We start from the raw sequence: 144,179 nt of genomic DNA on the forward strand, positions 1-144,179 counted from the left end.
GAATCCGATGCCTAACATGGGGCATGACAGGCATAACGGACATGACAGGCGTATCGGACATGGTGGGCATGACACACAGTATGGCTCAAATACCTCAGAATTCATTTGGCTACTTCTGTCCTGTGTCACATCATCAATAAACACTAGTGCCACTGGCAGCCATGCATGCCCAAGCCATCACACTGCCTCCGCTGTGTTTTACAGATGATGTGGTATGCCTTGGATCATGAGCTGTACCACGCCTTCACCATACTTTTCTCTTCCCATCATTCTGGTAGAGGTTGATCTTGGTTTCATCTGTCCAAAGAATGTTCTTCCAGAACTGTGCTGGCTTTTTTAGATGTTTTTTTAGCAAAGTCCAGTCTAGCCTTTTGATTCTTGATGCGTATGAGTGGCTTGCACCGTGCAGTGAACCCTCTGTATTTACTTTCATGCAGTCTTCTCTTTATGGTAGATTTGGATATTGATACGCCTACCTCCTGGAGAGTGTTGTTCACGTGGTTGGCTGTTGTGAAGGGGTTTCTTTTCACCATGGAGATTATTCTGCGATCATCCACCACTGTTGTCTTACGTGGGCGCCCAGGTCTTTTTGCATTGATGAAGTTCAACAGTGCTTTCTTTCTTTCTCGGGATGTACCAAACTGTAGGTTTTGCCACTCCTAATGTAGCAATTTCTCGGATGGGTTTTTTCTGTTTTTGCAGCTTAAGGATGGCTTGTTTCACCTGCATGGAGAGCTCCTTTGACCGCATGCAAGCACCACACCTCAAATCAACTCCAGGCCTTTTATCTGCTTAATTGAAAATGACATAACGAAGGGATTGCCCACACCTGTCCATGAAATAGCCTTGGAGTCAATTGTCCAATTACTTTTGGTCCCTGTAAAAACAGGGTGGCACATGTTAAGGAGCTGAAACTCCTAAACCCTTCATCCAATTTTAATGTGGATACCCTCAAATGAAAGCTGAAAGTCTGAACTTCAACTGCATCTGAATTGTTTTGTTTAAAATTAATTGTGGCAATGTCTAGAATAATAATAATAATCTTTATTTTTATATGGCGCTAACATATTCCGCAGCGCTTTAGTTTGCACACATTTTCATCACTGTCCCCGACGGGGCTCACAATCTACACTCACTGGCCACTTTATTAGGTACACCTGTCCAACTGTGTGTTAAGACTTAATTTCTAATCAGCCAATCACATGGCGGCAACTCAGTGCATTTAGGCATGTAGACATGGTCAAGACAATCTCCTGCAGTTCAAACCGAGCATCAGTATGGGGAAGAAAGGTGATTTGAGTGCCTTTGAACGTGGCATGATTGTTGGTGCCAGAAGGGCTGGTCTGAGTATTTCAGAAACTGCTGATCTACTGGGATTTTCACGCACAACCATCTCTAGGGTTTACAGAGAATGGTCCGAAAAAGAAAAAAAATCCAGTGAGCGGCAGTTCTGTGGCCGGAAATGCCTTGTTGATGCCAGAGGTCAGAGGAGAATGGGCATACTGGTTCGAGCTGATAGAAAGGCAACAGTGACTCAAATTGCCACCCGTTACAACCAAGGTAGGCAGAAGAGCATCTCTGAACGCACAGTGCGTCGAACTTTGAGGCAAATGGGCTACAGCAGCAGAAGACCACACTGGGTACCACTCCTCTCAGCTAAGAACAGGCATCTGATGGCTACTTTCAGCAGGATAATGCGCCATGTCATAAAGCTCGAATCATCTCAGATTGGTTTCTTGAACATGACAATGAGTTCACTGTACTCAAATGGCCTCCTCAGTCACCAGATCTCAATCCAATAGAGCATCTTTGGGATGTGGTGGAACGGGAGATTCGCATCAGGGATGTGCAGCCGACAAATCTGCGCCAACTGTGTGATGCCATCATGTCAATATGGTCCAAAATCTCTGAGGAATGCTTCCAGCACCTTGTTGAATCTCTGCCACGAAGAATTGAGGCAGTTCTGAAGGCAAAAGGGGGTCCAACCCGTTACTAGCATGGTGTACCTAATAAAGTGGCCAGTGAGTGTATATTCCCTATCAGTATGTGTTTTGGAGTGTGGGAGGAAACCAGAGTGCCCGGAGGAAACCAACGCAAACACGGGGAGAACATACAAACTCCTTGCAGATGTTGTCCTTGGTGGGATTCGAACCAGGACTAACCACTGAGCCACCGTGCTGCCTAGAACCAAAATTAGAAAAATGTTGTCTCTGTCCAAATATATATGGACTTAACTGTAATGGGATTAGCTACGCGGCTCTGCGGGCTGTACCATATACACTCACTGGCCACTTTATTAGGTACACCATGCTAGTAACGGGTTGGACCCCCTTTTGCCTTCAGAACTGCCTCAATTCTTCGTGGCAGAGATTCAACAAGGTGCTGGAAGCATTCCTCAGAGATTTTGGACCATATTGACATGATGGCATCACACAGTTGGCGCAGATTTGTCGGCTGCACATCCCTGATGCGAATCTCCCGTTCCACCACATCCCAAAGATGCTCTATTGGATTGAGATCTGGTGACTGAGGAGGCCATTTGAGTACAGTGAACTCATTGTCATGTTCAAGAAACCAATCTGAGATGATTCGAGCTTTATGACATGGCGCATTATCCTGCTGAAAGTAGCCATCAGATGCCTGTTCTTAGCTGAGAGGAGTGGTACCCAGTGTGGTCTTCTGCTGCTGTAGCCCATCTGCCTCAAAGTTCGACGCACTGTGCTTTCAGAGATGCTCTTCTGCCTACCTTGGTTGTAACGGGTGGCAATTTGAGTCACTGTTGCCTTTCTATCAGCTCGAACCAGTATGCCCATTCTCCTCTGACCTCTGGCATCAACAAGGCATTTCCGGCCACAGAACTGCCGCTCACTGGATTTTTTTTCTTTTTCGGACCATTCTCTGTAAACCCTAGAGATGGTTGTGCGTGAAAATCCCAGTAGATCAGCAGTTTCTGAAATACTCAGACCAGCCCTTCTGGCACCAACAATCATGCCACGTTCAAAGGCACTCAAATCACCTTTCTTCCCCATACTGATGCTCGGTTTAAACTGCAGGAGATTGTCTTGACCATGTCTACATGCCTAAATGCACTGAGTTGCCGCCATGTGATTGGCTGATTAGAAATTAAGTCTTAACACACAGTTGGACAGGTGTACCTAATAAAGTGGCCAGTGAGTGTATAACGGAATTAGATACACAGCTCTGCGGGCTGTAACAAATATAACGGAATTAGATACGCGGCTCTGCAGGCTGTACCATATATAATGGGATTAGATACCCGGCTCTGCAGGCTGTACCATATATAATGGGATTAAATATGCGGCTCTGCAGGCTGTGCCATATATAACGGGATTAAATATGCGGCTCTGCGGGCTGTGCCATATATAACGGGATTAAATATGCGGCTCTGCGGGCTGTACCATATATATCGGAATTGGATACGCAGCTCTGCAGGCTGTACCATATACAGTACAATGGGATTAGATACCCGGCTCTGCCAGCAGTGCCATATATAATGTGATTAGATACGCGGCCCTGCGGGTGGTACCATATATAATGGGATTAGCTACGCGGCTCTGCGGGCTGTACCATTTTTAATGGGATTAGCTACGTGGCTCTGCGGGCTGTACCATATTCAATGGGATTAGATACCCGGCTCTGCCGGCGGTACCATAAGTAATGGGACTAGCTACGCTGCTCTGCGGGCTGTACCATATATAACGGAATTAGATGTGCAGCTCTGCGGGCTGTACCATATATAACGGGATTAGATAGGCAGCTCTGCGGGCTGTACAATATATAACGGAATTAGATACGCAGCTCTATGGGCTGTACCATATAATGGGATTAGCTAAGCGGTTCTGCGGGCTGTACCATATATAATGGGATTAGATACGTGGCTCTGCGGGCTGTACCATATATGATTGGATTAGATATGCGGCTCTGCGGGTTGTACCATATATAATGGGATTAGCTACGCGGCTCTGCGGTCTGTACCAGGAGAGAGATGAATTAGTCGGGCAGCAGAGTTAAGGATGGACTGGAGAGGTGCGAGGGTGTTAGCAGGGAGGCCACAGAAAAGGTTGTTGCAGTAGTCAAGGCGGGAGATGATGAAGGCATGCACAAGCATTTTAGTAGATTGAGGGTTGAGGAAAGGATAAATTCTGGAAATATTTTTGAGCTGAAGGCAACAGGAGGTGGACAGGGCAGAGTCAAGAGTAACTCCGATGCAGCGGACTTCCGGTGCGGGGGGAAAGCGTGATGTCATTTATTGTGATAGATAAATCAGGTAAGGAAGATCTGTGAGATGGAGGAAAGTTGATGAATTCAGGTTTGTCCACATTGAGTTTGAGGAAACAAGAGTAGAAGGAGGATATGGTTGATAGACACTCTGGGATTCTGGACAGCAGAGTGGTGACGTCTGGGCCAGAGAGGTAGATATGAGTGTCGTCAGCATAATGGTGGTACTGGAAGCCATGTGACTTTATGAGTTGTCCCAGGCCAAGGGTATAGATGGAGAAGACTAGCGGTCCTAGGATATCCCACAGAGAGAATGGGATGAGGAGGTAGTGTTGGAGATGCTGAATGTTCTGCCCATTCTGTGCAGCTAGATATTTTTAAGTGATGTTACAGCTGTGGCCATTAGGTGTCATAAGTTGCCCTTCTCTTTTATTCATGTGTTTGGAATTTTCTGTTCCCCAAATGGTTAATTGTTCAGAACCGCCCCTTCTTTCTTCCCTGGTCAACATGTAACCATTCTCCAGCCATCTCCTGAGTAGCTCGCACCTGCTCAGCTCAGCTCTTTGCAAAACCATTGCTATAACAAGCGGATTCCGGTAAGATTAATGCAATTATGAGTTATGCATCTGTGTTAGCAGCCATAATGCAGCCCCCCCATGATTTTTGCAATGCATGCTCAGCTCCTGTGATGTTATTTCACTGCATGTTTGTTATAAGCATCCTGTAGTTATGCATCCTCTGTTCAGTGAGTGGAAAGCTCGCAGCCACTAGTTGTGTTAGATATTTCTTTTGCTTTGCTGCTGTGTATGTTATATTGCTCAGCTTTAATATAATGCATAACAGCATCCTGTATCATTGCTACTGTTGGGATAATACCCTGCATTGCTATTACCTGCCAGTATTTGTGTATTGTATACTGTCTACCAGTACTGACATGCTGTATTATCTGTCTCTTGTAGTTTTTACCTTTATCATCCACATTTTGTACAACAATCTACTAAATCATTCATATCTGTGTTCAACAACCTCTGATATCCTCTACTACTGTTCTACTATACCATCTGTTATCCCATCATTGTCCATATCTTCCCAATAAATAATAGACTTAAGCACCCATACAGTCTTGTTTCTGGGAGTGGATGAAAGGTTAAGCCGTATGCTGGAATCCACACAGCGTCATACGTGGAAGAAGGCAGAACACTTGAATGTGAGGTTGGGAAGGTATGAGGGGATCCAGGATAGGGCGAGTTCTTTGATGTAAAAGGAGGAGAGGATCTGTAGTAGGGGCAGTGGTCAACTGTGTCGAAAGCAGAGGACAGGTCTAGAAGGAGGGGTATAGAGAATTGTCTGTTAGCTTTGTCTGTAAGTAGGTTGTTAGTCATTTTGGTCAGAGCAGTCTCAGTGGAATGATGGAGACGGAAACCAGATTGTAGATTCTCAAAGAGCTAGGTGGGAGGAAAGTTCAGCGTGGACGTGCTCTTCCAGGAGTTTGGAAGTGAATGGGAGCAGCGATATGGGGCAATAGCTCGACATAGCGGTTGGGTCGAGGGATGGCTTTTTAAGGATAGGCGTGATTGTGGCATGTTTAAAAGCAGAAGGGAAGGTACCAGAAGTCAGTCATAGGTTGAAGAGATGGGTTAGGGATGTGATAAATATGGTGGTGAGGTTGGGTAGGAGGTGGGATGGGATCTGTTACTGGGGCTTCTGTCTGAAACCCTAAAAACTGGATTCAGGCATTGTTCACCAACAGGACCATTGACTTTAATGAAGCAAAGTCCATTTCTGCTCTCTCTGCCCTTATTTTTAGCAGGGTCTGCCATTTTGAGGTGGGCACTCAAATGTGGTCGACGGCGTCTTTGTGCCCACCTGACCTCAAAAAGGTAGACCTTGCCAAAAATGAGGTCAGACACAGAAGAACCTGACTCCGTCAGCTTCATTAAAGTTTATGGCCTTGTCGGTGGATACACCAGAACCCCATTTTATAGGGCTGTAGGCAGAAGTCTTGACAGAGGAAAGGATATGTAACTCCCGTTATTTGTGACACAACTCGTCAAAGAAATTTAGTCAGAATTCTTGTGGAAATTGCGCAAAAATTTAGCAAATTTTGGCATATTTACGGCAGTTTTTCCAGGCTCTCCAAAAATTGTGGGCAGCGGCGATGTGACGCCATCGCTCCACTTATTTATAAAAAGATGTGACGTTCCTTGCCTCAATAATCTTACTAATAATTTTTGAGAAAATATCTGAAATTTTGATGACAATTTAGAAAAATTAGCAATTTTCAAACTGAAGACAGCAAAAAGGAGCATGTACATATCAGGGATCACCAGACAATAATTGTGAAAAAATAATTGTACTTTATTATAACACCAAAAACACACTGAGAGACATTAAAAACATTGAAAGTGCAAAAAATGCAATGAGAAACATGCAGAAACCCCCAATAGGGTTTAAAAGACCCCTGTCAACAACCCCACTAAGACAGTATGTGAGGAGGAGGAGGAATGAATAACACTATAGTCCTATACACATAATTTTCAAACTGCTTACAGCCTGAAACTAGATATTTATTAAGTATTTTCTGTTATATGACTAACAGTTGCCACATATCTACATTATGTTAGCATCATTTTTCAAGTGCTCCTTTCTTTTGTTAGAAGTGTTAAAATTTAGCAGCAATTTTTTTTTCTTTTTCAAGGAAATTTTCAAATTTAAATTGTTAAGGACCCATTCTTCTTTGAAGGGACTTTGACGGGCCTATACATGTTTATAAAAAAAAACTTTAGGTGTTACACAAAACTTAAGGCAAAGTGGATTGAAAAATTGCATTTTTTCCACAAAAATATTGGTTTACCCACAGACCGCCGCCTCTTACATTAGCCCGGCCCCATCCTAAATTACCCCGAACTGACCATCCATGAGAGGGAGGAGAAAAACGACATCCAGGTCGTGCGGGTGAGTGCCCTCTGCTTCTCTCCGCTCATTCAAACCACGTTGTGCCCTCCGGGCATCTTACAGCTCAACAATAAATCAACGGCCCCTCACTTTCATTTTATTTGGGTCCAAGCCACCTAAAGAGACAATAAAATGGACACTGTCCAAATTTTTCAGGGCTATAGTTAGGCTATGTGAACACGTTGCGGAACTCCCACGGAAGTTAGCGCGGGAATTCCGGAATTCCATTCCGCGGGAAAACCGCATTTTAAATTCCCACGATTTTTCCGCTGAAAAACTAGCGATTTGCAAGCGTAATTGATTGACAGGTTGGTCACACTCGTCAAACACAGTGTTTGACGAGTGTGACCAACTTTTTACTATTGAGGCTGCCAATGCAGCATCAGTAGTAAAAAGATCTAATGTTAAAAATAATAAAAAATTGTGTTTTTCTCACCTACCGACGTCTCGTGCAGCGTTCCCGATCATCGCGATGCTCCTGTTCTCTTGCGAGACCTTTGATGACGTAGCGGTCTCCCGCTACGTCATCACAGGTCCTTGCCGCAAGGCATTACTGGGAACGGGAGTTGGCGGGATCATCGGTAAGGCTGCGAGGGACGCCGGAAGGTGAATATAACCCGATTTTTTATTTTAATTCTATTTTTTACAGCGGAGGACAGTCTCCTCTCCTCCACCCCCTGGGTACCATCCGCAAATGTACTGCTTACTTTTCGCATGGTGGGCACAGCCACATGCGGAAAGTAAGCAGAACAATGCATTCCTATGTGGGCGGAATCGCCACGATTCCGCAAAATTAATGAGCATGCTGCGTATTTTTCGGCAATGCGATTCCGCAAAATTAATGAGCATGTTGCGTATTTTTCCACAATGCGATTCCGCCGCGGGAAAATCCGCAGCATTAGCACAGCATTGTGGAATCCCATAGGATTGAATGGGATACTGTTTTTTTGCGCTTTCGCGGCAAAATCGCGCGTTAAAAACCGCTGCGAAAATGCGAAAAAAAACGCAACGTGTGAACGCAGCCTTACTCTACAACCACTTAAAGGGAATCTGTTAGGAGGTTTTTGCTGTGTAATTTGAAGACAGCATGAGGTAGTCAGTAGTGACATGATGCTTCTCATGAGCCTCTCTGATGCATGCGTTCTTCTCCAAGTCTGCACACAGTTCCCGGAGGGCTTGTTCACTTTGTGACCTCGCTTTTCACATTGAATTCATTTTTGACTCTAAGGCTGTGTTCACACACAGCGGTTTTTTTCACGTTTTTCCCGCGGATTTACCAAAAAATCTGCTCAAAAAACGCTTAAAAGAAGCTTCCCATTCATTTTAATGCATTTTGCACTTTGTGCATATTGATGCGTTTTTTTCCGCAAAGAAAAACACTTTGCGGTAAAAAATGCAGCATGCTCATTAATTTTGCGGAAAATCCGCATTTCTAGCTATTTTCTGTGTGTCTGGGGATGCACGGAAAAAAATCGTGGCAAAAACGCGTGTTTTCTGGGAAGGAGTCCGGTTTTTATGCAGAAATTTTCTGCATACGTGTGCACATTCTCTCAGATTTCTGTTCTTCCAGACGCTTAAATTCGGCCTGTAAATCTGCCACTTTTTGCTTCTCGTGGGAAAACTCTTTGGTGAAGTCCTGGAACTCCTGTGCTTTGTTGCAGCAGGGTATTCCCAGCTGAGACACGTGTTCTGCGTCCTCCTGCCGAGCAGAGTGCATCTTTTCCTCGGTGGAGCGGATGGTATGAAGCAGCTTCTGTTCCTGTGCTTCCTTCTCTCCGAGCTGAGCCTAGGCTGCCGAGAGCTCGGACTCCAGGTATCGCACCTGATCCAACTGTGTGGAGTTAGCGGCTTCCATACTCGACACCTTCAACCTCTCGTTCACCAGCTGCTAATAGACCTCATCGTGCTCTTTTTCCAAGCTTTAGACGTGCACTTCCACCTGGCGGAAGCTGTCGATTTGATCCTCTTGTTGCCGAATGACAGCGGTCGATTTGGACGGCTTCACCTGCAGGCTCTCCGTTTTTGCTCGGAGTTCTTCCCTTACTGTGATTTTCGCTGTTGGATCTCTTCTGCCATCCTGTGTCAGTTTTATCTTCCGCACGTCATCGACCACCTCTGTGCTGGGGTTGTCAGTGGTAAAGTGACATCATCAAGGACATTAACTTTGTTGGCACCTGACCCTGTCTCTTCTTCATCCCTCTTCTCAGAGGGTGTAGCCTGTCCTGCCTTTGTGAAGTCGCTGTGTCCCCGGTGACAAGAAGAAGACTTGCCATTTGTACCTGCCTCCCCCTTACTGCACTCTTTTTCCCTCACGTCACAGTCTGAATGGGAGTCAGCACTACTCACCCTGTCATCCTGGAACAAGTCCCCACCTAAACAAGTGTTGGACCCCTTTCCTGGAGCTACCCCATTTTCAACGGTCACACTGTTGGTCATCTCCACTAAGTCCGAGAATTGGTCAGACCAACACTTCCTTCCGGTCACCCCTAACTCCGGACAATCAACCTTAGGGGGCGCTACCTCCTCCTCTTTATGCAGCCCACCACCAGGAACCCCTTCAGTCTCCTGCTGCGGTGGAGCTCGCTTAGGGTCACTCAGGCTCCCTTCTGAGCAATCTGACACTCCCCTTTCCTCCCACAAGTCCCAAAACAACTCAAAGCCCTTACCAATTACAATAGGGTACGTCAAGTCCAGGACTACAGGGACGTCATGGCTGGTAATGATCGTGGGTGTCTCAATGATTACCCTGGACACCGGATAATCCCTAGGGACCCCAAAGATGCAGTGGACTTCCAACTTCCGGGAATCAGAAAGATAGGGAGTGCAGCGCTCACCAGTCATCGGGCTTCCTGAGTCTAGAAGTACACTCACACTTTCTCCATTGACTTCCACAGTACATCTCTGCGACATCTTGTCAGATGGAAAAAACAAAAAACCTGAGGGCACTACCAATAACTAAGGGGGACTGCTGACAACACACATAATTAGATATACAACCAACCAGAGAAAGAAGTGTGTATAATGGACGCGATCAACCCCATGGTCATAACCACAATATAACACAAAAATATATAAACAAATGAATAAATTTTATTAACACAAAAAATTCCACACAAAGAGTGACATTGATAAGAATAAAAGCAATTAAAAAAGGCCGAGACAAATTGGCCGTGTGTAACACTCCAAAAAAGGTTCTAAAATAAGAACCTAATGCTCCACTCCTCCACAATGCTAAGGCAAAGGGTTTGTATAGGAAGAAATATACAGTACTCTATACAGCAAAGATACAAAAATAATACACAAGACAATAATTCGATAAAGATGTCAAATATAATAATGATGTGTATCATGACAAGGCATTATGACAAGTATAAAATGTCAAATATAATAATAATATGCATCATGACAAGGCATTATGTGCAAAATCAGCAAATAAAGTGCAGGTCACTAAAAGTGAAAAAATAATTGCTGCAAGTTGAAAGAGATCTGAGAAATATCAATACACTATATCAGTGGTCCCCAACCTTTTTTGCACCAGGGACCGGCTTCAAGCAAGACCATTCTTCCATGGCCCGGCAGGGCGGGGATGGAGGTGTGACAGCGGCGGGGATTTGGTCATAAGGGGGCGGGGCTATGGACGCAGTTGTAGTTTAGCAGTGCATACGTATCATTTAATTATAACATTTATAATGTGACTCAACTCACCATAGGTTTTGAATGAGTGGGAGTACCTGGCTTGTTTCTCTGTTTCAGTGGGAGCACTGGCCTACTTCTACTGATGACCGTCACTGCTAATGATGATTGGAACCTACAAAGAAATGGAGCATTGAGCACTTAAGAAAAATTGTACTGGAGTACTGTACATACTGATTATTTTCTAATCATTAGAAAATGTATGTGTGGTTCCCCCCGTCCTGTCCAGCTCTGTGTGGCTCCCCCGTTGTATGCATGGCTCCCCTGTCCCATCCTTGTATACATGGCTCTGCTCCCATCCTCTCATCCTTGTATACATGGCTCCGCTCCCACCCTCCCCTCCTGTATACATGGCTCCGCTCCCACTCTCCCATCCTGTATACATGGCTCTGCTTCCACTCTCCCATCCTGTATGCATGGCTCTGCTCCCACCCTCCCATCCTAAATGCATGGCTCCCCTGTCCCATCCTGTATGCATGGCTCCGCTCCCACCCTCTCCTTGTATATATGGCTCCGCTCCCACTCTCCCTCCCTTGTATATATGGCTCCGCTCCCACTCTCCTTCCCTTGTATTTATGGCTCCACTCCCACTCTCCCTCCCATGTATTTATGGCTCCGCTCCCACTCTCTCCCTTATACATATGGCTCCGCTCCCACTCTCCCTCCCTTATATATATGGCTCCGCTCCCACTCTCCCTCCCTTATATATATGGCTCCGCTCCCACTCTCCCTCCCTTGTAAATATGGCTCCATTCCCACCCTCCCTCCCTTGTATATATGACTCCGCTCCCACTCTCCCTCCCTTGTATATATGGCTCCATTCCCACTCTCCCTCCCTTGTATATATGGCTCCGCTCCCACTCTCCCTCCCTTGTAATTATGGCTCCGCTCCCACTCTCCCTCCCTTGTAATTATGGCTCCGCTTCCACTCTCCCTCCCTTGTATTTATGGCTCCGCTCCCACTCTCCTTCCCTTGTATATATGGCTCCGCTCCCACTCTCCCTCCCATGTATTTATGGCTCCGCTCCCACTCTCCCTCCCTTATATATATGGCTCCGCTCCCACTCTCCCTCCCTTATATATATGGCTCCACTCCCACTCTCCCTCCCTTATATATATGGCTCCACTCCCACTCTCCCTCCCTTGTAAATATGGCTCTGCTCCCACCCTTGTATATATGGCTCCGTTCCCACTCTCCCTCCCTTGTATATATGGCTCCGCTCCCACTCTCCCTCCCTTGTATATATGGCTCCGCTCCCACTCTCCTTCCCTTATATTTATGGCTCCGCTCCCACTCTCCCTCCCTTGTATTTATGGCTCCGCTCCCACTCTCCCTCCCATGTATTTATGGCTCCGCTCCCACTCTCCCTCCCTTGTATTTATGGCTCCGCTCCCACTCTCCCTCCCTTGTATTTATGGCTCCGCTCCCACTCTCCCTCCCTTGTATTTATGGCTCCGCTCCCACTCTCCCTCCCTTGTATTTATGGCTCCGCTCCCACTCTCCCTCCCTTGTATATATGGCTCTGCTCAGCTCCCCCATCCTCCATCATACTTACCCTCACATCGCTGAACCTTCTTCCCGTCGCTGAACTTCCCTCCCTGCATCTCGCGGCGCTTCAGCTCCTGTGCGGAGCGGTCACGTGCTACCGCTTATTAAGGTCTATGAATATGGACGCCACGCCTATGGGAGATGAGTGGCGTCCATATTCATGACCTTAAATGAGCGGTACACTTGACCGCTCAGCGATGGATGAAGCCGCCGCGCCGACAGGGACCGCTAGGTGAAGATCACCTGCTGCACTGCCGCCGGCTCCTTGTGTCCGCGGCCGGCAAGGGCACTGCAACGGCCCAGTGCTGGGCCGCGGACCGGTGGTTGGGGACCCCTGCCCTATATGACCCATTGGTCAAGATTTAAAGGGATGAGGGCAGAATGTAAATCCATATATATGGAAGGCAGACCAATAAAGGAACATTGAATAATGCTGGTGAATATCCAAATAGAGGCAAAATAACACAATAGATGCCTATCTGCCACAAACCCATAGATAAGGAGAGTCCTCAAAAAATCATGGACAAAGACCCAGTGCCCGCATGATGTAATAGGAGGAGGAGGGGAAGACCCCACGCGTATCGCCAACCCAAGCGTGGCTTCCTCAGGGGAAATGAGGATGTCAGATGGATATACAGTACATAATCCCGGACATGCGCTGTTTGAACGTTGTTCTCGGCAACAGTCCTTCGGCGCATTTGCCGCCGCCCCTTTTTGGGTCACTGCCCCCTGGTGGGACTCCACCCCTTTGTGGGCAACCATCCCTGTTTGGGTCACTGCCCCTTTTTGGGACTCCACCCCGATTCGGGCAATCCTCCCTCGGGGTGTATGCCGTGGACTCCCCATGGCCATCTCAGGTCCCTCACCGCTTGTGCACGGCCGTCTATCTGCCTTAACAGTTCCACACAGCGAGGCTCTGCACCACTCAGCAAGGCTCTGCCCGGCTTCACACAGCGAGGGTCCGCAATGCTCTGCACAGTTCTGCAACGCTCTGCACGGCCCCACAAGGCTCTGCCCCTCTGCAAGGTTCCGCACCGCTGATTTCATGGACCTACCAATCTATAGCAAGCTGCCGTGGACTCGCCAATCCACAGCAAACACCTTCTGTAGTCCTCCCAGGTACCTCCTGAACCAATGCCCGCATTCTCCACCAACTGTAACTATCTCCACTATCTGTGGATGGGGAGTACTCAATTGGCTTGTCGATGAGGAATACGCTGGGACACTCAGGGTTAAAAAGTCAATTCCCTTTAATAAGGCACAGCTCAGGTACGTGGTGATACGCAGCAGCCCGTGCACCGTCCGGCAATGATTCGGCTCTACAGTACCCACGGTCCTTGCTGAGCCCTGGTGTGCCTAATATGGATTAGTTACAAAGACTTGGCACATAATGTCTGGTATGTTTCAAGTCATCATTATTGAATTTGTATCTTACCTGCATCCCAGTTATTAGACTTTTCTTGCTTTGTAAATACTTCAGTTTTTTTATTCCTTTGTTTTCAATTTTTTTTCAGTACTTTGATGAAGGTCAATGTGACCGAAACGTCTACTGTATGTACTGGTTATTAAAATCATCTTTCACTGGAAATCACTATTTGTGTGTTCCAAGTCTTTGTATCTATGTGATTACGGATTAGGATCCTACTTGTTGCACCACCATATTGTAGCTATGCTAACGCTCTCGATTATAATATGGATTTGTGTCCGTTACCTGTCCGAGACGACCGCACCAGTTCCAAAATACCTCTTATCCTCAGAGGTGTCCGCTCCGTAGGTAGTTCACAGGCCTCCTCACCCAGGCTCACATTAGCCAGCACTGCCGAACGTGCACAAACACACAGGCTTCATCTTGGATGTTCAGACACACCCCCTGGGGTGGGGTGTGTAGGTGACTGGACCCGCCCATCTCTCCATGTCACCTGGAAACCTTCCCAATGTATAGTAAATCTCAGCAGTAGATCTGCTGAGCAAAACAAGACCAGGCTTGCATAACAGGGCCACCCACCTCTGTGATACATACCTCCCATTCACATGGCCAGTCGCCATACCACATACTGCAAAGCGAAAAGTTTACATACACTAAGATTACTGTGCCTTTAAGGGTCCCGTTACACATAGCGACGCTCCAGCGATCCCGACAATGATACGACCTGGTAAGGATCGCTGGTACGTCGCTACTTGGTCGCTAGTAAGCTGTCAAACAGGCAGATCTACTCAATGACACAGCAACGATACGGCGACCCGTATAACGACCTCGGCGGTTGTTGGGATCTTGTCACAGCAGCTATTCTGACGACAGACCTCGATAGGCGTGCTTCTATGAGGTCGCTCATTGTTGTTATGGTGTCAAACACAGCGATGCATGCTGGCCAGCGGGACGCCAACGATCAAAAAATGGTCTAGGACATTCCAGCACGATCAGCGATATCGCAGCAGGGAGCCGGTCGCTGCTATGTCACACATAGCGAGATCGCTGGCGAGGTCGCTGTTGCATCACAAAACCTGTGACGTTTCAGCGATCTCGCTATGTGTGACGGGCCTTAAACAATTCTGGACTGCCCATATGATGTCATGTGTTTGGAAGATGATGATAGTTTTTTGGCAACATCTGAGTTAGAGACACACCTGTGGATGTATTTTAATGTACACCTGAAACGCACTGCTTCTTTTTGTAGCATCATGGGAAAGTCTGGAGAAATCAGCCAAGATATCAGGAAGAGAATTGTGGACTTGCACAAGTCTGGCTCACCTTTGGGTACAATTTCAAGATACTGAAGGAGCCTCATTCATCTGTGCAAACAATTATACACAAGTAGACCTTGTGAAGATGATGGTGGAAACTTGGTAAGATTGTGTCAATTTCCACAGTGAAGCAAGTACTGTATCAACATGGGCTGAAAGGCCACTCTGCCAGGAAGAACTGGCAGAGTGGCCTTTCAGTCTATGTTGATATTTACTGAAAATTTATGGGCAAAGCTGAAAAGACAGGTGCGAGCAAGGTGACCTACAAACCTGGATCAGTTGCACCAGTTTTGTCAGGAGGAATGGGCTCAAATTCTGAACAACTATTGTGATAAGCTTGAGGAAGGATATCCCAAACGTTTCACCAAAGTCATTCAGTTTAAGGGCAATGGTACCAAATACTAATGAAATGTATGTAAACTTTTGACTTTGCAGTAAGTAATAAAAATGCCTTTAAACATTCTCTCTCTCTCATTATTCTGGCATTTGGCAAATATTAATTATTATGGTAATCCTAATTGACCTAAAACGGGAAAGGTTTATTCTGATTTCATAGCAGATATTGAGAAAAACACACATATGTGTCTTTTTATATAGTGTATGTAAACTTCTGGTTTCAACTGTAACTACATTTACTTCGTCTCACAACAGAGTTGTGTCAAGCGGTATAACTCCCTGGAGGTTAACATGGAGAGTGGCATGAAGGAAACCATTCCAAGTGCAGAATGTCATAATACAAGTCCCTGAAGTCTCAGTCCCTCTCCCAAATTTCAGCTTTATAATGGCGTCCATCTGTATCATCACAACCGTGAGTACACACATCCCCTTCAGCCATGACAATAGGGCTCAGCATTGGCTTCCCCAAAAATCTAAACCTTTAAGTTCTCCGATATGAAATTGACCCAAGTGGTAGATTTGCCTTTGTTAAAAATCAACAACCACCTGCAACTTATGTACACCCAACAACTGTGGATTTCTACCACACTATCCAAATGTGCCAATTTTGCTGAAGGCGCAACTACCATTGCAGGAGAACTCAGTGCCTCCATAGACTATATTACTCATCAGGCACCTCAGCCTCAATCAAGAAATCGCTCCACAATTAGCTCTCATGGATGCTTGGTGCCCCTTTCACCCACAACAGAGATTACGCTTTCTACTCCGCCCCACATAACTATCGCAGACTAGTTTACATATATTTTCCAATTCATCTTCTCAGGTATGGCACTGAAGTAACCATACACAATATAAATTTAAAAAGATCACAACACAGATAAGGTTAGAATCCCTACACAAAAAAAATAGCAAATGCTCACTGTTCTGATCTAACCAAACTTAAAACTGAACTGAAAAGACTTGCTCAACAATTCCTCTTCTAAAGTCTACCAAACATACATTTTTCACACACGTTGATAAACCTGCTAAATTTATGATAGCTTTAATAAAACAAAGACTAGATTCAGAATATCTGCCATTAACCCAATAGAGGGCAGGCTATACAATGAACTGATCAGATAGCGGATGCATTCTGCAACTACTTCAGCTCTCTATATAATCTGAATATGCAAGATTCCCCTGAAGTGAAGCAACAAAACTGATCCAAACTACTGATTTTTTTTAAATTACTCGAACTGCTCCTCACACACCCTCAACCTCACCAAACATAGCCCACTAACACATTCCACTTTTCAGATATTCAGAAAAAAACTCAAATCCAAACTGCTAATCCTTGACTGCTTCTCTCCATTGGACACAGTACACACCACTCTACTCTCTAAGATTAGAACAATAATTTCCCTAAGTCCTCCTTCAGCTAGATCAGTGTTTCCCAAACTCCAGTCCTCATGGCCCTCAACAGGTCATTTTTTGAAGATTTCCTAACTACTGCACAGGTGATGGAATTATTATTAAGGCATCAGAAACTGCCACAGGTTCTCTCAACCTGCACATTACTAAGGAAATCTTAACTGCATGATGTATTGGGGGGGGGGGGGGGGGGGGCATGAGGACAGGGTTTGGGAAACCCTGACCTAGATGGTACCTTTTTCTCACTATCAGAAGAACAACAAAAACTAAATTGCTCTGCCCTCACGACCATGCAATATCCATACACCTTTCACAAGAGAACTTTCTAGATATTTTGAATTTGAGAGACATTGGGAACAGCAAAACTACCCTAAGAGGCTCCTCTCACTGATTAGCAAACAAATAATCCCCTGCCTCACTCAGATCCCCACTTTCTTTATCAAGGATTGGGAGAGACATCAACCAATCCTTCTACCCCCTTGGAACTTAAGAAGCTCCTGAAAGCGCTCCAAAACCACCTCCGGATGCATTCACCTACAACAAAATGCCTATAAAATCCTTTCCAGATGGTACCTATCCCGAACCAAACGTAAAATCATGTATCAATCCACCAGTGACGTCTGCTGGAGATGTACCGGTAATTCAGACAAGGGCACCTTCATACATATATCGTGAGAATGTAAACCACTACAAATATTTTGGCATTAGGTTTTTCAAAATTAAAAAAAAAAAAAAAAACTCCATTTGCAACCTTTCACTCCCTTGCCTCCTTGAAATTGGCCTGCTCTATTTCCTAGTATTGTGAGGAAAGAGGGAGACAAGCGCAATATAGGGTCTTATCCCACAAATAAAGTAAGCGGTTTGACAAAAAACTGCTCACCTGGTAGTAGGTATTCAAAGCATGTATAGATAAGGGCTGCTGCAGATCCACAAGTCGGTCACCGACTATCTGAAACAGAACTCTGCAAAGGAATACGTGGATTTCGTCCACGCTGCCCAAATGATGAAATTCAAGAAGGTTGATAAAGTTTGACAGTGGTTTATTCTACGCGTTTCAAGGTTTTTTGCAACCTCTTGTTATTTCCTGAAGAGGTTGCAAAAAAAACCTTGAAACGCGTAGAATAAACCACTGTCAAACTTTATCAACCTTCTGGAATTTCATCATTTGGGCAGCGCGGACGAAATCCACATATTCCTTTGCAGAGCTCACTATTTCCTAACAATATCCTGAGCCACCATATCATCATACTCAAAGCCTTACTACAGCTCTGGCAAAAATTAAGAGACCACTTTCACATGTTCAGTTTGTCTGACTTTTCTCTTTATAGGTATATTTTTGAGTAAAATGTAAATTGTTCTTTTAGTCTATAAACTTCTGACATGTCTCTGAATTTCCAAGCAATAAATTTTGTATTTTTTTCCGACAAAGAAAAATGGTCAAAATTAAAAAAACAAACAAAACAGTGCTTTCAGACCTCAAATAATTATTATTTATTGTTATAGCGTCATTTATTCCATGGCGCTTTACATGTAAGGAGGGGTATACATAAAAACAAGTACAATAATGTTAAACAATACAAGTCATAACTGGTACAGGAGGAGAGAGGACCCTGCCCGCGAAGGCTCACAATCTACAGGGGATGGGTGAAAATACAGTAGGCAAGGGTAGAAAACAAGTTCATAATCATTTAGAAACAACAATACTAATGTCTTAACCCAGGAAGAGTTCAGAAATCAATATTTTGTGGAATAACCATGATTTTTAAAACAGCTTTCATGCGTCTTGGCATGCTTGCCACCAGTCTTTCACACTGCTTTTGGCGCAAAAATTTAAGCAGTTCTTCTTTGATGGCTTGTGACTATCTATCATCCTGTTGATTACATTCCAGAGGTTTTCAATGAGGTTCAGGTCTGGAGAATGGGCTGCCCATGACAGGGTTTTGATGTGGTGGTCTCTTAATTTTTGCCAGAGCTGTAGATGATGGTCATTCCCTAATCCCTTTATACTGGAAATCACAAGAAATCCCCTAATTCCTACACTGTATCAACAAAGTCAAACTCCAGATTAGAAAAAATGTTACACTGGGAGGTGAGAACTAATGCACATAGCAGCATTTCTGGAGCGCATGGCTCTCAAAACAAGACTCCGATATCTAGCGTTATATGAAATGACCATTTACATTACAAAGCATCCTATATCCCCACGCCTTCATCTCACTCACAGGATAATTAGGTGTCTCTTTTCTCACTACACTCTGCATATGTGGGTACTGCTTAATTTTTACTCCCTCCTGATACTTTTTGTCACGGGGTTACCGCAACGGAAGGGGTATGGTGCTGAGGAAAGGAAGTGCGTACCAGCTTCTGACGTCCATGCAGCCAGACTGGTTCGGGCCTTTCATGTTGCACACCCAGATGAACCTGACTGAGATTCCGGAGGTCCTTCATAAAAGAGGGGGTACCATCACGGGGTTACCACAATAGAGCGGAGCCAGAAGACCGCAGCATCTGGTGGCTCCTACTCCACCGCTGAGAAGCACTTCTCCAGTGTTTTAAGCGTGTTTATTTCTTCTAAAACAAGAGGGGTTAATAGGCCATGTTGGAAATTCCTGCATTCACCTGTGCTCGGTTAGCCACTCCTTTTCCATATAAAATCTGGGCTCAAGTCTTTGTCTGAGTTAGCAATTGCTGCAAGACATAGGAGTGTCTCGGAGAAGCTGGTTTTGAGAACGAATGTTGGAGGAATTTATTAGCGACAGTTGTCTGTTTTTTTATTGGTAATTCCTTATCCTTCCCTGTTTTGCTTTCTTCCCCCTCCCTACACACCCTGGTGAATATCTGTTATATGTGAGTGTATATTTTGTGTGTGTGTGTAGTTTTCAGTTTACCTTGGTCTTTGTTACCGTCAGGTTGGTGTACTGCTGTGCACAGTAACACCCCCCCTTCTCTGGGTAGGGGAAGGGGTCAGACAAGAGGCTAATCTAGGAGATAGGACAAGGGCGGAGGCCCCGGCGTCTTCGCCATCTGAAGTATCCCTGGGAACAGGGCGAGCTTGGGTGCCCCCTAGTGTTAGGGCCAGGAAAGGTGCCTCTGATCCTAGGTCACTCAGCAGCCAAATCGTGACACTCATCTTAATTCGCACCTCATATTGGGACTCCTATTCTCAATCCCCCACCTCTTTGTCCACATTCTACCACTTAACATCCAACAATACTTTCATAACCACAGGGTCAGTTATACTTTAAATTGAATAAGACCCCACCACTACATAATGCAACTATTACTGATCAAAACAGGTAGGGATCTTACATATGTACAATACTTCTCTGGGGATCACCAGAGTCTCTGCATATTTGCAAGGACTTTTATACACTGCTCAAAAAAAGGGATCACTAAGATACCACATCGCAGATATCACTGAAAGAAATATCGCAGCTGCAAATCTTTATTCATTACATAGTGACATGCGTTGAGAACAAGAAAACATAAAAATGATCAATGTAAATCAAAATATCCAATGGAGGTCTGGATTTGGAAGGATACTCAAAATCAAAGTGGAAAATCAAACTACAGGCTGATCCACCTTCAAGACAAGGAAATGATGCTCAGTAGTGTGTGTGGCCTCCACGTGCCTGTATGACCTCCCAATGCCTGGACATGCTCGTTGGTGGATGGTGCGAGACATGATGTCCCAGATGTGCTCAATCAGATTCAGGTCTGGGGAACGGGCGGGCCAGTCCATAGCTTCAATGCCTTCATCATGCAGGAAATGCTGACACACTCCAGCCACGAGGTATGGCATTGTCCTGCATTAGAGGGAATCCAGAGCCAACCGCACCACATATGGTCTCACAAGAGGTCTGAGGATCTCATCTCAGTACCTAATGCCAGTCAGGCTACCTCTGGCGAGCACATGGCTGTGCGGCCCTCCAAAGAAATGCCACCCCACACCATTACTAATCCACTTCCAAACCGGTCATGCTGAAGGATGTTGCAGGCAGATCGCTCTCCACGGCGTCTACAGACTGTCACATGTGCTCAATGTGAACCTGCTTTCATCTGTGAAGAGCACAGGGTGCCATCTTCAAATTTGCCAATCCTGGTGTTCTGTGGCAAATGCCAAGCCAAGCGTCCTACATGGTTTTGGACAGTGATAATGTGTGCAAACTTTAAAGCGCTGCAGAATATTATTTATATAGCACCATTGATTCCATGGTGCTGTACATGAGAAGGGGGTTACATACAAATTACATATATCACTTACAGTAAACAAACTAACAATGACAGACTGATACAGAGGGGAGAGGATCCTGCCCTTTCGGGCTTACATGCTACAGGATGGTGGGGAAGGAGCGTGTAGGTTGGTGGGTTGCAGCAGTTCCGGTGTTGGTTGAGGTGATATCTCCGGTAGTGGCGAGAGAGAAGGCGGTAGCGGGGTCATTGCAGGCTGTAAGCTTTCTTGAAGGAGGTGGGTTTTCAGGTTCCGTCTGAAGGATCCAAATGTGGTTGATAGTCGGACTTGTTGGGGCAAAGAATTCCAGAGGACAGGGGCAATTCGGGAGAAGTCTTGGAGGCGGTTGGATGAGGAGCGAATAAGTGTGGAGAGAAGGAGGTCTTGGGAGGACCGGAGATTACGTGAGGTAAGGTATTGGGAGATTAGTTCAGAGATATATGGAGGAGACAGGTTATAGATGGCCTTGTAGGTCAGTATTAGTAATTTGAACTGGATACGCTGAGGGAATGGGAGCCAGTGAAGAGATTTGCAAAGGGGAGAAGCGGAGGAGTAGCGAGGAGAGATGAATTAGTCAGGCAGCAGAGTTAAGGATGGACTGGAGAGGTGCGAGGGTGTTAGCAGGGAGACCACAGAAAAGGATGTTGCAGTAGTCGAGGCGGGAGATGATGAGGGCATGTACAAGCATTTTAGTAGATTGAGGGTTGAGGAAAGGACGGATTCTGGAAATATTTCTGAGCTGGAGGCGACAGGAGTTAGAAAGAGCTTGGATGTGCGGTTCGAAGGACAGGGCAGAGTCAAAGGTTACTCCGAGGCAGCGGACGTCCGGTACTGGGGAAAGCACGATGTCATTAATTGTTGTAGCTAGATCGGGTAAGGAAGATCTGTGAGATGGAGGAAAGATGAGGAGTTTAGATTTGTCCACATTGAGCTTGAGGATGCGAGAGGAGAAGGAGGAGGATATGGCTGATAGACACTCTCGGATTCTGGACAGCAGAGAGGTGACGTCTCGGCCAGAGAGGTAGATCTGAGTGTCTTCAGCATAAAGGTGAAACTCGAATCCGTGGGACTTTATGAGTTGCCCTAGCCCAAGTGTACAGATTGAGAAGAGTAGGGGTCCTAAAACAGAGCCTTGGGGGACTCCAACAGAGAGAGGGTGGGAGTGGGAGACGCTGAATGTGCGGTTGGAAAGGTATGAGGAGATCCAGGATAGGGCGAGGTCTTTGATGCCGAAGGAGGAGAGGATCTGTAGTAAGAGGCAGTGGTCAGCTGTATCAAATGCAGATGACAGGTCTAGAAGCAGGAGTATAGAGTATTGTCCGTTTGCTTTGGCTGTAAGTAGGTCGTTAGTAATTTTGGTCAGGGCTGTCTCAGTGGAGTGATGGAGGCGGAAACCAGATTGTAGATCGTCAAAGAGAAGCTGCTCCAGGAGTTTGGAAGCGAATGGGAGCAGCGATACTGGGCGATAGCTGGACATAGCGGTTGGGTCGAGGATAGGCGTGATTGTGGCATGTTTGAAAGCTGAAGGGAAGGTACCAGAAGTTAGTGATAGGTTGAAGAGGTGGGTTAGGGATGGGATAAGTGTGGTGGTGAGGTTGGGGAGGAGGTGGGATGGAATGGGGTCAAGTGCACAGGTTGTGAGGTGCGATTTGGAGAAGAGACAATTAAGCTCCCCTTCAGTGATGTTAGAGAGGGAGGTTATGGGGTTTGGGCATTGGTCTGGTATACAAAGGGGTTGTGGTGGTTGAACGATGAAGACTTGCCTTGTTTGCCACACACTTCAAAAATAAGATTGACCAAAGTCCTCGGTAGAGATGAGGGAGGCTGGAGGGGGCAGTGGTGGGTGGAGGAGGGCGTTAAAAGTGATAGGGAAGATACGAGGGTTGTGAAGTAGGCCTGTTTAGCAGAGGTGAGGGCAGATTTGAAAGCGAGTGTTGCCTGTTTGAATGCGGTGAAGTCGTCTTGCGAATTTGTTTTCTTCCAGCGCCGCTCTGCAATCCTAGACACTTGCCGGAGCTTTTTAGTGGTGTTATTGTGCCAGGGTTGTCTGTTGATACGTCGCATTCTGCCATGAACGAGAGGGGCATCCTGTTAGCACTATAAAAAAAAAAAAAAGATTATTATTATTACTATATTAAGCAGATTAAGAATAAGCCTTTTTTTGCCAGATTGGCTCTAGTTTTTGAGATATTTAAAAGTGAAATCAATTGCTATAGATTTCTGGCATCAATAAGTGGTTTTTATAGCATTGTAAGCTACAAAAAAGAAAAAAAAAAAAAATAGCCCGAAATACATTGTCTGCAAATTGAGATTCGGATTTGGCTTTCATCAGAAGTCATACTGCAAGACTCGTTAAAGGGAATCTGTCACCCCATTTTCAGCCTATAAGCTGCGGCCACCGCCATCAGGGGCTTGTAACCTGAAAGAGAAGAACAACAAGTTAGATTATACTCACCGGGTGGCGGGTGTCGCGGTCTGGTTCGGCGCCTCCCATCTTCTAGCGATGATGTCCTCCTTCTTACTTGTGCCACGGCTCTTGCGCAGGCGTACTTTCTCTACCCTGTTGAGGGCAGAGGAAAGTATTGCAGTGCGCAGGAGTCGGGAAAGGTCAGAGAGGTCCGGCGCCTGTGCACTGCAGTACTCTGCGCTCAACAGGGCAGAGCAGTGCGCCTGCGCAGGAGCCGCGGCAGAAAGAGGACGTCATCTCTAGAAGATGGGAGGCACCAGACCGGACGGCGACACCCATCGGACCGGATTGAATCCCCGGGTGAGTATAATATAACTTGTTTTTCTTATCTTTCAGGTTACACCGGGGGCTTATCCAGAATGCTGTAGATAAGCCCCTGATGGCGGTGGCCACATCTTATAGGCCAAAAATGGACTGACAGATTCCCTTTAAAGGGTTGATTGTGACTTGTAAGATTGCTGCTTCCAACAGGTGGCGCTATAGAGTGCAAGTCCTCTTTCTCTTCAAAGAGGCAATTTGCATAACCTAAAAATTGAAATACAAAATAATTACATGCGATATTTCATTACTTAAGACATTGTTAAGAGAGTCTAAAGACCAAAAGCTATTGCTTTTATTATCACACACAAGTCACACTGGGGGAATGCATTATTTTCATGGATAAATTATATGAAAAACTAGAATCAATTCAGCAAAATTAATGGGAGGGATTTTTTTAATTCAGCACCAAAAGGGTAAGTTCACACGACTTTTTTGCTGCGTTTTTTTTCATTTTTTTTATGCTAATTTTCAGCTGCTTTTTCCATTACCAGCAAAGCCTATGACATTTCAGAAATCTCATGCACACACATTCTTTTGTGTGTGATCAGGATTTTGTGCTTTGCTGCGTTTTTTTTAAGACATAGAGCATGTAATTTCTTTTTTGCTGCATTTTTCCAGCGTTTTTCACCCATTGACTTGAATGGGTGTTGGAAGAAACGCACCAAAAATGCACCAAAAATACAGATATCATTATTTGAAGCGTTTTTGCTGCAGAAAAGTCATGGACATTAGCATGGACAAAGTCAAAAAATAAAAATGCACCAAAAACGCATCAAAATCTGCGTTTTTGTCGCAGCTTCTTTCCTGCCAAGATGATCAGGTTTTGCTGCAGAAAACAAACAGCAAAAACGTCCTGTGTGAACTTACCCTAAATACATTAAAAAAGACCTGTGTAATCACTGTTAAAGGTACATTGGCAGTTAAGAGTTTAACTACTTTTTTCTTAGAGTCAATTGTATTTTTATAGATTTTGAATCCTCATGACTTAATTATGCTTATATTTAACTATACAGGCACTTTATTGTCTAGCAATTCACTTTTTTGGTTCACCATTTATTCATGTTTTTTGCACTGGCATATTAAATATTAATGTTCCTTATTTTGCAGATTTACAAAATGTGTTATTTTTTTGCATCCGCTCCAGCATGTTCAGAACTTAGCATGACCCAGCTTCATGCCTATTTGCGCTTCTTTTACATACTGGGGACAGTGTACATGCACTCACCGTCATCACAGCCCTCCAAGATTCTGTATCTAAAAAAAGAGGCACCTTGTGCTTTACTACAGTCATGGCCAAAAGTTTTGAGAATGACACAAATATTAATTTTTACAAAGTCTACTGCTTCATTTTTTCTAATGGCAATTTGCATATACTCCAGAATGTTATAAAGAGTGATCAGCTTAACAGCAATTACTTGCAAAGTCAATATTTGCCTAGAAAATTAACTTTATCCCCCAAAGCACATTTCAACATCATTGCAGCCCTGCCTTAAAAGGACCAGCTAACATCGTTTCAGTGATTGCTCCATTAACACAGGTGTGGGTGTTGATGAGGACAGGGCTGGAGATCAATCTGTCATGATTAAGTAAGAATGACACCACTAGACACTTTAAAAGGAGGCTAGTGCTTGGCATCATTGTTTCTCTTCTGTTAACCATGGTTATCTCTAAAGAAACACGTGCAGTCATCATTGCACTGCACAAATATGGCCTAACAGGGAAGAGTATCGCAGCTAGAAAGATTGCACCTCAGTCAACAATCTATCGCATCATCAAGAACTTCAAGGCGAGAGGTTCCCTTGTTGCCAAAAAGGCTCCAGGGCACCCAAGAAAGACCAGCAAGCGCCAGGACCGTCTCTTAAAAGTGTTTCAGCTGCGGGATCGGGCTACCAGCAGTGCAGAGCTTGCTCAGGAACGGCAGCAGGCAGGTATGAGTGCATCTGCACGCGCTGTGAGGCGGAGACTCTTGGAGCAAGGCCTGGTCTCAAGGAGGGCAGCAAAGAAGCTACTTCTCTCCAGGAAAAACATCATGGACAGACTGATATTCTGCAAGAGGTACAGGGAGTGGACTGCTGAGGACTGGGGTAAAGTCATTTTCTCTGATGAATCCCCTTTTCGATTGTTTGGGACATCTGGAAAACTGCTTATTCGGAGACCAGGTGAGCGCTACCACCAGTCTTGTCTCATGCCAACTGTCAAGCATCCTGAAACCATTCATGTGTGGGGTTGCTTCTCAGCCAAGGGAATGGGCTCTCTCTCAGTCTTGCCTAAAAACACAGCCATGAATAAAGAATGGTACCAGAATGTCCTCCAAGAGCAACTTCTCCCAACCGTCCAAGAGCAGTTTGGCGATCAACAATGCCTTTTTCAACATGATTGAGCACCTTGCCATAAAGCAAAGGTGATAACTAAATGGCTCAGGGAACAAAACAGAGATTTTGGGACCATGGCCTGGAAACTCCCGAGATATTAATCCCATTGAGAACTTGTGGTCAATCATCAAGAGACGGGTGGACAAACAAAAACCTTCAAATTCAGACAAAATAAAAGCATTGATTTTGCAAGAATGGACTGCTATCAGTCAGGATTTGATCCAGAAGTTGATTGAGAGCATGCCAGGGAGAATTGCTGAGGTCCTGAAGAAGAAGGGTCAACACTGCAAATATTGACTTGCTGCATTAACTCATTCTAACTGTCAATATAACCTTTTGCTACTCATAATATGATTGCAATTATATTTCTGTATGTGATAAAAACATCTGACAAACACACATAAAAACCAGAGGCCAGCAGATCATGTGAAAATATAATATTTGTGTCATTCTCAAAACTTTTGGCCATGACTGTACAGCTGAATTAGGACCATTGCAAATAGAATTAAAGAGTACCTACTGTCAATTTGGGGATTCCCTTTATATTTAAAAGGGAGTCTTGCCAGTAGGATCAATTTCTTAAGCAATCTTTATGGACATGTATCAGAGGAAGCTTAAAAAAGCGATACCCTGATATCTGCAATCTGATGTCTTATTCTAGAGAAATCCATGTTTTTCTTATATGTAAATGAGCTGTTCCAGGCTCTGGCCAGACATTGATCTGCATGAGAATCTGCCTCCAGAGATTATTATAAATGAAAGAGGGCATTACCAGTGTGAGACATGTAACTAACACAAGACACCAGAACTGACACAAGAGTGGGAAAAAATTTTTTTTTGATAACAAGTAACAATTAGGAACCAACATGACCTGAAACTGGGAAAGTGACTAGCAGTGACTGCTGTGATGATCCTTGGGTCTCAGGACCTGGTGACAGATTGAGACCTTGTGACTGAGACAGAACTTTATGAGGTCTACATGGGGAGGTTCCCAGCAAAGGCAGAGCTGGCTGAAGATCTAGGGAGAACAGTCTACTTTCCTGATCCAGAGTTTCTTGGCCGACAAAGTTCAATGAGAAGTTTACCACGCTGGGAATGCGAATTATGGAGAGAACTAAAAGGAATCCCAATGCTTCCGCACATGGCATAAAGGCACCCCCCCCTCCCCGATAGTTCACATAGGCCACTGCAGTCAAGTTGTCTGTCTGCACTCAAATTGGTTGGTCGCTTAAAAGGAATAACCAATGATAAAGAACTAGAAATATGTCTCTAAGCTCCAGAATGTTGATCTAGAGGCAGGACCACAGACTCTAACTGGAGAATAAGGAAGGATGTGCAGGATAGCAACAGGAGCTGCCAACCATCAAACAAGTTCTCTACGGACACGAATAGGTGTAACTGTGCCGTGGTCCTTTGACAGCCTGGAGGAGCATAACTAGGTGAGCGCCTGACTTTCACTAGAGCCATTGTTGGTGGGGTTAGGCTTGGCTCCCGATGAACAACAGGTGCTACTCCAGGACAGACCACAGACACACGGCATCTGACCCCCAAGGTACTGGTAGTTGAAACAGCCCAGAAAGAGAGGACAGCTGGCACTGGCAGGTGCAGCTGATATATAGGTTGGCTCTGGCATGTGCAAGCAGGTCTGGATAATATGCAGACTGGTACGGCAAGTGCTGACGGGTCTGGCTGATATACAGATAGCCACGGCAAGTGCTGGCGAGTCCTACAGATATACAAACTGCCATGGCAGGTAGAGGTGGGTACGGCTGATATGAAAACTGGCACAGCAAATGCTGACGGGCCAGCTATAATACAGACTGACAAAACAAATACTAGCAAGGAGGTTAGGGACAGACAGACACTAGCGAGACTAGCGGACAGGGACCTGAGAACAAACTAGCGTTTGAAAACAGACTATCAACGTTGAACTGGCACCTCCATGCAGGTGGATATGCCTTAAATAATAAGTGTCTCCCAGCCATTGTTAGGGAGACTTTAGGACTTTGCATGGCACAGTGCCCAGGTATCTACGCGCTGTGCATGTACCCTGGTCCGCAGCCGAGGAAGGAGGAGGGAATGTTGGACAGGGACGAATGTTGGACAGGGACCACGGCGGTGAGCGAGTCGGCGTCCCTGCCGAGGGGAGCGAGTCGGCGTCCCTGCCGAGGGGAGCGAGGCAGCGTGCGTGGACGCCGGTGCAACAATAGGCAGACTTATGTGAAGGATCGAGTCCACTGATTTGTCCCAGAGAGACAGAATGGAATGCTGTAGTGGATGGGTGTGAAACTGGCTGGAGCGTACCTCCTGAAAGGCTGAGACCATTCTGCCCAGAACCCTCATAGAAAAACTGATGGATCATAAGGTTTCCATGCACAAATGAAACACTCTGAATCTAAGAAGGGGGAGCTCGTATGGGAGAAAGAAGACCCAACCCACCCATGTGTCGAAGGTCATGCGCAGACATTCTAGGAGTTGCGATGGCATTAGACATGTTGGTCAATAAGCAGACTGAAGTGTTTCAAGGTGATTTGAAGACTTGACTCTCCTTCCTTGACAGGGCCTTCACTAAAAGTTGTCCATATAAGAGATGGTTTCAATCCCACTGGCTAGGAATAGCAGAAAGCTTGAAGACCTAGAGAGCAATTCCTAGTCCAAAAGGTAGTTAAACTATACATGAAGAGGATCGACAGTGAAGAAAATTGGTAATGGGGACATTAAAACATGCATCACATAAATCTACTGAAGAGAGCAATTCTGACACCACTACAGATTCAGGAATTCCATCTGAAATCTTCAGACATGCACAAATCTACTGAGCATCTTCAAGTCCAGAATGTATCTGACGATGAAGTCCTTTCTGGAGGTTTACAGGGATACTGCACAACTTTTAACATCTGGATTGGGAACAAGGAATCCATGAATGTGAATATCGCGGATTACTAGGAAGGATGCAAATGCTCAAGGTAGAGCTTTTGAAAGGGGACAAAGGAAAACAACCTTTTAGGGGCAGGGAGGCAAATTCAAACTTGTGACCCAGAGACACTACCTCCATGATGCACACGTTGTCCAAATAAGTCATCAAAATCTATCTGAAGGAGAGAAGACTTTCATTTAGTGGATTACCTGATATTGAAAGGCTTTGATGCCTTGAGGAGGGTGTGCCAAGAAGGCTTTGATGAAGGCTGTTGGGAAATGGGGCTTTTTGGGAGGGCTTCTTTGTCACCTTTGAGGGAATAGGAGCAAAATGGCTAAGAGCATCTACAGTTCTGGGGAAGCAGCGCACTCTTGCCCCCCTGTGGCATTATTGATGATCTCATCTAGGTGCTTACCAGAAAGTTTGTCGCTGCAAAAGATGGGGTTTTCTGGATACCAGGGCTACAGATCAGGATCTGAGAGCTTGAGTTGCTGAACCAAGACAATGCAAAAGTGGAGAAAAAATGAGCCATTTAGGCAACATGCTAAGAAAGAATCTATGTTATTGAGGGACACCACATTATAAAGGGGCAAGGATCCACAGATAGCGTGTCGCAACTTCATAAGTGTGGTTCTATCCTGGTATTTCCATTTTTTGGAAGAGCATTACCAAAATATTCATGGTTGGGAAAGGTAATACATTGGTGGATCTGATGGAAGGAAACTTTTTTTGTAAAGGAAAGGCGGACTCATTTGGACAGTGAGGGATACTTTATAAGTTAAGGACAAGGTCCTGCATGGCCAAGGCTAGATTAATATTCTATACGATTCAGACATGGCAATGTGAGAAGTGGTCTCATTTGCTGTAGCACTGCCCTGGGTGTTCCAAGAAGCCCAAAAATCATAAAGAATCTATGGGAAGACATCATACATCACCGGTGAGAGCATCTCTGGGTAGGAGAGAGAGGAGCCGATGGACTGGATTGAATGGGCAAAAGAACATTGACAGGCAAAACAGGGCTGGAAAGGTCTCCATGGCATCTACGATAGATTTGGAGAAGCTGGCCAAGGTACTTATAAACTGGTTCAAACACCTGACCCATGCCGGGAAAGGGGAAGCTTAATCTGAGGATTTCTGAGGAGGCAGAAGGTTAAGGCACTGGACACATAAGGAGCCTGACTGGTCCCATGGTAAACATATGATGTAGTACAAACCAAAGAAATAGTGACCAGTGTGACAGTGGGCTGCCTGGAGGTAGTATGGGCAATAGTTGCAGCAGAGTTAAACCACGGCCTCAATTAGGTCTCCCACCAGATATTAGCGACAGAAGCCCAGAAAAAGACAAGGAATTGGATGAAAAGACCAGAAGTGGCCCCAGAGGACCCCCCTTTCAGTAGAAGGAAAACAACTGAATGTGTTGCAAAAATGCATTAAGGAAGTATCAGCAGTCACATGTAAACAGCCAAAAGCGAAGCGCAGGCTGCAACAAGAGAGGTACACTAGTGGACAGTATCAATAGGAGAATAAAGAGCTGGGCTGAAACCCAAGGACGCCCAGGAGAGAGACCCTAAGGGGAGGAACAAAGAATTGGGGAAGAGAGGTGTTATAATTACAGTCACTGTTCCAATGTCTTTAGTTGCCAGCAGGTAATCTCTTATAATTGTGGGTCACTAAAGGCCATTTTACATTTAGCGATGCACCAGCGATCCGACCAGCGATCCCACCCGGTCAGGATCGCTGGTGCATCGCTAAATGATCTCTAGTGAGCTTTCATACAGAAAGATCTCACAGCGATGCAGCAGCGACGCAGCGCACGATACTTACCATTCACACACAGCGATCCTGCGTCCTCCCGCCCGCCTCCACGCGTCGCTCGTCGTCACAGCAGGAAGTCTCAGCAGGAAGCGCCCGACGAGAAATGGAGCCGGACATTCTCGCGCGATCAGCGATGGACAGCGGGGGAGCCGGTCGCTGGTAAGTATCACACATAGCGATATCGCTAGCAATATCGCTATAACGTCACAAAACCAGTGACGTTTTAGCGATATTGCTAGCGATATCGCTTAGTGTAAAACCCCCTTAACACTATGCTGCAACAATAGCCTCAGAGAAAGGGTGCCGGAGTAGATGTGCCATCTGCAGGGAGGAATACTACTGAGTGCATGGTGGATCCTCTCCACGATGAAGGAAACTACACCACTATAGAGAACAGCTTACGTGGCAGAGAAAACACAACAATTTCTTTTTAACAAAATGTCAAGCCTCATAGTGGCAGGACGTATACCCATAGTTTTGTGTCTGCCAGTGCTATTAACAGGAAATTGCCGAAACTTCCTCACATCTGTTGTTTATGTGCTCCTAGTCTCCTTGAGTGGAAGCGTAGATAATGTATATGAAGGCTATTCTGGCAGTTTTTCTTTATAAAAAAACAAACAGACAAAAAAAAAAAAACATTACTCCCATGTGGTTGGCATCTCTATATTGTAAATCCAACATAAGATAAAAGTTTGAACAATGTCCATTAATCCTTTGCTTCCATGTACAAAACACGTCTTGGTATGTCAATCATAATTTTGACGTTATACTCCAAGCTCTAAGTCTTCCAGTTCCTTCAGAAGTGCGTCCTCCTTCTGGATCTTATCAATCTGTGAATGGGAGCGTACAATTAGCTAGAAGTCATAACAATAGCTTTACCTACCAATTAATATGCATGTCCAGCAATGTAACTAATGGTGGAGTAAATTTTAAACTTTTTTGGGGCTGCAAGGGCTATTTTTACGGTACAAGTTATAGTTTTGAATGTCAGCTTTCACGTTACCGTGTAATGTACTGAAAAGAGAAAATAAAATTCAATATGGACAGAACAGTGAAAAAAAATATGTCAGTTCCACCATTTTTCCTCTGGTTTAGTCTTTATGCTGCTCACTGTGTAGTAAAATTGACCTAGTGATTTTATAGGACAATAGCACAACCAACCTTTTCTAATTGTGTGAATCACAGGAAGAGGTGAAAGAGTATATTTATACAACTAATTCAAGTTTATTAATTCAAAAAATGATTAAAAGCATATCGAATCAGAGTAACACATAAAACAGGAATTTGGGGAATGTTACTTAAGAAGGATAGCCAAAATATATATTTTATCCAAGTGGAATCGCATATACAGAAATATTATAAAATTACAACAGCACATCATACTGTCCCAATTACAACAGCATATCAAGGCAAAAGGCACCTACTACTAGTGATGGGCGAATGTGCTTGGATAAAGGGTTATCCGAGTAAGCTAACTGAGTGTACTCGGTGTGCTCGAATAATATGTTCGAGTCCCCCGCGGCTGCATGTCTTACGGCTGTTCGACAGCCACAACACATGCAAGGATTACTTGATCGATGGGCAATCCCTGTATGTGTTGCAGCCAGCTGCAAGACATGTAACCAATTGGACTCAAACATTATTATTCGAGCATGCCATTGTCACTTGGTTAGCACCCGAGCCTGCTCGGATAACGCCTCATCTGAGCACGTTTGCTCATCACTAGTCAGTACGAGTACACCATTATCAAATTTATTTGAGGTCCTTTTTTTCATTTTTATTATACTTTCCTGTTTTTATAAAAGGTAACAATTTTTAAAAAAGAAAAGTTTGGATCTTATTTTTCTGAGACCCATCACTTAGTCAAGGGCACTGCATGACGACTTGTTTTATTGTGGGACGAGTTTTGTTTTTATTGGTACCATTTTGGGATGCATATATAGGAAGGACTGCGAAAAGTGTAAGCTTTCTAATTTATGTTTAATTCAAGTTTAAGTAATGCCAAAATATTTATGTTTAATTCAAGTTTAAGTAATGCCAAAATATTATAAAAGAATACATTTAATACAAAAACCTCATTTAAACTATAAATCGTTTTCTAAGGACACATTGTCTTTAAGATGAATGGTGAACTGCTGTTGCTTAGAGAAGTACACATTTACCTGGTTCTTTTCCAATGACTTGCCAGATGCTTGCAATTCTTTAAGTTGCTCAATAGCTTTCAGTTTCTGCGAAACAATATCTACATTAAATGCAGACGAAGAAACTAAAAGAAACTACAGCTGAGAGCCCCAAAGTCAAAGAACATACCTGACTGTGCAACAGAAAAACAGGAGTGGCAGAGTCATAAATGATAGAGAAAAATCACAGAAATTCTTTAATGGTAAAAATTATAATCAGTATTCAAGGGAATTAATAAGAGAACATGACCTGGATTTTGGCCACACGCACCTCCCTATGACAACACTGCTAAAATTAGAAGTATATGGTGTCACTTGTCCACTATGATTAACATGCCAATAACACTTAGTTTTCACTGCTTTCGGTTTTGAAAAAAGTGGAGCATTTTTTTATTCTGGAAGTCATTATCATAAGTCAGAGTAAATAATGCTGGCAATTACGATAACATTTTTTATGAATGATTTGTCTGTATAATATGATAAGGGGGGGGACAAAATCAACCCCTTAGTGACAGTCAATTTGGTACTTAATGACCAAACCAATTTTTACAATTCTGACACTGAAGTTATAGCTCTGGAACGCTCCCACGGGACGCATCGTTCTAAGCTACAGTGGCAGCGAGATGGACGGAGCTGGGGAAAGGGCAGCATCAGATGTTGCGGAGCGACTCACGTCAGTAGGCGGGGTTTGTATAGTGATTCCCCGCCTCATTTTCGGATTGTGGAGTCTCGCAGATTACGTCACGGGTGCTGTGTTAGCCCCTCCCACACAGCGTTGTGTGTGCGGCCAAAGCTGAGGTGTGTGTGTGTGTGGGGTGGTCTGTGCAATGGTGTGTGTGTGTGTGTGTGTGGGGGGGGTGGTCTGTGCAATGGTGTGTGTGTGTGTGTGTGTGTGTGTGTGTACTCCTCCGTGGTGAAAAATACTCCTCAAAAATATTGGGAGGAGTATTTTTACTCCTCTGAAAAATATGTAGCGCGACCTCTGGCTCCCAACATAGCCCACTGATTCTGACACTGTTTTTTCATGACATATTGGGCTTCATGTTAGTGCTAAAATTTCGTCGATATGACGTGCGTTTATTTAAGCAAAAAAACGGAAATTTGGCAAAAATTTTGAAAATGTAGCAATTTTCAAACTTAATTTTTGTGCCCTTAAATCATATCACACAAAATCGTTAAACCAGAGAGTTATGTGACACAAAATAGTTACTAAATAACATTTCCCACATGTCTACTTTACATCAGCAAAATTTTGGAAACAATTATTTTTTGTTAGCACGTTATAAGGGTTAAACGTTGACGACTGATTTCTCATTTTTCCAACAAAATTTACAAAACAATTTTTTTTGGACCATATCACATTTGAAGTGAGTTTGGGGGATCAATATGACAGAAAATACGCAAAAGTGACACCATTCTAAAAACTGCACCCCTCAAGGTGCGCAAAACATTCAAGAAGTGTTTTAACCCTTCAGGTGCTTCACGAGAACTAAAGCAATGTGGAAGGAAAAAAAATAACATTTTACTTTTTTTTCACAAATAATTTACTTTGGAACCAAACTTTTTTTTATTTTCACAAGGGTACCAGGAGAAAATGGACCTCAAAATTTGTTGTGCAATTTCTCCAGAGTACGCCGATAACCCGTATGTGGGGGAAAGCCATTGTTTGGGCGCATGGCAGGGCTCAGAAGAGAGGGCGCACTGTTTGACTTTTTGAATGCAAAATTGGCTGGAATCAATGGCAGGCGCCATGTTGCATTTGGAGACCCCGTGATGTACCTAAACAGTGGAAACCCCCTAATTCTAATGCCAACCCTAACACAGCACTAACCCAAACACACCCCTAACCATAACTCTAAACACAACCTAACCCTAACAAAACCCTAACCCTAGCCCTAATGGAAAAAAATACATTTTTTTATCTTATTATTTTCACCCTAACTAAGGGGGTGATAGAGGGGGGTTGATTTACTATTTTTTTATTTTGATCACTGTCATAGGATAGAAATCTCCTATTGTTGCCAGGTGCCGGCCGGCCGATCTCGGCAGGCGCACTGCGTATGCGCCCACCTTTTTCTTCCCGAGGGACCGGAGGACACCGCAGGAACCGGGGTGGAGGGTGGGGGCTCGGTGGACCCCATTTCTCTCTCTTCTGATATACTAGATCATATCAGAGGAGAAAGAAATAAATAGGAAATTTGACTTTTTTCGGTCGCCATTATTCCATGAATAACGGTGATCGCAACACTGGGTTCGGTAAAAACTGACCAAAATCATGTTTTACGGAGTCTCAGCTAACCTTATTTTTATTTCTCTCAGCGCCGTTAAAAAGAAGCGCTTAGGAATAAATACCCATAACTGCTGCCGTTAAAAGGGGTATTGGGGATTAAGGTAAATTGATGGAAACTGGTACTGTAGATGTCTGAATTGTACTTCCCGAAAACCAGCCTTGAGTTATCATAGGTAGTAGCAGCTTACCTTTTTCAGATTCTTAATCTTTTTATCAGTTTCAGGGTCTCCAGTTGTTACAGTGGCTGTGGCAATACTCTGACTAACTTGCAAGACTGGCTCAGTCGGTTCATCTACTTTGGCTTCCTGGAAAAAGAAATGAAACGTTCCTGTGGCTGAACTGACACTACATTTTTCCATATATTTGGTAATATACATGTTAGAAACACAGAATCTGACGAGCTGGAATTTGGCCATGGACTTGCCAAGGTCTGCTTTCCTTTTGTCACTGTATCGAAAAACATGAACTGCAGAATTTTTCAAAACAGGACCGACAAATTTTTTCTTATAATAGAAATCAATGACATGTATCCAAAATGTGAGAAAAAAAAAACACGTCCAGGCCCCCTTTGATAAAATGGCAGCAGGTCTTTCAGATGCCAACTGTTATTAAAAAAAAAAATAATTTACATATTACATAAACTATCTGGCATTTTATGGGACTGTAAATATATTTTATGCATATACTTTTTAGTTTTCTTTTTTTTTTATAGAGGAGAAAACTGATTTCAAATGGAATCTCCAAAGCAACACCCAAGACTTCGTCATAAGGAATGCAGTGACTATCATCACACACATTTTTCATGGTGTGGCAAGAGGTCCTCCTTGCGTGACTTGTCTCGTCTCCATTGGTCCGGACACCGCATTAGCACCAGGCCTGGAATACCTGCTTAGCAGCTTTCTTTGCTTCTCTCTTCTTTTGGTTCTTTAAAGCAGTTTTGGACATCGGCTTGTCGGTGGACTGGGGCTTTGTGCTCTGGGGAGGTTCCTCTTCATGCTGAAATGAACAGAAACACAAGGTGGAATCTGATCCAAATCTATCAGCACAAATACATTGTATTCATTTCTAGATTTTCTGATAAATCAAGTGCCTAGATGACTTCTCTGAATTGCAGTTTTGAGGCCCACGCATTTGGAGTTTTCTGGGAAAATCTAACATGTCAGATCCTCCTTTTCTTTGAAGCCTGTCGTTGTTCAAGGATCAGGAATCCCTCCCATACGCAATACATAGCCTCTCTACAAGCGACTTAATATATCCCTTTTTTCACACATTAGTTAACCTCTGAAGGACTGAGCAGTTTTTAGTGCGTACGTTTGAACTCCCCTTCTTCCAAGAGCAATAACTTTTATTTTTCCATTGACATAGCCATAGGAGAGCTTGTTTTATTGTGGGAAAAGTTGTCATTTTTTAAGGCACCATTCATTTTACTATCTAATGTACTGAAAATGGAGAAAAAAAAAAATCCAAGTTGGGTAGAACTGAAGAAAAGCAGAAATTTTGCCATCTTTTCGGGGTTGTTACCATTTTCTTTTTTTCAATGTCTTTCACTTTGTGCCAAAACAAATTACTGGAAGACTTTGCTCTGTGTGTCAATGTGATTATGGTGATAGCAAACATAAATATAAGTATCTTTTAAAAATTATTAAAACCTGCTAAATTTTTTCTAGCTTTAGTAGGCCGTACTCCGTCAAACTTACATTTTATTGATGTTTGGTTGACAGAATTGTACGAGACCTTGCTTCCTGTAACGAGAGGTGCATTTTCTATTGATAGCATTTTGGGGTCTGTATAAAACTATGATCTCTTTATTCCATTTTTGGGGGGATCCAAACTAACAAAAAAAAAAAAAAAACTGATTTCACCATTTTAAATTATGCCTCATTTTTGGCATTTGCTGTATGGGATAAATATTTAAATATATTTTAGTTTTTCAGATAACTTTGCCCCAACGATGCAGAATATGCTTTTTTTTATAGACTTTAGTACTTACTTTTGCGGAAACTGGGGGATATTTAAACTTTTAATTAATTTTCTCTATATTTTTGTTTAAAAAGTTATATTTTTTAAAATGGCCTACCCCCTTATTATTAGCATTCCTGCTGGTTCAGTATATGAGCGGATAATTCGAGCACCCCTGATAATCTAGTATAATGAAGGGGCCAATGACCGAATCGAGTCCTTCATGTGATACAGTGAAAATGTTTGGGGAATTAAAGGGATTAATAGCAACATCTGTTGTGGTCCAGATAGTGGAGGGGTTAGTTCCTATATATGCTGATCAGTAGTTTTCTTCCCAGGCTTGTCCCTGCAGTGCATGACAGGAAGCTGGACGTGAGGAGTTAAACAAATTCAGCCTCCCGTTACCACTGGACGGTTCGTTATCGTGCACTGACACAACAAAGGTGACAAAGGAACCCTCCAAGTAATGCTTAATCACGTCAATAGTGGAAACAGATCCTTTTTTGTATTTTTAAAAATCATCGAATTTCCTATTTTAGCAAACCTAATCCAAACCCCATGATGCATAGAGCGCCTAATCGCCTTGATCTTCTGGTGGGTGTATGCATCATGGTGTGTGGGTGTGTGATGCTGAAGACTGTCTCCTGTATGTGAACTGTGATCGGTTGGGACAAGGCTTACGTACCAATTTATAACTAGTCACCGGCTTGTTCCTCAGGGCAGGTGGCCTGTAAGCTTGCGCTGGCTTGTTCTCCTCAGCTGGCACTTCCCCCGGTACAGGCTGGAAAATAATGGGCTTTGCTGGAAAGACGCCGTCGGCAAACGGTTGCCAGGACACCTGCCACAGTTCTGTGTTGTTTGGCACATCGTACTTATGTAGTATCGAGCCAGTGTAGTGCCAAATCTTATATCCATTGCCAACTCGTAATCTTGGAGAACAAGTAGCAGTAACTATATGCTCCCCATCGGGGCACCAGGAGAAAAACGTGGCATCGGCAGCTGTTGGTTTGGAAATGAGTTTGTAATTTTTCATATCCCACACTTCCATTTGTCCTCTCAGGTTACCAAAGCCAGCCAGAACCAAAATATGTCCCTGAGGGCTGTAGAACGCAGCGTTCCGGGGGCCAGTGCCGAAATCAAATATGGGATCACATTTCAAGTTAAAAATTGTGGCCTTGGCAGGCATGAAGCCGTACACCACACAGAACTCAGTCGCATTTTTATTCCACACCACATCATAGATTGGACCATTTTTAGCTGGAAGAGAGGAACATTTTAAAAAATTAATTAGGTACAAAAAGCCTAATGCAGGCACACGTTAGTGTCAGGTAAGTGAACAAACCAAATTTACTGCTAAGACAAAAGTGAAGCACAAGCTCCACAAGAAACTAGTTCTGTAGCACCAATATCAACCAAATGTACAGGCAGGGCTGTAGAGTCGGAGCCCGTTTTGGTTGTGTAGGAGTCGGTGTAATGGAAATTGAGAAGTCGGAGGTTTGGTTTACCGACAACACAGCCCTGTGTACAGGCATGTTGGGCTTGATACTGGTACATTTGTAGCCTCCTGCTCCAATGTCTGCGTAAGATCTATAGTGAAACATGCCGCCTCCTAACAGGAGATAAAGCGATGCAAGCCTCTTTCCTTAACATTTTGTTTCTTTATCCAAACAAAATTTACACCTCCTAGGATACATACGGAAGACAATGTCATTGTATTAACCAACTAACCCCTTCAGGCATATGGGAGTAAATGTGCGCCTTGTTCTGTGGTACTCGTGTGTGGAGGAGGTCATGAGCAAAGCTCTTTCCACATGCAGAAAATGCAGGCTACACTACACTGCTGGCATCTGTGTCTAATAGCCACGGCTGGAGAAAAGCCTTAAATGCTGCTGTTAATCATTTAACACGCCGCTGTCAATCTCTGACAGTGGCACTTAAATAGGATGTGTGTCAGCTCTGATCTGATCGTCTGTAGTAGGTTCCCCTTTGTTGCAATCCTGGTACTCCTCTGAAGCTTAGCTGGAGGCTGAGCAGGAGTCAGTGACTTGTACTATACAAGTCAATACTGTGGTATGGGAATTATACAGTACAAGCGATCAGATGACTGCAGGTTCGAAGGACTAATAGAGTAAAACAAAGTTTTTAACCCCTTAACCCCCAAGAGTGGTTTGCACGTTAATGACTGGGCCAATTTACAATTCTGACCACTGTACCTTTATGAGGTAATAACTCTGGAACGCTTCCATGAATCCCGGTGATTCTGACATTGTTTTCTCGTGACATATTGTACTTCATGTTAGTGGTAAAATTTCATTCAAATAACTTGCATTTATTTGTGAAAAAAACGGAAATTTGGCGAAAATTTCGCAATTTTCCAACTTTGAATTTTATGCCCTTAACCCCTTACCTACAATTGACGTAATATTCCGTCCATGTGACCATGGACCTAATTACCATGGACGGAATATTACGTCATCGCGATCAGCGGCGCCCACGTGGTGAGCACCGCTGATCGCGGCCGAGTGTCAGCTAATTATCATAGCTGACACCCGGCACAATGTGTCAGGGGCGGTCACGGACCGCCCCCGACACGTTAACCCCTTGCACACCGCGATCAAACGCGATCGCGGTGTACCGGGCGTTAAAGGGAAGCATCGGCAGGGAGGGGGCTCCCTCCGTGCTTCCCTGAGCCCCCCACGGCAGCGCAATGTGGAGCGCGGCTGCGGGGGGCTCCTTTCCTCCAGGCCCCCGAATCCAAGATGGCGACGGGGGCCTTCGGGGGCCTGAGGAAGCTGGCTTCCTCAGTGCCTGCAAAGCGCAGGCATGAGGAAGTCTGCAGCAGTGCCTGTGACAGATGTCCCACCTGGGACAAGGTAATAAAGTAAAAAAAAAAAAAAAAAGTGTTAAAAATAATTTAAAAAAAATCGCTAAATAAATTAGTAAAAAAAAAAAAAAAAAATATTCCCCAGTAAATCCATTTTTTCAAAATAGAAAAAAACAAAAACAATAAAAGTACACATATTTGGTATCGCCGCGTCCGTAATGACCTGCCCTATAAAACTGTCCCAATAGTTAACCCCTTTAGCGAACCCCTTAAAAAATAAAAATAAAAAACAAAGCAAAAAATAATGATTTATTATCATACCACCGAACAAAAAGTGCAATAACGCGCGATCAAAAAGACGCATATAAATATCCATGGTACCGCTGAAAACGTCATCTTGTCCCGCAAAAAACGAGCCGCCATACAGCATCATCCGCAAAAAAATAAAAAAGTTATAGCTCGCAGAATAAAGCGAAACAAAAATAATTATTTTTTATATAAAATTGTTTTCATTGCAAAAAACCGACAAAACATAAAAAAACGACCTAAATGAGGTATCGCTGTAACCGTACTGACCCGAAGAATAAAACCGCTTTATCAATTTTACCGCACGCGGAACTGTGTAAACGCACCCCCCCCAAAAGAAATTCATGAAACGCTGGTTTTTGTTCATTCTGCGTCCCAAAAATCGAAATAAAAAGCGATCAAAAAATGTCACATGCCCGAAAATGGTACCAATAAAAACGTCAACTCGTCCCGCAAAAAATAAGACCTCACATGACTCGGTGGGTCAAAATACGGAAAAATTATAGCTCTCAATATGTGGTGATGCAAAAACTATTTTTACAATAAAAAGCGTCTTTTAGCGTGCGACAGCCACCAAACATAAAAACCGCCATAAATCGTAAATCAAACCCCCCGTTATCACCCCCTTAGTTAGGGAAAAATAATAAAATAAAAAAAATGTATTTATTTCCATTTTCCCGCTAGGGCTAGGGTTAGGGCTAGGGTTAGGGCTAGGGCTCAGATTAGGGTTAGGGGTGTGTTGAGGATAGGGTTGGAGTTATAATTGGGGGGTTTCCACTGTTTGGGCACATCAGGTGCTCTCCAAAGGCAACATGGCGTCTGATCTCAATTCCAGCCAATTCTGCGTTGAAAAAGTCAAATGGTGCTCCTTCCCTTCCAAGCTCTGCCATGCGCCCAAACAGTGTTTTACCCCCACATGTAGGGTATCAGCCTACTCAGGACAAATTACAAAACAACTTTTGGGGTCCAATTTCTCCTGTTACCCTTAGGAAAATAAAAAATTGGGGGCAAAAATATAATTTTGCGGAAAAAAAACCAGGATTTTTTGGGTTGCTTACCGTAAAATGTTTCTCGGAGCCTTCATTGGGGGACACAGAGACCATGGGTGTATGCTGCTGCCACTAGGAGGCTGACACTATGCACAAAAAAGGTTAGCTCCTCCTCCGCCGTATACACCCCACCGACCGGCAGGAAATTCCTCAGTGAGAAAGCAGTAGGAGAAGTAACGGAATAGATTGAAAACAGAACGAACAACTCAACTGTAACCAATCGACAAACGTAAGAACAGGAGTTGTAGAACATGGGAGGGTGCTGTGTGTCCCCCAATGAAGGCTTCGAGAAACAGATTTTACGGTAAGCAACCCAAAAAATCCTGTTTTCTCGTTCGCCTTATTGGGGGACACAGAGACCATGGGACGTCCCAAAGCAGTCCCTGGGGTGGGAAACAAACTTCCATCAGGCCAGTGGACTCACCACCGCGGCCTGCAGAATCCTTCTACCTAGGCTGGCGTCCGCCGAAGCGTAGGTGTGGACCCTGTAGAATTTCACAAAAGTGTGAACCGAAGACCACGTTGCAGCTTTGCAAAGCTGCAGCGCGGAAGCTCTGTGGCGCACCGCCCAGGAGGCACCCACCGCCCGGGTAGAGTGCGCTCTGATCCCTGAAGGAGCTGCACGATGCTTGACCCGGTATGCCTCCAAAATTGCCGATCTGATCCAGCGAGCAATAGTGGCCTTTGAGGCTGGGTGACCTTTCCTTGCACCGTCTGGAATGATAAACAGAGAGTCTGACTTCCGCAAGGAAGATGTCCTGGCTAGATAGACTCTCAATGCCCTGACCAGGTCCAGCTTGTTCAAGGATCGCTCCAGAGGATGAGCTGGGCTCGGGCAGAAGGATGGCAGAACAATGTCCTCATTGAGGTGAAACGAAGATACCACCTTCGGAAGTAAAGAGGCCGCAGAACTACCTTGTCCTGATGAAGTACCAAAAAGGGAGAGCGGCAAGAAAGGGCCGCTAATTCTGACACACGTCGGATGGAAGTAATGGCCACCAGAAAGGCCACCTTCCAAGAAAGGAGGGCAAGGGAAACATCCCTGAGAGGTTCAAAAGGAGGACCTTGCAGAACCCCAAGAACAAAATTAAGATCCCAAGGATCCACGGGCGCTCGGTACGGAGGAACCGTGTGAGCCACACCCTGAAGAAAGGTTTTGACCTGGGGCCGGGAGGCCAGCGTCTTCTGAAATAAAATGGACAGTGCCGAAACTTGACCCTTCAAGGAACTGAGAGCAAGCCCCGCATCCAGCCCTGTCTGAAGAAATGCCAGAACAGAAGGAAGCGAAAAAACCATGGCCACGATGTCATTGGCCTCACACCAGGAGAAATAGGCTTTCCAAGTACGGTAATAGATCTTGGAAGAGGAAGGCTTTCTGGCGCGGATCATGGTATGAATCACTCGGTCAGAGAATCCTGCCCGTTTCAAAACCTCCGTCTCAACAGCCACGCCGTTAAATTGAGCGACCGAGAATTGGGGTGGCAAATCGGGACTTGCGACAGCAGATCTGCCCTGTCAGGAAGCTTCCAGGGGGCGTCCGCGAGAAGGTTGACAATGTCCGCGAACCAAGACCTTCTGGGCCAATTCGGGGCGATGAGGACGACTGGAATCCCTTCTGCCTTGATTTTCTTCAACAGCTTGGGAAGAAGAGGCAGGGGAGGGAACAGGTAGGGGAGCTCGAACTGTGACCAAGGAACGGCCAGAGCGTCGGCGCCCACTGCCAGGGGGTCCCGAGACCTGGACACGAATTGTGGTACCTTCCTTTTGAGGCGAGACGCCATGAGGTCTACGTCCGGGGTTCCCCACCGACGGCAGAGCAGATGAAACACCTCCGGATGTAGGGACCATTCCCCTGCCGCGAGACCCTCACGGCTTAGAAAATCGGCGGCCCAGTTGTCCACGCCGGGAATGTGAACCACGGAAATTGTTGGAACAAAGGTCTCTGCCCATTGAAGAATTCTGGACACTTCCGCCAGGGCTGAGACACTCCGTGTCCCCCCTTGTCGGATGATATACGCCACCGCTGTGGCATTGTCTGTTTGAATCCTGACAGGCAGGCCCTTGAGGCGCCATTCCCAGTGGACGAGAGCCAGAAGGATCGCTCGTATCTCTAGGACATTGATCTGCAGAGCTGATTCCTGAGTCGACCATCGACCCTGAACAGTGATTGCGGAACACTGCACCCCAGCCGATGAGGCTGGCGTCCTTTGTGCCAATCTGGGAAGAAAGGACCGCCCCGAGAGAATGAGGGGAGACGTCAACCACCAGTTGAGAGACCGCTTGATCCGGCATGAAAGACGAACCGGACGATCCAGAGACAGAGCCGACCTGTTCCACCTGGACAAAATGGCCTGCTGGAGGGGCCTGGCGTGAAACTGGGCAAAGGGAACTGCCTCTATTGCTGCCACCATCTTCCCCAGAATCCTCATGGCTGTCCTGAGAGATGAAAACCGTGCGATCTGTAGTGATTGGACGCCCTGCTGCAGGGAGAGAATCTTGTCTTGTGGGAGAAATACCCTTGACCGACGAGTGTCGAAAAGAAGGCCCAGAAACACAAGGCGTTGAGTAGGGATCAGACAGGACTTTTTCCGGTTGACGATCCACCCAAAACTGGACAGGGTGTCTAGAACGATCGCCACACTTAGGCGGGCCTGATGAAAGGAGGGAGCCTTGATCAGAATATCGTCGAGATACGGAAAAAGAACAAGACCTCTGATCCTCAACAAGGCCATCAACGCCGCCATAATCTTCGTGAAGACCCTGGGAGCGGTGGCGAGCCCAAAAGGGAGTGCGACGAACTGATAATGTTCGTGGTGAATCGCAAACCACAGGAACTTCGGATGTCCGGGAAATATGGGCACGTGTAGATAGGCATCTTGGATGTCTATGGAACACATGAATTCCTGCTCCTTCATGGAGGCAATCACCGAGCGAACCGACTCCATCCGGAAGTGGCGGAGGCGAACTCTCTTGTTGAGTAACTTGAGATCCAAGATGGGTCGAACCGCCCCGTCCTTTTTCGGCACCACAAACAGGTTTGAATAAAACCCTGTGAATCGTTCCGATTCAGGAACGAGCACAATCACCCCGGAGCTGAGGATAGAGGCGATGGCCGAACCGAACCCCGGGATCAAGGCAGGATCCCGTGGCGGACAGGATGGAAGAAGCGATCCCGTGGAAGAGAAACGAACTCTATTTTGTATCCTGTCGATACAACCTCTCTGACCCAAGCGTCCTCTACTGAGGCGAACCAGACGTCGCTGAAGAAAAGAAGTCGACCTCCCAATTGGAAGGGACCCACGGAAGACCGATGATAGTCATGCGGACGTAGACCGTCCAGATCTAGATCTGGGTGGTCTTCCCTGGGAAGAGTGGGACTGCCAGGACGGAGTGGGCCTGAAGGAGACCTTCTTTCTTTCCTGACGTGCTTGTGGCCTTTGCTGGTTGGAAGGGTTTTCCGCCGCATTGAAACGGCGGAAAGACCGAAAGGGACGGAACTGACGCCTTGGAGGAGGTCTGCGAGGCTTGGATTGGGGGAGTAGAGAACTCGTACCTCCGGTAGCGTCCTTAATAATCTGGTCCAATTGGGACCCAAAGAGACGCACTCCTTGAAAAGGCAGATTAGTCAGACTTTTTAGAGGACAAGTCCGCCTGCCAGGCCTTGAGCCAAATTGTACGTCGGATTGGCACGATGTTGCTTGACGCCTGAACCGCGCAAGATGCGGCATCCAAGGAAGCAGAAAGCAGATAATCCCCCGCATGGGAAATCTGATTGGCGAGATCGGCCAAATGCTCCGATTGTGCCTTATCCAGAATGCCCAGCCGAAGGTCCTCTGCCCAAGCGGATATAGCCTTTGCTGCCCAAGATGAAGCAAAGACTGGACATACCGCCGCAGATGCCGCCTCGAAGGCAGACTTTGCTAGGGATTCTATGATTCTGTCATTAGAATCTTTTAGAGACGCTACACCCGACAGCGGAAGAACAGTATTATTAGAGAGTCTGGATACGGGAGGGTCCACTGAAGGAGAAGCGGCCCAGTTGTCCGTGAGCTCTTTAGCGAACGGATACAGCACGCCGAGACGCTTTTCTCTTTGAAAGCGTCTAGTCGGATCTTCCCTTTCCTTGGTAAAAATCTTCCCAAACTCGGAATGAAAGGGAAACACCCTGGAAGGTGTTTCCGCCCGTCTGAACGAAACCTCCTGATCTGAGGATTTCGCAGGGGCGTCAGTGATGTCGAAGGTATGGTGAATCACGGCAATGAGGTTCTGCACCGTAACCTTCATGTTCGCATCCTGATCCGAATCCAGCTCTAAGACCCCTTCAGATTCCGAAAGCGCTTCACCTGACTCGGGAGAGGAGGCCCAAGAGGGAGACTGCTGGGGAGTATGGGGTGAGGTAGGGCGAGGAGAGGACTCCGCCTGGAGATCCTGCCTGGGTCTCTTGCGACTGACACTGGCTGGCTCAGATGGGACGTCCTGGGACGTGCTAGGTCCCGCAGAAGCTCCCAAGTGCAACTTATCCAGAACGGCTACTAGGGACTGAGACACCTTGGTGAGGTCTGCCACCGACTGTGATAGGGAGGAGGCCCAACCCGGCAAGGGGGGCTCACTCACCCCTGGGGCTATGGATGGCTCCTGAGCGGCGTCGGGCTGGATTGGATTGCTACAGTCCAGGCAGAAGGGAGAGGACTGACCCCTGAGGTTGTGCCGGAAGGTTGGGGGACAGAGGGCGGAGAAGGGTCAGTCTGCCGTGCAGAGCTACTCACGGTCCGGTGTCCCCAAAAGCGATGCTGCTCGACCTGTCCGGGGATGCAGATCAGGGAGAAGTCTGGCTGGCCGTCCCAAAGAGGCAAAAAGCTGCTTGCAGAAACTGCTCAGGGGCTGGGGAGCGTCTCCAGCTGCGTCCGGCTGGCAGGCTGTGAAGATGGCGCCTGCCTGTAGAAAAGCGCGGGTCCCGGGGAAGGGGAAGGGCGGAGCTCCTCGCAGGGTTAATAATTGCTGCCCTCTAGCCATAATATGCTGGGCAGGAGAGGGAAAGGCGGGGGGAGGGCCTGGGGAGAGCGGGAGAGAAGCCCGCTTAGAAGAAAGGGGCGGGGGGCGTGGCCGCGACGCTGCGGTAGGCCCGAACACAAGCCGGGGCCTAAATTAGTTGCGGCGGCCGCCTGTCAGCAGGGGGTCGGCGCGGAAGACGCGACGCAACAACGGGCCGCGTCCCTGCCCAGAACTGCCCGACTCCAGCGCTACCCCTGCCGAGATGGAAAAAAGGGGGGGAAGCGCAGAACGAGGCCCGTGAAGACCCGGGGCCTGCATGGATGCGGTGACCGTGGGGGGATGCGGGGCGTGCAGGGACCCTAACGTGGTCCCCCTGGCGACCGCTCCAAGAGAAAACGCCGAGGGAAGACTGACATACTCACCCAGGCAGGGGGCCTTACAATAAAGGTACCTGAAAATCCCACGCTGTCTCTATGAAATCCGCGCCTCATCCAACCTTCAGGCTCTGGTAGGCGAGAGGGTGGGAGGCGGGGGGCAAGGACCGTCCGTGCGGCTGGCACGCACCTGTGCGAGGCTCCTGGTCCTGCTCCGGAGACCTATGAGGATACGGGGTGGCAGTACACGCCGTACTCATAGTCTCTTTGTGGGAGTACGGATGTGACTGTTCACTACGTATCCCTCCGGAACCTGCAAAGAAACGACGCACACTGAGGTAGATATGGGTCTAATAAAAGACCCGTGTCCACCTCCTACTGACACTAAGCTAAACTGAGGAATTTCCTGCCGGTCGGTGGGGTGTATACGGCGGAGGAGGAGCTAACCTTTTTTGTGCATAGTGTCAGCCTCGTAGTGGCAGCAGCATACACCCATGGTCTCTGTGTCCCCCAATAAGGCGAACGAGAAATGGTTTATTTTCACACCCAGGCGTTATAAACTTCTGTGAAGCACTTGGGGGTTCAAAGTGCTCTCCACACATCTAGATAACTCCGTGGGGGGTCTAGTTTCCAAAATGGGGTCACTTGTGGGGAGTTTCAATAGTTTAGGTACATCAGGGGCTCTCCAAACGCACATGACACCCGCAGACCAATCCATCAAAGTCTGCATTCCAAAACGTCACTACTTCCCTTCCGAGCCCCGACGTGTGCCCATACAGTAGTTTTCTCCCACATATGAGGTATCAGCGTACTCAGGACAAATTGGACAACAACTTTTGGGGTCCAATTTCTCCTGTTACCCTTGGGAAAATAAAAAAATGGGGACTAAAAGATGATGTTTGTAGAAAAAATACGATTTTTTTATTTTCACGCCCGGACGTTATAAACTTCAGTGAAGCACTGGGGGGTTCAAAGTGCTCACCACACATCTAGATAAGTTCCTTGGGGGGTCTAGTTTCCAAAATGGTGTCATTTGAGGGGGGTTTCTACTGTTTTGGTACATCAGGGGCTTTCCTAACGCGACATGGTGTCCGATCTCAATTCCAGCCAAAAACGTCAAATGGCGCTGCTTCCCTTCCGAGCTCTGCCATGCGCCCAAATAGTGGTTTACCCCCACATGTGGGGTATCAGCGTACTCAGGATAAATTGCACAATATCTTTTAGGGTCCTGTTACTTTTGGAAAAATAAGAATTGAGGGTGAAAAGATCATTTTTGTGGAAAAAATATGATTTTTTAATTGTACTGCTGTACGTTATAAACTTCTGTGAAGCCCTTGGGGGTTCAAAGTTCTCACCACACATCTAGATAAGTTCCTTGGGGGGTCTAGATTCCAAAATGGTGTCATTTGTGGGGGGTTTCCACTGTTTTGGTACATCAGGGGTTTTCCAATCGCGACATGGTGTCCGATCTCAAATCTAGCCAAAAACGTCAAATGGCGCTGCTTCCCTTCCGAGCTCTGCTATGCACCCAAATAGTCATTTACACCCACATATGGGGTATCAGCGTACTCAGGACAAATTGCACAATAACTTTTAGGGTCCTGTTACCCTTGGAAAAATAAAAATTGGGGGTGAAAAGATCATTTTTGTGGAAAAAATATGATTTTTTAATTGTACCGCTGTACGTTATAAACTTCTGTGAAGCCCTTGTGGGTTCAAAGTTCTCACCACATATCTAGATAAGTTCCTTGGGGGGTCTAGTTTCCAAAATGGGGTCACTTGGGGGGTTTCCACAGTTTAGGTACATCAGGGGCTCTCCAAACGCGACATGGCGTCCGATCTGAATTCCAGCCAATTTTGCATTGAAAAAGTCAAACGGCGCTCCTTCCCTACTGAGGTCTGCCATGCGCCGAAACAGTAGTTCCCCCCTACATATCAGGTATCAGCGTACTCAGGACAAATTGCACAATAACTTTTGCAGTCCAATTTCTCCTGTTACCCTTGGTAAAATAAAGAAAATTGAACCTGAAGTATTTTTTTTGTGAAAAAAAGTTAAATGTTCATTTTTTTTTTAATATTCAAAAAATTCCTGTGACGCACCTAAAGGGTTAATAAACTTCTTGAATGTGGTTTTAAGCATCTTAAGGGGTGCAGTTTTTAGAATGGTGTCACTTTTGGGTATTTTCTATCATATAGACCCCTCAAAGTGGCTTCAAATGTGAAGTGGTCCCTAAAAATAAAATGGTGTTGCAAAAATGAGAAATCGCTGGTCAATTTTTAACCCTTATAACTTCCTAACAAAAAAAAATTTTGGTTCCAAAATTGTGCTGATGTAAAGTAAGCATGTGGGAAATGTTATGTATTAAGTTTTTTGTGTGCCGTATCGCTGTGATTTAAGGGCATAAAAATTCAAAGTTGGAAAATTGCGAAATTTTCAAAATTTTTGCCAAATTTCCGTTTTTTTTCACAAATAAACGCAAGTTATTTGAATGCAATTTTACCACTAACATGAAGTACAATATGTCACGAGAAAACAATGTCAGAATCACCGGGATCCATGGAAGCGTTCCAGAGTTATGACCTCATAAAGGTACAGTGGTCAGAATTGTAAAAATTGGCCCGGTAGTTAACGTGCAAACCACCCTTGGTAGTGAAGGGGTTAAATCACAGAGATATGGCACACAAAAACTTTTTTCATTCCCCACATGTCTACTTTAGGCCGGTTTCACATTCGCGCTTTTGAGCGCAGCGACGGCCTGCGCACGGCCGCCACTAAGCCCCGCCCCTGCCCCGCCTCCACCGGTATCTCCGCCTCCGGGCGCATGACGTTGCATGCGTCGTGCGTCCCCTATCTTCATCAAAGAGGGTGCAGGCCGTGCGCAGTCTGCGCAGTCTGCGTTTGGCGGCGCATGCATCCTTTTGACGGTGCGCCGAGCAGCGCCAAACGCAACCTGTTGCATTTTGGTTGTGCTCGGCGCACCGTCAAAAGGACGTATGCGCCGCCAAACGCAGACTGTGCGCAGACTGCGCACGGCCTGCGCCCTCTGTGATGAAGATAGGGGACGCACGACGCATGCAACGTCATGCGCCCGGAGGCGGAGATACCGGTGGAGGCGGGGCAGGGGGCGGGGCTTAGCGGCGGCCGTGCGCAGGCCGTCGCTGCGCTCAAAAGCGCGAATGTGAAACCGGCCTTACATCAGCACAATTTTGGAACCAACATTTTTTTTGTTAGGAAGTTATAAGGGTTAAAAGTTGACCAGCGATTTCTCATTTTTGCAACACCATTTTATTTTTAGGGACCACACCACATTTGAAGTCACTTTGAGGGGTCTATATGATAGAAAATACCCAAAAGTGACACCATTCTAAAAACTGCACCCCTCAAGGTGCTCAAAACCACATTCAGGTGCCTCACAGGAATTTTTTTAATGTTTTAAAAAAAAAATGAACATTTGACTTTTTTCACAAAAAAATTACTTCAGGTCCAATTTTTTTTATTTTACCAAGGGTACCAGGAGAAATTGGACTGCAAAAGTTATTGTGCAATTTCTCCTGAGTACGCTGATACCTGATATGTGGGGGGGAACCACTGTTTTGGCACATGACAGAGCTCAGAAGGGAAGGAGCGCCGTTTGACTTTTTCAATGCAAAATTGGCTGGAATTCAGATCGGACGCTATGTCACGTTTGGAGAGCCCCTGATGTACCTAAACAGTGGAAACCCCCCACAAGTAACCCCATTTTGGAAACTAGACCCCCCAAGGAACTTATCTAGATATGTGGTGAGAACTTTGAACCCACAAGGGCTTCACAGAAGTTTATAATGTACAACGGTACAATTAAAAAATCATATTTTTTCCACAAAAATGATCTTTTCACCCTCAATTTTTATTTTTCCAAGTTATCAGGACCACAAAAATGATTGTGCAATTTGTCCTGAGTACGCTGATACCCCATATGTGGGGGTAAACCACTATTTGGGCGCATGGCAGAGCTCGAAAGGGAAGCAGCGCCATTTGACTTGTTTGGCTGGAATTGGGATTGGACGCCATGCCGCGTTTGGAAAGCCCCTGATGTGTCTAAACAGTGGAAAACCCCCCACAAATGACACCATTTTGGAAACTAGACCCCCCAAGGAACTTATCTAGATGGGCTTCACAGAAGTTTATAATGCCCGGGTGTGAAAATAAAAAAAATCATTTTTTCCACAAACATGATCTTTTAGTCCCCAATTTTTTAATTTTCCCAAGGGTAACAGGAGAAATTGGACCCCAAAAGTTGTTGACCAATTTGTCTTGAGTACGCTGATACCCCATATGTGGGAGAAAACTACTGTATGGGTACACGTCGGGGCTCGGAAGGGAAGTAGTGACGTTTTGGAATGCAGACTTTGATGGAATGGTCTGCAGGTGTCATGTTGCTTTTGGAGAGCCCCTGATGTACCTAAACTAATGAAACTCCCCACAAGTGACCCCATTTTGGAATCTAGACCCCCCAAGGAACTTATCTAGATGTGTGGTGAGAACTTTGAACCCCCAAGGGCTTCACAGAAGTTTATAACGTACAGCAGTACAATTAACAAATCATATTTTTTCCACAAAAATGATCTTTTCACCCTCAATTCTTATTTTTCCAAAAGTAACAGGACCCTAAAAGATATTGTGCAATTTATCCTGAGTACGCTGATACCCCACATGTGGGGGTAAACCACTATTTGGGCGCATGGCAGAGCTCGGAAGGGAAGCAGCGCCATTTGACGTTTTTGGCTGGAATTGAGATCGGACACCATGTCGCGTTAGGAAAGCCCCTGATGTACCAAAACAGTAGAAACCCCCCACAAATGACACCATTTTGGAAACTAGACCCCCCAAGGAACTTACCTAGATGTGTGGTGAGCACTTTGAACCCCCCAAGTGCTTCACAGAAGTTTATAACGCCCGGGCGTGAAAAGAAAAAAATCTTATTTTTTTTCCACAAAAATGATATTTTTGCCCCCAATTTTTTATTTTCCTAAGGATAACAGGAGAAATTAGACCCCAAAAGTTGTTTTGCAATTTGTCCTGAGTAGGCTGATACCCCATATGTGGGGGTAAAACACTGTTTGGGCACATGGCAGAGCTTGGAAGGGAAGGAGCACCATTTGACTTTTTCAACGCAGAATTGGCTGGAATGGAGATCAGACGTCATGTTGTGTTTGGAGAGCACCTGATGTGCCCAAACAGTGGAAACCCCCCAATTATAACTCCAACCCTAACCCCAACACACCCCTAACCCTAATCTCAGCCCTAACGGGAAAATGGAAATAAATACTTTTTTTAATTTTATTATTTTTCCCTAACTAAGGGGGTGATAACGGGGGGTTTGATTTACTATTTATGGCGGTTTTTATTTTTGGCACCTGTCATACGCTAAAAGACGCTTTTTATTGTAAAAATAGTTTTTGCATCACCACATTTTGAGAGCTATAATTTTTCCATATGTTGACCCACCGAGTCACGTGAGGTCTTATTTTTTGATGGACGAGTTGACGTTATTATTGGTACCATTTTCGTGCACAAGACTTTTTTTTTTAATCGCTTTTTATTACGATTTTTTGGACGCAGAATAAACAAAAACCAGCATTTCAAGAATTTCTTTTGGGGGCTGCGTTTACACCATTCCACGTGCGGTAAAATTGATAAGGCGGTTTTATTCTTCGGGTCAGTACGGTTACAGCGATACCTCATTTATGTCTTTCTTATGTTTTGGCGCTTTTATGCAATAAAAACAATTTTATATAAAAAAAAAAATTATTTTTGCATCGCTTTATTCTGCGAGCTATAACTTTATTTTTTCGCTGATGACGCTGTATGGCGGCTCGTTTTTTGCGGATCAAGATGACGTTTTCAGCGGTACCATGGTTATTTTTATCCGACTTTTTGATAGCACGTTATTGCTCTTTTTTTTCGGTGGTATGATGATAAAGCTTTATTTTTTGCTTCGTTTTTTTTCGTATTTTTATTTTTTAAGGGGTTCAATAAAGGGGTTAATTAGTGGGACAGTGTTATTGGGCGGGTCGTTATGGACGCGGTGATACCAAATATGTGTTTGTTTTTGTTTTTTTTTTTCTCCAAAAAATGAATTTATTAGGGAATATATATTTTTTTTAATTTATTTAGCGAATTTTTATAAATTATTTTTATTTTTTTTTTTTTTTTAAACTTTATTACAAAGTCCCAGGGGGGACATAACTGTCATGTGACAGATCGCTGATCTGTCACATCACAGATCGCTGTGAAAGATCAGCGATCTGTCACAGGCAGGGCAGAAGGCTTCCTCGTGCGTGCGCTTTGCAGGCATGAGGAAGCCGGCTCCCTGCAGGCCCCCGAAGGTCCCCGCCGCCATTTTGGATCCGGAGACCTGCAGGGAAGGAGACACCCGCAGCAGTGCTGCACATTGCGCTGCTGTGGGGATCTCAGGGAAGCACAGAGAGAGCCCCCTCCCTGCCGATGCTTCCCTAAACCCTCGGTACACTGCGATCGTGTTTGATCGCAGTGTGCCAGGGGTTAACGTGTCAGGGGCGGTCCGTGACCGCCCCTGACACATAGTGCCGGGGGTCAGCTGTGATAACCAGCTGACATCCGGCCGCGATCAGCGGCGCTCCCCCCGTGAGCACTGCTGATCGCTATGACGTACTATCCCGTCCCTGGGAATTAAGTCCCAGGGCACATGGACGGGATAGTACGTCATATAGCAGAAAGGGGTTAAAAATACATCTAACAGAAATAAAACATATGCAGTGCTTACCAGAGAGCAGAAATTACAATCTATGCCCAGATGAGTAAGCTTTCATGCAATGCCAGCACTTATTTCACTAATGTATTGGTATCTGTAAGCTAATAGCAAGTAAATACGGCCAGAACTGCTCTCTGCAACAGGCTTCAATAGTTACAGGTGCGTTAACACCCTGGAAATAAATTAGTTCTGATTAATATTTTTAACCAATAGTTATTAAATATTAACGATGGTCACATTAGTGCTGCCGATACGACAGGTCACAATGACCTTATGCAAATAAAAGCTCAATGATCGTTCACATATGTATCTAGTGACAACCGGGGTCTTGCGACATCCCAGCAAGTCTGTAGATTACTCCCCTACACCTAAACCTTTGCACACATATTGAGCACTGCGAATGCTGCATAGAAACATGGCTGAAATAAGGGGTTTTCTAGGTGATGTTTCTCCTATTGGACGGTCTCCTAACATTAGATTAATATATACAAGTTAAGAAAAAAAAAAGACAATATTGATTTGCCCATATCCAGAAGCCAATGATAGCCTTTGTTTTGTTGTGGTTATGGGTAAAATGAAAGCGAATTGGCTGCGATGTAAGGAATAAACTGCGGAGTCTGAACCTTGACGATTGCTTCAGTATTCTGCAGAGTTTCATGCAAGGTTCTACACTTACGTAATTGTACAACTGCACTTTCTCCATTCACCGCAATGTAATGCAGCGTCTGCTCCCCGTAGTACGAGGCTCCCGTTTTGTCCACGTCAGTGCTGGCCGTCACTAGTACCGCAGTGGCTGTTACAGAACAGGAAATATTGACATTAAGGACAGGAGGTGTGAAAGCAATGGAGCCTGAAGCCACCTGGCAGGCAAGAAGAACACTTCTCGATTACAGTCTCTCTCCAACCTGATCAGGCGGCAATTCACTGTGGTCAGCAGAAATGTAAAGCGGTTACAGCAATGGCAGATATTCACAATACGCTGCTCATGTCCAGCACGCTTATCTAAGGGTCTTGTATGCTATGCATGGATGGTTTCACACATAGCTTTATTTCTGTACCCCTTTATTAAGGGAATCCGTCAGCAGGTTTTTGCTATGTAATCAGAGCATGATGTAAGGGCAGAGACCTCAATTCCAGTGATGTGTCACTTTCACGTTATTTTGATACTATTCTACAGCTAGCGGAACTCTCAATGCGGAGCTCTGTATAACCCCGCCCCCGAACCAATGATTGGCAGCTTTCTGGGCACACTAATTAGTGATGGGGTGAAGTTACGCAGAAGTTGACCAAGATGCACGAGACACCTAGTCCTGTAGTGATAATCTTCTACTGATAAAACACTTTTATTGAACCAACACCACACAGCCTAATAAGGAACACATCACTGGAATCAGGGTCTCTGCCTCTACATTATGCTGTTTTCACATTCCATAGCAAAACCTGCTGACAGATTCCCTTTAAGAGATATTACAATTTCTATATACAGCAAAACAGATCAAAGAAATAGAAGATGAAAAAGCTCACAACAACAAAGACAAAAAGGCAAGCGACACAATATAAACCATACGTTTGCCAAAATGCATGGTTGTCCATATTAGGATCCATGATTATTGATGTCAGATATGAGAAGTATCAGGGCAGCATAACCTACACCAAATGATCATTACCTTTTGAATTCCACAGCATCATCACTCGATCAGCTTTGAAGAAACTTTTATTAGCAATGGCAGATTGAGGGCCAGTGAAATTGGGGTACTGGTACAACCTCACAAACGATGGGGCACCTTTACTTCCAGGAACATATACTGCTACCTAGAAAAGAGAAACATTATTACAGGTCAACCGATACACGCCAGATTACCCGAAAGGGGTTGTCTGAAGCTGAAAAATGTTATATGGGGGGGGGGGGGGGGTTTTAACCCTTTAGCGACTGAGCCAATTTGGATCTTAATTACCAGGCCAAATTTTAGAAATCTGACCAGTGTCACTTTATGTGATAATAACTATGGAACGCTTCAGTGTATCCCAGTGATTAACGCCCTTCCAAAAATGCAATTTTCAAACTTTCAATGTTTATATCCTTAAACCATTCATGCTTTACAAAATAATTAATAAACATTTCTCATGTCTACTTTACATCTGGATCATTTTTCAAATGTCATGTTATTTTGTTAGGATGTCAGAAGGGTTAAAAGTTTAGCAGCCATTTCTCATTTTTTCAACAAATTTACAAAACCTGTTTCTTTAGGGACCTATTCAGATTTCAATGGCCCTTGAGGGGCCTACATATTGGAAACTACACAAAAGTGATACCATTTTAAAAACTGTACCCCTCAAATACTTCAAAACTGTTGAAGCGTTAAAAAAAATTCCTGACAAGTGCTACAAAGGAATTAATGCAACGAAAAAAAAAAAAATTATATTTTACCTCTAAAATGTTGCTTTAGACTCCATTTTTTTCACTTTTGCAAGAGGTAACACCAAAAACTGGACCCCACAGTTAGTTACCCACTTTCTTTTCAGCACAGCGACATGCCACATATAGTCAAAAAGTCCTGTCTGGACTAACAGGTGAACTGGAGTGGAAGGACCAATATATGAATTTTGGAATACAAACTGGGTGAAATAGATTGTGCCCACAATGTTGCATTTTCAGGGCTCCAAAGGCGCCTAAAGAGCAGAAACCCCCCACAACTGACCCCATTTTGGAAACTACACACCTCAAGGATTTAATCCAGGGGTATAGTGAGCATTTTGATCACACAGGTATTACACAGAACTTGATAACATTATGTCGTCATATAGAACATGTCATATCATTATTTTTTTTTTAACCTTTGAAAAAACTCCAACCATAACCCCAATGGCAAAGAAATGGAATAAATAAAAATTAAAGAATTAATCTGACCAATAGGATGACACGGGGGGGGGGGGGGGGTGAGCACGGAGAGGCACAGGCCAAGTGCTCACTAATTAATGGGTTTTTGATCACTGTGATGGGAGTCTACTGCGGTAATCAAAAGTCAGATAAGATAGATCCAAACTGCAGCCAGGTCCCTACTGGCAGATCTCAGTGCTCGGCGGTATTTCTCTTCATGAAGAGGAGGCATAGGACTCTGGATGAAGCAGGGAGGCCGGGGAATGGTGGAGATACCGAGAGGGGCTTGGGGACATTATTTCTCTCTCCTGTGACATGTATATCACGTCAGAAGAGAGAGAAGTTATTTTAATAGTGGGCAGAGGTTTTTTTTTGTGATCGTTATTCATTGAGTAACAGTGATCACATGATCGGGGACTGAAAAAAAAAAAAGAAGCCCTGATCGTGTTTTGCAGGATCTCCGCTACACCTGGAAGCGGAGACCCCAGAGATTTTCTGACTCTGGGGGGAGCTATACCCTTATTCCCGATTGCCATTTTAAAACCGCAAAGGGGGAATAAGGCCTTTTACTGGACGCAGTTTTATTGCGTATCAGGAGACGTAAAGGGGTTAAAGGAATATTTTTAAAGGAACAAATGTAGACATAATCACCTCCGTCACTTCCATGAATCCAGAACCGGGTGCACGAGAGGTGTCCGAAGTTCAGATATTAACAAGACAAATGAAGCCTATGATTGTCTGCAGTGGTCAGTTGTTTTTTTTTACGAAGCGCTTTTAGTCACATGACCATTGCAGCAAACTTTCAGGCATAGCAGTCGTCCTTACATCTGGATGGCATAGACCTCCGTAGCAGGCTGCCATGGTTCCATCTTCGGGGTGATTGAAGGGGAGTATTCCACTGTTTGTAGGGCCGGGGGAGGGGGAACTTTTCTGCACCAGAAATTACTTTTAATAACAATTGAAAATCTTCTAGAAAATTCACAATAAATCGATAGAAAATAACTTTGAGATTTCCAAAAATAAGTCCATAGCTTTTTTTTCTGTTCATTTGGTTATATCAATATTTGAAACGCGTTTTTCATTTTGCCAAAGGAATAAATTTCCTTTATTGCTCTTGCGGCGGCAGGTTGAGCCTGAGAAGTAGTTGGCAATGTCGTAGCGAGCTGTAACTAGGATTTGTGTTTTTCAATACGAACTCAACAAGATTCAATTGACGAAACCTTGAGGCCAAACAGAGTACGTCCATCTCAACCATAGCACATTTTCACAAGTGAAAAAAGTGGATAAAGCTATCCTAGCAAAGACCCATATGGGCCACAAGCAAGATCAGAAGAAGCATAGAAAAACAGGCCAGTAGAATAGTTTCAGTAGTGGGAAGACCTTAGCACTGAAGGTGTAGATGGGTTATAGGATTATTAGAATAATGCCTTGTCTGTATTTTAGCACTTAAACATTTAATAAATGTTTCCAGAAGTAAAATAATGGTGTCATCAATATCACCAAGTGACTGTGGCCAAGCGGTACTATCAAGCACAGCGCCAGCTAAGGGCTTATACACATGACTGTCTGGCAGATGGATTTTTACGTTCTGCATTACATTCACATTTCCCAACCCTGACCTGATCTGTCTCACAGTCATGTAGGACGCTATTAGTTGGGTAAGAAAAGAAGCAGTCAGGCCGCAAATTGCACCATAAAATACAGTCACTGTATGGTCAGGTGAATAAGCCCTAAAAAAAAATCACTGTGTCAGGGTTGTTCTGATGATGGGGTCCATAATTAAACAATATATATAGTGTAGCCTAGATTAGTCTACATTGGTTAGTTTAGAGTTGTGGAAATCAGATGAATATTTACAGAGCATGATAAAGTATACCTTGCAGGGATGCTCTCCAGGTGACAACTCAAAATCACTGACTTTCTGTAAGTGCAATTTATTTGCAATGGTATCTGACAAAAAATGGCAAAACATAGAAACAATGAAATTATATATCAGGTACCATGGTATTTGCTACAAAAGTTAAAGGGTTACTCCTAAATTAGCAAGTTTTCCCGAGAATGCTGATCCACGACCTCTGCTCTATTCATTGTTTATGGGATTGGTGGGAGAAAACTGATTGCTGTACTCGGCGCTCTCCGGCACTCATAGGTATGGAGAGGACGCTGAGCATCAGCATCTCCGCTCTATTCAAAATGGAAATTACCCTCTAAAAGTAACAGGAATAGAGTGCCCCCTGTAATAAAACAGATCGTAGATACTTATAGAAGAATTTTTGGAAAAGAATAAAGGCTACTTAATACGAGTCAGACAACTGAAATCAGCTAAGCAAGGCAATAGCCGTTATACCAAAGTTGTTGTTTTCAAAAAAGTGAACTTCATTATTCACATTCCTGGCACAAATCTTCTCATCTACAGACCAGCGAGGAGACCTAGAGGATACAAAGCGAAGGTCATATTGTCAGCTACAAAACAGTAGCTATGAAATGCGTTGTTATGTGTGTATATATTTATCCTGAAGATAACATACTTTTCGACTTCTCTAACTATGACAGAATACTGCAGCTTCTTTTCCCAGATATTTACCAGTTCTCCATCTTTTTCTGGATGAATGACTTCACACACTTTCCTGTTTTCAAGTCATGTAACTGGAGGTTAGGGACTCCTGCTGCGCCATCTTTCCCACCTGTGATGAAACAAAGAATGGTTAAAGTTTTGTTATTAAACCTAATAAGTGTTTTACAATATATGGATGGAGAGATCAAGGTTTCCTTAGAGGGGTTTCCCCACCACAGATATTTATGGCAAGTCCCACCTCTGGGACATGTACTTAACTGCAGAATAGGTGTCCCTGACTTCTGTCCTACCAGAGAAAAATGAATGGAAAACTGGGATAGACAAGGGACCTGCAGTTCTGTACATACATGTTAACCCTGATTTCTGAGACCTGATCTATCAGACATTTATGACACAGCCTGTTAAAATAACAAAGATATTTAAAGTGGAATGACACCTTTAAGTGTCAATGAGCACAAAAAAAAAAGAAAAAGTAAACACTAAAAGTGCTACATGTTTCATTTATTAGGTACAGTTACTATATTTCTTAAGACCTACAGTACTGTGCAAAGGTTAGACAAGTAGGAGTAAAATGCTGCAAAGTAATAAGGCTTACAAAGATAGAAGTCTTAATAGTATATTTTTTATAAATTACCAAACTGAAAAGTGAATGAACAAAAGAGAAATGTCAATAGAATGAATTTTTGGTGTGACCACTATTTGTTTTCAAAACAACATTAAAGCATTGATTCTTCTTAGTACACTTGCACATAATTTTTGGAGGTTGTTTCAAGCACAATGAAGACCCAAGCACAGCTCTTCTGTGGATGTAGACTCGTGCGAATCCATCTGACTCTTCATGTAATCCCAGACGGCCTAGATAGTGTTGAACGTCCGGTCATGTGCAGCCGGGAAGCATACACCTGACTTCAGAGACGCAATGACGCTGCCAAAAGAGGGATTTTTGGGTTCTTACCGTAAAATCTCCTCTTTCTTGGAGCCTTCATTGGGGGACACAGATTACCATGGGGTGTATGCTGCTGCTAGGAGGCTGACACTATGCAAAAAAGGAAACTTAGCTCCTCCCCGGCAGTATACACCCACCGACAGGCACCAAGTACCTCAGTTGGTGAGAAAGCAGTAGGAGAAGCAACCAAAAACTCTCAAAATATGTACCAACCCAACAAGGGACTTGAAAACCCAACACGGTACAACTTAAACAGGGAGGGTGCTGTGTCCCCCAATGAAGGCTCCAAGAAAGAGATTTTACGGTAAGAACCCAAAAATCCCTCTTTCTTTATCGCTTCATTGGGGGACACAGATTACCATGGGACGTTCCAAAGCAGTCCCGAGGGTGGGAACAGCAACAAAGGAATGAAAGAAGGAAGGGCTTAGGTCAGTCGACGTGCTACCGCCGCCTGCAGAACCTTCCTACCAAAAGCTGCATCAGACGAGGCCTGGGTATGAACCCTGTAGAACCTTGCAAAGGTGTGCAAAGACGACCAAGTCGTGGCTCTGCAAAGTTGTAAGGCCGAAGTCTGGTGTCGCACAGCCCACAAAGCCCCTACAGCCCGGGTAGAGTGGGCTCTCACTCCCGGAGGGGGCCGTTTCTCCTGAAGTCGGTAGGCTTCCAGAATGGTAGAACAAATCCAGCAAGCGATTGTGGATTTGGATGCCGGAAGCCCTTTCCGGCGACCTTCAAAGATGACAAGCAGGGAATCGGATTGACGAAGAGAAGCGGTCCTGGCAAGATAAACTCACAAGGCTCTCACTACATCCAGTTTGTGGAGCGACTTTTCCAGCGGGTGAACAGGCGCAGGGCAAAAAGAGGGAAGGACGATATCCTCATTAATGTGGAAAGGGGATACCACTTTTGGAAGGAAAGAAGGAACTGGCCTAAGAACGACCTTATCCTGATGGAGGATTAGGTACGGGGAACGACAGGATAAAGCGCCAGCTCAGACACTCTCCTAATGGATGTAATGGCGATCAGGAAAGTTACCTTCCATGAGAGAAGGGAAAGAGGAATGTCTTGGATAGGCTCGAACGGCGCTTTCTCGAGCGTGCCAAGAATGAGATTGAGGTCCCACGGATCTATCGGAGAATGAGGAGGAGAAGCCACGTGGGCTACCCCCTGGAGAAAGGTCTTAACTTGCGGTAATGGGGCCAGATCCCTTTGGAAAAGAATCGACAGAGCCGATACCTGGCCTTTGAGGGTACTAAGGGACAGGCCCGCATCTAAACCTGATTGGAGGAAGCCAAGTATGGATGGAATGGAGAACGACAATGGAAAAACATTGTTATCGTCGCACCAACGGAAAAAAGCCTTCCAGTACCTATGGTAAATGCGGGAGGAGGCTGGTTTTCTAGCTCTGATCATGGTCTAAATGACCTGGTTGGAAAAACCTGATTGTCTTAGAATCGCGGCCTCAACAGCCATGCCGTTAAACTGAGAGACCGAGAATTCTGGTGGTAAAGGGGACCTTGTGAGAGAAGATCTGGATGGTCTGGAAGCCTCCAGGGAATGTCCGCGAGAAAGTTCACCAGCTCCGCGTACCAAGGTCGTCTTGGCCAGTCCAGAGCCACCAGAATTACTGAGATGCCTTCTGATTTTATTTTCTTGACCACCCTTGGGATCAGGGCAAGGTGAGGAAACAGGTAAGGAAATTGGAACTGGGACCACGGAATTACCAGGGCGTCGCAACCGACGGCTAGAGGGTCCCTGGACTTGGCTACGAAGCGAGGAACCTTGTGGTTCATCCAAGATGCCATGAGATCGACGTCCGGGGGGTTCCCAGTGTTTGGTTAGTGTCGAACTGTTTGTGATTAAGAAAGGTTCGGGCGGGGGGGGTTTCGCTCGTTTAAAGGGGACAGAGCAGTCCTGAAGGGGTGTCTTATCTTCCTTTATTTTGAGCGTCTGGAAAATAGCCGATATGAGACTATCAACCATGTCCTGTGGTTTAGACATGTCTGCCTCTGAGTCCGATCCCGATTGGGAATCATTGTCTGACCTAAGGTCATCTTCTGAAGAGGGAGACGAGGAAAGTAACCTGGGTGGAACGGACGGGCCTTGGGAGCTGGAGGAAGAGGTAGAAAGGACCCGCTTTATAGAAATCCTACCCAGTCTGTCCCTGTGGAGGTCGCGGACAGGTGCAGACGACTCACCGTGAGAGGCGGCCGGAGCACAGGTGGCTGTCGAGAGCTGAGGTAATCGTTCTAAGACCTGGACCAGGGACTGAGAAACTTTCGTCAGGTCAGAAACCGACAGACATTGCAACGGTCCACTCTGGGGGAGGGGGAGTGCTGTCATCCCGGGACTTGGGGTGTTCCGGTGGGGCAGACGTTGCGGAAGGACTGCAGGACGGGCAGAAGGGAGACGACTGACCTGACGCCCACTTCTTTTTACAGCGCGCACAGGCGTAGTGGGTAGCGGTGGGTCTAGGATAAGGAGCCCTTGCAGGGTTGGGCATATGTGAATGCTGCAGCATAACTGCGCAAGTATCTGCAGGAGGTCAGGGAATACTGCCAAGGGAGCTAGAATTCTAGCTCAGAAAAATGAGAGCCTACCGTAACCAGCTCCGTTAATCAGATGTGCAGCAGACAGCAGATGTGTCCCCCCAAGCTGAGATCCGTGGTGTGTCGCACACGAGGTCCCAGAGAGGAGCAGGACCTTAGGGATGTAGAAGCGGTGCAGGGCGGCAATGCTGCGCGATTGGCTGAAACCTGCGGGGGGGGGGGGGGGGAATCGGGAAGAGGACTGAGGAGCTACAAACAGAGAGTAGCTCTGTGATGGGCTAATAAAAGGCGCCAACAAAGCGCGAGCACTGCGGGGGGCGTGAACCGGCAAGTCAGGCAAAAGTGGAAGTACGCAGCGCTGAGCCGTTCTCTGCCGCCGGAGTCCCTGACCCAGAAAAGATGAACCCGGTGCCTGTAACCCCGCAGAGATGAGGAGGTGTGACGATGGGGACCCGCTGTCTGCTGCTTGAATGACGGCACCCGGCTGCGGTGGGAAGATGTGAGGCGCGCGCCTGGGCGGGAAATTTAAATGGAGATTGCTATCGGCGGCGCCGACCCCACTGACTTCCATGTGGGGCGAGCACGGGACCTGGTACCTTTAGGCTGCTTACCTGACGCCCACATGCTCCCTGAAGAGGATGACTGCAGGGGCCCGCGATAAGGGTGGGCCGCTGCCCAGCACTATGTCCGAATAGTGCAGAAGATGGCGTTAACCCTTTACTAGCAGGGGAGAGTCACTGCCGGTGACCGCTATCTTCCTCTCAGCCCTGTCCCAGGAGAGGGGAGAGGAGGGGAATCAGCTAGGACCAGCCACCTGTCGTCAGCCAGTAGCATCCGAGGGTTATAGGCAGGACTTTTTCCCTGCGGTCCTGAGAGTTGCGATGTGGGTCACACCACATTGCTCGCTCAGCCGCGTGATATGGGAAAGCAGGGTGAACATTTACCCCCTGTTTCCCGAAGCTGAATCTGAAAAAATAAATGGAAAAAATTAATACACACACAAAACCTAAAAGGGAAAAAAGGAATCGTTAAATGCGGATCTGGGGAGATCCCGGTCCCACTCCTACAGACACTAAGCACAAACTGAGGTACTTGGTGCCTGTCGGTGGGTGTAAACTGCCGGGGAGGAGCTAAGTTTCCTTTTTTGCATAGTGTTAGCCTCCTAGCAGCAGCAGCATACACCCCATGGTAATCTGTGTCCCCCAATGAAGCGATAAAGAAATAAGCAGCGCACATGGGCTAGATTTGCATGAGCTGGCGATGACACCGGCTACCAGCTCTCAATGCAAGTCTAAGACCTCGTTCTGGATCTCATAGACTTGCATAGAGTGGTGACTTCCAGATTGCCCAACAAACACCGGAGCGATACGACAGGTGACAACCTGCAGATGACCGGAATAGCGCCAATAAAAGATGAAGATGGTGGCTGGTAAGTGTATATTAGGGGCAGAAAAATTAGAATAGTATTAAAACTCCAGCTGCAATATAAACAAATGCTGGAATGGTCCTTTATTGATGTCCTCAATGCAGAGAAATATAGGCACACCCTCATGTATGAAGCAGTACCATCAAGGAGGCATCTTATTAGCTCCAAATTTATTCTGTTGCAGGACAACGATCCCAAACATAGAGCCAATGTCATTCATAACTATCATCAGCATAAAGAAATACAAGGAGTCTAGAAAGTGATGATATGGCCTCCACAGAGCCCTGATCACAACATCATCAAGTCTGGGATTACATGAAAAGACAGACTTGTGCAGAAATACCATAGAATACAGCTAATAGAGTTTGCTTTGGTCAGTGAGCTTGCACAGATCATTCTGAAGATCAATAATGTCATATATTATAAAGTAAAGTCCTGGAATTTGTAGAAGAGGCTGTCCCACTATTAGAAGTTACCTCTAAGATGTGCGATAACTTTCTGATCAGTGATGTCAACACCACTCCATTCACTTAGCCTCTTTCCCGTTTGTTCAACTGATCGATGTGGAAGCGAGAGCACATTCTAGAGCAGACCTGGGCAAAGTGCGGCCCATGGCCACATCCGGCTCTCTGGCAGTCTCAGTCCGGCATGAGTACTGAGACAATCGTGGGCCTGGAAACCAGAGGTCGGTGGGCCGTACCGTGTCCGCCCACTCGCTGTCTCCATCTGTGCTGACTTCTTTGATGGAGGAGGAGCCTCCAGCCACTTCCACCACCAATCAACGTGTGAAACAGCTGACATGATGAAGTCATTTCATTGCGTCAGCTGTGTACTGCGGAGAGTCAGTGCACCGGAGGAAGGAAAGAGAAGCAGAGCGCCGGGGAATGGGACTGAGGCGAGTATGTGGTGCTTTTTTTTGTCATGTGTATGGGATGTTTGGGTGACATGGTGCTGCACACGGGGGCAACATGCTGCACATGGGAAGGCTATGGAAGCCTCATGCAGCGTATATAGGGAGGCTGTGTGGGGCTCATGCAGTATATATAGGCAGGCTGTGTGGAGGCTCATGCAGTGTACATAGGGAGGCTGTGTGGAGGCTCATGCAGTATATATAGGGAGGCTGTGTGGAGGCTCATGCAGTGTACATAGGGAGGCTGTGTGGAGGCTCATGCAGTGTACATAGGGAGGCTGTGTGGAGGCTCATGCAGTGTACACAGGGAGGCTGTGTGGAGGCTCATGCAGTGTACATAGGGAGGCTGTGTGGAGGCTCATGCAGTGTACATAGGGAGGCTGTGTGGAGGCTCATGCAGTGTACATAGGGAGGCTGTGTGGGGCTCATTGCACATATGGCGGAGGCTGTGTAGGGCTCATACCACATGTGGCAGAGGCTGTGTGGTGCTCTTATAGTATATTAAGGGATGTGGAGGGCTCATACGATATACAAAAGGGGCTGTACTCGGGTTTAAACGATATATAGCGGGATGTCAGCATACTTAACTCTGCTCAATATTAAGTGATGCAATATAATTATTAATAATATAATTTTAATATATCGATATTAATACTGAGTAGAATTAATTTCAGCCTATTGATTTGGCCCTCCACAACAGTCACGGTCTCTCATGTGGCCCCTCGGGAAAACTAATTGCCCACCCCTGTTCTAAAGCATATTCTACAATACGACACCACTTCCTAATTCTTAGCACCTTGTGTTAATGAGTAGCTGTTGAAAAGTACCAAAGTAATACAGAGGAAAAAAATTCTCCTTAGGCTGTATGCACATGATTGTATATTAAGTGCCAATTCAGAGACTAGATCCTGTTCTGTAAGATCAGGAAATCCTATCCTAATCCAATTCTTATATTTGCACTAGTCATAAAATAAGCAGAGAAAGCATCCAAGTTCCATTATACTGGTTTCTGAAAATGCTAATACATCTAACCCGCTAAACCAGTTCTCCACTTTTAAAGGGAATCTGTCACCCTTTTTTTGGCCTTTCAGCTGCCGGCATAGACATCGGGGGCTTATCTACAGCATTCTGTAATGCTGTAGATAAGCCCCCCGATGTAACCTGAAAGAGAAGATAAACATGTTATATTATACTCACCGAGGTGGGCGGTCCGGTGTGATGGGTGTCGCCGTCCCGTCCGGCGCCTCCCTTCTTCATGCGATGAAATCCTCTTCTCCCGTCCTGCAATGGCTCCAGCGCAAGTGCACTGCTCTGCCCTGTTGAGGGCAGAGCAGAGTCCTGCAGTGCACAGTCGTCGGGAGAGGTCTGGCGCCTGCGCACTGCATAATTCTGCTCTGCCCTCAACAGGGCAGAGCAATGCGCCTGAGCCAGAGCCATTTCAGGACGGGAGAAGAGGGTGTCATCGCATGAAGAAGGGAGGTGTCGGACCGGACCGCCCACCTCGGTGAGTATAATATAACGTGTTTTTCTTCTCTTTCAGGTTACATCGGGGGCTTATCTATAGAATACTGTAGATAAGCCCCTGATGTCAATGCCAGCAGCTAATAGGGCAAAAAAAGGGTGACAGGTTCCTTTTAAAAGACAAAAGAATAATTGCAGTTGCACTAAATAGAGAGATTCGTATACAACAATTCACTTAATATGCAGTAAATGTAGGGCTGGTGGATTCTAGCCTCCGCATGCATCTCTAATCTCATTAAGAGCTACTTGTCCTCTCAGCCATATTCCATAATAGTCATACTGGTGTACTATCAAGGTCTTTAGAAACTGTATTTCAATGTTTGGCTGTGAACTCTGCAGATGCTGAAGATCCTCTTTTTAAAGAAAGCGGAAGTACTAATACTATGTCCATCAATCAGTGGTTGGTCCAGGAGAAGGCATGTAATACAAAAGTCATATGTGACAGAACCATCATGTATGTGACAGCATTCCTCTCTGTATGATCAGCAGGTTGTGACATCTGGTCACAAGTGTTTTTCTACATGGACTGATGTTCTCTGTGTAAAATATCTGCATTATTCTCACACTTTTTTTTTTTTCTGATCAGACTCTCAAACTCAATTAGTATGTTAAAAAATGGTTATGAAGGCACCTTAAATTTGCCATTAATTTTTTACAGATACTTTGCAATACCTAACATATAATAAAAGGCAAAAAATAAAAACTTCTCTTCTAACAACTAAAAATTGTTGTCATAGATATGAAAAAAAGTACATACAAATGACTAAGAAACCCCATAAAGACAAAAACTTAGACGAGTGCATGTAAAATCATCTGCGGTTTCATCCAGAAAAAAAAATATGATTTTGCATAAGTTCATCTGAGCCTGGCCTAAAGGGGAGCATTACTTACTGATGTACGTCTGCCAGGTTGCCAGGATTGTGTTCTTTGGAGAGAATCCAAGGCCAACCACTTTGGGGAGATCAAAGGTGTGCAGCAACTTACTGTCAGCCGTGCTCACTATATTTGTTCTGAAAACACAAGGGTCATTTTAAAGCAGAGATTTAATACATTAATAACTAAGCCCATGACATGGGCTAACACCTAGAACAGTAATAAGACTTACACTTCTCCATTGCACCATGCAAAAAGCTTTCCATCCTTGCTGAACATGCATACTTTGCAATTTTTGCTCCACTCCCTAAAATTGGAGAAAGGAAACAAAAACATATAAAGCACCATAAAATGTAAATTAATACAACTCTGGTAAAACAATGCAGGAATTCTCTTCTACTTTGCTGCTGTAATATTCTGTGTATTCGCCCCATTGGAACCTACCTTTACATTAGTCATTAGTACATTAGACTGAAGCCTAGAGCTCCCCATACACTTAGCTGTAGGTCAACATCTATCTCGCCCGGCTCTAATATATAAAGGAGCACTCACTCAAGTGCTTGTGTTCTCTATGAGAGCTGCTGGCAGACATCTCTGGCGGCGACTTGCAACACTTGCATTCAAATCAGCTCTCACCTCTGCTAAACAGGCCTACTTTACATTCCTTGTATCTTCCTTATCCCACAACCCCAAACAGTTGTTCAATACTTTTATTCAGGGCTGTGGAGTCGGTATGCCAAACCTGCGACTCCGACTCCTCAATTTCCCTTACACCGACTTCACCATACATTGCTTATATTTAAGTGAAAAATTTATTGTAGTACAATGTGAACATCAGACAATGAATAATTTTAATGATACAATAATCAAGATATTTAGATAGAACATAATATATATTTATTGGAATACAACTTTAGAACACAAAAAACTAATAAACTGTAAATATATAATACACTATGTAATATCGAATATATATATATATATATATATATATATATGCACACAAACACACACACACACACACACACTGTGTAATAAACTATGCAAGTGGCAAAAAACAGTTTTCAACAAAAACATACTAAATAACATTTGTGCAGTCTATTAATTTGTTCTAAGAAATAGAATTTCCTCCATCAGATCCTCCTTCATAGATGACCTCAAATCTGACCTAATAATTTAAAGGCTAGAGAACAACCTCACTACACTAACCTGGTTGGAGGCAAAGCCGTAACCACATGGGCAACATCTCTAACAATTTTCGGGTATAAAGGAATTGCCTCATGCAGTCAGTTTTGATGAACGGTTGAATTTTTCTATTTCTTTGAGAGCAAGTGAAACATTTTGCTGAAATATGGTCAATTTTCTTGCTATAGGAGACAGAGTGAAATCTTTTTCCTTGTGGCAACGCTTTGCCTGCTCCATGTCATCCAAATACTTGTCAAAGTCAAACTCCTCATCTGATGAGGATGAAGATATGGCAGCAGTAGCACTGTCAGGACCCAAGTCCTCTTGCTCCTGGCAGTCCTCCTGTATGCCACTCATCCTAACTGCTACCTCAGTCAGAGCTTCTTTTCCTTTAGTAAGCTGTTGATCATCAAGCAGTATACGATGACTTGGGTCCATATAAACAGCTGCCAGAAAAATTTTATTTTCCAATAGCTGTGTCTCTCTCCATTTCATTGAAGCAGAAATGCCATCTGCGATTAAACCTCCTCTTTAGCACAGGCAAAATAGCAAGTTCTTCCACTCCCTTATGAAAATGCCAGGAGTTAAATCCTCAGCTTGTAATTTTTTAGTCACGGTAAATGTGTTATTAAGCAATTCCTTCAATTCAGCCACCTGTGTCCATTGACCTTCATTTAGGGTTACCCTGAGGATTCGCCATAGCTATAAGAAACTGTTTTAGTTCAAGCAATCGCTCAATCATTAAATAAATGCTGCCCCACCGAGTGGCTTGATCGACAATTGCCCCTTTCTCAGCACGTCTCTTCAAGATGGATCAATTTTAGGGGTTCTGGTGGCAATAACCAAATTCCTCACTTTTCCAATCAGATTTCCAGCATGTCCCTCTTGCAGACTATCTCTTATTGCCAGCTGCAGCGTGTGCACAACTTTCTCCAGCTCGGGGCCCAGGAATCGGATCCTGTGCAGGGCAGGTACCCCTCCACCTCCTTTCTCTGGTGAAGACGGCAGAAGACAGGACAGAGGAGGGGAGATTGCCCCCTGCATTCTGGAGCCGGTACAGGATGGGAGCACTGCAGAATACAAGTGAGTTTTGATACGTGCGTGCCCCTGCTTCAAGGGGGGGCAGCTGCCCCACGCTGGCTACGGCCATGATTCACACACGTGTTTGCGGATCCGTTTTTTGCAGTAAAATGCAGTGACTCTGGGCATTCCAGCAAAGTCAATGGGTTTCAACATATGACATTCAGACACATTGTTTTGTGAGGATCCGTTTTTGGGCTGAATGAGCATGTCAGTTTGTGTGGCATTTTTCTAATCTGCTTTTGATATTGAAAACATTATCTATGAGCTCAAAAACCTTTGAGGTGATGCGGTTTTTTAAAAAGCTGATCTGCTTTTGCAGCTGAAAAACGTATCCTCAAAAAACGCAGCAAAAACACTGTGGGCGAATGTAGCCTTAGATCTGGAATAGAACTGCCATTTATAGGACATTTCATAACTTTCCCAAATTCCTATGAAAAAATCTTCAGCACATTCTGCATTGAACTACTGTACCCAATTTATTATATATTTTAGGAGTCGGTCCATTTTATACCGACTCCACCAAAAAGAGCTCCGACTCCACAGCCCTGCTTTTAACTCCCTCCTCAGTCCACCACTGTCCCTCCAACTTCCCTAATCTTTGCTGAGGACTTCGCCATGCACTTCAAAAACAAGATAGACCAAACACGGAAAGTCTTTATTATTCAACCACCACAACCCCAGACCAGTGTCTGTATACCAGACCAATGCCCAAACCCCATAACCTCCTTATCCAACATCACTGAAGGGGAGCTTGCTCATATTCTCTCCAAATCACACCACACCACTTGTGCACTTGACCCCCATCTCATCCCACCATCTCCCCACCACTCTTAACCCATTTCTAACCCACCTCTTCAACCTATCACTAACTTCCGGTACCTTCCCTTCTGCTTTCAAACATGCTACAATCACACCTATCCTCAAAAAGCCAACCCTCGACCCAACCGCTATGTCCAGCTATCGCCCAGTATCGCTGCTCCCATTCGCTTCCAAACTCCTGGAGCAGCTTCTCTTTGACAATCTACAATCTGGATTCCGCCTCCATCACTCCACTGAGACAGCCCTGACCAAAATTACTAACGACCTACTTACAGCCAAAGCGAACGGACAAAATACTCCTCCATCTAGACCTGTCCTATGCCTTCGACACAGTTGACCACTGCCTCCTACTACAGATACTCTCCCTTTGGCATCAAAGACTTGCCCTATCCTGGATCTCCTCATACCTCTCCAACCGCACATTCAGCGTCTCCCACTCCCACCCTCTCTCTGTTGGAGTCCCCCAAGGCTCTGCTCTAGGACCCCTACTCTTCTCAATCTATACACTTGGCCTGGGGCAACTCAAAGTCCCACGGATTCCAGTACCACCTTTATGCCGATGATACCCAGATCTACCTCTCTGGCCCAGACGTCACCCCTCTGCTCACCAAAATCCCAGAGTGTCTATCAGCCATATCCTCCTCCTTCTCCTCCCGCTTCCTCAAACTGAATGTGGACAAATCTGAACTGATCATCTTTACCCCATCTCACAGATCTTCTTTACCTGACCTATCTATAACAACTGACGACATCACGCTTTCCCCAGTTACCTGAGGTCAGCTGCCTCAGAGTAACCCTTGACTCTGCCGTGTCCTTCAAACCGCACATCCAAGCTCTCTCCACCTCCTGCCGCCTCCAGCTCAAAAATATTTCCAGAATCCATCCCTTCATCAACCCTCACTCTACTAAAATGCTTGTGCATGCCCTCATCATCTCCCGTCTCGACTACTGCAACATCCTTTTCTGTGGCCTCCCTGCTAACACCCTCGCACCTCTCTAGTCCATCCTTAACTCTGCTGCCCGACTAATTCATCTCTCTCCTCGCTACTCCTCCGCTTCTCCCCTCTGCAAATCTCTTCACTGGCTCCCACTCCCTCAGCGTATCCAATTCAAATTACTAATACTGACCTACAAGGCCATCTATAACCTGTCTCCTCCATATATCTCTGAATTAATCTCCCGATATCTTCCCTAACGTAAACTCCGATCCTCCAAAGACCTCCTTCTCTCCTCCACACTTATTCGCTCCTCACCCAACCGCCTCCAAGACTTCGCCCGAATAGCCCCCATCCTATGGATTTCTTTGCCCCAACACGTCTGGCTATCAACCACAATCGGATCCTTCAGACAGAACCTGAAAACCCATCTCTTCAGGAAAGCCTACAGCCTGCAATGATCCCCACTGCCCCCTCACCACTACTGGAACCACCGCCTCACCATCACTGGAGCTGCTGCAATCCCCCAGCCTACTGTCTCCTTCCCCACCATCCTGTAGAATGTAAGCCCGAAAGGGCAGGTGTTGTGAATTCGCTTTCTGGCCTACCTCTGGTTACCACTGAAGGTAGTGGAGTTGGTCAAGGTGACAGAGGGGTTGTGAATTCTCTTTCTGGGCTCCCTCTGGTGGTTACTGGAGGTAATGGAGCTGATCTGATTAACAGAAGCTTGCCACCTGATAATGAGGACGACGATTGGAGAACTGGGGTTTCAGACTGGGATTTAAGACAGCCGACTCCCTCTATCCCTGCTGGTGATTTTCTTCCTGCCTCCTGAGGTCTTAGTTCCCAGCTCAGTCCCTGCATGTTCAGCTAAGTGTTCATTTGATCAGGTTTTGTCTATTTCAGTTTTGTGTGGTCAGCCAGCTCTGGCTGGGGCTGTGCTGAATCACCATCCATATGTTACTGCTTGTGCCAGTTTTTGTCCCTTATTAGATTGGCATATTCTGAAAGCAGAGCAAAAAGAGGCCAGAGTGCTAACTTAGTGGGCGAAGTCATGCAACTTCAGTATTTTTTGCATCAGATGTGTTGGACTTTTTTGCATGTTTTTATTTTTTGCGTGATTGCAGACAGTGTCTTTCCTGTCTAGTCAGTGTGAGCCCCATGGTTTGCTCAGTCTATTTTCCTACCTGCGTTTGTGTTTTCATCTTGTCTCACCGACAATATATGCTTGGGGGCTATCTATTCCTTTGGGGTCTGCTCTGGGGCAGTTTAGATTTCCCCTTTCTTGCTTTAGGCTTAGTTAGCTCTCCGGCTGTGCCGAAGCGTCTAGGATCATCGTAGGCATGCTCCACTGCTACTGCTAGTTCTGTGGATAGGATCAGGGGTCTGCAATCCGCTTAGTTACCAACCTCTCTGGTTTACTGTGGCTTAGCTTGGGCTTGCTCTCCTCCTCAGTGACCCAATCATAACAGAATCACCAGCCCAACCGCAGACTAGGGTACTCAAAAGAAGGAAAGAATTGCGGGGAATCTCTGCCTTTCTTGCTCAATCATCTGCTGTTGAACCAAAAATTCCTACTCCTGATGTGTTTTCTGGGGATCGGTTTAAATTTTTGAATTTTAAGAATAATTGTAAACTATTTCTTGCCTTGAAGCCTAACTCATCGGGGAGCTCTGTGCAGTAGGTTAAAATTGTCATCTCCCTGCTGCGCGGTGATCCCCAGGATTGGGCTTTTTCTCTGACACCTGGAGATCCTATTCTGACTAATGTGGAAGCATTTTTTCAAGCCTTGGAGTTGTTGTATGATGAACCTAATGCTATTGATCAAGCTGAGAAAACCTTATTGGCATTGAACCAGGGTCAGGATTCTGCAGTTATAATGTCAAAAATTCCAAAAGTGGGCGGTCCTTAGTAAATGGAATGATGCTCTAGCAGCTCTCTTTCGGAAGGGTTTGGCAGAAACCGTAAAAGATGTTATGGTGGGATTTCCTGTTCCCTCTGGTCTTGACGATTCTATGTCATTGGCCATTCAAGTTGATCGGCGTTTACGTGAACGTAAAACTACACGAGAGGCGTTGCCGCCTTTTGAACGAACGTCTGAACCCATGCAATGTGATAGGGTTTTGTCTAGGGCGCAACGTCAGGAGTTTAGAAGGCGTAATAAGCTGTGTTTTTTCTGTGGAGACGCCTCTCATACCATTTCTGTCTGCCCTAAACGAGAAAAACGTTTTGCTAACACATTTGCCGTGGGCAGTGTACAGCCTAAGTTCCTTTTGGCAATTACTCTGATCTGCTCCTTGTCTACATCTTCCGCTAAGGCTTTTGTAGATTCAGGAGCAGCTTTGAATCTGATGGATTTAGACTTTGCTAAACGTTGTGGTTTTCCCATGATACCCCTGTGGACTCCTATCCTTTTGAGGGGTATTGAGGCTACTCCTTTGGCGGAGAATAAACCCCAGTTTTGGACCCAGGTGATAATGCGGGTCGCCCCGGACCACCAAGAAAATTGTAAATTTTTGGTGTTGCACAATTTGCATGATACTATTGTTCTGGGTTTTCCCTGGTTGCAAACTCATAATCCGGTTTTGGATTGGAAATCTGTGTCTGTGGTGAGTTAGGCTACTTTCACACATCAGGTTTTCGGCGTCAGGCGCGATCCGGCGTCGTGCCGGAACGCCGGATCCAGCAAATGTTTAGTAAAACCGGATGTGACGGATCCGGTTTTCTGCCGGATCCGTCTTTTTCTTGACAGACAAAACCGGATCCGTCTCATCCGGTTCATCCGTTTTTCTATCCGTTTTTCGACGGATTACGCCGGATCCGGTTTTTAAAATTGACCCTTGTGGCCTTCCGAACGGGATTGGCTACTGGAAAACTATATATAGCATGTTCCTACAGCCCTTCTTTGACAGGTTGTAGAGGAGAAAGTGCAGGTTGGAGAGAAGAGCAAGTTTACTGGCGAAGATGGATGTTGTCATTGGAAATATTTTGAAGAATTTGGCGGATTTTACAGCGGAGGCAAATCGTTTGAGGGTGATTGTTCTGGAGAAGGAGAGAGCGAGACAGCAGCGCATCAGGCATCGTAGACGACGTTTGTGGATCCACCCCATCACAGCCAAGAGAATGACGCGTGGGGTCTATTCTACACTATGCATGGACCTTCGACGAAACCCGGATAAATTTTTTGGATATGTTAGGATGAAAATGGAGAATTTTGATTACTTGGTGGAGCGCATTGCACACCTCATAAGAAAAGCGGACACCTATTGCCGCTTCTCCGTTTCACCCGCAGAGCGTCTGATGGTGACTTTAAGGTAAGCCACATTTATAGGATATGATCGCATCAGAGCACACTTTCACTGCAATCTTGTTGGTGGTAATTTGTATCTCCAAGTGTTAGGTCAGTTTTGGTATGTAATGCTGTGATTTAAAACTAATTTATTGTTTGTTAATTCCCCACAGATTTCTTGCAACTGGAGAATCCCTTTCGTCACTGCATTTCCAGTACAGACTCGGGATTTCCACCATATCTGGAATTGTGAAGTACACATGCCGTGCACTGTGGGACTCCTTAGCTGAAGAGTTTTTACCAGAGCCCACAACAGAGAGGTGGATTGAAATTGCTGACAAGTTTCAACAGATATGTCAGTTTCCAAACTGCTTGGGCGCTGTGGACGGGAAACATATCCGCATTGTAAAGCCAGCTGGATCTGGATCGGAATATTTCAATTACAAGAAATATTTTTCAATTGTCCTCATGGCCATCGCTGACGCGGAATACAAATTTATTGCGGTTGATATTGGGGCCTATGGCCGCTCCAATGACTCTCAAGTTTTCAAACTGTCTGCCATGGGGCGTAAACTGTATGGAAACACCTTCCAGTTCCCACCACCTAGACCGCTGCCGCAAACATCTGGTCCACCTATGCCATTTGTCTGTGTAGGGGATGAAGCCTTCCAGCTGTCAGAACACCTTTTGAAACCGTACTCTAGCAGAGGATTGACAAGACCAAAACGCATTTTTAATTACCGCCTCACAAGAGCAAGAAGAATGGTTGAATGTACCTTTGGTATTCTGACAGCCAAATGGCGGGTCCTATTGACTGCGATCAACCTCAAGACAGAAACTGTGGACGAGGTGATCAAAGCGTGCGTGGTACTCCACAATTTTGTTATATGCAAGGAACCCATTTCCATTGAGGACACCTCTGAAGAAACCACCTTGCAAGATTACCATGACATTACCACTAGAAGTTCTGTGACGGTTTCAGTAATGAGGGACAATTTTGCACTATACTTTATGTCACCTCAAGGCAGAGTACACTGGCAGGATGACAGAGTGTGAAAGATTTGTGCCCTAACCAAACTTGTGTACCTTCTGTACCAACAGTATATACCTTTGCCAACCAAAGTTGGCTATCTTGTCATGGTCTCTATTTTTAGCTTTAGGCCACAGGTGTGTACCTGGTTGTGTTTTATGCAAAGTATTTCACCTTTTAACAAAAGTTGTGTACATTGTTCGGAAATCACCAACAATAAACACAACTTTTTAGGTGAAATACTTTGCTTCAAACACAACCAGGAACACAACTGTGGCAAAAAGCTAAAATTTACCCACAGTTATATACCTAGTTTTGAATACCATTTCACCTTTTAAATACCCTGTATTTAACCTTTTTCGCCGCAGAAAGAAATGACAGACAACCAGTGTAAAATAATTTAACTTTTATTGAAAAATGTTTTTTTTAGTAAACTTTTTTAAAATTTTAATAAACATGTTTAATAAAAATTTGAAACTATAAAACTGAAACCATAAAACTGGTCATTTTTATTTAAATACACACATTATAATTCTGTGTAGTGTGTGGTGGAAATACTGCTGTAGGGGCTGCAGGACACTTCGACACTGGGAGTGTGGAGAGAGGACTGGGATCGTTGTGGGGAAGGAACAGTTAGAGGTGAAGGTGTGGAAAAAACTACTGAATGGGTGGACATGTGGGAAGCAGAAGAGGTGGTGGGTGGTGGAGTGGAGGGTTGGGCAGGGACTGTAGGAGCAGATGATGTTGATGGCAAGTTGTATGGGGAAGGAGTTTGGTACGGGGCAGGTTGCTGGAAGTGGGGAGATGTCTGGTACGGGGCAGGTTGCTGGAAGTGGGGAGATGTCTGGTACGGGGCAGGTTGCTGGAAGTGGGGAGATGTCTGGTACGGGGCAGGTTGCTGGAAGTGGGGAGATGTCTGGTACTGGGGAGTTTGCAGGTACTGTGGAGGTTGCTGGTACTGGTGAGGTTGCTGGTACTGGTGAGGTTGCTGGTACTGGTGAGGTTGCTGGTACTGGTGAGGTTGCTGGTGCTGGTGAGGTTGCTGGTGCTGGTGAGGTTGCTGGTGCTGGTGAGGTTGCTGGTGCTGGGGAGGTGGATGGTGCTGGGGAGGTGGATGGTGCTGGGGAGGTGGATGGTGCTGGGGAGGTGGATGGTGCTGGGGAGGTGGATGGTGCTGGGGAGGTGGATGGTGCTGGGGAGGTGGATGGTGCTGGGGAGGTGGATGGTGCTGGGGAGGTGGATGGTGCTGGGGAGGTGGATGGTGCTGGGGAGGTGGATGGTGCTGGGGAGGTGGATGGTGCTGGGGAGGTGGATGGTGCTGGGGAGGTGGATGGTGCTGGGGAGGTGGATGGTGCTGGGGAGGTGGATGGTGCTGGGGAGGTGGATGGTGCTGGGGAGGTGGATGGTGCTGGGGAGGTGGATGGTGCTGGGGAGGTGGATGGTGCTGGGGAGGTGGATGGTGCTGGGGAGGTGGATGGTGCTGGGGAGGTGGATGGTGCTGGGGAGGTGGATGGTGCTGGGGAGGTGGATGGTGCTGGGGAGGTGGATGGTGCTGGGGAGGTGGATGGTGCTGGGGAGGTGGATGGTGCTGGGGAGGTGGATGGTGCTGGGGAGGTGGATGGTGCTGGGGAGGTGGATGGTGCTGGGGAGGTGGATGGTGCTGGGGAGGTGGATGGTGCTGGGGAGGTGGATGGTGCTGGGGAGGTGGATGGTGCTGGGGAGGTGGATGGTGCTGGGGAGGTGGATGGTGCTGGGGAGGTGGATGGTGCTGGGGAGGTGGATGGTGCTGGGGAGGTGGATGGTATGTAATAGGAGGGGGAGGATGGAAAGTGGCTGGAGGTGGATGGTATGTAATAGGAGGGGGAGGATGGAAAGTGGCTGGAGGGGGTGTAGATGTAATAGGAGGGGGAGGATGGAAAGTGGCTGGAGGGGGTGTAGATGTAATAGGAGGGGGAGGATGGAAAGTGGCTGGAGGGGGTGCAGGTGGAGGAACTACTGTGGTGGGAGGAGGAGGAGGAGGTTGGGAGGTAACTTGCTGGAGAGCAGCGTGGCATGAATGCATTACATGCATCTGCTGGGCAGGAGAGAGCGTTTCCATGCGCTCCACAACAGACGTGAAAAAGGTGTGGTTTGGCGAAGATCTTGCTTCTGAATGCATGGTTTGCAGAAGTGTCTTCACCTCCAGAATGCTGGAGTTGATCTGCTGATAGCCTGCGGATATTTGCTCTGACAAGACTTTTAGACAGTTCTGGAAAGATGCATTCAGATGCAAGAACTCTGGCGCATAAGTCTTTTCCTGACCCCTCTGCCGCTGCCGCCCAGTACCCGCAGGTGTACTAGAGGCGGCAGGGGCAGAAGGGTGGGGTAAAGGGAAAGCGATCTCCTCACCAGCAGCTTCATGTAATGTAGGCGGCCACGATGCTCCTGTGCTGGTGGATGGGACAGATGGGTCGAATGTGTGGGAAGGCTGGGAAGGTGCAGATGTACCGGGGCGGTCGAAGTGTCCCTCGGTGCCGGTCTCCTCAGGGATCGCCTCAGAAGGGTCCAATCGTGCCGGCTCCCGAGTGCTGCTCACCGTGCTGTGGAATAAAGAGAAAAAAAAACAATTAAAATACTGACATGGTATGGCCCTGGCTGAAAAAAAAATTTACATCTAACATTTTTTTTCACATGTGGTGTGTAATATTTACCTTCTGGTGACCATTGTTTCCCGGAGGAACGAAAGGCCTTCTGCGTACTTGTACTTGCTCCTGCGTCCTCCAGATCCACTAGGGGCCCGCATCTCTTTATTGAACTCCTTCTTGAAACGATCTCTCACAGACCGCCACCGATTCACAATTCTGTTCCCTGAAACGAGAAAGGAGTGGTTAGTATACAACATCAGTGTTTCCCAAACTCCAGTCCTCATGGTCCCCAGGGGTCATGTTTTCAGGATTTCCATAGTAAATAGAAATCCTGAACACATGATCCGTGGGGACCACGAGGACTGGAGTTCGGGAAACACTGGTTTAAATCAAGCAACCGGTACTGTATATACTTACGCTCTGTAATCTGGGCCCGAACATCGAGGTCCTCCCAGCGGCCCACAAGGAGCGAACAGATTTCCTCCCAGAGTCGTCGGGTAACGATCAGGTCAGCGTGGCGGCGGTCAGCCATATTCCAGAGCGGCTCCCTTTCTCTGACGAGATCGATGAGGCGGTCCACATCAATCCCTCCATCCTCAACGTCAGAGTCGGGAGCACGCTGTGAAGGCTGTTAAAGAAAAAGACAAAAATAACATAATTAGCCTCCACAAAAGAAATGAAATAAAAAGTGCAAAAAAACAAAGCAAAAATATTTATACTTACACGCTGGTGACCGCCGCGTTGCTGTCGCCGACGACCCTGGGAGGCACTGCGAGCACCTCTTGGCCAAGCACCAGATTGGGAAGACTAGAGAAGAAAACAAAAAAAGTTATGTCTTTGGATGTAGGCATTTGTTTGCTGTGTGTGGTCTGCAGAACATTGTTTTCTATGTGTTGTGTGTAGTGTGATGTTGTGTTTCTGCGTTCGATGCAAAAAACTTACGAATTGTGAGCCCACTCCAGGTGTCAGTCCACCCCTTCCTTCTTCTTCTGGGAGCTCCTCTTCATCTTGTGATTCCTGTTTTGAAATAAAAGGCCATGAATAGACATATATTACAGAGAAGATGGATTTTGGAAATAAAAACTTACCGTCAAACGCTGACGATGCGAGGGAGGGCTCCCAGAAGATGATGTGCTGTCTTCCTGGTGGCCACACTCCATGCCTGTGGGTGGTGTTCCAGCTGCTGCCATTGCTGCTGCTGCTGCATCTATTGGGCGGCTGTTGAATAAAGAGAAACAAAGGGCCAATGAATATCTTGATATTCAATAGCCCTAGTTTGGAGGAATGGGTGATTTGATAATTACCGTCTCTCATCTGCTGCTGGACTCCCCTCCCGTTGTTCAGCATGCTGCTCCAATTGGGGTGGTGCTGATGGTGCTGCTGCAGATGTCTCCTGCCTTCTCCTGCACCTGGTTGCTGTCTTGGGTGGCATGTTGGGTGTGGCTGTGGGTCCCACTGTCTTGCTTTTATATATGTCTTGTGGGCAGAGCTACTGAGCATGCTCAGACCAAAAAACCGGATCCGGCCGCCGGATCAGGCTTTCGCCGGATCCGGCGCATTGCGGCGCTCATAGGCTTTCATTGTGTGAAAAAGCCGGACGCGCCGGATCCGGCGTGTCCGGCTTTTTCGCCGGAGACAAAAAACGTTACAGTAGACGTTTTTTCCAGACGCCGGATCGCGACACATTGCGACACATTGCCGGATCCGGCGAAAACCGGATGAAACGCATGGCCATCCGGCGCGATCCGGCGCAAATGCAAGTTAATGGGGGGGAAACCGGATCCGGCATTGCATTTCGCCGGATCCGGTTTCTGTCAAAAGCGCCGGATCGCGCCTGACGGCGAAAACCTGATGTGTGAAAGAGGCCTTAGGGTTGTCAGTGTGTTCTTAGTGACACTCCTGTTTTCTCCACCACTCCCCAGTCTCATGATATTCCTGATTATTTGCCTGATTTTTCTGATGTATTTAGTGAGAGTAAGTCTGCGTCTTTGCCTCCTCATAGGCGTTATGACTGTGCAATTGAGTTAATGCCTGGGTGTAATTTTCCCAAGGGACGGCTTTTCAGCTTATCGGTACCCGAACATCATGCTATGCAATCTTATATCAAGGAGTCATTGGAGAAGGGTCATATTAGACCATCCTCTTCAACTTTAGGTGCTGGGTTTTTTTTTTTGTGGCCAAGAAAGATGGTTCATTAAGGCCTTGTATTGACTATTCCCTTAACAAAATCACTGATAAATATCAGTACCTGTTACCCCTGATTTCTGATTTATTTTCCAGAGTTAAAAGTGCCTGCTGGTTTACCAAGCTTGACCTCAGGGTGGCGTATAATCTTATTCGCATCAAGCACGAGGATGAATGGAAGACGGCGTTTCATGCTCCGGAGGGACATTTTGAGTACCTGGTGATGCCTTTTGGGCTCACTAATGCCCCTTCTGTCTTCCAATGTTTTATGAACGATATTTTCCGGGATTTTGTGGATAAGTTTTTGATCATTTATCTGGATGATATTTTCCAGTGATTGGGATTCTCATATGGAACATGTCCGGACTGTGTTCCGGATTTTGAGGGAAAATTCCCTGTATGTTAAGGAATCGAAGTGCCTCTTTGGTGTACAGAGGATTTCACTTTTGGGATTCATTTTGTCTCCGTCGGCTACTGAAATGGACCCGGCCAAGGTACAGGCCATTTATGATTGGGTTCAGCCCACTTCTTTGAAGGCTCTCCAGAAGTTTTTGGGTTTTGCTAATTTCTACCGTAAATTTATAAGTAATTTTTCTGGTATTGTCAAACCACTGACTGATCTGACCAAAAAGGGAGCTGATGTGGTGAATTGGTCTCCAGAGGCAGTCTCGGCATTTCAGGAGCTTAAGCGGAGATTCACTTCTGCTCCGGTTCTACGGCAACCTGATGTCTCACTCCCAATTTCAGGTGGAGGTAGATGCTTCTGAGATTGGTGCAGGAGCCGTTTTGTCCCAAAAAGATCCGGTGACTTCTAAAATGAATCTCTGTGCCTTCTTTTCTCGAAAATTCTCCCCATCTGACCGTAACTATGACATGGGGAATCGGGAATTGTTGGCCATGAAATGGGCAATTGAAGAGTGGAGACATTGGTTGGAGGGAGCTAGACATTAAGTTGTGGTCCTCACTGACCACAAGAATATGATTTATCTTGAATCAGCCAAATGCTTGAATCCTACACAGGCTAGGTGGGCCTTGTTTTTCACGTGTTTTAATTTTGTGGTCTCTTTTCTTCCGGGCACTAAGAATGTTAAGGCAGACGCCCTTTCTAGGAGTTTCTTTGCAGATTCTCTGTGACCGAGCCTACTACCATTCTAAATGAGGGTATAGTTCTTTCCGCCATCTTACCCGATTTGAGACGTGCCCTGGAGGATTTTCAGGAGGACAAACCTGAATGTTGTCCTATGGGAAAATTGTATGTCCCTGACCAGTGGAGGAAGAAAGTAATGTCTGAAATTCATTGCTCCGCGTTGGCTGGTCATCCAGGTATTTTTGGTACCAGAGATTTGGGGAGTCGGTCTTTTTGGTGGCCTGATATATCTCGTGATGTCAGGAATTTTGTGCAGTCCTATGGGACTTGTTCTCAGTCCAAACTCTGTCCTCGTTCTAGTGGGTTGTTGATGCGCCTGCCGGTGCCCAGGAAGCCATGGACCCATATCTCAATGGATTTTATTTCCGATCTTCCTGTCTCTCAGAGAATGACTGTTATCTGGGTGATTTGTGATAGATTTTCTAAGATGATCCATCTTGTACCACTCCCAAAGTTGCCATCTTCTTCTGAGTTAGTGCCCTTGTTTTTACAACAGCTGGTTCGGTTGCACGGGATTCCTGAGAACATTGTGTCGGACAGAGGAGTCCAGTTTGTTTCCAGATTTTGGAGAGCTTTTTGTTCCAAACTGGGAATTCAGTTATCTTTCTCCTCTGCATTTCATCTTCAGACCAATGTGCAGACTGAGAGAACAAACCAGACTTTGGAGTCCTATTTGAGATGTTTCATATCTACTGATCAGGATGACTGGGTCTCATTTTTGCCCTTGGCCGAATTCACGCTAAACAATAGAGCTAGTTCTGCCACTTTGATGTCGTCCTTTTTCTGTAACTTTGGGTTTCATCCTCGATTTTCTTCAGGGCAGGTGGAATCTTTGAACTGCCCAAGTGTGGACACTGTGGTAGAGAGAATGCAGCAGATTTGGGACCAAGTGGTGGATAAGTTGTCCCTCTCTCAGGAAAAAGCCCAACGGTTTTCCAACCGGCATAGGACCATTGGTCCCCGGTTTAAAGTGGGTGATATGGTTTGGTTGTCGTCAAAGAATATTCCTATGAAGGTTTACGTCTCCAAAGTTCAAGCCAAGATTCATTGGACCTTATAAGATTTTGGAGATCCTTAATCCTGTTTCTTTTCGATTGACTCTTCCAGTTACGTTTAAGATCCAAAACGTGTTTCATAAATCTCTGTTGAAGAGGTTTGTGGAGCCAGTAGTTCCTATGGCGGCGCCTCCTGACCCTGTATTGGTTAAAGGCAATGTGGAATACGAGGTAGAGAAAATATTGGATTCTCGTTTGGCTAGACGGAGACGCCAGTACTTGGTCAAATGGAAGGGTTATGGCCAGGAGGATAATTCTTGGGTCTCTGCTTCTGACATTCATGCCGATAGATTGGTTTGTGCTTTTCACCGGGCCCATCCTGATCGGCCTGTTGGCGTGGATGAGGGTTCGGTGACCCCTCCTCAAGGGGAGGGTACTGTTGTGAATGTGCTTTCTGGCCTACCTCTGGTTACTACTGAAGGTAGTGGAGCTGGTCAAATTGACAGAGGGGTTGCGAGTTCTCTTTCTGGGCTCCCTCTGGTGGTTACTGGAGGTAATGGCGCTGATCTGATTTACAGAGGCTTGCCACCTGATAATGAGGATGACAATTGGAGATCTGGGGTTTCAGCTGGGATTTAAGACAGCCGACTCCCTCTATCCCTGCTGATTTTCTTCCTGCCTCCTGAGGTCTTAGTTTCCAGCTCAGTCCCTGCATGTTCAGCTAAGTGTTCATTTGCTATTCTGTTTACATTTGATCAGGTTTTGTCTATTTCAGTTTTGTGTGGTCAGCCAGCTCCGGCTCTTTTTGCTCTGCTTTCAGAATATACCAGAATGCTGATATAGTGGGCGAAGTCGTACGACTTCAGTATTTTTTGCATCTGACGTGTTGGACTTTTTTGCAGGGTTTTTTTTTTGCGTGATTGCAGACAGTGTCTTTCCTTTCCTGTCCTGTCAGTGTGGGCCCATCCTTTGCTCAGTCTATTTTCCTACCTGCGTTTGTGTTTTCATCTTGTCTCACCGACAATATATGCTTGGGGGCTATCTATTCCTTTGGGGTCTGCTCTGGGGCAGTTTACATTTCCCCTTTCTTGCTTTAGGCTTAGTTAGCTCTCCGGCTGTGCCGAGGCGTCTAGGATCATCCTAGGCACGCTCCACGGCTACTGCTAGTTCTGTGGATAGGATCAGGGGTCTGCAATCTGCTTAGTTACCAACCTCTCTGGTTTTCTGTGGCTTAGCTTGGGCTTGCTCTCCTCCTCAGTGACCCAATCATAACAGGCAGGGTCCTCTCTCCCCTTTATATCAGTCTGTGATTTTTAGTTTGTTTACTTGGCCTCTTTCACACTTCAGTTTTTTACAATCAGTCACAATCCGCCAGGTTTTGAAAAAAACGGATCCTCAATTTTCTTTTGAGGATCCGTTTTTTTCCCCCATTGACTTGCATTAATGGCGGATTGTGACGGATTGCTGTCCGTTGCATCCGTTTTTTTTGAGTATCCGCCAAAAGTTGCTGTCCGTCACCATCCTCAAAGATTTCAAAACGGAGCTTGCAACGTTTTTTTCTGTGACGGATCCTCCAGCCACTCATGTAACCCGAATTTCTTTCTGGGTGCCGGTCGGTCGGTCGGTCTCTCTCTCTCTCTCTCTCTCTCCTTCCCGGCCAGCAGTTGCTTTTATTTCCTCATTTTCAGGATCCGTCTGAAAACGGATCCTGTGCCATCCGTTCACATCAGTTGAGAACGGATCCGCTTCTCTGACTTTTTGGCAGATTTGAACTGATGCAAAAAAACTGAAGTGTGAAAGAGGCCTAAGTGATATCTGTAATTTGTATGTAACCCCTTCTCATGTAGAGAACCATGGAATCAATGGCACTATATAAATATTAAAAAAAAATATATATAATAATAATAATAATAATAAACAATAGAGAACAAGATCCTTAGCCCCCCCCAACAATTATCTCCTAGGGGCCCCCATACACAGTCGATATCGGCAGGCTCGGCCAAAGTTGCAAGTACCGTTAGTTGCACACATTTGTGCTCCACTAAGCTGGGAAGACTTTAGCCCTAAAGATTTCAGTGTTCTTCAATAAATCAGTCTATACACTTGAGATATTTGTCAGCTAAACAAGAATCCCCCAATTCCACCAGAAACGTGCATGTTCTGCTCAGACTCCACTGGCAGCAGATCTCTTCTATGGGAACACAGGATCAGGGATGTTGGCAGCACAAATGGCAGCAATTCCACAGATCACACCAAGGACAGACAGCTGAATGAAACGTTATCACTGTCCATGTTCAATTTGTTGAATAGATGTCACACTGATGCCTGTGATGTGTATGGCCAGCAATAGGGACATGGCAGAAATCTACCACAATGGAGGACAAAGTAACTACTGTAACAGGCACCAGTTTGGCCAGAAGATTTTCTATCCTGATATCTTGGAAGAAATTCCATAGCATTTTACAATAGCAGTAAAGAGCATGAGAATATAAAATGATCATTAATGTGCTCTGGGTATTTTATAAGTGGAAATTGACCAGCAGTAGAGATTTCTTAATATGCTGGATGTCAATTTCTCTTGCCGAAACATTTCTGTTGCATAAATTCCCAATTTAATTATGGACTTGAAGATTTTGACTTCCCCATTGAACTCAATGGGGAAGTTGAAATCAGCAAGTCCAGAATAAAAAAAAAAAAAAAAAAATATATATATATATATAAAAAATTATCCTACAAAGTTGTGAAATTAAAGTGAACCTGTCAGCAGGATTGTGCTCTGTAACCTACAGGCAGTGTCAGGTCAGCGCCGTTATACTGATTAAAATGACACCTGGTCATGAAATCTGTCTTGTGGTGGTTGTTTAATGTTTCCAGATAATGAAATTCTCATGCTCTGGGGTGGTCTGTGGGAGGCCTTATGTGGTGCCCTGCTTAGATATTCATACTGATGGCTTATGACAGGTCACTGATCCCTCAGTGACCTGCCCCCTATTTGACATACAGCATATCATATTGTGTGGTAAAAAAAAAAAAAAAAAAATCACTCAGCAGGCAGGTGCCAGCACCGCAGCATGATCGCATCTATAATGTACATTAAAATTAATTTTATTTAGTGACATACATTTATTTTTGAAAAATAAAAAAAATTCTCTCTAAAAATAGCACCAGCCGCACCTGAGCAGTACCATCTATTGGCATTCCGATAGGTGCAACTGTGCAGGCGCTGCCAGCGCTAGCTTGGTGGAGACAATTTTTGCTTCTTACAAGCTCTGTTCTATTGAGCTTGTAAGCATTTCTTTGAAGTTGGACCAGATTTCTGAGGCATACTCTGGAAATAAACTTGCAGCCTGAACATTTTGTGTGTACAAAAGTGTGAAAATATGTGGTTTACCGTTGAAACAAGTCCAAATTTGCAAAGTTTGGTGGCCCCTGGATCATATGAAGTCCATCGGATCCTCGGACTGGAGAAACAAAATCAGGACAGATTTAAATATTTATTATAAAGCCCATACAATTGACCTAAAGGTATGGAGGAGAAAGAAGTCATCTGATAAATTTCTATGGGCAACACTGACTGTGGGAGAAGTGTCTATATTCAAGAGGGTCATTATACAATAAAGAAAAATGGTTGCATCATTTCCTCACTGGCAAAGAAGCATGCCAGACAAAAGGGATCACCTATAAACAATTATACTTTAATGAAAAGACAAAACAAAAACAAACTGAAATCCGTCATCAGTTTTTGTCTACTTCATCTGAGAGCAGCATGATGTAGGCAAAGAGAAGCTGAATCTAACAATGTATCACTTACATTATTGGGTGCAGCAGTTCTGACAGTGTTGATTTAGCAATGAAGAAGGGCTGAGAAAGCTAACCCCACCCACACCAGGCTCCTTATATACAATATCCATAGACAGTGAGCTGCCCATCACAGGAGGGGGAGCGTCGGACCAGAGCTCACAGGACCAGTTAAGGCCCCGTCACACACAAAGATGCACCAGCGATCCCGACAATACGACCTTGTCAGGATCGCTGGTGCATCGCTACATGATCGCTGGTGAGCTGCCAAACAGGCAGCTTCACCAGCGATCAGCACCAGCAAGGACGCTGGTCTCTAAGGTAAATATCGGATTACTAAGTGGCGCTTAGTTACCCGATGTGTACCTTAGAAACCTGGGTGCTCGCGCCGGGTGCTGCCAGCACTCAGGTTTCTAAAGTACACATCGGGTAACTAAGTGACGCGCGCCGCTTAGTAACCCGATATTTACCTTAGAGACCAGCTCCTGCTTAGAGCGCTGGGAGCCTCGCTGATCGTTGGCTCCCGCTGCCACACGCAGCGATCAAAAAATGGCCCAGGCCGATCGAGCACGATCAGCGATACCCGGCGGGGGGGGGGGGGGGGGGGGTCGGTCGCTGATCCCCATCACACACAGCGAGATCGCTATGTGTGACGGGGCCTTTAGTCACAGCAATGATAACCTCCTGGTGCTAAAACAATCATTGTGAGCAAACAAAACCTGGAGCTTGAGAAGAGAGGCATCCCTGAAATCTGTGTTATAGCCCCAACCTCATGCTGTTTTCAGATTACAAAGCAAAAAACCTGCTGACAGATTCCCTTTAAACATTTAAAAAAGCCCATTGGCTGTATAAAAGACCAACTGGTCAAGCTCGTAATAGAGCAGAAATCCACATTATCTAATAACATGATACTGATGATCAACACAATAATCATGAAAGGTAAGTCTTGGCCCTAATACAGAGATTGCAAGGGCTAAACGGATACAACACATAAGCCTGAACCCAAATATGATACATGTAAAAGATCAATGAGTAATGAAAAACAATGAGACTAGCAATACAAAAATTATACAGTCAAACTACAAGCTTTGCTTGTTATTCATTACTCGTTGATCTTTTACATTTATCATATTGTGGTTGTGTGTTTTTGTGTCTCTCCAGCCCTGGCAATCACCATATCATGCCCGAGATATCTTTCATAATTGTATTTATCATCGGTATCCTGGGTATCATGACATTAGATAGTGGCGACTTCTGCTCTATTATGAGCTTTTCCAGTTGGTCTTTTATATAGCCAATGATCTTTTTTTTTTTTTTTTTTTTTAAGTGTTTGTTTTTGGCTTGTCCTTTCAATGAGTTCCCATTATTTATAGGTGATCCCTTTGGTCTGGCATTCTTCTTCTGTTTGTTGGCTTTGTTGCCTCATATGGTATGTTTTAGGTTGATCCCCTTTACCAGGGTGGTGCCCTCTTACTTTTTTGTTATTACAGATAATTCCCTCAGTGACTTCAGTTGGTGAAAGTAGCAGGCCATCACACGGAGGATTCGCTCATGTCAGTATCTGTCCTGTGTGTGCCAGCAGTTTTTTGTAACAGGAAGGACAAGGAACACATTAAGTCTGATGTGTTTTCTCACGGGTCGGGTTTTGATTTTTTTTTTTTAAATATGAGTAAAATATGAGATAAAATACAAGGCTGCTAAAGACTGACAAAATGAGAAAAATCGTTGATAACCAGTCCGCTTTTTTTGCAGATGTGAAAACTCACAGATGTCAGAATACGGGCTCACACTCATCAGCGTAAATAAAATCGCTCCAATGGTTTTCCTGAAGAGTAGGACGAGTGTCATGCAAGTACAATGCGATTTTTATCAAGTAGCATTCGTATGCGATGCATTTTTAACATTAGCGTTTACATACTGTCATTCTCAAGGACAGCAAGAATGAGGCAGGATGGAGGGTGGGTGTGAAGACTTTAATCAGCTGCCTGAACAGCCTGCACCTCCCGAGTATTGTCACCTCAGCAATGCGGAAGCCATCTCCTTTCTGACACACTTGTTACCTCACTTGCCTGCAGAGCACTGCACCGCTCCATCGGCCAGGCTCAGCTGAAAGATGCTCTGCATGATTACCACGTGGTAGAGCCGCCAGCCATACCTCATACTGCACTGAAGCATTTCAGGACCTCAGCTCACGGTGTCCGGATTTATGTTTTTTTGGGATGTCCTTTAACCCTTTGATGTTATTTACTACAGATATTCCTGTAGCGGTTTTCTGAAGTTGATAGACCCCTATCCATTACTAACCTCTGGGCTTGATGTCAGTGGACATAAAACAGCTAACATCAATCCCAAAACTATAACCCCACTTGCGAACACACCAGGACCAGTGGGAAGAGACGAGGCTAAGCGCCAAAATTGGGGTATCTAATGGATGCGCCATATCTGGGGCGGCTGAGGGCTGGTGTTCTTAGTCTGGGAGGGGGCAAATATCCCTGGCCACTTCCCAGCCTATTAATGTCAACCCGCAGCCATCTGCTTAGCCTTTGCTTGTTAGTAAAAAATAGGAGGGACACACTAAGTTAATTTTTTGGGGTCCCATCTATTTTATAACCAGCAAAAAAGCTACGCAGATAGCTGTGAGCGGTCATTAAAAAACACTGAAAATCCACTGATAACTGCTCCTTCCCAGCAAACAAAGGCCTCATACGGCTAAAACGCTGAAAACAACAAAAGTTCTGGCACTTGGAAGCAAGGAAAAAACAAAAATGCAAAAATTAAAAATAAGTTTGTTTTAAGGGATTAGAGTTTTCTAAGGTTACCAAGCTGTGGCAAAATATTTCCAAAAAACACTGTTGCATATTAGATCACATTGTATGTGTTTTAGACACTTTTTGCATCTTTCAACAAGGTGATGTGACTTTGCCAAGCAGGGGTGCGGTTTAAGATGCGCCACTGTACGCCAAACTTTTGGGCACAATTGCACACAAATTTTGTGCACACGTTGCTTATTTTTTTCTTCCAGATTTGAAGCAGTTTAAAATCTACATGACAATTCTTTTAGTGTTTTTGCAGGGTTTTTCACCAAATCAAATAAATTGTGAATGTCTGCTACAAATACTCGTGTGCACATACCCTAAAGATGCGCCAATGCATCATCCACCATGAACCACATATTTATCTCTACTCTAAGTTTACAATGTCTAGAAGTAGACAGCTTCAGTGAATCTCTCCCACTGTACTGAAAGTATATACAGTCTTCAATACTTTGTTTAAAGGCCCGCTACACATAGCGATATCGCTAGCAATATCGCTGTAACATCACTGGTTTTGTGACGCAGCAGCGATATCGCTACATGTGATACTTACCTCTGACCGACTCCCCCGCTGGTTATCGCGAAGGTCCTGGATCATTTCTCATCGTCAGCTTCCTGCTGGGGCTTCCTGTGGCGCCGACGAGCGACGCGTGGACGCGGGCGGGAGGACGTCAGGATCGCCGCGTCTGACAGGTAAGTAGCGACCCCCGACCCCTGCGATGTCGCAGGTGAGATCTGCCTGTGTGGCAGCTCACTAGCGACCACTTAGCGATGCACCAGTGATTCATATCGTTGTCGGGATCGCTGGTGCATCGCCAAGTGTAACGGTACCCTTACTTCATCACAGTTTAGATTAGTACGTGTAATTACTGCATAGCAGCTTTCATTTTTATTTCCAAAAGATTAAATTCTGTCCTGGTCTTTTGATCATAAGGTCCTATTCAGTTCAACTGGAGACAGATAATATATACGAGTCTCTGCGGCTGGGTGTTTTGCGGCGGTAAACAGCTGCAACACATGCAGGGATTGCCAAAAAAAAAAAAAAAAAAAAAATCAAGCAATCCCTGCATATGTTGTGGCTGTCTACCGCCGCAACACATGCTGCCACGGGGACTAGAATATATTATCCGAGCACGCCCGAGATACTCTGACAACACGTTATCCAAGCACGTTCGCTCATCACTAATTGCTACGCTTGGGAAAAGGGCTATAAATGTATTTTATAAATAGACTTTTCCCCAGACACCGATTACCTATCCACAGGATAGGTGATGAATGCATGATCACTGGACCCCCATATCATGAGTGCAGGGGCCCGTGTGCACTCCCTTGACTGACACAGCAGTGAAAAGGAAATTCCAGTTTCAGTGATCCCTGTCCCCAGGTACAGATGGTTAAAAATAAAATTAAAAAGCAAATTGAGCTTCACTCATCCTTCATAGGCCCAGTGAGGAGTCTAAGACAGACGAACAGAAGGGTCGTAAAGAACAGTCTAATTACTGTGCCAGGAGATGCTAGTTTTTTGAAAAAGATAACTCTTTAAAAAGGAATCTGGCAGTTAGATCTACCCCCTCAAATCAAACAAGTGCATGCAAGTATTTGAAAGATAAATCCATCGACACCTTTATATCTTCAATCTGTTGGTGCATTCTCAAGAGACCAGAGTTTTCATTCCCATGTAATGAGATGTTAAGTGCACCAGGCTCTTTAGCTTGATCATGCAACAGGCAAACACATCAGACAGTGAGTGTTCACTCACTGTCTGATGCGTTTGCCTGCTGCATGATTTTTTTTTTTTTTTTTTTTACACAGACAGTGAGCTGTCAATCAAGCTAAACACGTATAGAAAGAACACCATGGGCACAACTCAAGATGGTGCTAAGGTTAGGTTCCCAAACCGTTAAAGCAACAAATATGAACCTAGCACTCAACTTAAAGGTATTTGTAAGGCGGTTTATTGTAGTACACGAAAAAAGACGTTTCGGTCAATCAGCATGGCCGGTGGACACCGCATCTGGAGGCACGTTTGTTCCTCTCCTATATACTGACAAGCTCATTACCTTAGAGATCATTCTCCTCAATGCCTAAAGCACCATCGTCCTTTCTGATAGATGCCTATAAGCTCTACACAATCTATATATCACACGTAACTGAAGAAGGTCACATTGACCGAAACGTCTTTTTTCGTGTATTACAATAAACCGCCTTACAAATACCTTTAAGTTGAGTGCTAGGTTCATATTTGTTAATCAAGCTAAACAGGCAGGAAAAAAACCCTTCCGCAGGAAGGCGCCAGTCGTGGCACCTGCACCGCAGCATAATCGCATGTGTACTGTGTTTATAATTAATGTGGTTGAGGTTATCCTCATATTAAAAAAAAAAATCCATATAAAATGTATATAGAGGTGAACCGATAGCTGTTAATGCGCAGGCGCCAGCTTGGAGATTTTTTTTTCTTCTCTAGTAAGATGGTGCAGCTATTGGGTCACCTCTATATACACCACATAAAGACCCCCCTCCAGGCCGCCCCGGAGCACGAGCATATCATTAACTCAAAACTGAAAATATAGATTAACAACCACAGACAGATTTCATCAACCAAGGTATCATTTTAATCAGTATAACAGCGCCAACCTGAAACTGTCTGTAGGTTACTGTGCACAATCCTGCTGACAGATTCCCTTTAAAGGTATGTGCACGCGTTCAGGAATTGGCAGCGCTTTGGATGCAGCACATGTCTGCTGCATCCAAAGCGCTGCCGGCTATTGAACGCAGGTGAACCTGCATGTGCTCACTGAACCGTGTGGATTCACCGCGTCCAATAAATTTCACCCATACAATGTATCTTGCGGAGACTCGCGTCTCTGGAAAATGAATAGACATGCTGTGATCCTGAAAGCCGCGCTGCATATTTGTCTCCGCGGGTGAGCCGTGGACATCTGTGAACGCATAGTGGACATAGGGTTTCTTGAAATCCAATCCACTATGCGGAAACATCTGGTCGCTGCGCAATGGCCAGAGGACTTATTACCTCATTTGCATAAGAATGAGCACTCAGATTTCTGGGTGATGCAGCAGATAGAAGATATAAAGAGGTCAATGGATTTAGCTTTCAAAGACCTGCATGCTCATGTAGACAGTGGGTGTTGATCTCCCCGACAGATTTCTTTAAACAGGGATTCTCATACTGTCTCACAGCTCTGCATGCTCTCCTCACTTCTTGGTTGCTTGGGGGTGACAGTGCTGAGTGAGAGGCTTCATGCTGCAACTACAAATTAACTTGTTTTTGTTCTGAGTCTACACTGTTGTAAGTATATTTAAATATAGGAATAACAAGGCGAGTCGTGATCAGGGGAACTATGGAAATTGCTGAAGCGGAGTGACAGGGGGAGGATATTGCTGTTAGAAGAACCCTGCCAGAAAAGATATTGTGAGCAGCTAAATGCTGTACAGGAACAAATGTGCTGGAGAGAGCTGACTGGGATGAGAGAAGTTAACTACTGTGAACACTGGGCCAGGCTCCATGGAAACGAGCTGTACACTATGTGAGATAAAGGTTTTCACTGCAGGAGAATCACAGCAGATAGTATAAAGCAAATCAATAACAAGCCTGCTTGTTTTCCTACTGTTCAACTAAAGCAGTATGAACATGACATTATGTCTTTGAAGGGGTTATTCACAACTGTTGCATTTTGTTTTCTTATGGGCCCAAGAACTTATAGGCAGGTAGTTGCTAACTACCTGGCTGTTGTGCCAGATGCCAGCCGACCTATAGCTGCAACTTCATTTGACCTCATGTCACCAGAGCAGCTCTTCCTCTCCCTGTCTGCTCTGTAGACGGAGCATCACTGAGGGAGTCATCCCGATTGTTAGCTGCACCCCAGCAGTAAGAGGCGGCTGTCAATCAGCAGGACATCGGCAGTCACATGTTAACGTGACGCAAAGTCACGGGCAGGAGCGCTGTGTGACTGGGCAGGCCGCGGCAACGGGCAGGAGCGCCGTGTGACTGGGCAGGCCGCGGCAACGGGCAGGAGCGCCGTGTGACTGGGCAGGCCGCGGCAACGGGCAGGAGCGCCGTGTGACTGGGCAGGCCGCGGCAACGGGCAGGAGCGCCGTGTGACTGGGCAGGCCGCGGCAACGGGCTGGAGCGCCGTGTGACTGCGCAGGCCGCGGCAACGGGCAGGAGCGCCGGGTGACTGGGCAGGCCGCGGCAACGGGCAGGAGCGCCGGGTGACTGGGCAGGCCGCGGCAACGGGCAGGAGCGCCGGGTGACTGGGCAGGCCGCGGCAACGGGCAGGAGCGCCGGGTGACTGGGCAGGCCGCGGCAACGGGCAGGAGCGCCGGGTGACTGGGCAGGCCGCGGCAACGGGCAGGAGCGCCGGGTGACTGGGCAGGCCGCGGCAACGGGCAGGAGCGCCGGGTGACTGGGCAGGCCGCGGCATCGGGCAGGAGCGCCGGGTGACTGGGCAGGCCGCGGCACCGGGCAGGGGGGCTGTGTGACTGGGCAGGCCGCGGCACCGGGCAGGAGCGCCGGGTGACTGGGCAGGCCGCGGCAACGGGCAGGAGCGCCGGGTGACTGGGCAGGCCGCGGCAACGGGCAGGAGCGCCGGGTGACTGGGCAGGCCGCGGCAACGGGCAGGAGCGCCGGGTGACTGGGCAGGCCGCGGCAACGGGCAGGAGCGCCGGGTGACTGGGCAGGCCGCGGCAACGGGCAGGGGGGCTGTGTGACTGGGCAGGCTGCGGCATCGGGCAGGAGCGCCGGGTGACTGGGCAGGCCGCGGCACCGGGCAGGGGGGCTGTGTGACTGGGCAGGCCGCGGCACCGGGCAGGAGCGCTGTGTGACTGGGCAGGCCGCGGCACCGGGCAGGGGGGCTGTGTGACTGGGCAGGCCGCGGCACCGGGCAGGGGGGCTGTGTGACTGGGCAGGCCGCGGCACCGGGCAGGGGGGCTGTGTGACTGGGCAGGCCGCGGCACCGGGCACCACAGGCAGGTACTTATGAATTGCCTGTAAGCCCTCAGCCCCATAAAGGGTCCCGGAGAAGCCCTTTTAGCATTGGGGGTTGGATCCCCACCATTCCCGCAGCAGTGTGGGCCTAGCACCGGGGGCGCACTCCCGGCTGCTGCAGATGTGCCCTGGTCTGGAGTCTGCACCCGGTCACGTGTCAGTCTGTAGTACACTCCACACCACGTGGTACAGAAGTGAGACGCCAATATCCAGTAACACACAGTACGGGGGCGCCGGCCCTGCTCCCTGCACTGGTCAGCGTACGGGGACACACACGGAGTAGGAACCGGCTACTATACGTGCAGATGAAACAGACCTGCCAGAAGCGGCATGGGAGGCGCCATCTTGAGCCGGAAAGAGACTGGTGACGTCAGGAGGGCGGAGCCATAACGTGATACACGTAACCCTTAGTAGCCGCATCACGCACTTTAGAGCAGCGGTAGCCACATCCGCCGAGGTGTAGAAATCCTTCCGCGCTCCCCGGCACTACAAATACACGTGTAACTCCGCGGACTATTTGACCAGAAGTGATGACGTGTGGGCAGTCGTGTTATACGTAGTTCCGTTGGGGGCGGGGTCTGTGGAATTGCCTACGCTGGCAGCTCGGCGGTTCGGTATTTACTGCTCACACACCCAGTAGTGAAGGGGTTGGTAACCGGTGCCTGCTGTCCGTTATACCTCCGCTCACACGTCAGCAGCAGCCATGGTGGCCAAACAGAGGATCAGGATGGCGAATGAGAAACACAGCAAGAACATCACACAGAGAGGCAACGTGGCCAAGACCTCGGTACGTGTGCGGACCGGGGGAGGGTGGGCGCTGCGTGGGCTCCTCGTGTGACGTGTCTCTCCTTCCCTACAGAGGAACCCCACGGATGAGAAGTCCTCGGTGGGACCCTGGTTACTGGCGCTCTTCATCTTCGTGGTGTGCGGCTCCGGTGAGTGACAGCTGCCTGTCAGTGAGGTGCTCCGTCCCCACACGGGACTAGTGGCTGACACGGGCTTAGGGACGCCTGTGGCACTACAGCTCCCAGCATGCCATATGTTCTGCAGGTTGTCAGGGCCTGCTGGGAGTTGTAGTCCCCCTAGAGCTATAATCACGCCAGGATGGAGTTCCCCTTTATAACACGTAGCTTTCCAGCTGTTGGAGCACTACAACTCCCAGCTGGGGTTGTCAGGACATGCTGGGCGTTGTAGTGAGATCAGCAGCGGGGATCACTTGTGTATATACTGTCGCTGCTGTTGGATGGGGCTCGTCTGCGCCCACAGATGACCCCGCTCTGACAGCCACAGACAGGTGACTGGCCACCGTTTTCTGCCTGGCAGTACACAGGCGATAGAAACAGTCAGCAAACCGGAGGTTGTATTGGAAGAGCCGACTGCCAGACCCTCCCGGGATCCCGTCAGACGCCATCACTGTGTGACGTCTCCTGCCATGGCTGGGATGCTGTGGTCAAGACATCCTGATGGCAGTTTCCTTCCTGTTGACGGTCTCCTCCCCGGCCGAGATTGATGTTTTTTGCTACCTGGTCTAGTAATCGTCCAGTGTTCTTGTAGTCCTCACCCGCAGCGTGGTTACATTGTTTACTGAGATTAGGGTCACCTGTACGTCTGGAAGGAAGGGATTATCCGCCATTAGTTACTTAGCAGGTGCCCGACTCTTACCTTTCATCTCTGCTTGGTGTCCTGACAGCTGTCCAGGTAATGGGGGAAATCTGCTGGGAGTTGTTACCGCAGCTGCCATATGTTGCCGTGCGATCGTTCTCCTGGGGATATTAATGGTGCACTGAGAGCGCATGCTGGTGGGTTCCTATCAGGGCTGTGGAGTCGGTAAGCCAAACCTGCGACTCCGACTCCTCAATTTCCCTTACACCGACTCCACGACTCCGACTCCCACACATATTGCTTATATTTAAGTGAAAAATGTATTGTAGTACAATGTGAACCTCAGACATTTAATCATTTCTATGATACAATAATCAAGATATTTAGCTAGAACAGAATATATATTGGTGTACTACCCGGTTTTCATTCTTTTTGGTACAGATACGATATGGATAGACAGATATGGATAAATGGATATATAGATAGAGCAGATTTCTAATCTGCTTTTGCTATTGAAAACATTATCTATGAGCTCAAAAACCTTTCAGGTGATGCGGTTTTTTAAAAAGATGATCAGCTTTTGCAGCTAAATAACGTATCCTCAAAAACGCAGGAAAAACGCTGTGTGTGAATGTAGCCTTAGATCAGGAATAGAACAGCCATTTATAGGACATTTCATAACTTTCCCAAATTCCTATGAAAAAAATATTCAGCACATTCTGCATTGAATTACTGTACCCAATTTATTATATATTTTAGGAGTCGGTCCATTTTATACCGACTCCAACTCCGACTCCACCAAAATGAGCACCGACTCCACGACTCCGACTCCACAGCCCTGGTTCCTATACATCATGAGTACTGGGTCAAATACAAGACTTGACAGCGCTTACAGGCGACACTCCCTCTGTCACATTTCTATGTCCTATGGAAAGGTATTTCCCCCTTGATGTGGCATGTGCTGCTGTAGGTACGCATTCATCACAGCGGTGTATTATTGGGGTCCGGTATTCTGGGGTCTCTGGGATTACAACATCCTACGTCTGCACAGAAGAGTTCTGCCATGGACACGGATGAGGGCTGGGGGCCGCTGGAGGTGCAGTCAACAGCTGGGGCTCGGCTCCTGTGGGGTGGCAACACAACAAGTATTTTGGGTTTTCCCTCTCCATCCCACTGCAGAGAATTAACACCATGAAGAGTTTCTTGCTTTATATCTTGGTCTCCTGTGCTCCAAGTGTTGGGTGCTTGTGTAATGACTCCCGGCTTCCCATTGCAGTCTATGGAGCTCTGTCGCCGTTAAGGGTTGCGCCACAATGTAAAATTAAAAAAGTTAACAGTTCACAATTCTATAAAAAGTAATTAAATGAAAATTTTTCAAAACTGATGGAAAGGAAAAGCGCAGTAGTTCTCCGTAGCAATCAGATTTAGGTATTTGACATTTCCCAGAATCCCTGGAGAATTGATTATGGGACATTATTACACTACTCTGCATTTCTTTTGCATCAGTTTTGATATAACTCTACTCCTTAAGTACTAGTTCATCTCCGGTATCAATGATCTTTTGGCTCTTTTCTAGGATTCCTGCTCCAGTGAGATCTTTACACGTGCCTGTTTTAGCTAATGACTGGCCGCAGCAGTGACCAGTGTTGTGTTACCGCTGCAGGCAATGATTGTGTGCAGTGGTCACATGACAGCTCACCACAGGACACTGCGCATCATCACTGGAGGGGGACCCGGGCATGTGAATGATCAGTGCTTGTAGAAGTCCCAATAAGTTCCTACACTGGACATGAATGTTTCTTCATCCCTTTCCAGGAAATATCTCCAGTGACACTTGATCTCCTCTGTTTCCATATGGTAAGGAGATGCCCTCTATAGCGGCTGGCAGAAGACAAGATGCCAGTCATGTTATATGCATAAGGGGTATTGGTAATATGTAGGCAGACTCCAACCATGAGACGCTTAAAGGGGTCCCGTCCTCTCCCAGAATAGCTGTGGTCTGCAGCTACGCCTGTGATCTCTAGAGCTGGGGCACATCTCTGTATTGGCAGGACCTCGTCTTCTAGAAGTAACCACCATATGGAAGCGACTGGTGTCTCCACATCTTACCGTGAATTTACATATGTATCTTCTACAATTTGTATTTACAGGAGTTGTTTTGCATTCTGTTTTTTTTTTTTTTTTTGTTTTTTTTCACATTAACTTTTTTTTTTTCTCCATCCTTTACAGCAATTTTCCAAATAATTCAGAGCATCAGGATGGGCATGTAAAACTTTCTCCAGACGTTACAATTTTCCTGTGAAGTATACAATGGACTCTGATTTATTATTTTTTTTCCTGTTAATTGGGACAACGAAAACCAGACTTCACACAACTGCCTGTTCCAGAATGACGACGTCAACCGCGATCATCCAAGTCATTCCAAAACTTTGCCACCAAAGTCATTCCAACTTTTGTAACCCATACTCCAGTGCCTTCAGAGAGCACCATATGCATAAGAGCAATAAAGCCGATCTGCTGTCGTGGAGCTACTTATCCAGTGAGCGTTAATCCGTGTGGAACTAAGTTGTATGCAATGTAGATACCTGTAGTTCTAAGTAGGTTTGTGTCTGAAGCTGTTTGTTTGTTAAATATTCTATCTTTTTAATGTATAAATTTGGTTAATTCTTTTTAATTTAAGAATCAAAAGCTGGAAAACTGAGTGATTTGATTATTCTCTCTATGCTGCAAGAAAATCTGTCAAGTGTTCTCGTTCATTTTCAGCTGCTTGCTTTGCGCCTAGAGGCTATTAATTCTCTCGAAAGACATCTTTTATTCTGTTGCCAAAAAATAGCTCCTGTAACGTGCCACTCGCCTGGTGTCCACTAGAGGGCGAGCACGAGCAAAGCTGCACAGTGGACTGCTACGGCCAGAGATGATGGGGAAGAGTCAGCGCAGACCTGCGCGATCATCCCCAACTATAGAGCTGTCTGTTCAAGCCATTTTGGCCTTTACAAGAAAAAACTGTGGACGCACTCTCAAATCTATTTTTTTTTTTTTTTTTTTTTTTGTCTAACCTATTCTTTTGCATGCACAAGAATCCACTCTCCATTTTACCAGTGGTTAGATATCTGTTGAAAATATCGGTTAGCGTCATGGCTAGCACAGCTCTGAGCAACCATAGGTATCGTTTCAAAATGTGACCTACCTAAAAAGGAAAAAAACAGTGTACAGTTGGTGCGTTTTGTAAAAAGAAAATAAAACTTTACAAAAAACATTGTTTCAGCATTGAGGTATTTTTAAAAAAAAAAAAAATTGGAGGGGATCGTGTGTTTTAGGAAAAGCCCTAAACTTCTAGTTTAGGTGGAATAGCTGTACAAAAATGATGTATGAGAATATGGTAGAGGTGTGCAAATGTCTGCCTGCCATGTTTTTCTACAATGAGCTGGTGTATGCTTGTGCAGATTGGCATGTGTACACATGCTTTATACTCTGGTGCACAGTCCAGCCTTGGACATATGGGATGCGTCGTGGCCGAAATGCGACATGACTGTGCTGTCGTTGGGGGGGGGGGGGGCGGTCTGGGTCTCACCTCCCTCCATGCAAGTATGATTGCTGTGATTGGCTGATCAAAAGTGAACAGCAAATCAGAGTTTCCCTATTGCGCTTTTTTTTTTTGTGACATTGTACTTCATGATCGTGGTAAAATTTCATGTCACACAAAATACATAAGTAACATTTCCCACATGTCTATATCAGCACAATTTTGGAACAATTTTATTTTTTGTTACGAAGTTATAAGGGTTAAAAGTTGTCCGGTGACTTCTCATTTTTACAATAAAGGCCCCGTCACACACAGCAAGATCTCTGAATTTGTGACGCCACAGCGATCTCGCCAGCAATATCGCTCTGTGTGACATGGATCAGCGACCGGCCCCCCTGCCGGGTATCGCTGATCCGCGCGCCATCATCCTGGACCGTTTTTTGATCGTTGGTCTCCTGCTGGCCAGCGCGCATCGTTGCGTGTGGCAGCGAGAAATCAGCGACGCTGGTTTCCAAGGTAAACAGCGGGTATCTAAGAGCCGGATACCCGCTGGTTACATTGGATACCAGCTTGCTCGCTGGGCCTGATCGCTGGAGGGGCTGTCTGTGACAGCTCACCAGCAATCAGCTAACGATGTCCCAGCGATCCCATCCACGTCGGATCATTGATGGGATCGCTGGGACACTTGATACGTGTAACGGGGCCTTAAAATTTACAAAACTTTTTCTTAAGGGACCACATCACATTTGAAGTCACTTTACGGGGTCAATATGATTGAAAATACCCAAAAGTGACACCATTCTAAAAACTGCACCTCAAAAGGTGCGCAAAACCACATTCAAGTAGTTTAACCCTTCAGGTACTTCACAGGAATTTTTGGAATGTGGAAAAAAAATGAACCTTTAACTTCACAAAAAATTTACTTCAGATCCAAATTTTTTTATTTTGACAAGGGTAAGGCTAGTTTCACACTAGCGTTTATGAGCACGGCCGCCGCTAAGCCCCGCCCCCGCCGGTAGCTCCGCCCACCGGCGCATGACGCTGCATGCGCCCTGCGTCCCCCATCTTTATCACAGGGGGCGCAGGCCGTGCGCAGTATGCGTTTGGCGGGGCATGCGCCTTTTTGGCGGTGCGCCGACGCAACCAAACTGCAGCAGGTTGCATTTGGCGCAGGTCGGCGCACCGTCAAAAGGTGGGCGGAGCTACCGGCGGGGGCGGGGCTTAGCAGCGGCCGTGCGCAGGCCGTCGCTGCGCTCATAAACGCTAGTGTGAAACTAGCCTAACGGAAAAATTGGACCCCAAAATTTGTGTAACTTCTCCTGAGCATGTGGATACCCCATATGAGGGAGAAAACCAATGTTTGGGTGCATAACAGAGCTTGGCAGGGAAGGAACACCATTTGACTTTTTGAATGCAAAATTTGTTGGAACAATTGGCAGATGTCATGTTGCATTTGGAGAGCCTATGATGTGCCTAAACTGTGTGAACCCCCACATAATTGACCCCATTTTGGAAACTAGACCGCTCAGGGAACTTATCAAGATGTGTGGTGAGCACATTGAACCCTCACGTGCTTCAGACGTTTATAACGTCAAGCCATAAAAAAAAAAAAAGTTGCGCAATTTCTCTTGAGTATGCCGATACCCTATATGTGGGGGAATACTACTTTTGAGGTACAGTGCAACACTCAAAGGAAGAGGTGCCATATTGGTGTTCAGATTTTGCTGGCTTGGCTTGTGGCACATTGGCAGAGCCCCTGAGGTCCCAGAACAGAAACCCCCGATATGTGAACTCATTTTACAAACTGCGCTCCCCAGTAAATTCTAGGGGTGCAGTGATCATGTTGACACCACATGTGCCTCACAACACTTTATACCACTGAGCGGTGAAGAAAGAATAAATTGCATTTTTACCAGTAAAATGTTTTTAGCCCCAAGTTTTTAATTTTTCTAAGGGCTAATAGGATTTTTATTTTTACAACAAACTGAGGTCTATTTTTACCTGAGAACCCTTCATGTAATTGGGAAATATTTTTCACGCACAGTGCAAAGCTCCGAAGGCAAGGAGAGCCGAGCCATACTATAGTGCAGATTTTAACGTTATGGATTGCAGGTGCTATGACCCACTGGGAGAACCCATGAGGTGCCAGAACAGCAGAACTCCCCCTAAGTGACCCCATTTTACAAACTACCCCTCTCTCTGAATTCATCTAGGGGTACAGTGATCATATTGACACCACGGGTGTGACACAGAATTTTATACCATCGGGTGTGTGGTGAAGGAAAAAATAACTACATTTTTGCCAACAAAATGTTTTAACCCCAGATTTTACATTTTCACACAAGAAGTGGGTAAAAATGCACCAAAACTTGCCCCACAATTTCTACTGAACATGGCAATACCCCATATGTGGCTTTACAGTACGACTTAGCCATACGGAGAGATTCAGGAGGGGCGGAGCACTATTTGCCTCATGGAGCGCAGATTTTCCTAGAATAGTTAGCAGACTCCATATACAGAGTCCCTAATTGCTAGAAGAGCAAAATCCCCCCTCAAGTGACCCCATTTTGGAAACTATACCCCTTGCGGAATTTATCTACAGGTGTTGTGATGATTGTGACTCAATGGGTATTTTCCAGAAACAAGCAGCAATGATTATTGCCAAGTGAAAATTGCAAAATGGCGTAGTGACTAGTACGTTGCAGTCACTGGTACGTTATGCCCAGCCCATGCTTCTGGAGGCGCATACACCCTTAAGTTAGGCGGGCTCTCATCACTTCAGAAATGCCAACATGTGGACGTAATGTGGTTTAGGTACACTGTAGGACTCGGAAGGAAGTGAGGCATTTGGATTTGAGATCGGAGAATTTCATAAAATTCTTTTGGAGGGTGAGGAGCCATTTTGCTTTACCAGAGACTTTATGCTACCTGTAATGTGGAAGCCCCCTATATTTCCGTTAACAGATGACAGAACTGAGTGGGGACTTGCTTTTTTGTGGATTGAGTTGAAGCTTTCAGTGGGACCATTTTACATAACGTTTGAGATCACATTTATCCGGCGCTCTACACTGACCACTTACTTTGGGGTTTTCATCCAAATCTAGGTGACATGATTCAAATGAAACCTCCGAGGGATCCATTAACTATGAGACAGCAGAGTTACTCTGGACTCCGTCTGGCCTCTGTTCAGCAGTGTCCTTTTCAGAAGTGCATAAACCTTTGGCCGACAGCGTTTCTATGCAATCTTAAAAGGATGGACACCGTTGGATCACAGGTCAGACGGTGTCCACAGTTCATCCATCTGCCTCATTATATTGAATCCTCCGCCATAGGTTCTGTCTGAATCAGGTATTTCAGAGATTTACACGGAAATCCCTGTGTACGCGCTCAGCATAGAGCTCAGGAGTAACGCCTTACTGCGATCTTTGGGAGGCAGAACGAAAAAATAAACAGCAGGTGAAGAATTGGTTTTATTTATTTTTTTTATTTTGTATAAATTATTTAAGAATGTTGGTACAAGCAGTATAACAGAAAAAAATACCTAGAAAAATCAAAATTCGCTTTCTATAAGGTGCAAACTTTTAGGGAACTGGGGTTAAGAGAGGGAGGGGAGGGAGAAGGGGAAACGGGAAACAAAGGAGGCAAGAGGGATGAGAGAGGAGGGTAGAGGTGGTAGAATTAACCCTTTATTTCCTTTAGTGGAGAAAGTAAAACATGTAAAGTATATAGCACAAACAAACTTGGTGATTTAATTTGAAGATTTAAAGTCTAATCTTGTTTTGGTATTCATACCATTGTTATCAGCTTTCTCAAAGTTTGTCTTGATTGGGATAAATCAGACAAATTTATTGAAATGAATATATGCTATTGCATTTGTTAATCCATTTTGAGAGAGAAGGGGGGATCAGTATCCTTCCAATGTCTTGCAATGAGGATTTTAGCCATATTAAGAAGATGGGATATTAGAGTATAAACACAAATGCTGGTATTGAGGATGGACGTTAATGAGGACTAATTGGGGTGTTAAAGGGGCCGATATGTTAAGAGCATTTCCTATATGGCTATAATAATAATCTTTATATAGCGCCAACATATTCCGCAGCGCTTTACAATTTAACAGTTTCAAATATAACAGTCAAAAGTACCAACTTTAGCAATAATACAATAATTACAGCAAAATAAAATGACCCTGCTCGTGAGAGCTTACAATCTACAATGATGTGGGGGAGATACAAAGTACAGGTGTGAATTTGCAGTGATGTATTTACAATGATGGTCCAGCCATCATGAGGGAGTGGGGGATAGATGGGGAGAGTGAATGGGCTACACATGCCACTTAAGGGCCTGTCACACTAAGCGATATCACTAGCACATCACTGGGTTTTGTGACGTTATAGCGATATTGCTAGCGATATCGCTATGTGTGATACTTACCTCAGACCGCTCCCCCACTGGTTATCGCTGATCGCGCGAGAACGTCCTGGACCGTTTCTCATAGCTTCATGCTGTGGAGACGAGCGACGCGTGGACGCGGGCAGGAGGACATTAGGATCGCCTCACCTGACAGGTAAGTAGTGACCCCCGACCCCTGCGATGTCGCTGGTGAGATCTGCCTGTGTGGCAGCTCACTAGCGACCACTTAGCGATGCACCAGCGATCCTGACCGTGTCATATCGCTGGTCGGGATTGCTGGTGCATCGCTAAGTGTGACAGTGCCTTTACACATAATATGACTGATTAGGGAATGTGATCGGCTGCTCTGAACAAATGTGTTTTGAGGGAGCGCCTAAAACTGTGCAAGTTGTGGCTGGTCCTAATTTCTTGGGGTAGAGCATTCCAGAGGATTGGCGCAGTGCGGGAGAAGTCGGGAGTGGGAGCTACGGATTAGTGCAGAGGTTAGTCGAAAGTCGTTTGCAGAGCGCAGCGGTCGGTTGGGCTGATAGACAGAAATGAGGGAGGAGATGTAATGAGATGCCGCACCGTGGAGAGCTTTGTGGGTGAGAACAAGTATTTTGAACTGGATAATGAATGGACAACCAATGTAACGACTGGCGAAGAGAGGACGCGTCCGAGTACCGATTAGCCAGATGGATGACCCTAGCTGCAGCATTAAGGATGGACTTGAGAGGGGAAAGTTGAGTGATGGGGAGGCCAATTAATACAGCATTTCAGTAGTCCAGGCGGGAGTAGATCTGGGCAACAGTGAAGGTTTTTGTTGTTTCCATGGTGAGAAAAGGGCGGATTCTAGTGATGTTCTTTAGGTGTAAGCAGCAAGAGCGGGCAAGAGATTGTATATGAGAGTGAAGGAGAGATTGGTGTCAAACATAACACCCAGACAGCGCACCTGCTGCCGGGTTGTTTGTTATGGTGCCACCCACGGAGAGGGAAATGTCAGATTTAGGGAGGTTGATAGATGGCGGGAGTAGAAGCTCAGTTTTGGAAAGGTTGAGTTTCAGATAGAGAGTGGACACGATGTTGGAGACTGCAGACAGACAGTCACTGGCATTCTGTAGTACAGCGGGGGTAACGTCAGGGGATGACGTGTATAGTTGTGTGTCATCAACATAAAGATGGTACTGAAAGCCAAATCTGCTGATGGTCTGTCCAATTGGGGCCCTGTAGACAGAGAAGAGAAGGGGGCCAAGGACTGAGGTACCCCAACGGCGAAACGAAGAGGAGATGAAGTGGAGCCAGCGAACAAAACACCGAAGGAGCGGTCAGAAAGATAGGAAGAGAACCAGGAGAGAGCAGTGTCCTTAATACCTGGTGACTGGAGCCTATAGAGTAGAAGATGGTGGTCAACCGTGTAAAAAGCTGCAGAAAGGTCGAGGAGAATGAGCAGAGAGTGGTCACCATTACATTTTGCTGTCAGAAGGTCATTGGTCACTTTGATGAATACAGTTTCTGTCGAATGTAAGGGGCGGAAACCGGACTGTGGTGGATCTAGGAGGGAGTGAGTGTAGAGGTAGCGAGTAAGGCGGGAGTAAACCAGACGCTCCAAGAGTTTAGATATGAAAGGGAGATTGGAGACTGGTCTGTAGTTGTTTGTGCAGGATGGGTCGAGAGCGGGTTTCTTTAATAATGGAGTAATGATAGAGTGAGAAGGGGAAAATGCCTGACTAGAGGGAGAGATTAAAGATTGTAGTTAGGCGAGTTGTGACAACTGGAGAGAGAGACTAGAGGAGATGTGAGGGAATAGGTTCAGTAGTGCATGTGGTCGGACGAGAAGAAGAGAGGAGCCTGGAGACTTCTTCTGTGATCGGATCAAATATGGAGAGTGAGCCAGGAGAAATGCAGGGAGGGATAAGTGTCACTGCGCTTGGTAGCTGGGAGCGGATTTCCTGACGGATATTATCTATTTTCTCTATAAAGTGGGAGGCCAGGTGATCGGCACAAATGTCTGTGATAGGGGCTTGTGCTTTAGGCCTGAGGAGTGAGTGAAAGGTATCAAAAAGTTTCTTGGGGTTGTTGGATAGTGAGGAGATCAGGATGGTGAAGTAGGTCTGTTTTGCAAGGTGAAGGGCAGAATTAAAGATTCTTAACATGAATTTGAAGTGGATGAAGTCTTCTGGTGTGCGAGTTTTCCTCCATAAGCGTTCAGCACTCCTAGAGCATCGCTGAAGAAGTCGAGTTTGCGATGTGAGCCAGGGCTGTTTTACTCTGTGCTTGGAGGTTTTGCGGGTGAGGGGAGCTACTTGGTCCAGGGTGCTTCTAATAGTGTCATTGTAGTGATGTACACCAGATCAGGACAGGAAAGAGAGGAGATTGGGGACAATGATGAGTGTAGGAAGTCTGCAAGTGTATGAGGGTTAATGGCTTGTAGTTTTCTGAATGTGTGGTAGGTAGGAGTGTGCTGGGGTGGGTGAGGATTTGTGATTGTGAAGGAGAGAGTGTTGTGGTCAGAGAGGGGAAGCAGTGAGTTATCTAGGTGGGAGATTGAACAGAGTCGGACAAAGATCAGGTCAAGGGTATTACCGTGTTCGTGTGTTTCAGAGGTTGCGAGCTGTGAGAGGTCGAGAGAAGTGGTTAGTGATAGAAGCTGGGATGCAGCTGTGGAAGTGGAGCTGTTAATGGGGATGTTGAAGTCTCCCAGTAAAAGAGTTGGGAGTTCTGAGGACATGAAGTGGGGCAGCCAGGCTGAGAAGCCTCTCTGTCCTGAGCGTTGCAGAGTTGGGAGAGACACTGAGTGTACAGGACCTGCGGTAGGAACGGGAGAGGTACTTGATTTTTTTTCTTCATGTATGCAGCATTACATGAGCCCCATAATGAGGTGCATGGAGGAGCAGGGGGCCCCATAGTATGCTGCATGTGGGGGCCATAGTATGCAGCATGGAGAAGCAGGGGGGCTAGGGGCCCATAATGTGCTGCATAGAGGAGCAGGGGGGCCGGGGGCACATAGTATGTTGCAGGGGGGCATAGTATGCTGCATAGAGGAGCAGGGGGTGCTATAGTATGCTGCATGGAGGAGCAGGGGGTGCTATAGTATGCTGCATGGAGGAGCAGGGGGGGCCAGGGGCCCATAATGTGCTGCATGGAGGAGCAGGGGGTGCCATAGTATGCTGCAGGGGGGCCCATAGGATGCTGCATGGAGGAGCAGGGGGGCCAGGGGCCCATAATGTGCTGCATGGAGGAGCAGGGGGTGCCATAGTATGCTGCAGGGGGGCCCATAGTATGCTGCATGGAGGAGCAGGGGGGCCGGGGGCCCATAGTATGCTGCATGGAGGAGCAGGGGGGGATGGGGGCCCATAATGTGCTGCATAGAGGAGCAGGGGGGCCATAGTATGCTGCAGGAGGGGGCCATAGTATGCTGCAGGGGGGAGCCATAGTATGCTGCATGGAGAAGCAGGGGGGGCCGGAGGCCCATAATGTGCTGCATGGAGGAGCAGGGGGGCATAGTATGCTGCAGGGGGGGCCATAATGTGCTGCATGGAGGAGCAGGGGGGCCCATAATGTGCTGCATGGAGGAGCAGGGGGGCCCATAATGTGCTGCATGGAGGAGCAGGGGGGCCCATAATGTGCTGCATGGAGGAGCAGGGGGGCCCATAATGTGCTGCATGGAGGAGCAGGGGGGCCCATAATGTGCTGCATGGAGGAGCAGGGGAGGCTATAATGTTTTAAATGCAGGAGCAGGGGAGGCTATAATGTGCTGCATGGAGGAGCAGCGGGGTCATAATGTGCTGCATGGAGGAGCAGGGGAGGCCATAATGTGCTGCATGGAGGAGCAGGGGGGCCATAGTATGCTGCATGGAGGAGCAAGGGGGGCTGGGGGCCCATAATGTGCTGCATGGAGGAGCAGGGGAGGCCATAGTATGCGGCATCGAGGAGCAGGGGAGGCCATAATGTGCTGCATGGAGGAGCAGGGGAGGCCATTGTATGCTGCATGGAGGAGCAGGGGGGGCCGGAGGCCCATAATGTGCCGCATGGAGGAGCAGAGGAGGCCATAGTATGCTGCACGGAGGAACAGGGGGCTCATAATACTGTATGAAGCAGCAGGTGCCCCATAATACTGTATGGAGGAGCATTATATGGTGCCCATAATACTGTATGGCAGATTATGTGGTTGCACATAATACTGCATGGCGGACAATGTGGCTGCCCATAATACTGTATGGCGGACTATGTGGTTGCCCTTAATACTGTATGGTGGACTATGTGGGTGCTCATAATATTGTATAGCGGACTATGTGGTTGCCCATAATACGGTATGGTGGACTATGTGGTTGTCCATAATACTGTATGGCGGACTATGTGGTGCCCATAATACTGTATGGCGGACTATGAGGTGCCCATAATACTGTATGGAGGACTATGTGGATGCTCATAATACTGTAAGGTGGACTATGTGGGTGCTCAAAATACTGTATTGTGGACTATGTGGTTTCCCATAATACTGTATGGTGGACTATGTGGGTGCTCATAATACTGTATTGCAGACTATGTGGTTGCCCATAATACTGTATGGCGGACTATGTGGTTGCCCATAATACTGTATGGTGGACTATGTGGGTGCTCATAATACTGTATAGCGGACTATGTGGTTGCCCATAATACTGTATGGCGGACTATGTGGTGCCCATAATATTGTATGGCGGACTATGAGGTGCCCATAATACTGTATGGCGGACTATGTGGATGCTCATAATACTGTATGGCGGACTATGTGGGTGCTCAAAATACTGTATTGCGGACTATGTGGTTTCCCATAATACTGTATGGTGGACTATGTGGGTGCTCATAATACTGTATTGCGGACTATGTGGTTGCCCATAATACTGTATTGCGGACTATGTGGTTGCCCATAATACTGTATGGCGGACTATGTGGTGCCCATAATACTGTATGGCGGACTATGTGGTTGCCCATAATACTGTATGGTGGACTATGTGGTTGCCCATAATATTGTATGGCGGACTATGTGGAACCAATTGGCAGAATGTGGAGCTTTTATCCCCATTAGACTGGAGTGGCATGTCTGACTTGATAACTGATCCATTCATTCCCTCAGTGGCTGCACTTGTTTTTTTTATAGAAGCCCCAAAGAGAATGAATGGAGCTTCGGTCAGATATCCCACCTGCCGCTCCATTTTAAAATGGGGATAAGTGTCCTATCAGGGATAAAACTTTCTCATTCTTCCAATAGGTGCAGTTTCTAATGGTCAGACCTAAGTGATCACCTATCCTGTGGAGCCTGTTATGAATGGGAAACCGAGGAGGAAAAGCAAGACAACAAGCTAAGTCTCAGAAAACCAGAGAAGAGGGTAACTATGCAGATTGCAGATCCCTGATCTTAACCGCACAACTAGCAGCAGTCGTGGAGCGTTCCTACGTTGGTCCTAGATGCCTCGTCACAACCGGAGAACTACATAAGCCTAAAGCAGGAAAAGAGGAAAACTAACTGCCCCAGAGCAGACCCCAAAGGAAAGACAGCCCCCCACATGTATTGACGGTGAAACAAGATGAAAATACAAACAAAGGCAGGAAAATAGGCTGAGCAAACGATGGGGCCCGGCTAACTAAAAAGGACAGAAAAGGAAAGACACTGTCTGCAATCTGCCAAAAACAACCTACAAAAATATTGTCCAACACTTCTGATAGCAAATTAACCCTGAAGTCACTAGACTTCTAAACCTATATCAGCACTCTGAAATATTCTGAGACAGAGCAAAAAAGAGGCCAATCTAATAAGGGACAAAAAGCAGATTGGCAAATACTGATTAATAGGAGTGGAATTTCAGCATAGCCCCAGCAGGGGCAGGCTGATTACACAACAAACTGAATTGACCAACAAGCGCAAGTGTGAAATTAGCAAAAAACAAACTTAACTTGAGAAGACTGGAAGAGAGCTGAAGTCCAGGACCTGAGAAGCAGACTGAATAACCAGCACCCGGATAGGGCGTCGGCTGTCTTATATCCAGTCTGATACTCCAGAGATCCAATTGTTATCTTCCTCATCAGGTGGCAGATCACTACCACTTAAACCAACCGCACTACCTCCTGTCACCACCAGAGGGAGAACAGAAGGGGAACTCTCAACTGGTGGAGCAGAAAATGAGTTGACGACAGGAGCCCATGGATCGGTGATAACTTGTTATAACCAAAGAACCCCATTAATGTAAACTACCGTAATTATACATCCCATTTGTGGTGGCACACAGTAGATGTGCAGGAGCCGCCTGTGTTTTACAGCCAATGTTCCACGATAATGGGGATAATGACTGACAGGTATTTGCATATAACTGTAGGGTGGGCCGCTAGAGTCCATTCCCCTGGTGGGCCCCAGACACCCCAGTCCTTCCCTGACCATTAGAATATATTGCAGCACATGAGACAGCAAGCAGAGGTGGGGAGTTGTACCATTAGAATATATTGCAGCACATGAGACAGCAAGCAGAGGTGGGGCTATGTATTGTTTCCCAAAAGGGTGCAATTTTGGCACACTCATACCATATATGGGAGGGTGTTCCAGGTAACAAATTGCATCTCCAGCAATTAGGTGAATAAGAATGATCAATTTTATTAAGAATATCTGGAGTTTTATACCATTTTTCCAGGATGTCCCTCCTGACTGCACCATGAAGGTTGTACTTCTGCCCTTATAGGGACAGGAACACACGAGAGGTTAAAAGACCCCTCCCACCCACACTCATCAGTGTTTTTCCTGTCCCTGTAAGGAAAGACACGAGAGAAGATGTGGGAGTTTGGACGCTCCCTCACTTACCTTGCCGGCTCAGGGGGATTGGGGGTCCATCCTTTCTTTCCCTCTGTCAAGAGGTCCAGGCCAACACCTTCTAAAGGGAGGTTCCTCAGCTGCACACCCAGTAGAGCAAGGCTCCGGCCTTGGAGCCGCTTCCTTCCCAGGGAGGGCTCTCGGCATCAATCGCCAGCAGAGCCGCATACGTCACTTCCGGGTGCCGCAGGGAAAACTTCCAGGTGTGTACTAGGCTGGAACACAAAGTGCACCGGAGGTCATAGAGGCGCTTACAGTGACGTAAGACGCAGTGAAACCGGCATGCCGCCCAAGGGGGATTCCGGGAGAGGACCTGCCTGGGGGCACTAGTAGAAAGATAAGGTAGGACATAAAGGCTGCCTTGTTTTAAGACAAGCTGTGTCAGAGACATCCTCTAGATCAGCATGGAGGACTCTGTGAGGAATGTCGTTCCCTCTGAATCACCAATGATTGACAATGCAGTATCAGCCGCAATGATACCTGTACCCAAAAGAACTGGCAAGTCCTCTGGGAGGACCAAGAGATGTGCCATCTGTAATATCAAGTTACCAGAGGAATCGGTGGGTAACATACAAGAGGTTTTAAATGTAGTCTCCAAATACCACCATTCCCCTCATAGACAGGTACACGGTAATATGTGCACAATAGACCTAAAACGCGCATACTTTCACGTTCCGATTGACCCTCGATCTCAAAAGTACCTACAGTTCGCGCCAAAAATGAGAAGTGCTACCACTTCCAGTTTCGCGCTCTTCCTTTCGGTCTTGCTTCGGCGCCTCGGGTATTTACAAAGCTGGTCACTGAGATCGTGGCCTACCTGTGACAGAAAGACGTGGTGATTGTCCCATACTTAGATGATTTTCTGCTGATATCCGGTTCAGAGACAGAACTAGAAGAGCAGCTCAGTCTGGTGATCTCTACTTTAGAAAGCTTGGGTTGGATCCTAAACTGGGAAAAGTCAGACCTACTACCTGGAACCAGGAAGAGGTTTCTAGAGGTTTTTCTGGATTCCAGACAAAAAGTCTCGCTGTTGCCAGAGGAGAAGCAAGAGATGGTGAAGAACAAGATCCGGCTGCTCCTTTGAAATCAGGTTTCCATAAGGACGGCAATGAGAGTCTTGGGAACACTAACAGCTGGCATATCGTTTTTTCGGTGGGGTCAGTTCCACACAAGGGGACTACAGAGAGAAATCCTTTCAAGCAGGGACAGACAACAGATATCCTTGGACAAAGAGATCCGTCTATCCCCGGCATTAAAATCATCACTGAAATGGTCGACCGTTATCAGGAACGTCAATCAGGGAGTTCTTTGGATATTGTCGCTTTGCGTAATGATAGTCACAGATGCAAGCAGGGAAAGATGGGGAGCACATCTAGAAGGAAAATATTTCCAAGCAGCAGTCTCTAGACATCAAGTTCCAGTCCTCAAACTTCAGAGAGTTACGCATTGTTTGGGAGACCCTGAAGCGAAATCAGACCTGCTTGCAAGGGCGATATATAAAGGTTATGTCAGACAACATGACAGTGGTGTCATTTCTTCTTCATCAAGGAGGCCCAAGACACCAAGCCCTTCCTCAAGGATATTTGCTTGGGCAGAGTTTAAAAGAGACCGGGAAATATCATCTAGAAGTATCCAGAAGGATCCAGCAACACGATTGCTGAATACTTGAGCAGACAGAAAATCCATTTCACCGAGTGGAAATAAGTGGAGAAATATTCAGTTATCTGTGCCGTCAGTGAGGAACCCCCCCAAATGGACCTCTTTGTGACCAGAAAGAACGCCAAAGTCTGAAGATTCTACTCCCTCAATCCGGCAGACAACCCGTAAGAGATCGATGCCTTAAACCAGGTATGGGAAGAAGAGTTCCTGTATGCCTTTCCCCCTATTAACATGATTGCAAGAGTCCTCAGGAAGATCCAGGAGGAAGGAGTGTTGGTAATCCCGGTTTGGCCAAGGCGAAGCTGGTTTCCCTTGCTAAGGAAGATGTTCTGGGAAATTCCGCTCCTGCTACCAGAGAGGGAAGACCTGCTTTCTCAGGGACGAGTTCTTCATCCAGATCCAAAGAGTCTATCATTATCGGCGTGGATCCTGAAAGGAAGATCTTAAGAGCTAAGGGTCTCTCCAATCAGGTGATCTCCACAATCCAGGCAAGCCGTAAACATGTCACTTGCGCAATTTACAATAAGGTCTGGAAGAGGTTTTGCTTGGAATGTAGTAGCTCTTTCATAGACTCTTCCTGGCCTGACATCCTCAAAATTCTGGATTTTCTCCAGGAAGGATTCAATAAAGGGTTAAAACGAAGCACAATGAAGGTGCCGATAGCAGCCTTGAGAATTTTCTTTGATTCCCCCTGTCATCTCACCTGTGGGTACCAAGATTTTCTAGAGCCATCCAGAGATTAAGGCCCACAATGAGGAAATCAGTCCCTCCTTGGGATTTAAATCTAGTCCTCAATGCCCTGTGCAGGCCTCCTTATGAGCCGGTAGAGTATTAATATTGCAAAGCTCTCGCTCAGGACAGTCTTTTTAGTGCCCATCACTTCAGCTAAGAGACTGGAAAAAATTTGGGCTCTTTTAGTGCAAAACCCTTATATTCAGATCTTTGATGAACCGTATAGTTCTAAGACTCAACCCCGTTTTTCTGCCAAAAGTTGTTTCTTCTCGGAATTTAAATCAGGGGATAATTCTTCCCTCCTTCTGCCAGCCCCCGAAGAACCTAAAATAGAAATTCTTCCTTTCTTTGTATGTTAGGCAGGCAGTTATTCACTATTTGGAGGCCACTTGTGAGAGGAGACAGGACACTAATCTGTTTGTCCAGTGTGGGTGCAAAAATAAGAAGAAAAAGGCATAAAGACCTTCTTTAGCTAGATTGATAACAACCACCCTCTCCCTAGCTTACAAGGCTGAGAAATTGCACGTTCCCAAGGGCCTCAGGGTCCACTCCACCAGAGCGGTAGCATCATCAGGGACCGAAAGGGCATGGGCCTTGGTAGATCAAATTTGTAGTGCAGCTACATGGTCTAGCTTAAACACATTCTGTAAACATTATAAACTAGATACGTTGGCAGGTAGCCAGATGGCCTTCAGCCGGAAGGTTCTGCAAGCAGTAGTCCCACCCTAGAGTTTACCATATTTTCCTTGATCAGTTAGGTTGTAGATCTTATAGACTCCATCTTGAATTTTTTGTAGGATACCCATCTGTTTAGAGACTTTAGATTTATTATGACGTGATAATCGCCCCCAGGTTTTTTTTTTTTATTGAGAACAGGCTTGAATATTACCCGAAACACCATTCTGACTCTGGTACTGGAACCACCGCTCCTGAATCCACCAACCTTTTTACGTCCGCCAGCAGCCTTCTTGCGACCTGGGGGGACTGGATAGTTGTCAGGTGGAATCTTCCCCAGGGTATCTGCACAAATTGTATTTTGTATCCCTCTGCTACTGTTTGTAGTATCCATAGGTTCTTGGATACTTTTGTCCATGCTGGAAGAAAGTTTTGTAATCTTCCCCCCACTTTCTTGGCGTCATTGCTTACCCAAATTATTTGCTGGACTGAAAAAGGTATTCCTTCCTTTACCGCCCTTCTGGTAGCTCCATATACCGGTCTTCTCTTTCCCTTTATATTCTGGTTTCTGATGGGAATGAGGCTTCCAAAAGAATAAAACTTTTTTATGTTTCTCTTCCAGAAACTCATTTTTTTTCATCCGACTCCCTTTCCAACATGTCGTCCAGTACAGGACCAAACATTCGAAGGCCAGAAAAGGGAATGGAGCACAATTTATTTTTAGAGTGACAATCCACTGACCACTTTTTTAGCCAGATTGCTTGCCTAGCTGTGTTGGATAATGCCCAATTCCTTGTGGCAAATCTAGTGGACTCTGCTGAGGCATCCGCCATGAACCCTGTTGCTATTTTGAGTAACGGCATAGATTCCAAGATAATAATCTTTATATAGCGCTAACATATTCCGCAGCGCTTTACAGTTTCCACACATTATCATCACTGTCCCTGATGGGGCTCACAATCTAAATTCCCTATCAGTATGTCTTTGGAATGTGGGAGGAAACCTACACAAACACAGGGAAAACATGCAAACTCCTTGCAGATGTTGTCCTTGGTGGGATTCAAGCCCAGGACTCCAGCGCTGTAAGGCTGCAGTGCTAACCACTAAGCCACCGTGCTGCCCTAGATCTCATCTCTGGATTTCTTTTTCCTTAGATGAGCCTCCAACGCTTCTATCCATATATTCATGGATCTTGCCACAGAGTTAGATACTATATTAGCCTCAATATGGCTGCAGATGTCTCCCATGTTTTTGAGAAGACCCTCTGCCTTTCTGTTCATCAGATGTTGTAGGCATTATGAGTCTTTGAAGAGGACAGCAGTTTTCTTTGCTACCCTCGCTATGGGATTTCTTCCCATAATTTTATGTCCTCACACTCAAAAGGTAGAAGTGATCTGAATCTTCTTGAAATTATCAGTCTCTTTTCCATGTCTTCCCACTCTTCCAGAATCATGCCTTTAATATATTTATTGACAGGGAACACTTTGCTCATACCTTATATCGGTCATAAATGAGGGGTGTTCATCTTTAACCACCTTGGCAAAACACTCAGGGCATAACTGTTTCCCATATGTCCGGCAGTTTAATATTACACATGACACATCTCTTCCTTTTGTTTTTAGGTGTGGATGGTGTCATGGACCTTTTAGGGGCTTCCTTGTCCTATAAAGTAAAAAATGATGATACTATGAATAATTCCACAGATGACAGACAGTGTGACATTGTGAGACCAAGCCCCCAGAAAACTCACTTGTACCAGGGTTTCAGCAGGAGTATCAGACCGGCTAGTGGTTTGACCTTCCATAGCTGGCAGACCAGATGCACTCGACCTCAGCTCCCCCTGCTAATACTAGTCTTGTCTCACCTGTCTTCCATTTGAATTGTCAAAAGGCGGTTCCCTTTTAAATTAGGATTCAGTGCCTTTTTTTTCAAATCTCTCGGAAGTGCGTTCCATGGTGGAACGCACGCCGGGTACTAGAGGGCTGCGTGCAGTAGCGTAGCTAATGGGGGGGCAGAGGGGGTGGTGGCCCCGGGCCCCGCGCTCTGAGGGGGCCCACCCGGAGCTACGCTGCGGCAGAGCAGGGAGAATAGATCATCTTCCTGCTCTGCTATGTTCTCTTCTGTACGCACAGGACCTGTGATGAGGTCACAGGAGGGGAGGAGTCAGGGGTCACATGATCAGGGGCCTCTGTGTGCTGATTGTCATGGTGCTGGATGAGGGGAAGTGTATATGTGGGGTCAGGAGGGGTTTACAGGGTGGATGTAGTAGAGCCGTGTGTGTACGAGGTGTACGGAGCGGAGCCGTGTGTGTATGAGCGAGGTGTACGGAGCGGAGCCGTGTGTGTATGAGCGAGGTGTACAGAGCGGAGCCGTGTGTGTATGAGCGAGGTGTACGGAGCGGAGCCGTGTATGTATGAGCGAGGTGTACGGAGCGGAGCCGTGTGTGTATGAGTGAGGTGTACAGAGCGGAGCCGTGTGTGTATGAGCGAGGTGTACGGAGCGGAGCCGTGTGTGTATGAGGTGTACGGAGCGGAGCCGTGTGTGTATGAGGTGTACGGAGCGGAGCCGTGTGTGTATGAGCGAGGTGTACGGAGCGGAGCCGTGTGTGTATGAGGTGTACGGAGCGGAGCCGTGTGTGTATGAGCGAGGTGTACGGAGCGGAGCAATGTGTGTATGAGTGAGGTGTACGGAGCGGAGCCGTGTGTGTATGAGGTGTACGGAGCGGAGCCGTGTGTGTATGAGCGAGGTGTACGGAGCGGAGCCGTGTGTGTATGAGGTGTACGGAGCGGAGCTGTGTGTGTATGAGCGAGGTGTACGGAGCGGAGCCGTGTGTGTATGAGGTGTACGGAGCGGAGCCGTGTGTGTATGAGCGAGGTGTACGGAGCGGAGCCGTGTGTGTATGAGTGAGGTGTACAGAGCGGAGCCGTGTGTGTATGAGTGAGGTGTACGGAGCGGAGCCGTGTGTGTATGAGCGAGGTGTACGGAGCGGAGCCGTGTGTGTATGAGCGAGGTGTACGGAGCGGAGCCGTGTGTGTATGAGGTGTACGGAGCGGAGCCGTGTGTCTATGAGCGAGGTGTACGGAGCGGAGCCGTGTGTGTATGAGTGAGGTGTGCAGAGCGGAGCCGTGTGTGTATGAGCGAGGTGTACAGAGCGGAGCCGTGTGTGTATGAGCGAGGTGTACGGAGTGGAGCCGCGTGTGTATGAGGTGTACAGAGCGGAGCCGTGTGTGTATGAGCGAGGTGTACGGAGCGGAGCCGTGTGTGTATGAGTGAGGTGTACAGAGCGGAGCCGTGTGTGTATGAGCGAGGTGTACAGAGCGGAGCCATGTGGGTATGAGGTGTACGGAGCGGAGCCGTGTGTGTATGAGCGAGGTGTACGGAGCGGAGCCGTGTGTGTATGAGCGAGGTGTACAGAGCGGAGCCGTGTGTGTATGAAGTGTACGGAGCGGAGCCGTGTGTATATGAGGTGTATGGAGTGGAGATGTGTACGAGGTGTACGGAGCGGAGCCGTGTGTGTACGAGGTGTACGGAGCGGAGCCGTGTGTACGAGGGGTACGGAATGGAGCCCTGTGTGTACAAAGTGTGCAGAGCTGAGCCGTGTGTGTATGGAGTGGAGCCATGTGTGTACGGGTGTATGAAGCGGAGCCATGTGCATGAGGTGTACAGAGCGGAGCCGCATGTGTAGGGGTGTACGAAACGGAGCCCTGTTTGTACGAGGTGTACGGAGCAAAGCCGTGTGTGTATGAGCGAGGTGTACGGAGCGGAGCCATGTGTGTATGAGTGAGGTGTACGGAGCGGAGCCATGTGTGTATGACCGAGGTGTACGGACGGAGCCGTGTGTGTATGAGGTGTACGGAGCGGAGCCATGTGTGTACGGAGCTGAGCCTTGTGTGTACAGAGCGTAGCAGAGCCATGTGAGTACGGGGTGTATGGAGTGGAGCCGCGTCTGTATGAGGTGTACAGAGCAGAACCGCATGTGTACGAGGTGTATGGAGCAAAGCCACTATTGTACAAGGTTTACGGAGTGGCGCCATGTATGTACAAGGTGTACAGAGCGTGGTGCGTGTGTGCAAGGTGTACGGAGCAGAGCCGCATGTGTAAGAGGTTTACGGAGTGAAGCCATGTGTGTACTGAGTGGAGCCGTGTGTGTGCGAGGTGTACGGAGCGGAGCCGTGTGTGTACAAGGCATAGAAAGCGGAACCGTATGTGTATGAGGTGTGCGGAGCCATGAGTGTAGAAGGTGTATGGTGGGGAGCAATCATGCCTCCCAACTGTCCCGGATCCAGCAGGACAGCCCCGATTTTGAGAGAGAGTCTGCCCCACTGCCCCGGCCGGGAGCTTACTTTTCCCACAGACACAGGAGTACACAGTGGAGCCCCGAGGAGCACTTTAAAATTTGCATGTGACGTTCCACCGGAAGTGATGTGCTAGAAGCTGACCAGAAAGGAGGTAATTTCTGGAGGAGATTGTGACGGAACCATGGAGGCACTTCAGGGACTGCCTCAGATCCATCACCGTGTCCTTCTCCAGCGCAGACAGCGGGATCTCCTTGGATTCGGGGATGTCGGCCATATGAACAGATCATGATATGTCCTGCACCAGGAGGCTCAGGTGGGCACTACAATGGGAGCTGGGCTGCTATAGTATCTTTATAGAATCTTTCTTTCTCTCTCTGTTTGTTTCTCTCTTTCTCTCTGTTCTTTCCCCTCTTCCTCTCTCTGTTCTTTTTTCGGTCTGTTCTTTCTTTCTTTCTATCCCCTCTTTCTTTCTCTTTCTCTCTCTCTCTAATCTTTCTTTCTTTCTCTGTTCTTTCTTTCTCTCTCTCTGTTCTTTCTTTCCCCTCTTTCTCTCTCTTCTTTCTTTCTTTCTTTCTTTCTTTCTTTCTTTCTTTCTTTCTTTCTTTCTTTCTTTCTCTTTCCGTTCCTTCCTCTCTTTCTCTCTCTCTCTGTTTTCTTTCTTTCTCTGTGTTCTTTCTCTCTCTGTTCTTTCTTTCTCTATACTGTAGCCCCCTTCATATGGTATAATACAGCCCCCCAGAGAATATAATGTAGCCCCTTCAGAATATAATGCAGCCCCCCTTATAGGGTATCATGCTGCCCTCCCTTATATGGGGTATCATGCTGTCCCCCATACGGGGTATCATGCAGGCCCCCTCATGGGGTATCATGCTGCCCTCCCTTATATGGGGTATCATGCTGCCCTCCCTTATACGGGGTATCATGTTGCCGCCTCTCATGCGGGGTATCATACTACCCCCCTCATATGGGGTATCATGCTGCCCCCCATCATACGGTGTATCATGCTGCCCCCTCCTCATACAGGGTATATCGTACTGCACCCTCATATGGGTATCATGCTGTTGCCCCCCCCTTCATACGGAGTATCATAATCATACAACCAGGACTCACTATATAAATAATAAAAAAAAAGTATACTCACCTCTCCTCCTTGCTCCCACGCTGATTTTGGCGGCGACTCTGCTCTGATGTCAGGAGCTGTGCTGCAGTCAGACCTCGGCACACAGCGGGGACGTAATATCAATATTGGTCTTTTTATATATAGATTATTTTTGGCAACAGTGCGGTCATCTGCTTAGGTTCTCTGGTTAGGCGCCCACTCAGAAGTTTCGCCCCCCCCGAACCAAAACCCTAGCTACGCCTCTGCCTGCGCATCATCCCTCTGTAACAGGAAGTGCCTCTTTGAATCTTCAGCGCATACCGGAGCGGTGCGCAGGGACGGGCATTGTGATCCGAGAGCCTCCCTGGAGGGGAAGCGGCTTATCGTAGGAGCCACCGCTTGACTGGACAGGCTGAGGGACCCCTTTTTCACGGGGTTTCGGCCTCTGAACCTCCTGCAGGAGGAAGGGGAGAGATGGCAAGGACCCTGTCCTGATCCTCCTGCGTCCAGCATCAGGAACTCCTGTTTACTGGGAGATGTAAGGTACACTCTTCTGCGTCCATCCCTGATAGGGACAAGAAAAACACTGAGGGGTGGTGGAGGGAGGGACATTTTAACCTCTTGTGTATTCCTGTCCCTATCAAAGATTAGAAGGTTAACCTCCTGATGATGCTGTCAGGAGTGATGTCCTTGAAAAGAAATGCAGTGCAATGGTAAAAAAGAAACACATTTCCCCGATGTTTTTTGGCTTTTGTTTTGGCATCCAAAATACAGTAAAAAATGACCTGGTAATATGTTTCTTGGGCCCTTGTAGCGATCTAGATCCTATAAAGACAAAGATATATGTGTTTGCCTCCCACATAATGAAATTTCCTATCTTTGCCTCTTGCTGTAATTATGTCCCCCATCCTAGGCCCCTTCCTAGTATCATTTCCCCCCATCCAGAGCTCCTTCCTGGTATAGAGTTTCCCATTCTGGGCCTCTTCCTATTATAATTTCCCTTATCCTGACCCACTTCCTGGTATAATGTCCCCCACCCTGGGCTCTTTCATGGTATAATGACCTCCATCCTGGATTCCTTCCAGTAATAATGTCCTCCATCCTGGTATAATGTCCTCCATTTTGAGCCCCTTAATGGTATATTTTTTCCCATCCTGGGTTCCTTCTTGATATAATTTCTCCCAACCTGGGCCCCTTCATGGTATACAATGGGTACTGAAAGTATTCAGATCCCTTTAAATTTTTCACTGTTTGTTTCATTGCAGCCATTGGATAAATTCAAAAAAGTTCATTTTTTTTTCTCATTAATGTACACTCTGTACTCCATCTTGACTGTAACAATTTATTAAAAAAGAAAAATTGAAATATCACATGGTCATAAGTATTCCGACCCTTTGCTCAGACAATCATATTTAAGTCACATGCTGTCAATTTTCTTGTGATCCCCCTTGAGATGGTTCTGCTCCATCATTGGAGTCCAGCTGTGTTTAATTAAACTGATAGGACTTGATTCTGGAAAGGCACACACCTGTCTATATATAACCTCACAGCTCACAGTGCATGGTGAGTGGCATGGTGTTGGCCGCATCATGCTATAGTGGATCTGCAAGGAAGAATGGCAGAGGATCCCCAAATCCAGGTGTGAAAAACTTGTTGCATCATTCCCAAGAAGACTCATGGCTGTACTAGCTCAAAAGGGCGCTTCTACTCAATACTGAGCAAAGGTCTGAATACTTATGACCATGTGTTGTTTCAGTTTTTCATTTTTAATAAATTTGCAAAAAATTCTACAATTCTGTTTTTTTTCAGTCAAGACGGGGTGCAGAGCTTACATTAATGAGGAAAAAAAAACTTTTTTTTGAATTTACCAAATGGCTACAATGAAACAAAGAGTGAAAAATGTAAAGGGGTCTGAATACTTTCAGTACCCAATGTAATGTCTCTCATCTTGTGCCCCTTACAAAATAATGTTCCCTGTTCAGTTCTTCAACACATTAAAAAAAAAGATTCTTCTTACTTTCCCTCGGTCCCAAAACATGCAGTATCCTCTTCTGTATCCTCTATAGCCAGCGCAGGAGTCGGCAGCTGACTTCGGCTTGCCCTCCATGGCGCATGATGTCACTGCCATGAGCCGCCTGTGCATGCTGACTTCACCTGCCGGTCTCAGATTTGCTGGCTGGACGTCTTGCAGTGCAGGGAGTCTGGGCATCTCTGCACTGTAATAGATGTAAGCTGAATGTGCGTCTCCGAACGCACATAAAACTGAAATAGGTGCTTGGTATGGGCGGACACCCCTCCACTTCTGCGCCCTGGTGCAGCTGCATGTTCGTCTCTGTAGTAGCGCTCAAATGCTTCAATATATAGAGATTCTGTGAATGTTTGTTTTTTTCATGACCTATTGTACCTTATGTTAGTGGTAAATTTAGTTCTATGTTTTGCATTTTTTATGAAAATATCTGAAATTTGATGAAAAATTAACAATTTTCAAATTTTTTATATTTACACCCTTAAACCAGATAGTAATATCATACAAACTAGTTAACAAGCAACATCTCCCATATTCCTACTTTATGTGTCATGTTTCAAACTTCCTTTTATTTTGCTAGGATATCAGAAGAGAATAACATTTTGCAGAAATATTCCAAGGAAATTTACAAATGTAATGGAAATCCCTCATCTATTTAAAAACTGCACCTCCTAAATTATTGACAACTGCTTTAAAAAATGTGTTAACACTTGTGGTTCACATGAATTGATGCAACGTGAAATGAAAATGTTAAAAATTACATTTTTTAAATAAAATATTGATTTAGCCCTAAATTTGGCATTTTCACAAGGGAGCGAATGGACACAATTTACTCTTCAATGAACATAACAGAGCTTATAAAGGAAAGTATGGTATTTGATTTTTGGAGCAAAAAAAATCATTGTGCTTTACAGAACTTTGTAACATTGGGACATGAAAACAAAACAAATGTTTTGTCCAAAAAATGTAGTAGGGGAAAATGAACATCACAATTTAGTTAGTAAAATAAAAATGAAAAATTACATTTTGTTTAAGCTGAAATGTTACTTTAGCCTAAATTTCATTCTCACAAGAAGTAACTGAAGGAAATAGACCCCACAATTTATAATGCAGTTTCTATTAAATGTGGCAACACCCCATCCATTTGTACGCTACTGTTTGGGCACATGGGAGGGAAGGAGAGCCATTTGGCTTTTGGTATGCCCATTTCCTTTGAATAGATTGTGAGGACAATGTTCTAAAAAATAGGAGTACAGAAAATAAATGGGAAATATTTAAATCAGTTTTACACACCCACTGCGAGCTAGCCATACCGCACAGAAATAAAAGGGCTAGGAACAGGAGAACACCAATGTGGCTAAATAAGGATGTAAAAAGGGCAATAAATAACAAGCCATTTAGGAAGCTAAAACAAGAAGGCAATGAAGAAGCATTAACCCCTTCACCCCCAAGGGTGGTTTGCACGTTCATGACCGGGCCAATTTTTACAATTCTGACCACTGTCCACTTATGAGGTCATAACTCTGGAACGCTTTCATGGATACCGGTGATTCTGACGTTGTTTTCTCGTGACATATTGTACTTCATGATAGTGGTAAAATTTCATTAAAAAAACTTGCGTTTATTTGTGAAAAAACCGGAAATTTGGCGAAAATTTTGAAAATTTCGCAATTTTCCAACTTTGAATTTTTATGCCCTTAAATCATAGAGATACGGCACACAAAAACTTGATAAGTAACATTTCCCACATGTTTACTTTACATCAGCACAATTTTGGAACCAAAATTTTTTTTTGTTAGGAAATTATAAGGGTTAAAAATTGACCAGCGATTTCTCATTTTTGCAACACCATTTTATTTTTACAGACCACATCACATTTGAAGCCACTTTGAGGGGTCTATATGATAGAAAATACCCAAAAGTGACACCATTCTAAAAACTGCACCCCTTAAGGTGCTCAAAACCACATTCAAGAAGTTTATTAACCCTTTAGGTGCGTCACAGGAATTTTTTGAATATTTAAAAAAAAATGAACATCTAACTTTTTTTCACAAAAAAAATACTTCAGGTTCAATTTTTTTTATTTTACCAAGGGTAACAGGAGAAATTGGACTGCAAAAGTTATTGTGCAATTTGTCCTGAGTACGCTGATACCTGATATGTGGGGGGGAACCACTGTTTCGGCGCATGGCAGAGCTCAGAAGGGAAGGAGCGCCGTTTGACTTTTTCAATGCAAAATTGGCTGGAATTCAGATGGGACGCCATGTCACGTTTGGAGAGCCCCTGATGTACCTAAACAGTGGAAACCCCCCACAAGTGACCCAATTTTGGAAACTAGACCCCCTAAGGAATTTATCTAGATATGTGGTGAGAACTTTGAACCCACAAGGGCTTCATAGAAGTTTATAACGTACAACGGTACAATTAAAAAATCATATTTTTTCCACAAAAATGATCTTTTCACCCCCAATTTTTATTTTCCCAAGAGTAACAGGACCCCAAAAAGTTATTGTGCAATTTGTCCTGAGTATGCTGATACCCCACATGTGGGGGTAAACCACTATTTGGGTGCATGGCAGAGCTCGGACGGGAAGCAGCGCTGTTGTGAGTTCATTTTTCCCTTCACCACTGAGGTCTGATGAACTCCCTCCTCTGGTGAAGGAAGGTAGTGAGACTGATTACCAAACACCTGGGCAGCTAGATGATAACTGGGTGGCTGGAATTAAGGACTGGATATAAGGCTGCCGACGCCCTTCTTCCTGGCTGGTGATTTTCCTGCTGGATTCTTGGAGATCAGTCTGATTCCTGCGTCTCAAAGCTAAGTTTTTCTGCTCTGCTTTGTACACTTCAGTTTTGTTTTTGTTTTGCCTTGTTTTTTGGGAGTTCTGCCATCCCCGGCCGGGGGTGAGCTGAATTCCATTTTTGTCTCTGATCTGTTGATCTTTTGCTCTGTCTTCAGAATATACCTGAGTGCTGATATAGTCTTTTGAAGCCTAGCGACTTCAGGGCCTGTTTTTCCTATCAGTCGGTTGGCTCATTTTGATAGGGTTTTTGCGGATGGCAGACAGCAGCTTTCCTATCCTGTCCTATGTAGTTAGCTTGGGCCCCATCATTTGCTCAACCTATCTTTCTATCTGTGTTTGTGTTTTCATCTTGCTTCACCGTCATTATATGTTGGGGGCTGCCTATTGCTTTGGGGTCTGCTCTGGGGCAGTTTAGTTTTTCCCCCTTTCTGTCTTTAGGCTATGTAGCTCTCCGGCTGTGATCGAGGGGTCTAGGGCACCGTAGGAACCCCCCACGGCTACTGCTAGTTGTTGTGGATAGGTTCAGGGGTTTGCAATCCGATAGCTGCCAACCTCTCCGGTTTTTCTGGACTTAGCTGGTATTTTGTTTTTTCCTCCTTCGGTGACTCATCATAACACAGAGCCATTTGACATTTTTGGCTGGAATTGAGATCGGACACCATGTCGCGATTGGAAAACCCCTGATGTACCAAAACAGTGGAAACCCCCCACAAATGACACTATTTTGGAAACTAGACCCCCCAAGGAACTTATCTAGATGTGTGGTGAGTACTTTGAACCCCCCCAGTGCTTCACAGAAGTTTATAATGCCCGGGCGTGAAAATAAAAAATTCGTATTTTTTCCACAAACATGATCTTTTAGTCACCAATTTTTTTTATTTTCCCAAGGGTACCAGGAAAAATTGGACCCCAATAGTTGTTGTCCAATTTGTCTTGAGTACGCTGATACCCCATATGTGAGAGAAAACTACTGTATGGTCACATGTCGGGGCTCGGAAGGGAAGTAGTGACGTTTTGGAATGCAGACTTTGATGGAATGGTCTGCGGGTGTCATGTCGTCTTTGGAGAGCCCCTAATGTACCTAAACAGTGGAAACCCCCCACAAATGACCCCATTTTGGAAACTAGACCCCCTAAGGAACTTATCTAGATGTGAGGTGAGCACTTTGAACCCCCAAGGGCTTCACAGAAGTTTATAATGCCCGGGCATGAAAATAAAAAAATTGTATTTTTTCCACAAACATGATCAATTAGTCCCCAATTTTTTTGTATTTTCCCAAGGGTAACAGGAGAAATTGAACCCCAAAAGTTGTTGTCCAATTTGTCCTGAATACGCTGACACCCCATATGTGGGAGAAAACTACTGTATGGACACACGTCGGGGCTCGGAAGGGAAGTAGTGACGTTTTGGAATGCAGACTTTGATGGAATGGTCTGCGGGTGTCATGTGCGTTTGGAGAGCCCCTGATGTACCTAAACTATTGAAACTCCCCACAAGTGTCCCCATTTTGGACACTAGACCCCCCACGGAACTTATCTAGATATCTGGTGAGCACTTTGAACCCCCAAGTGCTTCACAGAAGTTTATAACGCCCGGGCGTGAAAATAAAAAAATCATTTTTTTCCACAAAAATGATATTTTTGCCCCCAATTTTTTATTTTCCTAAGGGTAACAGGAGAAATTGGACCCCAAAAGTTGTTTTGCAATTTGTCCTTAGTAGGCTGATACCCTACATTTGGGGATAAAACACTGTTTGGGCGCATGGCAGAGCTTGGAAGGGAAGGAGCACCATTTGACTTTTTCAACTCAGAATTGGCTGGAATTGAGATCAGGCGCCATGTTGCATTTGGAGAGCACCTGATGTGTCCAAACAGTGGAAACCCCTAATTCTAACTCCAACCCTAACCCCAACTCACCCCTAACCCTAACCCTAGCCCTAACCCTAACCCTAATGGGAAAATGGAAATAAATACATTTTCTTTTAATTTTATTATTTTTCCCTAACTAAGGGGGTGATAACGGGGGGTTTGATTTACTATTTATAGCGAGTTTTTATGTTTGGAAGCTGTCACACGCTAAAAGACGCTTTTTATTGTAAAAATAGTTTTTGCATCACCACATATTGAGGTCTATAATTTTTCCGTATTTTGACCCACTGAGTCATGTGAGGTCTTATTTTTTGCGGGATGAGTTGACGTTTTTATTGGTACCATTTTCGGGCATGTGACATTTTTTGATCGCTTTTTATTCCGATTTTTGGGACGCAGAATGAACAAAAACCAGCGTTTCATGAATTTCTTTTGGGGGGGTGCGTTTACACCGTTCCGCGTGCAGTAAAATTGATAAAGCGGTTTTATTCTTCGGGTCAGTACGGTTACAGCGATACCTCATTTAGGTCATTTTTATGTTTTGTCAGTTTTATGCGATGAAAACTATTTTATATAAAAAATAATTATTTTTGCATCGCTTTATTCTGCGAGCTATAACTTTTTTATTTTTTCGCTGATAATGCTGTGTGGCAGCTCGTTTTTTGCGGGACAAGATGACGTTTTCAGCAGTACCATGGATATTTATATACGTCTTTTTGATCGCGCGTTATTGCACTTTTTGTTTGGCGGTATAATAATAAATCATTATTTTTTGCTTCGTTTTTTATTTTTATTTTTTAAGGGGTTCGCTAAAGGGGTTAACTAATGGGACAGTTTTATAGGGCAGGTTGTTACGGACGCGGCGATACCTAATATGTGTACACAGGCACTGCTGCAGACTTCCTCATGCCTGCGCTTTGCAGGCACTGAGGAAGTCAGCTCCCTGCAGGCCCCCGAAGGCCCCCGTCGCCATCTTGGATTCGGGGGCCTGCTGGGAAGGAGCCCCCCACAGCAGCGCTGCTCATTGCGCTGCTGTGGGGGGCTCAGGGAAGCACGGAGGGAGCCCCCTCCCTGCCGATGCTTCCCTTTAACCCCTGGTACACCGCGATCATGTTTGATTGCAGTGTGCAAGGGGATAACGTGTCAGTGGTAGTCCGTGACCACCCCATGGACGGGATAGTACGTCTGATGTCAGAAAGGGGTTAAAAAGTTATAGAGAAAAAAATAAAATGTGTAAAAAACAAATGCATTTAGCAAAAGTGGAAACTGAGAGACTCATTGCTAAGGAAAGTAAAACAAACCCCAAACTATTCTTTAATTATATTAACAGTAAAAAGATTAAAATTGATGGTGTCGGCCCTTTAAAGAACAATGAGGGTGAAATCATAAAGAGCGATGTTGGAAAAGCAAATGTTTTAAATACTTTTTTCTCAACAGTGTTCACACAGGATTTGCCAGGGGAAATGCAGAGTGATAATGTAAACTCCCCATTAAGTATTACCTGCCTAACCCAGCAAGAAGTGCAGAACCGCCTTAGTAAGATTAAAATTGACAAATCACCAGGCCCTGATGGCATTCACCCTCGGGTATTAAGGGAGTTAAGTAATGTGATAGACAGGCCTCTATTCCTTATATTTAAAGACTCTATAGAAACAGGGTCTGTTCCTTTTGATTGGTGGCAAGCAAATGTGGTACCAATTATTCAAAAAGGGGTGTAAAAGGGAACCTGGAAACTATAGGCCGGTAAGCTTAACATCTGTTGTGGGTAAAATTTTTGAAGGGCTTCTAAGGGATACCATTATGGAATATCTCAATGTTAATAAATGTTTAACTCCATATCAACATGGATTTATGAAGGATCGCTCCTGTCAAACTAACCTGATCAGCTTCTATGAGGATGTAAGCTCTCAAATGGACCAAGGAGAATCATTGGATGTCATTTATCTCGACTTCTCTAAAGCATTTGACACTGTCCCACATAAAAGATTGGTAAGTAAGATGAGAAAGCTTGGGCTAGGGGAAAATGTGTGTAGATGGGTAGGCAGCTGGCTTAGTGATAGAAAACAAAGAGTGGTTATTAATGGTGCATACTCAGATTGGGCCAGGGTTACTAGTGGGGTACCACAGGGGTCTGTATTGGGCCCCCTACTATTTAATATATTTATTAATGATATAGTGGATGGCTTACACAGTAAAATATCAGTATTTGCAGATGATACAAAATTATGTAAGGTAGTTAACACAAAGGAGGACAGTTTGCAACTACAGACAGATTTGAGTAAATTGGAGAATTGTGCTGAAAATGGCAAATGAGGTTTAACACAGATAAGTGTAAGGTTATGCACATGGGAAGGAGAAACAGATGCTATAATTACTTACTAAATGGGAAACTGCTGGGGAAATCAGACATGGAAAAAGACTTAGGCATCTCAGTCAATAAGATGCTAAATTGGAGTGCCCAGTGTCAGGCAGCTGCCACCAAAGCAAGTAGGGTCATGGGATGCATTAGAAGAGGTCTGGGGACACGAGATGAAAAGATAATTCTCCCTCTGTACAAATCACTCGTCAGACCACACTTGGAGTATTGTGTGCAATTTTGGACGCCGGTGCTCAAGAAAGACATTAGTGAACTTGAAAGGGTTCATAGGCGGGCTACTAAAATGATAAATGGAGTTGGTTCACTACAATACCCAGAAAGGTTATGAAAAATTAGGTCTATTTACTCTAGAAAAGAGAAGACTTAGGGGAGACTTAATATATATGTACAAGTATATCAGAGGGCAATACAGAGATCTCTCCAATGAACTGTTTGTCCAATGAACTGTTTGTACTAAGGACTGTGACAAGAACAAGGGGGCATTCTCTTCGTTTGGAGGAAAGACAATTTCTGCACCAGCATAGAAGAAGGTTCTTCACGGTAAGAGCAGTGAGGCTCTGGAATTCTCTTCCTGAGGAAGTGGTGATGGCCAACTCACTGAATGAATTTAAGAAAGGAATGGATGCTTTTCTTGTGAGTAACAGTATAGAAGGTTACGAATAACATAATATTATAGGTAGATGGTTGACCCAGCTTAGGGGAAGGAATTTTTTTCCCTATGGAGAAAACTGGCTTCTACTCTGTGGGTTTTTTGCCTTCCCCAGGATTAACAATGCAGAACAGCTGCACTAAAAATAGGCTGAACTAGATGGACATAAGGTCTTCCTTCAGCCTTCAAAACTATGTTACTATGTTACTATTTTGCAGAGTCTCTGAGGAGCAAAAACAGTAAAATTAAGAAAAAAAAACAACACACAAGTGACCCCATTTAGGACTCTACACTGGTCAAGGAATTCATGTTGGGGAGTAGTGAGTATTTTTAACCCACAAGGTATCTCACAGAAATTTATAACATTGGGCAGTGAGAATGAGAAAAAAAATTACCACTAAAATCTTCACAAGAGGTAATAAGAGAAAATGCACCCAAAAATTTAATATCCAAATTCTCCAGAATGCGGTGATAAGCCATCAGTTGTTGGAAACTATTTGTCTACAAAGAAGGGCTCAGAAGTAAGGATCGTTATTTCACTTTGCTGGTGAGCAGATTTTACGGGACATCATTTTCAGAGCTCCTCAGAGACCTTTTGATGATTTCACCTACAGGTGGAGTGACTTTATTGGATCAGTCATGACAAAAAAGGCTATTAACCTATAGATATGTGGGTAATCTGCATGTTAATATACCTTTCTGAAGCCGTCAGGCTGCCACGCTGAGAGCTCTGCTACCTGGAGAAGATGAACATCCAGTAGCCTTAAACTTTCAGTCATAGGGGTGCTTCCAGCGTGGCTTCAGTCACAGATCTGTGCATAGTGAGTGGCGGCTGTAACCTAATGCTGAGCTGGCTGTCAGTCAGTGCCGGCGCAGCATTACCTACTGCCGCGTCTTCCTGCTTAACTGTTTACTTCTTTGCCTGAAGAGTCACAGCATAGAATGAGGTTTTCAAGCAGGAATAGCTGATGATGGGCTCCGAATAGAGCTGGAGTGACAAAGGCTTCAAATCTGTAAATATACAGGGTGGGCCATCTATATGGATCCACCAAAATAAAATGGATATGGTTGGTGATATCAACTTCCTGTTTGTGGCACATTAGTATATGGGAGGGGGAAACTTTTCAAGATGGGCAGTGACCATGGCGGTCATTTTGAAGTCGGCCAATTTTGGATCCAACCTTATTTTTTCCAATGGGAAGAGGGTCATGTGACACATCACACTTATTGAGAATTTCACAAGAAAAACAATGGTGTGCTTGGTTTTAACATAACTTTATTCTTTCATGAGTTATTTACAAGTATATGACAACTTATAAAATGTGTTCAAAGTGCTGCCCATTGTGTTGGATTGTCAATGCAACTCTCTTCTCCCACTGTTGACACACTGATAGCAACACCGCAAAAGAAATGCTAGCACAGGCTTCCAGTATCCGTTGTTTCAGATGCTGCACATCTCGTATCTTCACAGCGTAGACAATTGCCTTCAGATGACCCCAAAGATAAAAGTCTAAGGCCGGTTTCCCATTTGCGCTTTATGGCGCAGCGACGGCCTGCGCACGGCCGCCGCTAAGCCCCACCCCCTGCAACATGCTGCGTTCGGCGCACACGGGCGCACCTTCAAAAGTGCGCAGCGCACGGCAAAATCCTGCTAGCGCACGGCCAGCGCACGGTCTGCGCACCCTATGCTAAAGATAGGGTGTGCAGATCGCAAGCGTCCATGTGCGCTAGTAGGTGGCGATGACCGGAAGGGGCGGGCAGGGAGCCGGCGGGGGCGGGGCTTAGCGGTGGCCGTCGCAGCGCCATAAAGCGCAAATGTGAAACCTGCCTAAGGGGGTCAGATCGGGAGACCTTGGTGGCCATTCAACTGGCCCACGAGGACCAATCCGCTTTATCACCAACCATTCCCATTTTATTTAGGTGTATCCATATAGGTGTATCCATATAGATGGCCCACCCTGTATATTCAGCATCATTTACATATTAATTTAAACGCTGAATTCTCATAGACAAACAGGTCATGTAGAGATATTGCTGGACTTGTCTTGAAAAAGCTACATGCACAGATAAATTCTTTGAGGGTTGAAATCCTTAAAGGGGTGCTCCTACAAGCAAAAGATGATTTTAATCAATTCATTTTGGAATAATAATTTGCGCAATTGGTTGTGTTTAAATAAAGTGTCCCTGTGCTGAGATAATCTTATAAATGTGTGTAATGTGCTTTGTACTGTGTAATGGCTGTGTCTGACCGTACAGGAACATGGTCTGATCATACCACAGCTCCTGGGCAGGGGAGGAAGCAAAGATTATACAGACAGGACAGCATGGGGTCACAACTGCTTTTTTGTGAAGTAAAACATTTTCCTGCCTGTTTTAAAAAAATGGTTTACCTCAAAGAATCAGCTGTGATCCCCTGTTGTCCTGTCTGTATACAGTACTCTGTTGCGTCCTCCCCTGCTCAGGAGTTGTGGTATGATCAGACCATGTTCCTGTATGGTCAGACACAGCCATTACACAGTACACAGCAGGGGCACAGTTATAAGATTATCTCAGCACAGGGACATTTTAAACAAAGACATTCAATTGTGAAAGTTATTATTCCAAGATCTATTGTTTAAAATTAACTTTCGTTCTTGGGAAAACCCCTTTAAAAGGTCAAAATTGCCTCCTGCACTAAATGCTTATTCATGAAAATAAAAATGTGAAATGATTAAATATTAATAGTATCATAATCCTCTACCTGAGTGCTTTATTGCCTGTTCCCAGTCTGTTTCATATTGTAATTTTTTAATACATACTGCATCCCTTAACAAAACGAAAAGTCTTGTATCAGGATTGCTATTTCCAAGCTTTTTAAAGGCATTGGTCCGGTAGTATTGACTGTGATTGCGTGATGCACCACTTATTGATTCATAAAAAAAAATAATTTATTGGTAATGTTTGAGGGGTGGGATTGCATTTTTTAACAACAGGTTCCCTGTTTGTGTTAGGAAACTACGCCTATTAAAAACACATATCCATTTTTGCTAGCCACTTCCATTTTCACCCCTATTTTCATCAACCACAAAATACAAGTAACGGTACCTAAAAGTAAAGACGCTTTACCCTTCTTACCTCACCTGGGCCTTCATTCATAGAGTCACTGCCTCTTGTCCAGCACACATTGTCGCAGACACTGTCAGTCACTACTTAGTATGGTGGATAGTTTTAAAGGTGTTTTATACAAGTTTTGAAAATTAGTACCAAAACTACACTGCTCAAATTGGAAAGGACGACCTCCTGTCCATCTGTTACCTCAACTGTCGGCTGCAACTAATCTCTGACCTCAGCAGCAAATGTCTGCAAAATAACATCCTATTATGACCAGACTACATATTACTCAATAAAAAAACCCCAATACTAGTAACACTAATATTACGGTAAGTGCCATTATACACAAGAGCACTGTATATAGTATGCAGTATAATATAGTGTCAATGTACAGACAATACAGTGATCACCAGTGACATTATACACAAAAGCTCTGTATATAATGTCAGTGTACAGGTAATACAAAGATCCCCAGTGACATTCTACTCAGGAGCTATGTATATAGTGTCAGTGTACAGGAAATACAAAGATACCCAGTGACATTCTACACAGGAGCTATGTATATAGTGGCAGTGTGCAGGTAATACAGGGATCCCCAGTGATACTATGCAAAGGAGCTTTGTATATAGTGTCAGTGTACAGGTAATACAGAGATCACCAGTGACAATATGCACAGAAGCTCTGTATATAGTGTATGGTGCAGAGGTAATACAGTGAACACTGGTGACATTATACACAGGATCTCTGTATATAGTGTATAGTGTACAGGTAATACAGGGATCACAAGTGACATTATACACAGAAGCTCTGGATATAGTGTCAGTGTACAGGTAATAAAGAGAACACCAGTGACATTATACACAGGAGCTCTGTATATAATGTCAGTGTACAGGTAATAGAGGGATCCCCAGTGACTCTGTACAGAGGAACTCTTCATATAGTGTCAATGTACAGGTAATACAGTGATCACCAGTGACATTATACACAGGAACTCTGTATGTAGTGTCAGTAAACAGGTAATAGAGTGATCACCAGTGGCATTATACACAGAAGGTCAGGATAAAGTGTCAGTGTTCAGGTGATACAGGGATCCCCAGTGATATTATACACAAAAGCTCTGTATATAGTGTCAGTGTACAGGTAATACAGAGATCTCCAGTGACAGTATACACAGGAGCTCTGTATATAGTGTCAGTGTACAGGTAATACAGAGATCACCAGTGAGGTTATGCACAGGAGCTCTGTATATAGTGTCAGTGTACAGGTAATTCAGAGATTCCCAGATACATTCTACACAGGAGCTATGTCTATACTGTCAGTGAACAGGTAATACAGAGATCACCAGTGATGTTATACACAGAAGCTCTGTATACAGTGTGTAGTTTACAGGTAATATAGGGATCATCTGTGACATTATACCCTGGAGCTCTGTATATAGTTTCAGTGTACAGGTAATACTGTGATCACCAGTGACATTATACACAGGAGCTCTGTATATAATGTCAGTGTACAGGTAATACAGAGATTCCCAGAGACATTCTACACAGGAGCTGCTATATTTACAAGCGGTTCCACCAAAACGTGGAGAACACTCTGAATCCCACCTGTGATAATGTAAATATTTGGAAATTGAGAGACAAGTTTTTTTAAGCAATGTAGATCAAATTCTTAAATGGTGAGTTACATCTTTCTTATTTTATTAGAAAAGTAGTCCGAGGAACATTGAAATATAACGTCTGATCCTTTGTTATTCTTGGGGGTAGGTGCTGGAAGAATCTACTTATTGTCTTCTTTCTATTAAATTAAACTTGTGCAGCTTAAAGTCATCACATGCATGTCTGTCTTTACAGCCAAGCTGTTCATACGAATTAAAAAACATTCAACATGACTATTTTAGCTAACCAACGCCAATGCAGCTCATCATTTGCTACTTTGTTTTTTGTTGTGCAAGATCATACAGCTGCATTGCAGGAGATACTGATGTTATGTGAATGGACAGTTTAATGTCTAAACTTCAGTCTTCTTGTGCATGATGATAATAATTTTGATTCATTCTTGGCTTAGGCGTTTTCCAATGAAAAACAATTCTCTGTCCACGGGGTAATAAATGTCTGATCACTCAAGATCCAACCACTGAGACCTCACTAATGACTAGAATGCGGTCTTTATCTCCCATTCCTCATCACTAACAGGATGCACAATCATGAAAGGAGCGCCATGATTGTGCATCGACTCTGCTGCTCCATAGTTCTTAGGCAGAGCAATGACTGAGCAGTGATCCGTGTTCTTGGCAATCTCCTTTAGACACTTACCAGAGAAGCAGCAGTCATCCCGACCATGCTGCTCCATTCAATGCTGACTACAGTGAGGAAGAGTGGAGAATCAGGACCCTCACTGTTGGGAAAAGTTATTTGGTGACAGCGGTGGGACCTCCAGGAATAAGACATTTATCATATATCCTCTATAATTCATTTCTTTCATCGAACCCCCCCCTGTATGCCACAAAAAATAAAACAACTCAGAAAATCACACAGAAAGTTGCAGCATGACACAATGATGAGGCCATTCTAGTCAGTGGCAGCCTTGATATTGAGGTGAATGTTAAGACTTTTGTACATAGATTCATCTGTATGGTGGACTACAGACTGGACTGTTAAAGAAGCACTCCAATTAAAGTTATTATTCTCTTAATATATTGCAATCATCATATTATATAGCTCTGTATACTTACAATTTCTCTGACACATCCCCCAAGAAGAAGCAAATGCGAAACGCGCGTTGGTGCTCTGGACTGCACTACGGGTCATGTATTTACACACTTGTACCTTTTTTATTTGCTTTCCCTGATTATCTTCATATGTGGCCTTCAATCTAGCTAATTTCTTATTAGACCTTGCTGCTATAAACACTTATGCACTTTATCTTTAGCACTACAGTATATACTGGTGGATCTTAGAATTCATTATGCAATATGACGAATCCACTAGTATTTGACTATGCACTAAACACTTTATAAGTATGTCAATTAATGCAGTTATTTTCTCATGTGTTACCATGCCCTAAGTATTCATGCAGCATTATATATGAATGAGTCATTTGTATGGAAACTTACTATTTGGAATGGCATATCTATTATTAGTCCATTTGAGTATCACAAATTTTATGATATAGACCGAGCATATTGATCTCCCATATAAATGCACTGAAATAGTATTACACCTTAGGTTAATTAATATTAGGACTTTATGTAATACTGACCTGTAATAAGCAGTATATTTTGCATCTGTAACTCCGTTGATTATTATTTTAAATGAGAATTGAATAAAGATTTATATTTTATCATTTTTTCAGTACTTGGCATCTACTTCCCATTATTTGTAGGATTATACTATAATAATAATAATAATTTTTATTTACGGTATTTACAATTCAGAGGGAACATGTACAAACAATATCAGATATCACATCGTAGCACATAATGTAACAATTTACACAATAGGAGTGATGGAGCAGCTCATAAGAGCTTACAAGCTGTGATCAAATGAGGTTGATACAAAGGTAAGAAGTGCTTATATTGTATAATGCAGCCATCTTTATAATAAATAAGGGTAGTCGTGCAGATCTGCACAGGCCAACTAGCAAAAAGGGGTCCAAATCATAAATACCAAAGGAAAAAAACACTAAAAATAATACTTTTATTAGATATTATTAAAACCAATAAACTGTAGGTATACACTCTGAATTACATCAATATTGTGTTACACTCTGTAAAGGTGGCAAAATTAGAGACAAGGGGTACGCATATGTACAATTAACTATTAGGGAAAAATTGGTAAAATACCTAGATAACTAACTAACCCTAAATACCCCTCAGTAATCCCTGCCTTACCGCAGAGGTTGGCACCCTAAATGTATACGAATTGGCGCAATGTAGAGAGACCCTACCACTGCCCGGTTGTGCACCCTACCACTAATGAAGTGCTAAATCCAACCAGGTGCAAGAACATACAGGCATATGCAACACACTTGTAAATATAATTGTAATTATAAATAGTTCCCGGAGATAAACAGTGGGGACCTCATAGAATAAAACCATATTCCGCAGTATAAGCAATAATACCCTTCTTGGTCAGATATAGTGCTTGCTATAACTGCAGAATTAAGGGGGAAAACACGTCCCATTAACCAGATCCCAGGATCCTATAAGCAATTATTACATTCCCTATTCAACTGTCCCAGTGCATTTCACCCCCATTAGTTGTTGGGTTCATAAGGGGAATCCAAAGATCCTGGACACAGAGCAGATGCCCTTAGTGTGGGGTCAGGTTCCTGTGGACATCAGACTTTGCATCAGTCTGTGCCATCAGTGTTTGGTCAGTGTCATTCTACCGTCAGTGTTTGGTCAGTGCCAATGTGTACCATCAGTGTTTGGTCAGTGTCAGTCTGTACCATCATTGTTTGGTCAGTGTCAGTCTGTACTGTCAGTGTTTGGTCAGTGTCAGTCTGTACTGTCAGTGTTTGGTCAGTGTCAGTCAGTACCATCAGTGTTTGGTCAGTGCCAGTGTGTACCACCAGTGTTTGGTCAGTGTCAATCTGTACCATCAGTGTTTGGTCAGTGTCAGTCTGTACCATCAGTGTTTGGTCAGTGTCAGTCTGTACCATCAGTGTTTGGTAAGTGTCAGTCTGTAACATCAGTGTTTGGTCAGTGTCAGCCAGTACCGTCAGTGTTTGCTCAGTGTCAGTCTGTACTGTCACTGTTCGGTCAGTGTCAGTCTGTACCATCAGTGTTTGGTCAGTGTCAGTCTGTATCATCATTGTTTGGTCAGTGTCAGTCTGTACTGTCAGTGTTTGGTCAGTGTCAGTCTGTACTGTCACTGTTCGGTCAGTGTCAGTCTGTACCATCAGTGTTTGGTCAGTGTCAGTCTTTACCGTCAGTGTTCGGTCAGTGTTAGTCTGTACCATCATTGTTTGGTCAGTGCCAGTCTGTACCGTCAGTGTTTGGTCAGTGTCAGTCTGTACCATCAGTGTTTGGTCAGTGTCAGTCTGTGCTGTCAGTGTTTGGTCAGTGTCAGTGTGTATCATCAGTGTTTGGTCAGTGTCAGTCTACCGTCAGTGTTTGGTCAGTGTCAGTCTGTGTAAGGTCAGTGTCAGTCTGTACCATCAGTGTTAGGTCAGTGTCAGTCTACTGTCAGTGTTTGGTCAGTGTCAGTCTGTACCATCAGTGTTAGGTCAGTGTCAGTCTACTGTCAGTGTTTGGTCAGTGTCAGTCTGTACCATCAGTGTTCGGTCAGTGTCAGTCTACCGTCAGTGTTAGGTCAGTGTCAGTCTGTACCATCAGTGTTAGGTCAGTGTCAGTCTACCGTCAGTGTTCGGTCAGTGTCATTCTACCGTCAGTGTTTGGTCAGTGTCAGTCTGTACCATCAGTGTTTGGTCAGTGTCAGTCTGTACCATCAGTGTTAGGTCAGTGTCAGTCTACCGTCAGTGTTTGGTCAGTGTCAGTCTGTACCATCAGTGTTTTGTCAGTGTCAGCCTGTACCGTCAGTGTTAGGTCAGTGTCAGTCTACCGTCAGTGTTTGGTCAGTGTCAGTGTGTATCATCACTGTTCGGTCAGTGTCATTCTGTACCATCAGTGTTTGGTCAGTGTCAGTCTTTACCGTCAGTGTTCGGTCAGTGTTAGTCTGTACCATCATTGGTCAGTGCCAGTCTGTACCGTCAGTGTTTGGTCAGTGTCAGTCTGTACCATCAGTGTTTGGTCAGTGTCAGCCTGTACCTTCAGTGTTTGGTCAGTGTCAGTCTGCCGTCAGTGTTCGGTCAGTGTCATTCTGTCAGTGTTTGGTCAGTGTCAGTGTGTACCATCAGTGTTTGGTCAGTGTCAGTCTGTATCATCAGTGTTAGGTCAGTGTCAGTCTACCGTCAGTGTTTGGTCAGTGTCAGTCTGTGTTAGGTCAGTGTCAGTCTGTACCATCAGTGTTAGGTCAGTGTCAGTCTACTGTCAGTGTTTGGTCAGTGTCAGTCTGTACCATCAGTGTTAGGTCAGTGTCAGTCTACTGTCAGTGTTTGGTCAGTCTGTACCATCTGTTCGGTCAGTGTCAGTCTACCGTCAGTGTTAGGTCAGTGTCAGTCTGTACCATCAGTGTTAGGTCAGTGTCAGTCTGTACCGTCAGTGTTAGGTCAGTGTCAGTCTACCGTCAGTATTTGGGCAGTGTCAGTCTGTACTATCAGTGTTAGGTCAGTGTCAGTCTACCGTCAGTGTTCGGTTAGTGTCAGTCTACCGTCAGTGTTCGGTCAGTGTCATTCTACCGTCAGTGTTTGGTCAGTGTCAGTCTGTACCATCAGTGTTTGGTCAGTGTCAGTCTGTACCATCAGTGTTAGGTCAGTGTCAGTCTACCGTCAGTGTTTGGTCAGTGTCAGTCTGTACCATCAGTGTTTGGTCAGTGTCAGCCTGTACCATCAGTGTTAGGTCAGTGTCAGTCTACCGTCAGTGTTTGGTCAGTGTCAGTGTGTATCATCAGTGTTCGGTCAGTGTCAGTCTACCATCAGTGTTTGGTCAGTGTCAGTCTGTACTATCAGTGTTAGGTCAGTGTCAGTCTACCGTCAGTGTTTGGTCAGTGTCAGTCTGTACCGTCAGTGTTTGGTCAGTGTCAGTCTACCGTCAGTGTTTGGTCAGTGTCAGTCTACCGTCAGTGTTTGGTCAGTGTCAGTGTGTATCATCAGTGTTCGGTCAGTGTCAGTCTACCATCAGTGTTTGGTCAGTGTCAGTCTGTACCATCAGTGTTTGGTCAGTGTCAGCCTGTACCGTCAGTGTTAGGTCAGTGTCAGTCTACCGTCAGTGTCAGTGTGTATCATCAGTGTTCGGTCAATGTCAGTCTACCATCAGTGTTTGGTCAGTGTCAGTCTGTACTATCAGTGTTAGGTCAGTGTCAGTCTACCGTCAGTGTTTGGTCAGTGTCAGTCTGTACCGTCAGTGTCAGTCTACCGTCAGTGTTAGGTCAGTGTCAGTCTACCATCAGTGTTTGGTCAGTGTCAGTCTGTACCATCAGTGTTTGGTCAGTGTCAGCCTGTACCGTCAGTGTTAGGTCAGTGTCAGTCTACCGTCAGTGTTTGGTCAGTGTCAGTGTGTATCATCAGTGTTTGGTCAGTGTCAGTCTACCGTCAGTGTTCGGTCAGTGTCAGTCTGTACTATCAGTGTTCGGTCAGTGTCAGTCTACCGTCAGTGTTCGGTCAGTGTCAGTCTACCGTCAGTGTTCGGTCAGTGTCAGTCTACCGTCAGTGTTCGGTCAGTGTCAGTCTACCGTCAGTGTTTGGTCAGTGTCAATGTGTATCGTCAGTGTTTTATCAGTGATATTGTCATATTCTAATAAAAATGGCATAGCTTCTCCTGCCCATTACAATGCTAAAAACGGACCCACAATCTTGCATTGGATAGTTTGACCTGTGACTCAGATGAAAAATGGACATGTATCCGTTTTTTGCTGAGCACATGGTCCACAAAAAAATAAAGCAAGTGAACAGCCCTGTAGACTATAATGGTACATGAAAAACGAGGCCTACGGCATAGCTTATCGAGCAAGCGGGGAGTTGAGCTGTTAGGCCGGGGTCACACTGGCGAGGAATACGGCCGAGTGAGAGGCGCTAAAAGCACGCATTAGACACGGACCAATGATTCTCTATGGGGTCCCTCGCACCAGCCGTATATTTCTCATCCGTATTCTACGCTCCGTGCCAATCGCTGCATGCTGCGATTGTCAGCGTACTACGGCCATAGTACGCCAATGAAAGTCTATGGGTGCGCAAAAAATACGGATTACACACGGACCACACATGTGACTTGCGAGAAATACGCACCCGGTGTCTTTTAGCAAAGCCGGCAATTCAGTGCGCTATACAGTAAACTCACACTGACAGGTTTAATAAAGAAAGAAAGAATAGATATAGACACATAGAATACATATATGTGTGTGTATATATATATATATATATATATATATATATATATATATATATATGCATTCTATGTGTCTATATCTCTTCTTTGGTTTCTGTTATAAACCCTGTCATAGGGCTCCATTATATGTTCATTTTGCAAGCCTGCGAGAAAATCTCGCCATACGGATTACATACGGATGCTGACATGCGCAAAATACGCGACCACACCTTGATTACGGATGACATACGGAGCACTGTTTAGGGGCCATTCATCCGTATTACGCATGTAAACTACGGACCGTATTTTGCGTCCGTTAGTGTGACCCCGGCCTCAGACTTTATAAAGTTGTTTTTTTTTCTTTTCCAATTCTTGCAAGTTGAATAACTTTGATGAACATTTTAAAATCACTGAAACTTCTTCAAAACAACTTTCTTGATAATGGCGAAAGTCACTTATCAGAGCTGTAATATCATCAGGGCTGGAATAGTAACAGGTCACACTCGCTGTTTTCCCAGGGGGAATTATCTTCCAGAACTCGAAAACACTTTCATTCAAATTGTAGAACCACAGCGCCACAGTGTGGACAGTCAGGAGAGTGAATGACTACAATGTTTATTTCACACTTTATCACCCAGTTGGAGGCAATGTTGTTTCTTTTTCTCTTCACTATATTGAAGGGATTATTGAAAACATGCGGTCTATAAGAAATGTGGTCTAATGGTTTATACTGATTTTTTCCAAAACTTTACCAATAAAAGGAGTGGTATCTGCTTAGGAAGACTATTCTGTTATGAGCTAAGAGACCATTATTGATTTATACAATTATTATATCACTGCATACAAACTTCATAAAAAATAAAAAGTAACAGCTTCAGACAAAGACACAAGAAATCCACTTTCCTACCACAATATAAACCATAACTATAAATTGCTATGAATAATATTAGAAAATCACATGCAACAAATACTCCTTCAATACTTATCCAAGCTAAGGAAGGGTTTCACAGAAGATCAAAAATCCAAGTGGCAGTAGCAACCAGCTGCTGTGCAGACCCAAGATCTATCAAGACCAATTATTGCACTGGTGATGCTGAAAAAACATTTGATAGTGTGAATTGGCCTTTTCCACTTGCAGCACTAGATTAGAGGGAGTTCGACCCCAAAATAAATTTATTAGACCCATAGACACACTACACTCGGAGGTGACAACAACAATAACAATAAATGGACACAACATGCCTCATGTAGACATGTCACAAGGAACACGGCAGAAATGTCCCTTTTCCCAGCTTCTCTTCAGTACTTCTACTGATCCAGTAATGTGACATTTAAAGGGTTGCCACTACTTGGACAATCGCTTCTCAACCTCCATTTCCTCCCTCATAGAGTAATAATAGTTATACTAACTTGTGGAATGGACGCCACCCCAGTGGTGTCGGCACTGGATCTCCTGAAGCTAGTGTGACATAACAATGTCACGCAAGCTCTGAATCCAAACAGCAGCTGCATCCCTAATTTACAGTGAACCCCTAAGGAGGTGCACTGTCCTGACCACCCATTGATGGGTTGCCACTATGGCCGGGGAAGATAAAGGGGGTGCATTATACTATATGAAGAACTATGGGGTGCATTAAACTATATGGAGGACCATAGGGTGCTTTGTGCTATATGGAAAACTATGGAAAGTGCATTATACTATATGGAGAACTATGGGGAGTGCTTTATACTATATGGAGGACTATGGGGAGTGCATTATACTGTATGCAGGACTATGGTGTGCATTATGCTTTATGGAAAGAAAGAAAAAAAATTCAGGCAAATAGCCCTAGCCAGCTCACCAACCGCCACTGAAGCACGGAACCCCCTCCAGACCCGATGTAGTGGAGAAAAGAGGAATAAATGGGCATTCCAGCTCCTAAAACGAATTCTTTATTATATAAACATTAAAACATGATGGTCGGCAATATCCTCATTTTAAGATGGATGCGCTCGCAGGCACTGTGCAACTGTGGCGCCCCTGAGGCTCAGTCGCCACAGAGGTACTGCACCTTCTCCTGTGGTGTAGTGCCCCACCACCCAGGTAAGGTGGGAACTCCTTTCCACACTTCAACACTCGCACCACACACAACAGGGTAGTTCTGCATAAACACATTGCGGCTCAGTGCTTAGAGAGTAGCAGAGCACCTCTGGTGGTTCCCTGCTTGGAACACTGGATGTGCTGGGAGGTGGGTGGAGGTGAGATACATAAAAGAGTGGGAAAGTGTAGGATTACAATGTCCCAGTGGGGACATAACTGTCATGTGACAGATCGCTGATCTGTCACATCACATCACTGTGACAGATCAGCGATCTGTCACAGGCACTGCAGAAGGCTTCCTCGTGCCTGCGCTTTGCAGGCACTGAGGAAGCCGGCTCCCTGCAGGCCCCCGATGGTCCCCGCCGCCATTTTGGATCCGGGGACCTGCAGGGAAGGAGGCCCCCGCAGCAGTGCTGCACATTGCGCTGCTGCGGGGGTCGCAGGGAAGCACGGAGGGAGCCCCCTCCCTGCTGATGCTTCCCTAAACCCCCAGTACTCTGCGATTGTGTTTGATCACAGTGTGCCAGGGGTTAACGTGTCGGGGGTGGTCCGTGACCACCCCTGACACATAGTGCCGGGTGTCAGCTGTGACCGCCGCTGATTGCTATGACGTACTATCCCGTCCATGGGCATAGGGGTCCGGGTCCCATTGACGGGATAGTACGTCAGATGGCAGAGAGGGGTTAAACGTAATCTTAAAAGATACAAGTCACGACTGGTACAGGAGGAGAGAGGACCCTGCCCGCCAGGGCTCACAATCTACAAGGGATGGGTGAGGATACAGTAGGTGGGGGGAGAGCTGGTCATGCAGCGGTTTGGTGGATCGGTAGTTACTGCAGGTAGTAGACTTGTCGGAAGAGGTTGGTCTTCAGGTTTCTCTTGAAGGTTTCCATGGTAGACGAGAGTCAGATATGTTTGGGGTAAAGAGTTCCAAAGTAGGAATCTTATATGTGATTATGGGAAGAAGAGATGAGAGGGAAGTAGAGAAGGAAATCTTATGAGGATTGAAGGTTGTGTGCAGGTAGGAGGCTATGTCACAAATGTATGGAGGACTCAGGTTGTGGATGGCTTTGTATGCCATGGTAAGGGTTTTGAACTGGAGTCTCTGGGCAATGGGGAGGCAGTGAAGGAATTGACAGAGAGTAGAGACTGGGAAATAGCGGGTGGACAGGTGGATTAGTGGGGCAGCAGAGTTTAGGATAGTTTGGAGGGGGGCAAGAGAGTTACGCTGGAGTCACACTGCTGAATTTCTCATGCGATAATCGCATCGCATAGCACGGACTGGCCGGCACCCCTCCTGACCTGAGCATGACAGCATGATGGATTACTATGCAGCTGTCAAGCTCAGGTCAGGAGAGCAGACAGCCAGTGTGAGTGTTACGATGCGATTCTCGGACGAAAAATACGCCAGTGTGTCTCTGCCCTTAGAAGGAAGATCACACAGCAAGAGGTTGCAGTGGTCAATGCAGGAGATGATGAGGGCATGCACTAGTATCTTTGCAAATTCTTGGTTAAGGAATATCCGAATCCAGGAGATATTTTTGAGTTGCAGTTGGCAGGAGGTGGAAAGGGCATGGATATGTGGTAGAGTTGAGCGAAATAGGTCGGTCAGATTCAAAATTCGCCGACTTTCGCCAAAGTCGGATTTCATGAAACGAAACCCGACCACAGTGTGAAGTCGGCCATGCGGTCAGCGACCCAAGCGCCAAAGTCGGGTTTCGCCGAATGCTTGCACGTGACTTTTTTCAGCCAATGAGAGAAGTGGAGTGGGAGCGTAGCTGGAGTGGGAGTGGGAGAGGGAGAGGGAGAGAAGAGAGAGAAGAGAGAGAAATTTCGCCGCCTCTAGGGTTAAAATTCATGCCAGGTGTGTTTACAGTCCTCCACTCACTGCCGACTTTTCTCCCCATTGACTTGCATTGGGTTTCATGTTTCACGACTTTTCCCTATAGTCGGCCGATTTTGTTCGACTCGACTTTTGAGAAAGTCGGGTTTCATGAAACCCGACTCAACCCTAAAAAAGGCAAAGTCGCTCATCTCTAATATGTGGTAATCTTTTGGTTTAAAAGCGAAAGAATCCGTTTTCTGCTTACTGGATCAGTTTCAAATA

At 45.5% G+C, this 144,179-nt stretch overlaps 3 protein-coding genes across 3 annotated transcripts; 1 reads left to right on the forward strand and 2 right to left on the reverse strand.

The window, feature by feature from the left end:
• Positions 1-31,756: 31,756 nt before the first annotated feature.
• Positions 31,757-94,871, reverse strand: EIF2A (eukaryotic translation initiation factor 2A). The gene is made up of 14 exons (XM_073579073.1): positions 94,756-94,871; positions 86,215-86,284; positions 67,765-67,839; positions 67,551-67,669; positions 59,317-59,416; positions 59,080-59,162; positions 58,609-58,682; positions 55,522-55,666; positions 54,531-54,647; positions 38,222-38,793; positions 36,463-36,573; positions 35,766-35,882; positions 33,270-33,335; positions 31,757-31,937 (listed from the first exon to the last, which is right to left on the reverse strand). The coding sequence occupies exons 1-14, from the start codon at positions 94,781-94,783 to the stop codon at positions 31,872-31,874; spliced, it is 1,743 nt and encodes a 580-aa protein (XP_073435174.1). The 5' UTR covers positions 94,784-94,871; the 3' UTR covers positions 31,757-31,871.
• On the reverse strand, positions 67,891-78,781 carry LOC141092726 (uncharacterized). Its single transcript, XM_073579120.1, has 3 exons — positions 78,564-78,781; positions 77,517-78,452; positions 67,891-67,972 (listed from the first exon to the last, which is right to left on the reverse strand). The coding sequence occupies exons 1-3, from the start codon at positions 78,779-78,781 to the stop codon at positions 67,891-67,893; spliced, it is 1,236 nt and encodes a 411-aa protein (XP_073435221.1).
• Positions 94,872-94,946: 75 nt separating the features above from the next.
• Positions 94,947-99,297, forward strand: SERP1 (stress associated endoplasmic reticulum protein 1). Its single transcript, XM_073579074.1, has 3 exons — positions 94,947-95,226; positions 95,299-95,374; positions 98,271-99,297. Exons 1-3 carry the CDS (start codon positions 95,143-95,145, stop codon positions 98,309-98,311), a joined length of 201 nt encoding a protein of 66 aa, XP_073435175.1. The 5' UTR covers positions 94,947-95,142; the 3' UTR covers positions 98,312-99,297.
• The last annotated feature ends 44,882 nt before the right edge of the window (positions 99,298-144,179 follow it).

The sequence above is a fragment of the Dendrobates tinctorius genome, unplaced genomic scaffold (genome assembly GCF_039654945.1).
Source record: "Dendrobates tinctorius isolate UK_male_01 unplaced genomic scaffold, ASM3965494v1 ptg000060l, whole genome shotgun sequence".
In the NCBI taxonomy this organism is placed as follows: domain Eukaryota; kingdom Metazoa; phylum Chordata; class Amphibia; order Anura; family Dendrobatidae; genus Dendrobates; species Dendrobates tinctorius.

Excerpts from the sequence above, each read along its gene's own strand:
- SERP1 (XM_073579074.1), top strand. The coding sequence starts at position 95,143 with ATGGTGGCCAAACAGAGGATCAGGATGGCGAATGAGAAACACAGCAAG. Across the intron at positions 95,227-95,298 it reads GCAACGTGGCCAAGACCTCG|AGGAACCCCACGGATGAGAA; the intron begins GTACGTGTGCGG and ends CCTTCCCTACAG. Across the intron at positions 95,375-98,270 it reads CTTCGTGGTGTGCGGCTCCG|CAATTTTCCAAATAATTCAG; the intron begins GTGAGTGACAGC and ends CATCCTTTACAG.
- EIF2A (XM_073579073.1), bottom strand. The coding sequence starts at position 94,783 with ATGGCGCCTCCCATGCCGCTTCTGGCAG. Across the intron at positions 67,670-67,764 it reads GCATGGTGCAATGGAGAAGT|AACAAATATAGTGAGCACGG; the intron begins GTAAGTCTTATT and ends TTGTGTTTTCAG. Across the intron at positions 55,667-58,608 it reads CTGGAGAGCATCCCTGCAAG|GTAGCAGTATATGTTCCTGG; the intron begins GTATACTTTATC and ends TCTCTTTTCTAG.
- LOC141092726 (XM_073579120.1), bottom strand. The coding sequence starts at position 78,781 with ATGAGGACTGGAGTTTGGGAAACACTGATGTTGTATACTAACCACTCC. Across the intron at positions 78,453-78,563 it reads GAAACAATGGTCACCAGAAG|CACGGTGAGCAGCACTCGGG; the intron begins GTAAATATTACA and ends TTTATTCCACAG. Across the intron at positions 67,973-77,516 it reads CAGCACCATCCACCTCCCCA|GTTCCAATGGGGCGAATACA; the intron begins GCACCATCCACC and ends ATGTAAAGGTAG.